At 44.7% G+C, this 144,179-nt stretch overlaps 1 protein-coding gene across 3 annotated transcripts; it reads left to right on the top strand.

The window, feature by feature from the left end:
* The first annotated feature begins 71,702 nt into the window (after nt 1-71,702).
* On the top strand, nt 71,703-122,129 carry WT1 (WT1 transcription factor). 3 transcript variants are annotated; one of them, XM_036259144.1, is made up of 10 exons: nt 71,703-72,540; nt 78,136-78,258; nt 78,703-78,805; nt 90,360-90,437; nt 91,487-91,537; nt 110,035-110,131; nt 113,175-113,325; nt 117,306-117,395; nt 118,011-118,094; nt 120,755-122,129. In XM_036259144.1, the coding sequence occupies exons 1-10, from the start codon at nt 72,096-72,098 to the stop codon at nt 120,874-120,876; spliced, it is 1,344 nt and encodes a 447-aa protein (XP_036115037.1). In that variant the 5' UTR covers nt 71,703-72,095; the 3' UTR covers nt 120,877-122,129. The 3 variants fall into 3 exon arrangements, with proteins under 3 accessions (XP_036115037.1, XP_036115036.1, XP_036115038.1); XM_036259143.1 differs by having other exon boundaries at nt 118,011-118,103; XM_036259145.1 differs by lacking the exon at nt 91,487-91,537 and having other exon boundaries at nt 72,096-72,540; nt 118,011-118,103; nt 120,755-120,876.
* The last annotated feature ends 22,050 nt before the right edge of the window (nt 122,130-144,179 follow it).

The following is a 144,179-nucleotide window of genomic DNA, read 5'->3' as shown; positions in this document are numbered from 1 at the left end:
GGTCTTTCTATGTGGAAAGAAATAAACTGTTTTATGGTCTATTTGGCTTCTGGTTATGTTAGTGTGTGTTTTATTTAATGACATCATAACTGACCCGGCTGTTCTGTTAATGTTCACATTTCTCTGACTTTACAGCATCTTGTATCCTGCTGGCATTTCTGAAGGGCAATTATGGTCTGGAAATTGAACATCACAATGAGTTCATTTAATCTGCAAACAATTTTTAAAGCTATTTTCTTCATAAATTTTTATTATATAGTTTATCTGATTCAGTTAAGACTGGTTAAAGAATTTGATGCAACAATAGAATTGTATTGATCATGTTGATGTAATTAAATTATATTGATTACATGACAGCCAGCCTCAAATAATCAGAAGAGTTACAGTGATTAGGTGCTCAACCAATGCTTTCCTGAGTGAGTGAATATACCGAAGGGGAAAATCCTGAACAGATGTTGACATTTTTCCAGTAAACTCTGTCTACTTCTAAAAGTTCACCTGTTTCTCATTCTTCCCAAAGTAAAATTAATATTAGCAACACAACTTACATTTATTAAGTCTTTACCAAGTGCTAGGCACTGTTCTAAGTGTTTTACACTTATTAATCAATTTAATTATCACAATGTTGTGGGGTTGCTATAAAGATTAAAAGAGTATATAGGTTTTACACAAACATAAAAATCTGTATCTAATATTAAGGTGTCAAGGTAATCTAACAGGAAGAAAGAAAGAAGGAAAGATAGGGAGGGAGGAGAGAAGGGGAGAGAGAGAGGAGGAGGGAGGAAAAGGGAAAAGGAAGGAAGGTTAGTTTTATAAATAAGAACTGAGTTATCATTCAAGAAAGTTGATGAAATTATAACCTGAACATAAAATTTGTGTACATTTACTCTCTATTATGAGGTATTATAGAATGGTATGCCTGAAACCCATACACTTTTATTAGCCAGTGTCATTGACGAATGCAAACCAGGAGACACAAACATTCTGAAGAAGTATTAAGTTAGAAGTTATTTTAAGAAGACAACACAGGCAGCTTCAGAAGTTATATTTAGGTGTCACCCTTTAAAGCATGACTTTTCACTTTTATAAAATAATTTTACTCATTTCTATTTGAGTAATATTAGCCTGGGTTCCCCAGAAAGTAGTGCCTAAGCTATATCTTTACATTCAGTCATTTTATATGTTGACTCCTGCTACCCAGAATAAAAGACAGGAAAAACAAAGCAGGGAAGAAGAGAGAGTCAACATAAAGTGTTATCAAAGTTGCTTACTTTTCCATCCATGGGACTACCTAAAGAGCTTCATTAAACACATCTCAAGACAGTCCTGCAGGTGAAGAAAGGGGTAGCATTTAACAATTAACCTCATTGGTTAAACGTTCCTTTCCAGGGACCATTATCTTACTTCCTAGTTGTACATGCATGCCAGATATTTTGCCCTGGAGCAGAAAGTAAGAAATCCAAAGGGTGCGGAGGGAAAACCATTGGGATGTTCTGGTGTGACGAGCAAGCAGGATTGGTGAGGCTGAGAAAATGTGAAGTGGTGTACAACAGGTGCTCAATATATGTATTTTTTTTTGTACACTTGTAAAAAATATACCCAAAGCTATTAATGTGTTGGCTCCATTAGCAGCAGACTTTTGCAAATAGTTAAATTGTGCCCTATTTATATGGATTATATCAGATATTTCAAATAGAAACTCAATTAAATTCATTTTAATGATGGCTCCACTTTTTAATACAGTTCATGAAATTAAAATAAAATATTTGAAAGTTCATTTGGTCAAAGGTGAATCATCTGCCATTATTGTGAACGGTATTATAAATTTAGTTTAAAAGTCCATCAATACAGATAAAATGATTTATGTTTTTGGTGACAATTCATGAATTTTGGCGAAGCACATTGTTGACATAAAAACAATGCTTGTATCAAAATAAGAAACTTAATTTGGAATAGAAAAGTATTTTGGAATTGGTTCTGGTGCCCACATAATTTATAATTGTATCTGTGATATTGCTGATGACTAACAAGTTGTTATGAAAACAAATCAAATTGGTTTTCTCAATTTGTAAAGATGAAAAAGAAAAATAATTCATAATCATAATGAAAATGGTCATAACCTAAATATCAAAGCTAAACAATAAAACTTCTAGAATAAACTTTTTGCAACTGAGGGAAAGGAAAGAGTTCCTAGATAGAACCCAAAAGATACAAACCATAAATGAAAAAATTTGATTAACTGGATTTCATTAAAATGGAAAACTTTTGCTCTTCTAAAGTAACCATTAAAGTAAAGATAAGCCACTACAAAGAGGCATTATTTACAATATTTTGACTAGGAATTTTTATCTAACATATATAATGAGTGCTTACAACTTCATAATTAGACTAAAACCCACTTAAAACTGGATAAAAGATTTGAACAAAAACTTCACTAAAGAAGAATGAGCAATAAGCACATGAAAAAATACTACATATCTTTAGTCATCAGGTAAAAGAAAATTAAAATCACAATGAAATAGCACTAAACATCTGTTAAAATGGTTAAAATGAGAAAGACACAATACCAAAAGTAAATGAATGTGAAGTAATTGGAACTCTTTTTTTCTTAAGTCTTCACCTTAGGTTATTTTCCCATTTATCTGCAGCTAGAGTGGGAAGGAGAAAGAGAAACATTGATGTGAGAAAGACACACCGACTGGTTGCCTCCTGCATGACCCTGACCAGGGCTGGGGACCAAACCACAACTGAGGTACATGCCCTTGACCAGAATCGAACATACAACTCTGGTTCGAGGGCCGGAAATCTAACCACTGAGCCAAACTGGCCAGGGCAAATTGGAACTCTTAAACACTGTTGGTGGGAGTGCAAAATAGTACAGCTACTTTGAAAGACAGTTTGATAATTTCTTACAAAATTAAACTCTCATTTTCTATATGACCCAGCAATTTCACTCCTAGGTATTATCCAGGAAAAATTAAGACATATGTTCACACAAATACTTATACATGAATATTCATAGTGGTTTTATTCATTATCAATTAAAAAACTGGAAAACAAGTGAATGAATTAAAAAATGTGGCATATCCATACAACAGAATACAACTCAACAATAAAAAAGAACAAACTTTTGAAATGAACATCTACATGAAAGAATCTCAAAACATCACCTTGGGTGAAAGAAGCCAGATCCCGAAGACCACATACTGTATGATTCCATTTAATAAAGCTCAAAACAGACAAAACTTATCTATAGTAAGAGAAAGCAAATCACTGGTTCTATGGGGCTAAGGGGTATGGAGTGGTGAGGTGGACTACAGGGGGTATGAAAGAACTTTTTGATATGATATAAATATTCTATAGTGCAATTGTGTTGGTGGGGACATGGATATTTATATGTGCTAAAACTCAGCAAACTGTATACTTAAAGTGGATGATTTTATTATATGTAAATTAAACCTCAATGAAGCTGATTGAGAAAGCATTTTCTAAGAAGGCATTTTAGACTAAAATATTTACAAATTTTATTCTTAAAAATAGAATTGATAATATCCTCCATTGTTATAATTTTCTCTGTGCTTAATAGGTATCTCAGGACCTGTAGAATAAGTGTGTTTCAATGAAAAATTATAGTCTATAAAAATATTAATGAAAAATATCAGAAGTTTCACCCTGGCCAGTTTGGATCAGTGGTTAGAGTGTTGGCCTGCGGTCCAGAGAGACCCGGGCTCTGTTCCCGCTAAGGGCACGTACCTTGGTTGCAGTTTGTCCCGGCCCTGGTTGGGTTGTATGGGTGGTAACCACTCAATGTGTTCCTTTCACATTGATGTTTCTCTCTCTCACTCTATCTGAACAAAAATATAAAAAAATGTCCTCAGGTGAGGATAAAAATAAATAAATAAATAAATAAATAAATAAATAAATAAATAAATAAAAATATCAGAAGTTTCAAACTCATTTTAAAATGCAAATTTGAAGAGCGGATTTTTAAAAAATAAATTTATTTATTTTTGTTACAGATGTTTCTCCTTTTCCCCCCACTGATTCCCCCTTCTCCCTCCCTCCCCGCCCTGTCCCCAGCTTTGTTGTCCATGTCCATTATTCATGCATACATGCATATAAGTTCTGTGGTTCATCTCTCCCCCTTACCCCCTCTTCTGGGGATTGTCAGTATGTACCCCACTTCCATGTCTCTGGGACTACCCCATACCTCAGACTGTTATGTTCATTATAGTGAGATCATAGGATACTTGTCTTTCTCTGCTTGGCTTGTTTCGCTTAGGATAATACTTTCCAGGTCCCTCCATGTCGTCTCAAAGGATAAGAGATCTTTCTTTCTTACAGCTACATAGTACTCCATTGTGTATATGTACCACTGCTTTTTTATCCATTCATCTACTGATGGACACTTGGGTTGTTTCCAGATCTTAGCTGTTGTAAATAGTGCTGCTACGAACATGGGGGTACATATATTTTTTCTGATTGGTGTTTCAGATTTCTTAGGGTATATTCCTAGAAGTGGGATCACTGGGTCAGATGGAAGTTCAATTTTTAATTTTTTGAGGTAACACCATATTGTTTTCCATAGTGGCTGCACCAGTCTGCATTCCCAGTAGCAGTATACTAGAGTCCCCTTTTCTCCACACCCTCGCCAACACTTGTTGTTTGATGATTTGTTGATGGCAGCCATTCTGACAGGTGTGAGGTGATACCTCATTGTTGTTTTAATTTGCATCTCTCTGATGATTAGTGATGTTGAGCATTTCTTCATATGTCTCTTAGCCATTTGAATGTTCTGTTTGGAGAGGTGTCGATTTAGTTCCTCCGCCCATTTTTTAATTGGGTTGTCTTTCTTTTGTTGAGTTGTATGAGCACTCTCTATATATTGGAAATTAACCCCTTATCTGATATATCATTGGCAATTTTGCTTTCTCATACAATTTTGATAATTGTATCTTTTGCAAGAATGGATATTTTTATAAAAATACTGTGCCATAGCATTAAAATAGATCTATCCAAGCCCTGGCCCAGTAGCTCCATTGGTTAGAGCATCATACTAATATATCAAGGTTGTGGGTTTAATCCTGGGTCAGGGCTCATACAAGAATCAACCAATAAATGCATAATTAAGTGGAACAACCCTCCCTCTCCTGCCTTCCCCTTTCTCTAAAATCAATAAAAATAAAAATAAAAAAATAGATCTACCCAAGAAACTGACTCAAGTGTGTGAATATGCACCAATGATGATTGTGCTATTAGTATTTGTAATTGTTCAGACAATCAACATGAAAGTTTGCAAATTTTGTTCAAATGTCCCCAGATTATCTATTCATCAAGATATAGACAGATCATTTTTATTATTTATTAAAATTTCATCTTTGAAAATAGATTTTGAATAGATCTATTTTAAAGATTTACCAATATAGTAAATATGTTGATTAATAAGTAAATATTATGTTTATATTTATATAATTTTAATTATTTTTATGCCCTTTTCACTTCAAATGCATCCTGATGCGGATGATAAATGATATCGTCGCCTCACCTATGAATATATCCCAAATTCCCTAGGTGAATATTCATGAGTCTCTCTTCCTTTCTTCGTGACACGCATTCTGTTCCCATCAAATGAAACTATTCCCATTTCCACATACCTGTTTCTTACCCTTTTTTCCAAGGCCCCAGCTACCTCTTCTATGAAGCCCTTTTCTTGAGTCAGTTTCCTGTCCTACTAGCACTTTAATTCTCTTGGATGATTTATCACATTTTTAATCAATATTTTTATGGAATTTATTGGGGTGACATTGGTTCATAAAATAATATAGGTTTCAGGTGTACAATTCTATAATACATCCAAACACATGTTCACCATCCAAACACATGTTCATTTGTCCTTCCATCATCATTTATCCCCCCATACCCTCTTCTAACTGATCCTACTCCCCTTTCCCTCTGGTAATCACCATACTACTGTCTGTGTCTATGAGACCTATTTCACCCAGCCCCTCAGCCGACCTCCCCTCTGATAGCTGTCAGTCTGTTCTGTGTATCTGTGAGTCTGTTTCTATCTTGTTTGTTTGTTTTGTTCATTAGATTCCACATATATGTGAAATCATTATAGTTTTTTAAGTGCATGTTTTGTTTCCTTTTCTTTCCCCAAGTGCTTTCCCAGCAGAGGTAGTATCTCACTCATCTGTATATCACCATAGTTCCTAGTACAGTTCCTGGCACAAGCTATGAACTCAGTACACATTTGTTAAATAAATAAATATGTGAAAGAAAGAATAAACAATCCAACAAATGAACGAATGAATGAAACCTCTGTTTAGCACAGGTGCTGAACATAGTATTGGCATGGGGGGGTGCAGTGAAACAGATTTTCAAGTCCTTTTTCTCGTTGCATTTGTGATCATTGGTACCATTTACAAATTCATTTTAAGATAACCCTGTGCATGTGAAGTAGTTAAAAAATCTCTCCCCCCCGCCCACTCTTCTGATTTCTTGTGATTTATTGGAATGCTTTTGACATCCTGCTACTAATAGAAGAGGGAAGTTCTGAAGAAGCAGCAAAGGGAAGTCCTGATTCAAAAGGTACAACCCTCGCTTTGGCTTACACCAGGACATCACGTCCCAGCCAGGAGGCAGGAGTCCTGCCAGCAGCCCAGACACTGATGTGTGATACCCATTGTTTGCAGGTTCTGCCCCAAGGTCTTCCTCACGAATTTTATCTGATCATAACTCAGGCTGAGCTAGGTTCAGAATTTTTTTGTGTTTCCTCCATAATGCTGATCACATCGCCTCACACATAGTACATGCTCCTGACTCAAAAAAAAAAAAAAAATTAACTGAATATTAACAAATGAGTGAACAATCTAATCATCACAGAAAACAGGAAGGGCTGCCCTTTTGTCCAGAATTGTGAAACCTCGGGCCTTCCAGGGATGTGGGAGGGCTGTACTGCTCAGCCTCCAGCTTTCTAACTTTAGCCACCACTTTAGAGGAAGCTTTTCGCTCCAATGACATAGATCTACTGAGAAGGACAATGCTTTCCACAACCTCTGCTCTAGTGCCCCAAACTCATATCTGAATTAAAACAAATATCAATCAACCACTCTATGGGCACTACCTCTATGTATGGGCACTACCTCTATGTATGTGTAATCCTCTTGTAAGGCTTAAAATTTACAAATAAAATACAGGACACTGGTTATGCTTTACAAGAACTTTACATTTTGTTAAGATGCAATATTAAAATATTCAAAAAAAGATGCAAAACTCTCAATATAACACAGTCTCACAATGAGTGGTTCAAAAAATAAGGAGGTGCTGAGTTCAGAGAAGAAATTGATCGAACTAAAGGAAACTTGGCTATGCAGGTGGTTAGTATTTGTCCGTAAACACTGTGCAGGTTATTTCTGAGAATATGTTCAGATGTTGCAGCCTCAGTTCCTCATCCTGATTCCAGCCATGCTTACAAGCCAACATTGGTTCTTCAAGTGTCTTGCCATCTGGCTGGTCCTAACGGTGGAGAAATGAGCTCCAGACACAAAGCCTCCATCAAAGTGCAGAGAACCCAGAAGCAGGCTGGACCAGGCAGAGTATTTCTGTGGGGGCACCAGAGGCATGCAGCTACCTGGGGTGGGGAGTGTCTAGCCCGCGGGTCACATAAGGCCGGCGAAATCAATACCGCCTAACATCACATGCCTCACCAAATTAGCCTGACCAAATACAGCAGGCTAACTTTTAAGTTGATAGTTTTGTATGGCCTGAAAATGATGTTATAAATATCCAGATGGCCCTTGGCAGGAAAAAGGTTTCCCACCCCTGAGAGAGAGAGAGAGAGAGAGAGAGAGAGAGAGAGAGAGAGAGAGAAGGCCAAAGTGAAAGTGGGACAAAGGGTAGAAACTAACAGTTATCAGGGATTAAAAAAAGAAAAAAAGCAATAATTTGGAAGTTGACTTGTGAGGTCATAAATCAAGAAGCTCTGACAGGCCAGGAAGAGAGGTTTGAAGTGACTCAAATAGCCTCGGACTGTGAACATTGAAGCAGCGTTGGAAGACCAAGGTGGTCAAGGGTGGAAAAGGGAAGGCAAGGGTTGAATGGAAGGAAACTATACAAAAAAGTTAGATCAGAGGAAGAGAAACTTTATTTAAAGAAGCACCAGTTAAAGATTAGTCAGTATAACAAATCCAGAAATAGGATTTTGATCCAATCTCTGTCTTGGGGAACCCCAACCTGAGTGCAAAATTTTCAGTCCTATCAGTGCCAATGCCATCATACCAAACTGTGGAGGAGAGACTTGATATTAAGAATAAAACCTATTTGGATTGGTTTGCCCCATGGGACTGCTCATTTACCATACACCAGTCTCACTGGTATTTTTTTATTTCCTGTACATGTAAAGCATATTTGCTCCTCAGGATCTTGCACATGCTCTTCCCTCTCCAGAGAATTCCTTTTCCTTGAGTCCTCAAATGTCAGCTCCTCAAACACCCCATCTAACTTTGGTTCCCCTCCATCCCCAGCTTGGCTGAGCCCCTGGTGACGATCTCACTGGAGTGGATTCCATCTGTGATAAGCCACTGTTTGCAGAGACTTGTCCACAGCCTGAGGAAGCTGCTCATGGTGCGTGGTGACTTAGCATGGGACAAGCTTGATGATTTGGAAGAGCCCGGGAAGACAGGTCGCTAATAAGCAAGGACCATTCAAACTTTTTCAGTTTCTGATTTCAAGTGGTATTGGTAGGTCGCATGGACATCCAACATCAGAAACCAAGATACTGACTTAGAAATTAGAACAAAAGGTTAACTGTTGAAAAAGTTATGAATCAATGAGCAGAGACAGCTCAGTCCATTCTCACTGACTTAAACTCCATGAGACATCCAACTCTAATTTTTCTCATCTAAGATTTCTGGATCTAAAGCTAGGACAAAATGATTTAACAGTGGGAGAGACTCTTTTAAGTAGGACTTCACAATGATCTTACGATTTTCTTAACTGACATCAATTTACACACCCTTAGAAGGACAGACTTGGGGCAATGTCATAAGTGTCAACAGATGAGCCCTGGGGCTGGCTACCATGACTGCTGGGAACTTCAACTATTACAACAGTTTCCAAAAGCATGCATCTTGGTAACCATACTTGATCTAGATTTTTAAAAATGGATAAGAGAAGAGGAAGACATGGTATGAAAGCATAGGTCCATGGAATTCAAAGTTTGGACAGGACTTTCTTGTTGCTCTGGCCCAATCCCATCATTGTTTACATGTAGAAGCTGAATCCACTAAGGTCAAGAGATCGTCCCAAAGTTACTTAGAATCTGGGGCACCTTATTCCCATTTCAGTATTCTCAGGGAGATAGTTAAGATGGCTTAATTCTTTTATTCAGGAAATGATTGTGGAAAGCCTGTTTGTGTGTCTGGCATTAGGCGAAGACCTGGGAGTATTTACTGAGTGAAATGGACACCATTCCTGCTTGGTTCTAGAGCTTAGAATCTATTAAGGAAAACAGAATTAAATAAACAATTGCAATGAAAGCAAATGGTGTCATCATAAGGCAAGTGCAGGAAAACTCATTCACTTATTCATTCAAAATTTATTAAATGCCTACAGCGCACCAGGCACTGTTCAGATGTCAGTGATATCGCAGTAGAAAACAGAGAAAAGCCTGCCCAAATGGAGTTCATGTTGTAGCAGGAGAGTTACACAGTAAACGTAACACATAAGTGACTTGTATGCTATGTTAGAAGGGGTTAACTATGGAAAAAGAAAACAAGGAGCCTGCCCTGCGTAAGGGGGTTGGGGGCAGTGGAGGGAAGGCCTCATGGAAAGGTGTATTTGAATGAGGACTTGAAGAAAGAGGGAGGAAGCCACACAGATGTCTGGGGAGAAGCTGTTCCTGGGGTGTGGCTGAGAGGTTTCTGACGCCCCAAGGCCAGTGTGTCCCAGGGCCCGTGGATGAGGAAAGAGCAGGCTTCTGCAGGCTCCGCTTCGGGGCCCCCAGCCAGGGTGCAGCATGTGTGCGCCGCTGTGCACGCTCCTGAAGGTCAGGGGCGGGCCTGGCTCTGCTTTCTCGGCTTGCTCAGATCTTCAGCCAGCTTACCCACTTAGGAAGTCGCCCTGCCCTTGTGGAGAACAAACATTTACAAAAGATGGCCTGGAACTTTGCTCCGGTTTCACGTCGAGAGGCAGCCATCCTGAAGCAGACTCTGTGCGCGGAAGCACAGTGGGCATCGCTGCCTCAGGCAGAAGGGGCGCGGGGCCTGCGCCTCCACCGGCCCGCGTTCACGGGGGTAAGGGTGCACACGAGGCTGATCTTTTCTCCCCCTCTGACTCGTCTTTCCTCCCCTAAAAAACAAGATTCACAGTGCATTCCTTCATTTTACCTTCATTAATCTTATTAGGTTTGGGCAAAGCGTGTTCCGTGAGCGCCCCGATGAAGGTTGTTTTCTTTACCAAAGTTCACAATTCTCCTATTCAAATCACTAATTTCCATGGTTTCACTTCAGTGCCTTAGTGCTCCTCAGACCTTTCAGGAATGAGCTCAATTATCAACCCCGAGTGAATCTGAAACCTGATTCAGTCTCCTTATGATCTGATTAGGGCAATGGGGTTTTATAAATGTCACTACGGAGACAGTCACACCGAGACTGCTAGAGGCTGGCCAGGCTATAATTTCCTCCTCTGAACTTGTGGCTTATTATCTTTTGAATATTTGAAGCAGATCAGTGGTCTGGTGGTCATTGCGTGTCTTAGGGGGTTAAGATTTTACTGTGAAAAATATTCCTTATACTACTTGACATGCACATTCCAAAAAATCCCATCAAGAGACTGGCAGTTTTTTAATTAATTATTTGAGCTTGAACAATTCGAAAGCGTCATCAAATTAAAACAAGGTAATTTGGCACAGAGGTTATTGCCCATCATGTCTTCTAATTACTTTTTTGTATTTTGAAAAAACAAAAACAAAACATTAAATGCCGAGATAATGAACTTCGGGGGCGGTGTTCCGCAGCAGTCCCCTTGGTAATGGGAAAACAGCGCTGACTTCCAAACAGACCGTCTGATCTTTCCCAGAAAGAGCTGTTCGTAGGAAGTGGCAAGTCTAAGACCCGTTCTCCTTGGAACACCTTCATAGCACACTCGCCACAAACTGCACACACGCTTGTGGAGCAAGGAGAAAAATAAAAAAATAGATACGAGGGTGTTTTAAAAAATTCACCTACTTCGCCAAAGTATAATTTATATATAATTAAGTGCATCTATTTTAAGTGTGTAGTTTAATGAGTTTTGACAAATGCATACAGTTGAGTAACCACCGGCACAATCTATCACAGCTTTCCATCATCCTCAGAGTCTCCCTGTGTCCCTCCATCGTGGTCAAGCTCCATTATCCATTTCACTTTCCAGCCCCAAACAACCACTGATCTATTGTCTGTCACTACAGATTAGAATTTCAAATACGTTAAATCACAGAGTGTACCCTTTTGTGTCTGGCTTCTTTCATTCAGCAAAACATTTTAAAAATTCACCCATGTTGCTATGGGGATCCCTAGTTTGTCCTTTTTGATCACTGAGTAGTATTCCCTTGTATGGATAGTCCAACATTTGTTTATCCATTCACCTGTTGATGGATATTGGGGTTGTTTCCAGGTTTTTTATTTCTGATTTTAAAAAGCTGCTCTGAACATTTGTGTATAAGTCTTTGTGTAGACACGCAAAGCCTTTCTGGCAAGAATAAGTGTAACAACTATATGTAAGAATAAATGTAAGAAGTATAAAAGGTTTATGCCGAGGCCATAAGTTCAGTTGTCAAAGGGGAGAGGCGGGTAATATAAATGAGGGAGGGAGACGAGGTATAAGACCAAAGGGAGTGGAGGGTGCTGTTACAGTTTGTCACAGAAATAGTTTGCAACTCCTGGTTTATAGAAACAATGTTAAGAAATATGAAATGGTAATGGACTAAAACTATCAAGAGAAAAAGCTTTCTAGGTCAACTCATTCCTTTGGGTCAGGTTACCAAGAACTTAGTGCTTTTCCCCTTCCCGCAGGCTCACGGCATAAAAATCAAGAACATGAAATCTGTGCTTCGACAGTCTTGGGGTTGAATTCTTGATCCACACCTACTACCTGGTTGTGTGACCGTAGGCAAGCTTGCCAACTTTCTGAATCTTAGTTTCGTTATTTGTAAAATAAGGATAATATTAATAATAGCTACCTTATGGAGCAGTGGTAAAGAATAAATGAAATAAAGGCATAGTTGGAGTTAGCATAAACATTTTCTCTCTCTCTTTTTTTTTTGCATTTATTTTCAGATAGAGCAGGAGGGAGAGAGGGAGGAAGAGAGAGAGAGAAACATCGATGTGAGAGAGACACATCAACTGGTTGCCACCCACACGGTCACAACCGGGGCTGGGGACAAACTGCAACCGAGGTACATGTCCTTAGCGGGAACCGAACCGGGTCTCTCTGGTCCGCGGGCCAACGCTCTAACCGCTGAGCCAAACCGGCCAGGGCAGCGTAAATATTTTCAGAAAAAAGTGCTGTTCTTTCCCTCCCTCCCAGGTACCGTCCTCTCATTATCTTGTTATACTAAATCTTCATTTCATTTTGAGAAACAGAAAACCAAGTCTCAGTGAACCAAACGGTGAAAGCAGAGAACGAGACCACCAGCCCTAGCCGGACTTTGCAATGCTTCCCAACACCCAAGCCGACAGCATGACAGTCTTTGAGACCCTAGAGGTATCTCTTCCCAGTCCTGCGCAGAAGCTCACCTTTCCCACCGCGCAGCCTCTGCCGCGGTCCCAGCCTGCACGCCTGCCGTCCTCAGGAGCAGTGGGAGGCAGGCTATCGAAGAGCACACCTTTGCCGCATTCTAACCATGCGTCCACCAGCGTGTCTCCCCCAGGAGATGACATGTGCTGCCCTGCACTGTTTCCCCAGGACCTGGTACGGTGCCTGACACGTAGCAGGACCTTGATTAATGTGAATCGAAGGGAGGAAGGGAGGAAGGGAGGAAAGGAGGAAGGGAGGAAGGGAGGGAGGGAGGGAGGGAGGAAGGAAGGAAGGAAGGAAGGAAGGAAGGAAGGAAGGAAGGAAGGAAGGAAGGAAGGAAGGAGAGCACACCGAGAACAGCATGCGCGCGCGCACACACACACACACACACACACACACAGCTTAAACCTATGAAGGATTGTAGTAAGATGCAATTATATCCAAATAAAAAGAGAATTAAGCAGATTTCTATAGATGTGATGTTACTCTGAGATTTATACAGTCTCTATTGAAAATTTTAAACAAAAGTCTATAGTCGTTTGCTTTAAATTTTGTATACATACATATATATGTATATAGGCACAGACATATGTGTGTGTGTGTGAGCTGATAAGCTGACTTACCATAGAGTTATTTTAAAATTCAACTAATGAAAAATATTATATTTAATTAAAATATTAGTGAATATCTGTGTAGTGAACATTTCCACGCTAATGAGATAACATTTAAGTCTTTGATACTGGTTCGCTCTGTTTTTCACTTGCTTATGAGACTTCGGGAGCAACTCCTACCAAGGACACTTTTCTGGAGTTATTCTTCTTGGATTACTTGTGGGAATAAAGCAATACCAAAATATTTCAGCTCCTGGCAGAGTTTGGCTGGACAGGACTTATCACAAGGGTAGATCAAAGATCTTAAATGAGTAAGTGTTCTGTGAAGTGCTTGTTAGAACAATTAAAAGAGCATCCTTAGAAACTTCTAACTTCTCTCTGCAGGCCCTTGATGTTTCCCTTTTGAACTGGGTTTCCCAGTGTTGAGAGGCTGACTTGTGGGTCATAATCACCCCTTCAGCGCTAGAAGGACTTGAGATAGCATGTGGTCCCAAAGCTTCAGTTCACTGAAACGGAAGGGAAATGACCCGCATACTTTGCAAAGCAAGGTAGTGGCACTGCAAGTCCAGTACTCATGTCCCTGCTAACAAGTGCTGGGGACTTTGTACTTTAGAAAATTTCAAGCTTAAAGAAAAGCAGAAAAACTGGTACAGTGCACATCACACCCTCTACATATATTCAACACTTTTTAGTATTTGCCACATTTGTTTGATCTCTGTGTGTGTGTGTGTGTGTGTGTCATTCTCTGTTTCAACCTGTATAATGTTTAAGACTTATTTACATTTCTTTTTATCCTTACAATATATCCCATAAAAGAATACTATCCTTGAAAGTTACTTTGAAAAATTCTTTTCTCTGTATTGTTATGATATCAATTTGATACACACTTAAGCTCATTTGTTTCTGTTTTGCTTCTGCAAAGCTCTCTACTATGTGGATGATCCAGCCAGTTCCCTTATTGATGGGCATGTGGGCCATCTCTGATCTTCCGCTATTAAGTAAAGCTACCATGAATAACCATATTCCTTCATGCATATGTTGTTTCATGTCTGTGGAGACTTATCTTCAGAGAAGATTCTTAGGAATAAGACTGCTGGTCAAAGGGTAAATGCATTTGAATGATATGGCCAAATTCTCCTCCATAAGATGTACCATTTTGCGTCCTAGCAATAATGTGTGAGAGGCCTGTTCCTCTCTTCCTCCCCAGCCTCACAGTGTTATCAAGCTTTTGGGTTTCTGCCAGCTAGTAGGTAAGAAATGGTATCTCAGTGTAGTTTTCATTTACAGTCCTCTTATTATGAAAGAAGTTGAGCATCTTATCATATATTTAAAAGGGGCCTTGGGCCCTGGCCAGTTTGGCTCAGCAGTCAGAGCATCGGACTGCAGTCCAGATAGACCCCGGTTCGGTTCCCGCTAAGGGCACGTACCTCGGCTGCAGTTTGTCCCCAGTCCTGGTTGGTCGTGCGAGTGGCAGCCACTCGATGTGTTCCTTCACATCGATGTTTCTCTCTCTCTCTCTCTCTCTCTCTCTCTCTCTCTTCCTCTCTCTCCCTCCCACTCTATCTGAACAAAAAATGAAAAATGTCCTCGGGTGAGGATTAAAAAAAATAATAATAAAATAAAAGGGGCCTTGGTATTACGGATATTCCTATGTGTTTCTTTTGCTGGCAAACTATAGTGTTCACCAAAACAGTACCTTTCCCCCAGTTCCTCACTGAATCTCCTCCTGGTCTTCACCCTCCCTTCTCCCACCAAATCGTGCCTCAGGAAACAACCTGCCTCAGTTTCCTCCAACTTCCCTGAATTAAAGTCCACGGGATAGGAGAAAAGAGAAGAAAGCCAGCATTGGGAGGCGTATCCCAGGCACTGTGCTAGGGGACCTACATATATTCCTTTTTTTAGATTTTGACCCTCATGTCTAAAATGAGGAAGGGGAGGGGATTTGACTACCACATTAAACATTTTATTGAGAAAATTTTTAAAATTATTTTAATAAGTGGAGTCACCCATTTATGAAAGCTAGTAGCTCTTCTACTCAATCCCCTGGGAAGGCTGGAAGCTGCATTTCCTTTCACTTCCACTTGTCTCTTCCTCGTGCCCTGGCTAATCTAGTCCCTCCGATACCAGACTCTGAAGAGTATCAGCTGAAGATTAAGTTGTTCTTACTGACAATCAGAACAGATTCTGTCCTCTGATTGAGTCCATTTCACCAGGATTTACGGAGCTCCTGCGTCATAAATCTCATTTCCCGTGAAAGGGTGATGGGGAGAGGATGTGCAGGGGATGAAGCATCACCCCTATCTTCAAGAAGCTCACAGTCCAGCGATAAACACGTACACGAGTGCCACAAGAGAATGTGTATGTGTCTACCGTGCGGGTCTCCGTGCCTCGTGATGTCCGCTGTCTAATCTCCCCACGGCTCCCGGAGGCTCGCGAATCCTGTGTGCAGGGTTCGGATTTCCCCTTAACCTGCCGTAAACAAGGCCACTTTCTCTGGCTCTCAGGCAATAATAAACATGGTGGGCGAGTGATAAATAACTCTGTGAGGGCTGTTCTGTTTCCAGCTGGAAGGAGACTCCTTATCCTTGTTAGTACTAGGCAGGATTTAGGGGCTTAAGCTTGGTGTCAGAGCACCCTTTTCTCTCCCAAGATGCATTACTTTTTCTTGGGTCTTATCTTGATTCACTCAGCTGTGTCTCTTTATTTATGTTCTTGTCCCAACACAGGGTGGCTGTGAGGGTGTGTTGGTCTCTTGTCTTCCCTGCAGAATTGAGAGAGACATCCGAGGACCTCATCCCAAGGACATCCCCTCTAGATGGTGCTGGTTGGTGATGAGTAGAGAACAGAGGAAAACAGTTGGGCTGGGCATGACCACTGGGAATTTTCACACTTTCCTCCTGTCTCTTTGGAGTCCCGAGTATGGGACAGGGTTCAGCTTCATGTTCATTTTCTCAAGAATTGCCTAGGACTCAATCACTTCTAACTCTACACTTGGACTCACTCAGTTTCATTGAAATGCCAACTGTTCCAACAGCTAAGTGTCCTGGGTGTACCCGGCTTCTTGTGGTGTGTTTTCTGAAGGGCTCCGCGCTCCTGGCTGGTGTGGTTGAAGGCCTGGTCGCCCCGTACAGGATAACCCCAGAGTGGAAAAACTGTGTCTGCAGAAGCACACACACCATTTCCTCATCCTCAGATAGCCCCATGTGGTGTTGCACAGACCTCTGAGGGGGAGACAGTGGCTCTTGCTCCCAGCGTCTCAAAATCTAGGCAAAATCTGAAGACGAAGAGCATTTCCTAGGAAAGGGAAATCAGCCATAAATAGCTATAGCTACCCTGGTTTTGTGGAGAAATAAAACTGTTATGAGTTCTTTGACATACCTCCTTCATCCCAAACTAGGTTTCGGAACCCAAGGCTTTGGACTTCCTTTGGTAAAATCTAAAAGAGAGTAACCAGGAAGACAAAGCTGGTATTTCTACTTACTTTGTTGAGTGTCCTGCAGAACTTGGGTAAAGACCTCATGGTTCTGTCTAGAGTTTCTAAATAATACCTGGGGAAGATGCCCACATGGCTTAGGACTGTGGGGGAAAGAGAGCCAGTTAGCTGCAAAGGGATATTAACCGTGTCTGTATGATTGCATGTGCTTGGAGAGACACTTGACAAGTCCTGGGAGGGTATTCACAGGACATTGTGGGTAGTGAGTGGGACGAAAAAGGGTGCAAATAGGGAGACTTACTTTTTTTTCTTTAGACACTTCAAATTTGTACATTGTTATGATAAGTATTTATTTTTACATTTCTAATTAGAAAATAAAGCGTTTTGTTTTAAAAAGTACCTGGGAGGTTTGCTCGTGTGCCTGAGGTTGTCTGGCAGGCGGATTAAATCAGAGCCTGGGTCATCAGGCCACAGCCCCCTCGACCCACACAGGCTGCCCAGTCTCCGTCCTGCCCCACGGAGGAGGCGGGGGCTGCCCTGGGCAACTGGCCTGCAGGAACCTGCAGTTCCTCAGCCCGGACCTCCAGTAGGTGTCATTGCGGGTCCGGGAGTGATCAATCAAGAGTTTGGCTAGAGCTGGGGCTGCAGGGAGAATCTTAAAACCGAATGAGTTGATAACTAGGGAGCCCTGCAGCAGGGCCTAGAGTCTAACGTCATTTTTAGCGATAGCCAGTACTGAGCGGGCACTCTGGGGCCAGAGAGCACGCTAGTGCTTTGCAAACATTTCATTCAATCTACCGCATGCCTTTTGGTACTATTGTTATTATTCCCCATCTAACAGATGAGAAACAGAAAGTCAGAAAGCTGGGTAATTCGTCCAAGTTCACTTAGCTTCCACACAGGTCTACAGTAAAAATATAGTTACAGTTGTATAGTTATAGTATAGTAATGTGTTGTAGTCATATACTGATAGATTGTTGCATAGCCTCTGTGTTTTTCCAGCACTTTCTAAAGTCTCCCAAAAAGCATCAAACGTACTGATTTATTTCAGTCTTCCACAGGACCGGATGTGGCACAGGCTACTAAAAAGTAGCTTAGTTTGCCCTGGCCAGTTGGGCTCAGCGGTTAGAGCATTGTCTGTGGACCAATGAGTGGCAGGTTTGATTCCGGTCAGGGCACAGGGCACTACATACGTTGTGGTTTGTCCCCAACCCTGGTTGGGGCCCTGCAGGAGGCAACCATTGATGTGTCCCTTTCACGTCGATGTTTCTTTCTGTCTGTCTCTCTCCCTTCCACTCTATCTGAACAAAAATGGAAAAATGTCCTCGGGTGAGGATAAAAAAAAAGAAAAGTAGCTTAGTTTATTTATTTGTTGGACACAACTGTGACAGAACTCAGTTCTCCAGGATGGAGCCGGAGCAGGTCTGGCCTTGGGGCGGGCCTCGGCAACACTACTCGTGCAGAGAAAGTGTTCTCCTTCCTCAGCTCACTCCTTCCTCATCCCTTTCTCCCTTTCCTCTTCCTTCCCTTGTAAAAACATCTGAGTTTGTGTTCTGGGATAAGAGAAAAATGTGGGTTCTACCCAATTTAGTTCTTCCTCTACTGATCTGATTAGAATAAACAAGAGCCTCCTAGGACTTGTTAAAAAAAAAAAAAATCCTTACTCAGATCTTGGATGAATTATTGCTGAGAGGTTTTAATTGGCTGTGGTTGGCTTCTGACCTCTTGTACTGATTGATTTATGAGGTGAATTTGCAATCAACTGTTGGAAAAATTGATAGCATGGTAGCAGATAGAGGTTGCTGTTTGAGGAGGGAATGGAAAATATTTATGCCATCCCAGCCCCCACTACAAAGCCACCTTCGGGTGAGCAGACACCGTCGCTGGGGAACACCGTGGGCCCTGAGCTAGCCCTGCGTGTTGTTTCTAGTCAGACAGAGTTGCATTTTCCAAACTGCAGGGGGAAAATCAAATTGCTGTGCAGAATCATGTTTTACTTTTTCTTATAATTGCTCTTAAGCCTCCTACAAAATTTTACATAGGAAAGTTTTCTGTTACGGACAAATGCGATTTTGGAGGGGGTACCACTTTAGTATTTTGTGTGGTTCTGCAGGAGACATGATGATTTCTGCTCGTGAACCCCAACCCCAGGGACTGTGGACAAGCCCTAGACAGCAGCATAGCAGGTGCTCTCCTGTCGCTGCAAGAAGGAAGTCAGACTCGGAGGGACTGCGTGGGGCACATGGGGCTGTGAGGACAGGCGAGCACTGCAGGTTGAGGCCACCTCAGCCTACGCACTGGCCCCAGGTGCTTTAGAAAACTGGGAGAGCCCTGGCCGCTTTGGCTCAGCGGTTGGAGCGTCGACCTGTGGTCTAGAGAGACCCAGGTTCGGTTCCCGCTAAGGGTGCGTACCTCGGTTGCTGTTTGTCTTCGGCCGTGGATTGGTTGTGCAGGTGGCAGCCACTCGGTGTGTCCCTTTCACGTCGATGTTTCTCTCTCTCTCTCTTCCTCTCTCTCCTTCCCACTCTATCTGAACAAAAAATGGAAAAATGTCCTCGAGTGAGGATAAAAATAAAAAATTAATTAATTAATTAATTTAAAAAATGGGAGAGCCCTGGCCAGTTTGGCTCAGCGGTTAGAGCGTCGGCCTGTGGACCAGAGAGTCTTGAGTTCGGTTCCTGCTAAGGGCATGTACCTCGGTTGCAGTTTGTCCCCGGCCCTGGTTGGGGTCGTGTGGGTGGCAACCACTCGATGTGTCTCTCTCACATCAATGTTTCTCTATGCAAAAATGTCCTTGGGTGAGGATTAAAAAAAAGATAAGTGGGAGACCTGAGCTCAGGGATATTTCTGTCTAGTTCATATTACTTCTCGGATGTAGGACACAGTTAAGATCCAATGAGCTATTCTTAGAAAATGGTTTAGAAATAAATGGAGCATTTCCTTGTATGAATTCTTGTTGTTTGTGTGTTACACTGATTTACGTTGATTACCAGCCGCCTACTATCTAGTCAGTGCATAACCTTCCATGGCACTTTGCTGGGTAGAGTCTGTGTCTAGTAGCTTTGTTTTAACTTTGTTCATTTATTCATTCATTCAGCACATCTTTATTGTATTGTATTTTAATAAAAGGTATTATTAAGCATTGCACATTCCCTTTTGATGCTTCATTTCTTTCTCTTTTGTTTAAGTTTATTTTCTTTATAGATTTGAGAAAGAGAGGAGGGGAGAGGGAGAGAAAGAAACATCAATGAGAGAGAACATCAATTGGCCGCCTCCTGCATGCCTCCCACTGCGGATTTGGCCCAAAACCTAGGCATGTGCCCTAACCGGCGACATCTTGGTGCATGGGTTGGTGCTCAACCACTGAGCCACACCAGCCGGGCTCAGCACATCTTTATTGAGTGCCTACCATGAATAGCCTCTGAGTAGTCACCTTAGTACAGCAATGAACAGATGTGGATCCTACCCACACAGGGCTTAGCTTCAAGAAAAGGAAGACACTGAACAAGTAAAAAACATAAATATGTCATTATAAGTTGTCATATGTACTTAAAAAAAAAAAAAGAACAGGGTGTTGTGCAGGAGAATAAAAGGGGATGCCTACATTACTTTAGGTAGTCAAGGAAAGAACCCCTGAAGAGTGACATTTAAGCTGAAAGCTAAAGAAGGAAGCCAGCCATGAAAAGAATGGGGAAATTGGTCCAGGCAGAAGGGACAGCATGTGCAAAGGCCCTGCAAAGGAGTAGGGTTGGGCAGGTATAATGTAGGAGCTAAAAATGGCCCATGTGGGTGAAGCCTAGTGAGCAGTGCAGAGACAGGGTGGATAGATGGTCAGAAGGTGACCAGGGTCATTTAGGCCTTTGCAAACTAAGTTAAGAAGTCTGGACTTCGTTCCATGAGCAATTGGAAGACATGCTGATAGTTGCAGAACCTCACAAAGACACTGCATTGAACTTCTAGTTAACGAAGTCCTCATCAGCCTTGAGACAATTTAAATGAGGTCATGTGTTTTCAGAAACTTGAGTGCATCTCTTTTAGTATTTTTTTAATGCACATTTTATACCCTCTATGTATACTACACAATTGGGATAGCATCTGCTTTTGTTCACTGAATGTATCATAGGAGTGTCCCTATGTTATCAAATATTTTTCTACAATATGATTTTCAATGACTTCATAGCATCTCCAGTATGGATGTACTGTAAATGCATCTAGCTTATCTCCTATTAGACATTGAGTCTAATAATTTAGTAGTAGTATTAATAATATTTAATATTAATAATACTTAGTATTAAATAATAATACTTAATGATCAGTAACTTGAGTAACAGTGTATAAAATTTACTTGCACATTAACCTTTGTACACATGTATCTATTATTTCCTTAGGGAAAATTCTTGGAAATGAAATTGCTGGGCCAAGAGAATGTGCTTACTTTTATAATTGGGTCAGAAGTGCCAAGGTGTCAGTCTGAAAGCTATCAATTTACATGCTCGTGATTGAAGTTTGAGAGTAGCCACTTGAACAGGGACACTGTTTTCAAATGCTATGTATTGGGCTGCAGAGGAAATGGGGAGTTTCTCAGACCCACTTGGGTTGGAATCTTGGGTCTCCCTCTCCTCAGCTTTGTGCACTGCAGGTAAGTACACAAACCTTAACCTGAAAGATGCTCAGTTTCTTCATCTGTCAAATAGGGGAGATAATAGTATTTGCCTCACAGGATTGATGCACAGATGAGGAGGAAAGCATGGGTGGAAGGCATTTAACAGAGTACCTACCCAGGGTAAGCATTTATTAGTGTGTCCTCTCTCTCTCTCTCTCTCTCTCTCTCTCTCTCTCTCTCTCTCACACACACACACACACACACACACACACACACACACGCTCTTGAGCAAATGGGAAAAGGAAAATTCCTGTCTTTGTTATCATATCTTTTAGGCACTGAATAAAAAGTGTTTAGTCACCTTCTCCTGGCAACCAAGAATGTAATTTCAATAGTCAAAGGTGAAATTTCTCCCACATGGATATTTTCTTTTTAAAAAGAAGACAAGTCATTTTTGGCTAACAGTGAGCTTGGAGGCTATCTAGTTTTGCCTTAAATTTTTCATTATTTGCTCATAGTACGAGGCAAAAATGTGCAATGTGAGGAAGAGCCCACGAAGGTCTGTTTGAAAGGCTGGCGCTTGCCACTCACACGTGTCGTGGCCGTAGGCAGGCTGCTCACGGTCTCTGAGCCTCATTCCCCCCACTGGAAATAAGATCATAACCATCTCTCCCTACGGATGTGAGGGTTAAATGAAATTAACATAAACAAGAGCACTTGACTTCTGCTTGTAGACCAATACACGTCGTTGAATCCAAATCTCATAACCACCTCCTAGCAATGACTAGTGAGGATGTGAGCAAATAAAACAACCTACCTCCAGGAGAAAAAACATCTGCTGTTACTTCTAGCCCAGCCTTTGATTCTTACAATGATCAATGGCTTCTCCCCTTTCATATGCTGTCTTAAAAAATCACAGTGACCCTGACTTATAACCAAGATAAGAAAACACAAGTGATAAGAACATTGAATGAATCTCCTGATTCATTGCAGGGTTATTTGAATGATGAGGTTGACCTGCAATCTTCCTCCTTTGTCAACAGAGGAAAACTCTGAAATGGCCAAGAGGTCCAAAGCAGCCAGTAGCCCAACAAAGTGTTGAGTAGAAGAGGTGCGTGGGTTCATGGTGTTCACAACAGAGTGTCACCAAGCAGAGAGCCACTGCTCCTGTCAGGTTTACTGTGAAAAGGTACATTTATTCCCGTCGGGAGTGATGGCCCTGTTGTTATTCTGCCAGAACCAACTTGGGCAAACATAGATTTCATTTGAGGTGGGAGAGGGGAACAAGAAGGGTAGGAAATGAACCCAGACCATCAGAAAGCTTGGGAGGATCCGGAGTTTAAAAGTCATAATGCAGCCCTGGTTGGTTTGGCTCAGCGGTTAGAGCGTCGGCCCATGGACCAATGAGTCGTGGGTTCAGTTACAGTCAAGGGCATGTACCTTGGTTGTGGTTCATCCTCAGTCCAGGTCGAAGTTGTGCAGGAAGTAGCCAGTCAATGTGTCTCTCTCACATTGATGTTTTTTTTCCCCTCTCTCTCTCTCCCTCCCTCTTGCTCTATCTGAAGATAAATGGCAGAATATCCTCGGGTGAGGATTACAAACAACAACAAAAGAATAATAATAATAATAACAATAGTAATAATAATAAAAAGTCATAATGAAAACTAGGTTTTGAGATTTTCTAATTAGGTTGTTTCATTCTTGTTACTTCTCAAAAACTATTCCTCCCACCCCCCCAATTCCAAGTTCTTAAGGTATTTGGTAAAAGTGTGAACTTTGAGACCTTTTTCTGAGACTGATTTTTACCTGCAGCCCAGACTGCATTACCTTGAATGTCTCCCTCTCGATGGGTGACAACTCCATTCCTTTACCTACTATAGCCAAAATCTCAGGGTTTCTTTTGTCTCTTGTTTTTGTTTTGTTTTTCTTATACCCCTGTTCAAACCACTAGCAAAGACTATTGGCTCTACCTTCTAAATATACCCAAGCTCATTTGACCATTTTTAACTACTCTTTGCCACCCCGTGGTCTCAGCCTTCATCTCTTTCCTGATTTTTTCAATATCCTCTTCATTGTTCTCCCTGTTTTACCCTGTTCCTTCAGCCTGTTTCCAACAGAACCCTCCAGCTGCTTCCCATCCCATAAAATTGTCCTCACTAGGGCTTTAGGACGCTTAGGTGCTCTGCCCCATGGCCTGCCTGCTTTCCCTCCTCGCTCACCCCACTTCTGCCCCGAGCTCTTCGCTGTTCCTCCAACATGCACCTCCTCCAAGCCTCTGCTCTGCCCTTCCCTCTGCCTGGACGATTCTCTCCCAGATGCACACCTGGCTGGTGCTCTTGCTTCTTCATCCTTTGCTCAGTTGTCGCCTCCTCAGTGACACCATCCCAAGTACCCTTTCTAAAACTGCACCCTCCCCATTCCAACCTATTTTCCTCTCCCATTTTATTTATTTTTGCCTCCTTCATGCTTATTGCTGTTTAACACACTTTCTATTTTATCTACTTACCTGGTTTACCGTCTGTCTCCCCACTGGATCGTCAGCCCCATGAGTGCAGGGATTTTTGCCTGCTTTGTTCACTGTGGTATCACTAGATCCTAACACCGTGCCTGGCCTATTAAGCTGCTCCATCAGTATTCAATGATTTGAATTAAACCTAGACATGGATCTAAAGCCAGACCTTCTAATCGCTGAGTGAGTTCAAGCAAGATATTTAACCTCTTTGAATGTGTGACAGACATGGGACTGTGCTTGGCTTACATATTTGAACAAATCTTTACTCCCCACGTCGCGTTCTCCCAATTCGAGTAACGGCAAAAGGCCTTTGAGATGCTGGAAAAATGACGGCCCAGTTTAAGGACATTCTTTCTCTCACTTTATTTCTCTTCTTTTTCCTTCTCTTCTCTACTTTCCATCCTCTTTTTATTCCTTGTCTTCATCGTTGTTCTTACTAAGGTAGCTGAAATAAGCCACAACTCAGAGAAGGAACGGTGGGTGGACTCCAAGCTAGCATTTAGAATTGTTGGAACCTAAGAAAGGAACTTGCTCATGGAAACAGATATCAACCCAGTATACTGCTGATGGGAAGAGAGACCAAGGAGGACACCGGAATCCAAAGCTGTTATAAGGTGCATTCTTTATGGCAAACTTGATGGATTTGTCTGTGTCCTTCTGGGGAACCCAAGAAAGATAATCAGGAGCTGGACAGTATCCAAAAGAGGCATTTAAAATAATTCAGGTGATGAGGCTATGGAATTGCTGTGAGAGACCTCCCCGCGTCCAAAACTGTGACTCTTCAGCCTGAATTGGTGACAATGGGGAGATGGAATAATCGACAGCAAACCCTTACATTGCACCTGCCCATGCCAAGCTCCATGCTGTGCATTTGACATAGATTAACTTGTTCAATGCTCACAGCTCTCCTAGAAGGTAGATGCTATTATTAAGCTCATTTTACAAACGAGAACAGAGATGAAGTCATGTTCTCAAGGTCATACAGTGGGTTAAGTGGCAGAGCTGAGAGTCACACCTCACAGGTGACAGAACAAGAACTATGACTTAACAAGTCTCAGTCATATTGACCACGTGAATGGAGACTGGTTCATCAAACTCTAGACCTCATGTGTCCTGAGAAGCTGGCTTCTGCCCATGGTTCTCTAGTCTCCCATCTGGCCTCATCTACCTAACCAGCTGATACTACCCCCTGCAAATGCACCCTACATTCTAAACTAGCTGCTCCTCTCTTTGTCCCCAGACCAAACTCACACATTTGTCCCTGCCCCACCTTCCTCAACATGATTCACAGTGAGCTCCCTACTCAGCTGTGGCTTTACACCCCATTAGGATTCTGTGCTTTTGGGGTGAAGCAGCTTGGGAAGCTCTCCAGATTTCATTTCTACCTCCCTCCCCAGTTCTCTGGCCTTGAAATAAGCTCTCTAGTTCCTACCTTTTGTCTTTTCCTGCATCCTACCTTTGGCCCAGTGCCACTATATGGACACCTCGGGGGTGGCCTTTCTGTCCTGTGGTTTTGGTGTCACCCTGAGTGCTCTCTCCTGGCCAAGCTCTGCTCCACACGCTGCAGCCGGCACAGACCCATGTCCGGCCGCCGCTTGTCCAGCAGCCCAGGTGGGCAGACATAGACCTAAACAACCTGTGCTGCTTCTTCTATCTGTTCAAATCCTGTGAGAGCCCTATCAAGTCTTGGCTTCTTAATGAAACTTTCCATAATAATACCATCCAGTGTTTTTTTCTTTCTGCTTCCTGGTCACCCACACGTTTATTGTCCATACCACCCATTTTGATATATGGTTTAACTCTCCTTTGGCACTCTGTGCAGTTGATTTTATTCACTGACTATGTCCCATCCTGTCTCTCCAAGAAGATAGTATGTCCTTCTAGACAAGGACTGTTTCACATACTCCCTTTAGGTTCCTTCACTTCCTTTATGTGCTAATATTTTCCCACCAAATCCTGCTAACTTGAAGATTTTATGACTAATCCACGAAGAGTGGGCTGACAGAAATATGATGCTGTGGAGACATCTGCAGTGTGGTACTTAGGAGCTTCAGCTTAGAGACTGACAGGTGTGGATTCCTATCCTGCTCTGCCTTCTCGTGTGTGGCCCTCTTATGTTACCTCCTTAACATCTGTCTTCTCATCTGGAGATGGGGGTTGTAGAGAAAAGGCATGAAACGTTCTTTAGGAAGATGTCTGGTACATAGCAAGTGCTCAATGAACAGTAACTGATTTTTCTGGTCCCTAAGCTTTGAAAGCTGTATCGAAGAGAACAACGAACTTGGAATATGTTCCCTAGTGGACCTGTCTGAGGCTTCCTGGACCGTGAACCTGTCCCAGGACAGATGACCTTATATTAAACTGGATTGTGGAGTGTTTAGCCCTTTGAAATTGTGGAATAAATGCTTTTAAACATTTAGGACTGCGGGTTCTAAGGAGAGCCTGTGGGATTGGATGGAAGGAACAAAGTGACGGCTTTTGATTATTTCCTGATCTGTACTTTTCACCTGGCTGTCGTTTCTTCCTTCCTTCCCTTCGTGTTCTGAAGGCTTATCATGAAAATGAATAAAAAGATCAAGGAAGTCATTGATATACTTAGGTTAGGTGCATATAGGTATTTATAGATGCTTTCAAGTCTTCAGCATTTAAAACCTGAGTTAACTGTCCTTAGTAAAACATCACTGGGTGATTCCTATTCACTCACTCTATTTTTAGCCCATATATTTTATAGTTGCAACATGAGGCAAAAACTCCTACTAAAATCTTGATTAATTCATTCAGCCTTTCAGATGTGGGTTTTTATTTTATTATTATTATTTATTATTTTTTAATCCGCACCCAAGGATATTTTTCTATTTATCTTTAGATAGAGTGGGAGGGAGGGAAGGAAGGAGCGAGGGAGGGGGGAGAGAGAGAGAGAGAGAGAGAGAAACTTCCATGTGAGTGAGACACATTGATTGGCTGCCTCCTGCACCACCCCAACCAGGGCCGGGGACTGAATCGCAACCAAAGTACGTGCCCTTGACCAGAATCGAACTTGAGATTCTTCGGTTCGAGGGCCAACACTCAAGACCAGATGTAGGTTTTTAGATGCTGAATTACAAATGTTAAAGTTATAAGTTAAATCTGACTAGTGAATTCAAGGATCATCTCTCATTATTTATATTTTTCTTTACTTCTTTAATTCACAAACACTTATTAGGTTCCTGATATGTTTCTGTTAGGGAGATGGAAAGATGAGTAAGAGATGGTCTCTCCCCTCGAGAAGCTTATATTTACTTACATTATGACCTACTGGATTGTAATAATCTATTGTTATAGATTATCTTGATTTCCATGAAGCATTTAAATACTGTCTTAATTTAAAAAACATTGGGGAAGTTTTTATCTGCTAAAGGTGTGTGTGTGTGTGTGTGTGTGTGTGTGTGAAGGAGCTGGGTGGAGTGTTGTGTCACTTCTGACTCCAGACACTTGACTCACAGAAGCAGAAAGGGATGTGTGCTAAGAGAATACAGCCAAAGCTTTTGCACAGTGAAGGAGAAGGAAACCAAATACAGGATTATTGCTGTAACTGAGAAATAGCCCCGAGGCATTTTAAGTAGATGCGTTCTTTAGCCACTCCTTTCAAATGATAATTTATAGCTCTTGTTTTTCTGAACTCGTTTTATTAGGCTCTGCTTTCAACATTTCAAATAGAATAATGAAGTTAAGAGTCACTGTGATTAGCTGCCAATGGCCTTGAGAAGTCTGCTTCTGTAACTGAGGTGATGATGGCAGACTTGGCAAGGAGCTGGTTACGCTCAAACCTTCAAAAACAGACTGGAGTAGAGGCCATGGGCGGTCCAGGTGAGAGGAAGCATAAATTGTGTGCCTTAGCTGCTCAGACTCTGCTTGGCCTGAATGGGCCTCCTTTTGTGGGGGCTCAGAGGCCCCCTGGGCTGGCGGATTTATGTCAGCAGGAGCAGTGTAGTAGAAAGAGATTAAGAACGCTTTCAAAGGGCGTGTGAGTGGGTTGCTCCTCCATCTGATCGGCCTGGGACACAGAGCTCAGTCTGTGAGGACCTGGGCAGGTGCCAGAGAAGGGAGTAGGGCAGGCCTGAGGAATGGAAGGTCACTGGCCAATTGGGTATTGTGATAATTATATCCTTGTTTCCTTGAAGGTACCAGCGTCCTTGATTTTCCAGCTTCAAAGAAAGCTGCCTCTCAAGTAGGGGGACGTTCACACCTGCTCTGCTGCAGTGATTTCTGCCTTCCTGGCTGCAGACTCAACAAGACAACAATACGTCTGTGGACATTTTCAAGGTCATATTCATGGGAAGCTTCTCTTTGGCGCTTTATTCCTAAACGCAAATGTAAAGGTTAGTGTGCCCCATGAGAATTCAGCAATGAACCCAACTTAACGGTTTTACTTGAACTTCAGTTACTTTGTAGGCTAGGCACTCGAAATAATCACCACCACCCTGACTCTCAATCTCTTCCATTCTCACCCCTCCCCAAAGGGACTATCACAGGAGCAGAAATCTAGTAATTACTAGAGGTGTCAATAGATAGAATGTTTTGTTTTTTCTTTGTTCCTATCCCATTCATCTCCAGAGAAGCAGTGCCAATAATAGTTAAGAAGTATAAGCATTTCACACTTTCCTTATAGCACTTAGATTTCCATGAGACCTTTGGAGAGGAGGAAGAGGTACTGATTTTTTTAGATGGGATCCTGTTTGTCTATTGGGTGCAATGAATATGATCTAAAGTGGGATTTCCACTGATTAAATATATATTTGCTGCTCCCCACCCCAAATTTCCACTGATCATCTGAGTCCTCCAATCATTAAATGTGCAAATTTAAAACCATATTTTGATTAATAAATCCCATTTGTTAAGGATGAGATGACTGGTTCCTGGCACTTAAAACCTTCCCAAGAAGCAGACTGGATATTACAGATAACTCCCTGGGTCACACTTTCTAACGTTTCTGTTGTTGTCATCAGCTCTGCAGACCAACCTCCCTTCTCTAGGCCAGAGCAGGTGCTGGTCAAAACCTGGAAATTAGGAAGAGGAAAATATTATTCATTTTTCTAGCTAGTTCTTGTTTTGACCTTGAAAAGGATAAATAGTGGTTGTGTATACAAAAATATTCCCTTTTTTCAACTTTTGCTCTGAGATTGTGTAAATATACACATTTATGTTGATGAATTCCCAATTTAGTGACATAAATACCTAGAGTCTTCTCCCCTCCTTGGAATATGCAGTCTCTTCCCCACAGGCCTCTCTCTGTCTACTTTCCCTCACCCCTTCTCCTTCTCTATCTATTGTAAGAGTTTTCCACTTTCTGAGATCATGGGTACTGTCTGCCATGACACCTGAGGGAACAAAAGTTCTGTCCTCCAAAGTCAGCTCCTACCTGTCACCCGGGACCCTGGGATTCTGAGTTCTTGCCTGTGATTTAATAACAAGGCCCAATGGGGCAGCCCAGGGGCTGTATCTCATACCCTCGCTGATTGTCAAGGGAACATTTAATCTGTTGACTTTCCTCAGTTATGCTAGTCTGGCGAATGTACCTGGAGCTGTAAATTATTTCGATGTTTAATTTATTTGGCATCGAAGGAATTCTCTTCTCTTATACCTTGTTATCTATTAGCAGAAGGTGAAAAACCACTTCGTTTGCAAATCATAAAAACTCTAACAGACTTGTGCGTTATCGAGTAAAATAGTCTTTCCTGACCTTAAAAGTCTAACAGGGGCCCAAACAAGCATTGTTAACACATTATCCCCTAAGATAAAAGCTTTTATGGTATAAATCTGTTCAAATGAGAGGTGAATTGTGAAACAAATACCTTCCATCAGACGCTAACAGACAACTAAACCAGTCTGAAGCGAACACAAGTATAAATTGTAAATGATGGGTCAGGAGGCACATCGCAGGGGCCTTTGTCTCGCTGCCCCTCCTCTCTGTTCTAATCTACTTCCCAGTGACCCAGGGGAGGGGAGTTTAAAACTGTAGGAAATATGATATCACCTAAACCGTATTAGTATACAAAATTACTACCTAATAATGAAACATGTCATTGTTTTATTTATTCTTCGACCTTGTGCCTAATACATGTTTCATTAAAATAGTAACTCAGTACAGATTTCATTAAAATAGAAACAAACAACAAAAATAAATGACTTCATGGAGCAACCACTGTCACATCAGATTAAGTTTCCTTCCCTCCAACTGTTTCATTTGCTCGCTTGATGAATAAAGATTGATCTGAGGCAAAAATAAACATAATCTATAGAGCCCTGGCTGGTTTGGCTCAGCGGTTGGAGCTTCGGCCTGCAGACCAAAGAATCTCAGGTTCAATTCTGGTCAAGGGCACATACCTCGGTTGCAGTTTGGTCCCTGGCTCTCTGGTCGGCGGGTACGTCTCTCTAGCCTCAATGTTTCCCTCGCGCGCGCTCCCATTCTATGTGAAGATAAATGGGGGAAAAATATCCTCGGTTGAGGATTAAAAAAAAACAAAACAAAACATAATCTATACCAAGAGAAAAATATAAATAACAGTACAGAACTTCTTTGAAAAAATGTTTATAATTTCCTTGTTTTTATGGTACTTCTGGAATCAGGTGCCATTACTGGCTTTTAGTTATCATCATCCAAATTGAAAAATGTCTTCTTTATTAATGGGAGGCAGCAGAATTTTAGCTAAGAATGCTGGTTCTGTAGTCCAGCTGCCTGGATTTGAATTTTTGACTTTTATTAGCTGTGTGACATTGGAGAAGTTATTAAACTTCTCTGTGACTCAGTTTTCTCATCTGTAAAATAGGAATATTATCTTCCTCACAGAGTTCCTGTGTGGTAAAGTACATAAAATAGCACCTGACACATAATAAGTGCTCAATAAATGTTAAATTATTGCTATTTACTATGTGCTTTGGATTCATTTCCTCATTATAAAAACTCTGTGAGGTAGTTTTATTATTTCCATTTTACTGAAGAGGAAGTTTACCTCTAGACCCAGAGTTGGAAATGAGCAGAGTCCCAGTTCAAACTCAGGTCTTCAAGTCTCTGCGGCAGCTCTGGATTCCCTGAAGTCTGCAGTGGGGGCAGACAGCTCAGTGCAGGACGTTCATTGGGGAGTGCTCAGGGGCGACATCTGTGGGCAGAGGGAGAAACTGCACTGCGATGCAGTGGACGAGGCTGCAGCAAAGGCCTCTCAGCCCACCGTATGGAAGCCCTGCCACTGGTGGGGCTCTTCAGAGCTGAACCCCACTGAGGCAAGGGGCCGGCTGTTCACCAGCCTCTGCATGGAATTTGCAGTCCGTTGTAGGCTGCCCCAGAAGGGAGTGTGGTTTGGGGCAAAGCAGCTCTCTTCAGCCAAATGCTTTCTCCAGAGAGGGTCTCAGCAGAAGAGCTGTGAGCAGCCAGCACCCCCAGCATCTGGGGCATAAGCGTTTCAGCCTGGAATGGGGGAACTGGGCAATGTATCACCGCGTCCGCACCTCCCTGCAGCTTAGGAGGGTGTTCAGAGTCGCCTCATGGATCAGGGGGGTTCTGATCACAGTTTCTTTTGCCCAGAATCCCTCAGACCCCATTTGTATCGAGGAGTCCGGGATGCACATGGACGGACGGGTTCTGTGAACCACAGAGGCGCTCGGTGGCAGAGCCAGCCAGCAGCTGCTCAGCAGCACCGAAACCAAGATCGCTCACAGAGCCTGGCTGCCGCCGCCCATCTTCTCTTTATAGCCGGCCATGAGATTGACCATTTAAAAATGCTTAAATAGCCCTGGCCGGTTTGGCTCAGCGGTTAGAGCGTCGGCCCGCGGTCCAGAGAGTCCTGGTTTGGTTCCCGCTAAGGGCACGTAGGTTGGTTGCAGTTTGTCCCCGGCCCCGGTTGGGGTCGTGCGGGAGGCGGGCACTCAATGTGTCCCTTCCACGTCGATGTTTCTCTCTCTCTCTCTCTCTCTCTCTCCATCTCCCTCCCTCCCCCTCCCACTCTATCTGAACAAAAATGGAAAAATGTCCTCCAGTGAGGATAAAAAAAAAAAATGCTTAAATCGCCCAAGTTTTAAAATCCATTCCCTCTAGCAAGCACTTTTTATGATGTTTATGTCATGATTCAGAGGCTAGAACCACAGAATGTTAACACGGGCAGGAGCCTGAGAGATCCAACTTGTTCAGCTGGGTTCAGGTGGAGGGGAGTGATTTAGTCAAGGTCACACGGCAAGTTAATAGTTGCCCACGATCGGATAGGGACCATAAGCATGAAAATTGATATCTCAAGTAGAGTCTAACTGTTTGCCAACTGCAAAGAAATTATAAAAACAAATTCTTGGCTGACAACTTGAAAGGATAGGTTTGGAATGTTCACTTAATGCACATTACGATCTTGAAGTTTCTTGTCATATCCTAGATAAAGTACCCTGTTTATATTTTATGCATTTCCATGCAAAATGGCTTCTAAAGCTAAATGCCAAGAATTCTCACTGACATGGTGTGGCTGGCATTTCCTTTATTGTATTTTTGTTTTTTTTCTGACAATACAATGTTTTATGATTAAAATACTCCTCTGCTCACAGGACTATAGTTTTTCCTCCATATAATTGATACAATTACATAAATACTGCATGGTGTTGGAAATCTTTAAAGAGCCTATTTCAGATCTTAGAGTAAAGTCTTATCTTTAAAATTACTTTCAGAAAACATATCAGACACACAGGGCTGTCAGGTTTAAAACATACCAACGATTTTATGTTAACTTATTATCTAAAGTGCAGTATTCTCTGGCACATGGATATATTCATAACCACAAAGATTAGTTCTTAGCCAAAAAAACAAAAAAGCTTTTAATTTTTCATTACCTCCTCAGTACACTACCTGGCTAGATTTAGACATTTAAAAATCCCATATGATTGTTCAGCAATTCAGAGATCTTAACCCCTAAATTTCCAGCAGAAAACCTGCTGGACAATATTTGACTATTATGAATAGTGGCAGCCGAGTACTGGAGTTCAGAGAACGGACTCAGGAGCTATACTGCCCAGGGTCAAAGCCCAGCCTGACCAGCTGTGTGACCTTGGGTAGGTTATTTAACTGGGGGTAGTAGTAGTAGTAAGTGGCTCTTGTGGTTGTTACAGAGATTAAATGAGATGATATGTGTAAAGTGCTTAGAATAATAGTGTTCAGTCAAAGCCATATCAGTAGAATTTGCTTTTTAAACTAGATACGCCTAAGTGATCATGTTAAATTTGTGACTTAAAAAGAACTCCTATATGAAATAGAATCATAAGCCTAGATAGGCCATAAGTTTAGATTCTAAAGATTTATTCTACCTGATACACATAATAAATGAGATGGTAATTACCAGTTTTTGGTGTTTTTTTTTTAATCCTCACCTGAGGACATTTTTCCATTTTTTTTGTTCAGATAGAGTGGGAAGGAGAAAGAGGAAGTGAGAGCGAGAGAAAAACATTGACGTGAAAGGGACACATCGAGTGGCTGCCACCCGCACAACCCAACCAGGGCCGGGCACAAACTGCAACCGAGGTACGTGCCCTTAGCGGGAACCAAACCTGGGTCTCTCTGTACCGCAGGCCGACACTCCAACCACTGAGCCAAACTGACCAGGGCAATTACCAGTTTTTAAATGGAAGAAATTTAATTCTGGAAACCAAAGAACAATGTTCTAATAGTGAGTTCTAGAAAATCATTTTCAACTGGTAGCTCCATGAGGGCAGTGACCACGCCAGTGTGGCTCACCATTAAATGCCCAGCACATTGCAACACTACCACATGGTAGGGATTTAATATATGTGCAATGACTTGACTGATGGACTAAAAGAGCCAATTCCCTTTAATTCATAAAACTTTATAGTTAGAAGGGATCGCCTGCTTATGATGTCACAAATAAGGAACCTGAGGATCAATGACTTACAATGAATTAGGTCGTGCCCGGCTGGTGAAGCTCAGTGATTGAGTGTCGATCCATATACCAGGAGGTCGCTGGTTTGATTCCTGGTCAGGGCACATGCCCAGGTTGTGGGCCAAATGCCCATTGGGGGACATGCAGGAGGCGGCCAATCAGTGTTCTCTCATTGACGTTTCTATCTTTTTCTCCCTCTCCCTTCCTCTCTCTAAAAATCAATAAAGAAAAAAAGATTAAAACAAAAATCAGTTAGGTGGTTAGCTCTTAATAGAAGCATGATCCAAGATGTTGACTTCAGGGCTTGGGCACTCCAATAAGTCACGCCTTCTGTAGTCCTTCGCTAAAACGAGTTTTTTGAAACACCAGTCTCGTGGGATATTCATGGAGTAAAAGGAAGAAGAGATTTTTCTGTGGTCAAATAATTTTGTGAATTGCTGAGTTTAAACAAGCTAAACTGTGGGTCTCCAAAAGGGAGACGTAGTACCATCTGCAGCATTCTGAAGAAGGTTTGGCCATAAAACACCTCTTCGAAGGGAACATCTTTTAGAACTGAGGGTCTACGAAACACACAGGAGAAGACTGACCAGTAGGCTTCAACAAATACTTATTAAACACCTACTACATGCAGTTTTCATGACAGAAACCATACAAAAAGCTAAGGTGAGGTAGACACCAAAGTTTTCCTGGGGCCTTTAATGAGGGCAAGAACAGTGGTGAGGGTGGGAGGGGATTAAGAGAAGACACATATAACTTCAGTTTGTGTCTGAATTTAATAAGTGTCTGGAATAAGGCTCAAATAAAATGCTACTGGGATTCAAAGGTCAGAGTTCTTGGAAGACCTAGCATTTGAGATGAATCCTGAAGGATGAGCAGCTTGAAGAGCCCCCGCTCAGACATTTGTTGGCCAATGCTTCTGAGCTGCACTGACCTACAGGAAGCCCTACAAACACCCAAGGACTCCCACCTGTCCCGATTTACCTGCTGAGCTAGATCCTCTGCTTCTCCGTCCAATGCCTTGAAGAATCTACAGCCCCTGAAAAACCTGTATTCTAACATCTAGCACAATACTCTCCCGTTCATGTCTTTGCAGTAGGCCTGGTATTATTACTTATATACCCCTGTGGCTGGCTAGTCTGGGTCAAAACTGTTTATCAGAACACAAAAGTAATGGCAGAAAGGGAGTCCAGAGCAGAATAAACACCAATACGTGGCATGTGGCAGGACACGTTAAACTCAAGTATTGGAGTCAAGAGCTCAGCTCATTGGCTGGAAGCAGCCACAGTACTGTACATTAATGCTCATTGGCTGTGATCAGTCAGAATAGTTTCTTTGCCCTAGATCTCATTGGCTGAGACCATTTGATGACACCCAGAAACTGGGGAGAAACTATACACACCCACTACAAAGAAGTGATTCCCGTAAAAGCCATGATAGCGGTTAGCTCTAGAGTGTGAGGCTGAGGTGGGAGAGTTGGCAATATTATACTTGACTTGGGTGATAACTTTAAAATGACACGTTAAGCTGCTTTTTTGTTCTGTTTGAGGGTTAAACTACACAATCAAAAAGTTTAAAACATTTACCTAAGGTCTCCTTATGCCAATTCCTGAAACACACACACAACCCCACAAACTGATGACCCAGTTAGACTCTGGTCAGAGCATCTACGTTGGACCCTTTTCTTTTAGCCTCTTCCTCCAGAATAAATGTCTCCATTTTAGTGCAATGACTTGATTTACAATATAACAAATTTAACAGTTGAAAGTCCTAAAATTCATCCTCAGCAAAACCTGCAAAGCAGCTGCAAAAAAGATGAATGTCACTCGTGGGATCAAAAGCCTAGAAGGATTGCGTGGAAAAGTTCAGCAGTGTGTGCATGCAAAGCCTACTCTGAGCAGGAGGCCACTAGAGGATAGTGTCCGTCTGTCTCATTATCAGCTGGAAGCACCTGGGATAACTGGGCTCCGCAAGGCTGCCCATTCTTGTGCAGAAAATCCTGGTGCAAAGGGCAGGCTCTCATGATCCACCTTCCAGGGTCTGTGGCTTAAAATGCAGAATTCCACTTTACGCGAGTCGGAAAAGGCAGAGGGATGTTAAGGGCAGGTGCTAGAGGTTTACTTTTGTCTCTCTTCATAGCTTTTAGTCCTTAGAAATGTGTAGTTAAATATGCTTTCTTCCCTCTGGAAAACAGATTTCCCCCTCTCCCACCTCTGCCTGGGGAATAACAAATTTCACATGGAGACCTGAAAAGCCAAACAGAAATATGCAACGCTTCAGACACCTCGTGTCGGACTGGCTGTCACAGACCCCGGTTTGGGTCAGGCTGTTTAAGCTTCTTGGGAACAAGCATTTATCTACAGCAGGGTCATTTTATAGATCTATTAAATCTATATTTTCTCTTGGGCTCCGTCCCCCAGTTCCCCTCAACCCCACTCCACTCACACACTCTAAAAACCCCCTTAAGCCCCAGAAATAAATCTCTATAAACTGCCAAGTGTTCAATCAGGCTTTTACTATATCTTTTTGCAATTAGAATAAATTTACTGCTAGGAGAGATGGGGGAAATATGCAAGGTACTCCTTGGATAAATATACCAGTGAGAAAAGTAGAGGCTCTGTAAAAATTATCTCTGTGAATTCAACAAGAATCAAGGTCACTGGAGCTGCTACATACCAGGGAACGTTAATTAATGGGCTTGCAGCTGGTGGTACCACTTGGCTGCCCTGCTCCAGCTGCTTGCTCCATATTTCTCTCATTTGTAGGACCATTCTTGGATCAAATCCCATCCCTTTTTTTCCCTCCAAGTACAGAAAGTACATAAGTCTATCCTGGAAGGATGCCAGCCTTTCAGAGAACTAAGTAAAGTGTTGTTTCTTGGCTATTTTTATCTCCTTTTTAAAGAAAGGACACTCTATCACCTCTGGAGCCGGATTACTTGTAATCAGCGTTTGAGCTGCGGTCTGAGGTCACCGTTCTGGCACTGTCCACAGGGAGGTGTCCTGAAGACGGAGAGCAGACGGGGACACTTGTAACTTCCCCTCAAACCAAAGTGGAAGACGCCTGATACACCTTCCGCGACACTACGCAGTTTGCATTTTAGGCCAGGTTGAAGGCAAGGTAAAAACGCAGCCGAATGCATTCAACATCTCGGAGCTGCAGAGGGAGGGGGAAGGAAGTAGGAGAAAAGACAGTGAAGACGGAAAGTATTTCCAAGGTCAAGGTCGTTTATACCGTTTAAACCTGCTGGGAAGCATTAACCGAGACCGAGCATGTAAACCACTTAGCACACTTAGCTGGGACACAGGCAGCTATTGTTAATTATAATAACATTCCAGAGGCAGTGCAGCATTCTGGTTAAACAGGGCTTCAGAGCCAGAAAGATCTCGGTTCGAGTACCTGCTCAACCATGAAGCAGCTGTGTATTACTTGGTTCCTTTATTAGCCCTGTAGACTTCAACTTTCCTCACTGGTAAAATGGGGCTAATAATAGTACCTGCCACGCGGAGGGCATTTGCCATGGTGCTTGGTTCCTGGTTAATCTAACACATAGTCATTGTTGTCATCAGGACTCTTATAACTGTTCCCATAGCTCAGCGATGGAAGAATCAGGAAAAGTGTCCATGAACAGGGTTTGCGTCTCTGGGCCAGTGAAGCCAGATAAGAGTTGCTCTCTGAAGCACTGAAAACGGCCCCACGTGCCTCTACTGCAACCAGCCTTGTTTTCCTTCTCATTTGGAAACTTTCCTTCAGTGTTACCTAGTGGAGGGAGTGGGCATTCTTCCACGCAATGACAGGCCTGTGAATACAGCCCAGAAATAACGGGGATGCCTGACCCTGCTTCTTTAAGGAATTCCCCAGGGCCCTGGGGATAGCTGCCCCGACCCTAACTCCTAAGACAGGCCGGTCCGTACCCACTGGGGCCGGCTCCTTTATGAGGCAGACCCAGATTTACCGAGCCCTTTTATAAGGAAGGAAGAATGCTCCAAAAAATTGGAAAAAGTTCTCCATTACTACTTCCAAACTGTAAAATGATATTTGGGCCTTTTAAAAGACTTTGGAAAATTTCTGAAATTAAGGAATATGGATTTAAAGGAATCCTTGGGGGATTAGATTTTTCCTCCTCTTTAAAGCATTCGAAACAACTTTAATCTGCTTTCAGAGTGCTATCCAATTTGGCATGGCATTCTGGTCCAGCGCTGTTGCCTTCTTTATGGAACTGATACTTTTGTGCCCCTTTGAAACCCATTTGGAGAAATATTTAGGGCACAGAAAAAAAACACTTGAATTTAAAGAACAAGACTATTCAAGGTAAAAGAATGGTTTCTAAGATGCTTGAAAGAAAAATTTAAATTTGTGTTTGGGGCATAAGAACATGAAACAAAAACCCAGTTGTATATGCAACTTCCGTGCTATGACTATTCATATCTAATTTTCTGGCTGCTGGTCCTCCACTCATGTACATAATGCTTTACCATGTGCGAAAAATTTATGTACTTTTGTGTAATAGCACCAATCTGGGAGGCAGGTATTGTAATCCTTATTTTACCAACAAGGAAACAGGCTCAGAGAATGAAAAAAACATGCTTAAAGAAAATGTAATATGGCAAGAAGTTGAACTTAGGATTCTTGGCCTTGAGCCCAATACTTTTTTGCACAACACCCCATTATCTTAAACCTTCCATATGACCTAGGCAGCCCCGGTCAACTTTCTGCCTCAGTTTCCATATCTGTGACATGGTAATAATACCTCTCTGGCTTCCTTTTAGGGATTGGTGCGTAGATTTTCCAGGGCCAAGTCTGTCCATCACGTGGCCAAGATTTTGAGGAACAGTGAGTGTGTAATGAGCCTGAATGCACTCGGAGCCCAGTGAAATGGCCGCTGACACCCTGTGCACCACAGGAAGGCCTCAGCTCTGCAAGAGATGCACACCCAAGCTTGAAGAGGATACTGGTTGGAATGGCAGGTGGCCTGGAAGCTCCAAGTAACTGTGAATAGCTCATTATCCCAGGAGCTGGGGAAGCTGGAGTAGATGGGGAAGGAGAGGCACACAACTGTCAGTCTGGGGCCCTAATTCCCCAAAGCTATACAAGAGGAGATAAGTGCATCATCAAAGTGAGTGAAAACTCAACAGCTATGTGATTCTACAAGAATGTATAGTTTTGAAATGTCTAGGAAAACATTATATTTCTTCTTCTCTGTATTATAAGAGTATATCTATTCATTGTCAAAATAATCAATAGAGAAGTGTAGAATTAGAAAGAGACATCTCTGCCTTCATTTGCTTCTCCCCTAACTCACTCCCTGGACTCCTCACTGTTAACACTGTGTGTCTCCTCAAACTCTTTCCTTTCAAATACTACCTGTGCGTGTGTATTCAGATACACATTATACATATGTACATGTTCACATATGTATTTTTAGATGGGGTCGCACAACACGGGGTATTGTTCATGTGTTACAGATACCTGCTCATATAGACTTCTCATTCCCGCCCCCCCAGCTTTACTGAGGTACACTGGACAAATAAAAATTGTATATATTTAAGGTGCTCAACATGATGTTTACACGTACACAGATACCTCATGAAATGATTAGCAGTGTCAAGCTAATTAGCATACCCATGACCTCAAATAGTCACTATTTTTTTGTGTGTGTAGTGAAAACACTTAAGATCTACTCTCTTAGCAAACTTCAAGAATATGGTACACTATTATTGACTATGGTCTCCATGACGTACAATTAGATCTCCAGAACTTATTCATCCTGTGTAACTAAAGCTTTGTTCTTTTTGACCAACTTCTTTCCATTTCCTCCGACCCTCAGCCTCGGCAACCACCATTCTAATCTCTGCTTTTCTGAATTCAACTCTTCTAGAGACCTCTCATTCTTTTTAAATCACGAAGAGGGTTCCACTGTATGGACATACCATCGTTTCTGTAACCACCCTACCTACAGATCTAGATATACAGACATAGGTTACTTCTGGTGTTTTTTTTCTTAACCATAACAAACAGTGCTCCAGTGGATAATAATGAGGGCTTATTAATATAAAATGAAACAATCTAGAGAGAAATGGGCATTATTCCTGACAAGGAAAAGGTGTGAAAAAGTACTTGAGAAAGAGCAAGGATACTATTCTCGAGAGGACCAAGCCTTTTAGACATCAGTCAGCAGAACTGACCTGAATGTAGATGAATCTTGATTAGTGGCCTTAAAAAGGACTTACATTTAAAATTTCTATTTATTTATTTATTTATTTTATCATCACCTGAGGACATTTTTGCATTTATCTTCAGATAGAGCTAGAGGGAGAGAGGGGGGAAGAGAGAGAGAGAAACATCCATGTGAAAGAGACACACTGAGTGGTTGCCACCCACATGACCCCAACCAGGGCAGGGACAAACTGCAATTGAGGTACGCACCCTCAGTGGGAACCAAACCCGGGACTCTCCAGTCCGCAGGCCAACGCTCTAACTGCTGAGCCAAACCGGCCAGGGCAAAAAATGACTTACATTTTTAAAACATTTAGCTTAAGTTGAAAAGCACTAATTTAAAAAATGGTGCCATTAAGAGCTTCTGTTATTTAATTTACTACACACGTTTTTCTGCTTACTATTTTTGTGTTTTAATTCCTTGTCTGCTCAAAAGTGTATAATAACGTAAACTATAACTGGTCATTGAATTTTTAAAAATTATTTTAAAAACCTGACCTCGCCCTGGCCGGTTTGGCTCAGCGGTTAGAGCGTCGGCCTGTGGTCCAGAGAGACCCAGGTTCGGTTCCCGCGAAGGGCATGTACCTCGGTTGCAGTTTGTCCCCGGCCCTGGTTGGTCGTGCGGGTGGCAGCCACTCGATGTGTCCCTTTCACATCGATGTTTCTCTCTCTCTCTCTTCCTCTCTCTCTCTCCCACTCTATCTGAACAAAAAAATGGAAAAAATGTCCTCGGGTGAGGATAAAAAAATAAAAAAATAAAAAAAAAACAAAAAAAAACCTGACCTCATTTTTCTTGAACCCGCCACTGAACTGTTCTGTCTACTTGCCGGTTGTGTGGTGGGCTGGTTTCTGCCTCTTGGCCTCAGCATTCATGTTTCTGAAAGAAGTAAAAAGGACCAAGTGACCCATGGCATGTCTTCAGTCTTATTAGTAGAGAATGCAGGGGAAAAGTTTAAGACATAATCCTCTGTGTGATGTCCTGTTGACTGGGTAACATTCCAGGCAACCAGAGACTCAGATAACTGGACTTGTGTGTGTATACTCCTCAAGATGTTTTTATGAGAAAGGGATAAGTGAAATATAAGCAAACTGATATGAAGAATTTACTTTAAGAAAGAGAGAGAGAAAGAAACAGGCAGAGAGAGAGAGAGAGAGAGAGAGAGAGAGAGAGAGAGAGAGAAGAGCTAGATTGGTCACCCTCACCTTCTACATCAGGGTCAGCAACTTACCAAAAATATGCCAAAGGGAAGGTTGCCAACCCCTGTTCTCTATCAGTTGAATCCTCCACAGTGGTAATCTATACTCATTACGATGACCTTGATGTGCTAGGGGAAGAAAGACAATTAAACTTGGTAGAATTTCTGGTACGTATTATATTTCAATGCTCCATATACTCATTCATTCAACAAACACAAGCAGAAACACTAAATAACCAGAAAGACCATTCCTTAGTCATTCTGAATTGGCAGGATTGTTCTATTGAGCCTTTTAATCAGCTCAGTACCCGAACCAACGCTGAACGGTCCTCCCCATGCCAGCAGAACCTCCAGTTCACGATGAGACCTGCTTGCGAGTGCTCTGGATTATCTGCAGGGAGGTGAAGAGACAAGTGATCTGCTTAGGAAGACATTTTAAAAATCGTGTTTTGGCAATGTGGGTCAGGGTAGACAAGGTTAGTGGTCTTGGGTTCTGAGTGTTTATTACTATAGTGCGGTGTGACTACACTGCAGTCTCTTCGTCATAAAATACAGGTTTCAGCAAAGTGCTCGGGCCATGGAGAACGGTGTTCTCTACTAGCAAACAGGATAAAGGATGCTGCTAAAACCGCATCAGGCTAACTTCCTAAAATCCTAGTCTTATGAGTCGTTATAAAGATGAGGGGGTGCAAACTCCTGAGGATTCTAAGGGCACCTCTCTTGAATATGAGTCCTAAGTGTGGATTGTTTCCATCCCAAATCAGGCATTTCTTGTACTCAGGGATTCTGGTAAAAGCTTCTCCTTCTTAAACCGTATCAGCTGTAAACCCTGGCTTCCTGAAGGCCGTGAGAGCCTGGGGTTTGCATCAGGGACTCAGAGCTATAAACCTGGCACAGGTCCTATGCAGCAGTAACAGTCTTAGGGCTCTGCCCCGAAAGTCCTCTGTTTGCAGCCCCCCGGGCTCTGTGAGACCCGCCCAGTCCAGCTAAGCAGGGCTCAGCTGTCCTCAGCTCCCACCTCAGACGGCAGCTCCAGGGCCTCTCAAAGAGAAGCCCTTCACGGGGCTGTTGACTGGGGCCACAGACTGAATTCTACTTATGCCCCTGACAAAAGCCATCATTTGCTTGATAACTATGACCAATTTAGAGGAGCTGAGAAAGACTCAACTCCAGGGCTCTTAGCGTTTGTAACCAGTCACGGCCAGGCGGGTGACCCTTTGGTAATTTTAGGTACCTAGAGTTGTTCCCGAAGAACAAACTCTTAAAGATGAGTTTTCTCAATTGGTTCTGGAGTTTCTGGAGTTGGTTCTCTAATCTGATCAGAGTTAAAGGCACTAATGGCGGTATTTCCCATAGTAAAGAGAACACTGACATCAGTCCGTGGCATATTGTGGCAATAGCTACACAAACTACGACCCCTGGAGACTCCTAAACACATACAAAAGGCAAGGTTCTGGGTGACCATGTAATACTTCTTCGAAGGAAATCCATTGCTCGCTCTCAGAGGAAAGAGTTGCCCTTGCCCACCCCCTTCCTCTTCACGCAGACCTAAAGCTGACCTGAAGAGTCTGGCTTTGGCAAGGGCTGGATTCCCCTGGGGCTGGGAGCATCGGTCTGGAGGCAGCAGGTCTGGCGGTGCTTGGCCACGAGAAATCTCCTGAGGCAACAAGAAATGGTGTCTCCGGATTATTTGCTTTTTTCCCTGTCTCTCTATCCCATTTTTTTTAAATTTATTTATTTATTTTTTTGTTACAGATATTTCACCTTTTTTACCCCATTAGCACCCCCCTCCCCACCCCACCCCCGCCCCGTCCCCAGCTTTGTTGTCCATGTCCATTGGTCATGCATACATGCATATAAGTTCTGTGGTTTATCTCTTCACACCCCCCCACCCCCTCTTCTGAGGGATGTCAGTCTGTGCCCTACTTCCATGTTTCTGGGTCTACCGTATCCCTCAGACTGTTATGTTCATTATATTCCGTATATAAGTGAGATCATGTGGTATTTGTCTTTTTCTGCTTGGCTTCTTTCACTTAGGTCTCTATCCCATTTTTAAGAGTCAGTATAATAACAACAACAACCATCAGAAAAGTGATCACTCCCACGGCTCTCAGCATGTGCCAGGTGCGCCGCACTCAGACTGTAGACAGATTCATGTATTTAATTCTTTTCTTTTTTTCCTCACCCGAGGACATTTTTCCATTTTTTGTGCAGATAGAGCAGGAGGGAGAGAGAGGAAAAGAGAGAGAGAGAAACATCGATGTGATGGGACACATCGAGTGGCTGCCACCCGCACGACCAACCAGGGCCGTGCCCTTAGTGGAACCGAACCCGGGTCTCTCTGGACCGCGGGCCGACGCTCCAACCGCTGAGCCGAACCGGCCAGGGCCATTTAATTCTTAAAACAATCCTATGAGGTAGCTATTATTATTAATCCCATTTTAGAGATAGGGAAATGGAGGCAACGTCAAGGAAGCTACAAAGAAGGAGCCAGGATTTGAACTCAGGAAGTCTGGCTCCAGAGTCTATGCTCTTAGTGCACTTGAATGATGAACAGGTCTGTGTTGAATCCTGGCCCTGCCACTCAGCGGTGATATGATCTTGGGCTGCACCCCACAACTCTAAGCCTCTCCCTCTGAATCTTAACATGGGCATAATAACAGCCCCTGCCTCACTGAAAATACTATGAGACTGAAGAGGATGATAAACGTGGAGGGCTCAGTCCAGGGCCTGGCACATCCCAAGGGCTCAGTAAATGGCCTTCCTATCCACTGAGATGCCAGTGTGCAGTCATTACAAATAATATGTCCCCCAGTCTGTAGCTTGTCTTTTCTTCTTCTTTCACAGAGCAAAGCTTTTACTTCTGATGCATTCCAATTAATAAATTTTTTTCTTTTATGGATTGTGCTTTTGGTATAACATCTAAGGACTCTTCATCAACCCCTAGATCCTGTAGATTTTCCCCAAAAAGTTTTGTAGTTATAAATTACTTTCGAAAGGGCTTTTTTTAAAAAAAGTATATAAAAGAAGACATGCCTATTGTAGACCACTTGTTACATAAAGAAATCCAATGGGAAAAGTTAAAACCAACATCCAGAACTGTTTGGTATTAGATACCAGAACATGCGACTTGAATCAAAATGTCACCTCTTTTGCAATGGGAAAACAGAACCCTCCAGCGGCACACTGCACTGTTGAGCACCATCGGGAGGAAGGGAAGGTGCCTCTCTTCATGCCAAGATCAGCCGGGGGAGTTGCCGTTCAGAAAAGACTCAGAACTACTGACCCAAACAGTGAAACTCATGTTTGTGAACCACAGCTGTTAGTCACAGACTGTCACTGCCCCACCAGATAAAGAACCTATTTAAGCCCTGGCCAGTTTGGCTCAGCAGTTAGAGCGTCGGCCTGCGGTCGGGAGAGACCCGGGTTCAGTTCCCGCTAAGGGCGCGTACCTCTGTTGCAGTTTGTCCCCGGCTGTGCGGGTGGCAGCCACTCGTTGTGTCCCTTTCACGTCGATGTTTCTCTCTCTCTCTCCTACTCTGTCTGAACAAAAAATGGAAAAATGTCCTCGGGTGAGGATGAAAAAAAAAAAAAAGAACCTATTTAAGAGAGCATGTTGCTATAGCTGAAAAGAAACAAAAACTAATCTTTTTGGAAATCATGGGATTGTAACTACGGAGAATGACGGGCAGGTTTAAGGGTGGAATGGAGCCTGGTGTATTTGCTGGCTTGGAGACAGACAGGCTGCTCTGGCGTGAAGGTGGTCCAGCCCTGGCCGCTGTTCTGTTTTGTTGGAAAGGAATGGGTTGGGTTCCCTTTTTTAAGCCCTAGCATGTGGGGGCTTCTGATGGAAGGAATCCTTCTAGTCTACCCATTTCTGATTCCTGGGCACTTGGAATTCTGCCTCTTGTTCCATCCCCCTCACCTGGTTACATGGTAACAGTTGTGATCGGAGCAGTGTTCTGCAGCAGTACTCACCTCTTCCTCTGCCCCGCACCCCTACCCCCTGACCGCCAGCCAACTCCACCCAACAGATGTGAACTCGTCTTAAAACATCAGGTATTTCAGAGGAATCCCTCCCTAGCCCTCACCACCAGCCCCGTGAGAAGCTGATTCTTTTTGAAGGGGCATTTTGAGTGGAAGAGTGAAACTTGCTGTTTAAATGTTTTAGTGAAGTTAAGAAACCATGCTGAATTTGACTTGGTGAGTGAGTCTAGATTTTCATATATTAAGTTTGCTCCCAGTGGAACATTGCTTGAAGTACTTGATTATATTGCAAAGAAAATCTTATTTTTAAAAAATTTACCAAGTAAGTTCGTTGTTGTTTGCAGAATATTGAAGAATCAAGTAAAACCCCTGGGTGGTGATAGGCACATAAAATTTCGATTTAAAAATTTTCAATATGGTGAAAATTACAATCTAAATGTTCATCAAAAGAGAACTAGTTATGCCCTGGCTAGTTTGGCTCAGTGGTTAGAACATTGACCTGTGGACCAAAGAGTCCCGGGTTCGGTTCCTGCTAAGGGCATGTACTTCGGTTGCAGTTTGTCCCTGCCCTGGTTGGAGATGTGTGGGTGGCAACCAGTCGATGTGTCTCTTTCACATCGATGTTTCTCTCTCTCTCTTCCCCCCTCTCTCCCTCCTGCTGTATCTAAAGATAAATGCAAAAATGTGCTCGAGTGAGGATAAAAAAAAAAGAGAGAACTGGTTAACTTAAATTATACATCCATATAAAAGCTCGATTTTTATTGCCATGTATTGAGTTCAAAAAGTTGGTTATAAATGAACAAGTAGAATTTGGTCCTATTTTCAAAAAGGCTTTGGGAAAGAAATATACCAAGAGATTATCAGTTGTAATCTCTGAGTGATTAAGTTATAACAAATTTTATTTTATTTTTTCCTGACTTTTCCAAATCTAATTGCATTAAGCTTGTATTGCATTAATAATCGGGGAGGGTGGGGGGGACTAATTCCCAGCAATGGTTATAGGGTGGTATGTTAAACAGAATTGTATAAGAAGTTTACAATTTTATTCACTAGGTTTGTAAGTTATAAAAACCTCATAGTTAAAAATATTCAAAAGGGACAAGAAGTGTAAGGGGAAAAGTAAGCATCCTCTCCCTTGTGAATCCCCAGAACCCCTCTCCACAAGGAACTACAGGCAACAACAACAACAAAATATTTAAAGCAGAATTGAATAGCGAGAGCAGATGTGAAATACAGAAGCCAGCGTGAATTGGCATGAGACAACCCTGAAGAGAAAAGTGAATGAAAGCTACCAGCCTACTGCTAGCCACCCCCAGCCCACTCTCAGAACATCACCTCATGATCACATTGCCCTTCAAGTGAGAGAAATCACCCTCTTTATGCTCTGAGCACACTCAGCCAGGCATGCAAATTAACATGGGCTCTAAAACCCAAATGAATGAAGTGGAGTTGGAATTTCAAGCACCTTTGGGCTGTGAGTCACAGAAGCAGCAGACACAGCTCCTTGGGTGTGTGGGAGTTTCTCTCCGTTCTCCCATTACCACACCTGTCCCCCATTTGTGTATTTAATAGTTTAATAGTTGACCCCTTCTCAGCCTCCATGCTTCGGTGTAAATGTCACTTCCTCAGAGAAGAGAGAAACTGGCGTGGCAAAACTGGGATAACCCCCTACTTTATTCTCTATCAGCATCCTTGGGAACACTTACTACCATTTGTAATTTTTTATTTTATGTATTTGTGTCTGACCCTTGCCTTCCCCCTCTCTCTGCAGATTGTACTTCACAAGGGCAGGGTGTGTGTGTGTGTGTGTGTTTAAAAGCTGGCTTTGTTTACCCAGTTTTTAGCCCATAATAGGCATTTAATAAATATAGCGCTAATGAAATGACAATTTTTACAAGTCCATTTCTGAGATGAAACTCTAATTTTATTAATGTTTTAGACAATGGCAGACCATTGAATAGTAGGTTGGTTCATTTCTTCATTCATTCATTCATTCGTTCATTCGTCAGCCAGTCAATAAACTTTTATTAAGAACTTATAATTTGCCAGACCCTGTGCTAGGTGCTGGGGATAGAGGTGCCTAGCAAGGGAGACAAATAAAAACAGGCAATTATAGTCCTGGCTAGTTTGGCTCAGCAGTTAGAGCGTCGGCCTGCGGACCAATGAGTCAGTCGCAGGTTCGATTCCGGTCAAGGGCATGTACCTTGGTTGCGGTTCGTCCACAGGGATGTTTCTGTCTGTCTGTCACTCTCTCCCTCCCACTCTATCTGATGATAAACAGAAAAGTATCCTCAGGTGAGGAATAAGAAAAAACAAAAGACAGGCAAATATATCTAGGGAGATACAAGCTATGATATGGGTAGTACAGAGCTTTAGGGGTGCATCAAATTACCTGTTTCCTGAACTTTATGAGAACATCAGCTGATTTTTTTCTACCCAAGTCACCCTGTAACATACATCCATTCAAGCTCAACTTCATACCCAAAATGTTGATTTGAGCTACTTGTATATCTGTATATTGTGCAGAATAGATTATAATCAACTTTTAAACAGGATAGTGTAAGAGATTAACACTAAAACCAGAGGAGTTTTAAAAGTTCTCTTTCTCTCTCTCCTTCCTTCCCTCTGACCTTGCTTTCCCTCCCTCCTTCCTACTTGCTGTCTCTCATACACAGCTCAGACACAAGACACGGAGAAGCAAATGTTTTCTGACTCGATGACTTCAGCGGATTAGTGCTCCTTTGAAAGCGATATTGTTACAGCCATAACGTGTTTATGTGTAACACAGACATCTTTATGTAGAATGCAGACGTGTCTGTGTGGGGAACATTAACATCCTGGCCTTGTCATTTAGTAAGGTAGGAAGTTCAGCCTAGAACTGTAGATCCCCAAAGCTTTGGGGAATCTTGATACGGAAGAAGGAGGGAACTGGAGAGAAGAGGGGAGATTTCTTTAAGGGTTAGTCCTCTCTTTTTTCTAACTCTCCTGGGCTTAACTCCTACTCTGGGAGAAACAATCCTTTTCCAACACAGCTGGGATGGTTGTCAGGCAGAGGTATCCCTGCTGAGGAGAGCAGTAATCCAAAAAAGGGTCAGGTACTGGTAAACCGCAGACACCGTGGTGAGACTTCCATTTTATAGTAACCTCACGGCAAAGCATTTATTTCATTCCCAAAGAGACAAATTAGAGGGAGTGTTTTCTCAATAATATTCTTTATGTTTCCTTTTAATTTTCTTCAGCTTTCACTCACTTTTCTCTTCAGGGTTGTCTCATGCCTTTTCACATTGGCCTCTGTGTTTCAGATCTGCTCCCACTACTCAGTTCTGCTTTAGGTGTATTTTTTGTTGACAGTAGTTTTACGTATCAAAAGATAGCCTAGCCCTGGCTGGTTTAGGTAGTCTATGTATTTAACCACTCCTTACTAATGAACATACACATTGTTTTTGATGTTTTGCAATGATAAAAATCCACTTTTGCATACTTATGCTAGTATTTTAATGGGATCTATCCCAAGAATTGATACCTCTGGGCTAAAGGGCATGCTTATGAAAAAATTTGAAAGCTAATGCCCAATTACCCTCCCAAATGGTTGTGCCAAATTTCACCGTACACTCTTTGCTGGCATTCTTCTTCAGTATTCATAGATGCTCCAAACGCCAGAATCATAAAACATCAGAAAGAAAAGATTAAGAATAAATCATTCCAATCTATTTTATGAACCAAGAAGATCAAGTCTAAGCTGTGGGAAGGGGCCACACGGCATGTCTGTGACCAAACTGGGACTTGAGCGGCGCTCCGATTCCTGCTCTGGTCCCAGCATGCACGCCAGCGCGGCCGTCTTCCCAGGCAGTCTTCCCAGGCATCCTCCGGAAGGTCATCCTTCCTCCTGCTCAGTCGGCCGCCCCTCGCCCCAGCTCCCTCTGCTGTATCATTATCAGCACGCCTTTCAATGGAGCATCACATCGCGCCTCAGTAAACAAGGAGCAGAAGCCAAGGGAGCAGGTCCTTGACATTTGTATCCAAAATTGAATTCAATCTGCTTAAATGCTTGCTACAATTTCAAAGTGTGCCTTTCCTGCCTCCCTTCTGCTGAGCACAGCCAAGTCACAGACCCTGGCAGAAGGGGGGGTGGGGGTGGGGGTGGGGGATAAGTGTTTTGTTTCATGTAGAAATAAACTCCACTGTTCAGCAATTCCTGGCCAGCCAGTTCAGAAACATTCCGCCTTTAATAAGAGTCACTTTGGGAGGACAGAAGCAGAAAGGCGTGAAGGGGCTTTTGGGAGAAGGTGGCTCCTGGAGCCACCCTAGAGGTGGTGGAGACGGTGGGATACTAGAGGCATCCCAGGTGCCAGCAAGATGGGCTTCTTCTCAGGACTGTACTCCTTCCTCCCCACTTCACAGAGCCCATGAACACAATTTCATGAGTCCACTCCGTGCTCAAATGCTCACCGGTGGCAAAGCAAAGCCAGGGCGGGAAATCATCTCTCCCAACTCCATCTCCAGAACGTTTCCTTCTTTCCCATCACTCAGTCCCTGGTCCCATCCTAGCCCCTGCACAACCACAGTGGGTCTGGTTCCTGTATTTTCTGCCTGTCACTTATATCCCCCACCCAACTACGTTACAGGCATTAAAAATACCGATTTGCCTATGCTTCACTTTTATTTATTTAAAAAAAAAATCAATTGAGACATTTTAATTCTATTTTTTTCTTCATCTCTTGTCTTAACCCCTTCTTTCTACCCAGTTATGATGGTTTCTTCACATACTGGCATCCAAAAGCCAAAATTCAGATAGAAGTCTCCTTTTTTTTTTTTTTTTTTTTGCTGTACATTGCCAAATAGTTCAGACTTCTATACCTGGTGCCTCCTTTTTCTCCTGGTTTTTCTTTTTCTGATGTTTCTTTAATATGGGGAGGAAAGTAAGCGGTAACACATTAGGAACAGATTGGGGACAAGGAAAGCAGGAAAGCCAAATAAAGATTTTTTTTCATGCTGTATTAGCATGTCATTAGAAAGCTTCTGACTTTGTCATCCTTGGCACATTCTCACCCCCCATATGCGATTCATCAACAGGTCTTGTTGATTTAACCTCTGCAGTATCTCTCAAGTTCATCCGCTTCTTTCCATTTCCACCATCTTTGCCCTAATTCAATCTTCCTCCAAATAGCTCCTGTCAGCCTGCACCCCTCTTGCCTGTCCAGTGTGTGTCCCACACTGTAAGCAGACTGACCATAAAGGACTTTGAAGCCTCATACTAAACCCTGTAGGGAAGAATAATAACAATCAGCATTACTGTTATTAAATTTGTTAAGTACTTCCTATGTGCTGGGTACTATTTTTAATGCTTTAATGTTTAAGTCACTTAATTTTCACAACCCTAGGGGGTAGATATTATTATTATTATTACTATTATTATTACTCTTGTTTTAGAGATGAAGAAATTGGAGCACAGATTTTATATAGATATAATTTGGTCAAGGAAACACAGTAATTAAATAGTGGAACCAGTTTAGGAACACAATCTAAAAAAATTACCAAGGAATTAATATTTATATATAGCAATGCCAGAGGGGTCACTGTTACACAGACTCCACGGGATGGCCAGTGGGTTGCATCTGACTGGTTGACTGTGAGTAGCTACTCGGACAGAGAGAGTGTGCAGCTGCATCTGGGCTCAGTGGAAACTGAAGGAGTAAAGATGTCTGTCTTGGGCCAGGTCCTGGCTGGAGTGGGGAGTGTATTTGTTTCCTGCTGCTGGTGTAACAAATTATCACAAATTTCGTGGCTTAAAAGAACACAAAGTTATTATCTTCTAGTGAGATCAGAAGTCCCAAATGGGTCTCAGCAGGCTAAAATGAAGGTGCTGGCAAGGCTGCATTCCTTTCTGGAGGCTCTGGTGGAGAATCCTTGCCCTGTAGTGTCCAGCTCCCACAGGCTGCCATCATTTCACTGGCTGTGGCCCCAGTCCAGGAACTGCTTCTCTCTCACTCTGCTTCAGTCCTTGCACCTCTTTCTCCGACTCTGACCCTCCTGCCTCCCTCTCATTTTAAAAAGAACTCCGTGATTACGGTGAGCCCACCAGGACAATCCAGGATGATCTCTGAACATCTCAAGATCCTTAGCTTAATCACACTTGCAAAGCCTCTTTTCCCAGGTAAGGGAACATATTCACAGGTTGCAGGGATTAGGATGTGGACATCTTTGGGATGCCATTGTTCTGCCTTCCACAGGGAATGATGGCACTGTGTGGTGAGGGTGGCCCCCTGGAACCAGTCCTGTGGACACAGGGACTTCGGTCTCACATACTTTGTGTCTTTCCTATCTGTCACACCATAGATATGCAAATATTTGATGAAGGAATGAAAGAATTAATTTTTAAAATGTATAGAGTAATAGGGTATCTATCTTAGGAGGAAGAAAATGCTGCTATTTTTAACATGAAAATGGGCAGAGGATAATTTTTAAAATCTTATGGGGCCCTACAGTGTGGGCAATGCCAAAATGAATGGTGGTAACTGAGATTACTATTAAGCAGATCACAGTGCTGAATGAATTTTGGGATTTGCCAGTTATTTTCACCAGTTTGGGCTGCTGTAAAAAAATCACAGAAATTTATTTCTTACAGTCCTGGAAGCTGGAAGTCTATCAGGATGGTCCAGTTCTGGTGAGAGTCTCTTCCAGGTTGCAAACTGCTGACTTCCCACATGGCAGAAAGATGGACAGCAAGCCAGTTCTCTGGTCTCTTCTTATAAGGGCACTAATCTCATCCACGAGAGCTGTGCCCTCGGGACCTAATTACACTCCAAAGGCCTCATCTCTTTGTATCAGGATTTCAACATATGAATTGTGGGGGCACACAAACATTCGTAGCACCAATCTTTCCTTGACATCACTGTCTTATAACCACACCCGAGCACAGAGGTCTGATACAAACAGAAGTATGTAGAATCCATTCACTCTTTCCGAAGATGGTGGGGAGGAGGAGCAACTTGTTAGCTCAGCAATAGCCTCATCTTCTGGAGAGCACCTCTCCTTGCTCAGATAGCAATTGTGCCTGGAGCAACACCACTCTGAATCCCAGATAAAGTCAGGTCTTTCAGGATCTCCCATTCTGCTCAAGATTTAGTTCAAGACTCTTACAAGGTCCCACCTGCTTGGACCGTTGCCTACCTCTCCAGCCTTGTCTCTCACCCACACTCCAGGCACCGGGGTCTCCAAGGCCAACTCCTTTCGCCTTAGGGCCTTTTGACTTGCTACTTCCCTAATTATGGAATACTCCTATTACCTTTTTTGCCCAATTAATTCTTACCTGTCCTTGGGCTCGGCTTGAAAATCATATCCGGAAAGACATTTTTAAAAATCTGCAAATCTAAATCAGCGCCTTCCCCACTCAGGGGAAGTCAGGAACTTGGGGCCTGGACTCATCCTGCTTGACACTGTAGTGGAAGCCACCACTCTCTAGCTATGTGACTTTGGGCAAGACACACTGACCTTCATGGCTCTATTTCTTCATCTTTAAAATGGGACCAGCAAACATCTACTGCAGAGGACTGCTAGAACTAAATGAGATCATCCACGTAGGAAGTTTGGAAGACAGCCTGTACTATTAGTGTAAGCTGTTATTTTCCTTTATAGCATTTGTCCAAATTGTGGTTACAAAGTTCTGTTTGTTTTTGTTTGTTGAACATCTGTCCCTCTTGAAGTGCCCGGCCCACTGCCTGCCATGTCGTAGGCTCTCCAGAGATAATTCTTGAATGGATGGATGGATGAACCTATTACTGATTCCTGGGCTGGGACCCATAAAAAAGTGTCATCTCGCCAGAAAATAACCAATATTATTAAAGAACACTGGAAATTTTTGATTGTCATATTCTGGGTTGAGTAATAGCTTAAAGTGAGACGCAACAGCACTCACGGCCTCTCCCGTTCTGCGGCCTGTTCACTCGGGGCCCCGCGCTGCTCATTGCCAGGCAGATTGATGAAACTTCTCAACAGACGCTTACATTCCGTATGTTACAATTTACACATTCCTGCTGAGGTCAAGGTAGGGAATGGCATGCGTGCTAATAGCTGCATTTCTCACATGAACTTTCACATAAACCCTCTTCCCAGCTCATTTTACTGATACATTATAATATACTTTTATAAACAGTTTTTTCAAGGTCATGAATGAATGCTTCCTCATTTCCATTTTTAAAGGATTACAAGTCTAGAAAGGGCAACTAGAGGTTTCTTTAGCCCGACCACTTCCACAAGCAGGACTCTATCCGAACCATCCTAACCAATCGCCAAGGAAACAGGACAACAACATTTTCCAGGGAGTCTCACAAGCTTTCTCTGGCTCTTCCTTCCTTAGGTCTCAAGGATACTACAGCTAAATGGGTCAATGGTGTATTTGAAGTCCTAGAAAAAGCACCCTTTTGCCAGAAAATATCCAAAAAAAATGCCAAATCCCAGTGGCCACCGTTGAGCCAGTTCCCTGCGTCAATGGAAACCTCCCACGGAGCGTTTGCTTCTTGGCAAGGAGTCAGGCCAACCTCAGTCTTCCTGTGCCTTCAGTTTCTTCTGACCTGAATTGTCAGTCAAGTTCTATCTTTACTCTATTTGTCAAAACATCATTGTTCTCTCTCCTCCCTGTGGCAGTTTCATTTCTATTGTTAAAAAATCGTAAGTCAGAGCAGCCTTTGGTTGATGGAAGCTGATCTCATTGACTGTGCAGTCCAGTTTGTGGCCAAGGGCCAGTCTCATCTTTGGTGCTCAGCAGACCGTGGAAATCATCTCGTGCCAACCAGCTTGGGCTCCATCAGAAGACGACAACCCATAAAAGAATTTGTGTCACCAAGTGTTCAATGCCAGGGCCACCACTTACTGGATGGTGGTTTCTACAACTGGGAAATCTCTTCTCCATCTATAATATCTTCATGCAAAATAATAAGCTTATTAAGGATAAAATATATCATTTTTCTCAAGAGAAATGTCTGGTAAGTCTGTTTTCTGAAGAGTCTGTGGTCCCAAGCTGTTACTGAAAAGACACAACTGTTCAGTGCTAACCTAAGACTATCATATTCAACACCATTTTTATGTGAGAATAGTATAACTGAGACATTTAAGATGCTGAATAGAAAGACTATAATTTTGGATGGTCCCACTATCATGATATTTTTCTTCCCATCTATAATGTGGTTTGCCCAGATAATGTATTTTAAAACAGAATTTTAAGTTCAATATTTACATTAGATTGTGCTCTAAATGCCACTTAAAGCAAAGGTGATTTTTCTAAAAGTGGATAAGCAATTCCTTTTTCTGTCTCTATAAATTTTCATTATAAATAGGTTGTTTGGACAATTTGCTTAATAGATAGATTCTTTTACACAAGGATTCTCAGGAACTGAACTGGGCAGTTTAGAAGATTCTTGAAGAGAAGATCCAATCAGCTTCCAGAAAGAAAAAGCGAATTTCATGTATAGGCTCAAGAATCAGAATGGTTTTGTATTTCTCAAAAGCAACGCTAGAAGCTAAAAGGCAAAGAGTAGTGTCTTCAAAATTCCAAGGGAAAATAATTTCCAATCTATAATGACATAGCCAGCCAAATATCAGCCAAAAAAAGACTAGAATAAAGTCATCTTCAGACATACAAGCCCCCTCCAAGTCCATCTCTACGTTTTTTCACCCCAGTCTGGGTCCCAGGAGGCTGACCTGTGTGGATTGGATCACTGGGCTACCTTGCTTCCCATTTGCAGTAGGATTTGGCCAATGGGAAATACGGGCAGAGCTTAAAGAGAGAAAGAAGAACGAAGTCAGGCTATTTGTTCCCTGGCTCCTTCCCTGCCAAGTCAGCTCAGGTTGACGTCCTTACAGTCTTCCGGTGCAACTTCACTTCTTCTGTCTGGGTTCCAGGAACCACTCCCTCCGTTTGCCCCATCTCTCAGCCCTGTGAATGGTAACAGGCTCCCTGCAGTGTCTAGGATCAAGGGGCTTACCACCCCTTGTAGGTTTCACTTAAATTAAGCCTGTCATCTGTTTCCTGCAGGACCCTGACCAACACAGATGCCTGGATAATCAATAGACAACTACCCCTTGAAGGCAGTACGGTTGTGGCAAAAGGCTTTAGAATCACATTAACCCACGTACATATCACAGCTCTGTGATTTTCTAGCTGTGAAACTTTGGACAAATGACCAGCTCTCCCTGCCTCACACATAAAATGGGGGCGTTTCTATGACTTTTCTCCCAGAGTTTCTGTGAGGATCCAATGAAATAATCCAAAAAAATTTAGTGCAATGCCAGTCATTTAACAAGCACTAAAATAGTGGTTATTATTATTTATTATCCTTCATTGCTAGCCAGCAAAGAGCTGCCCACTCTTTGAAGGAGCCAAATGACCCAAATGGCCAGGACGCCACCCCCTAAGCCTCACAGCCTCACTTGTGAATCCGGAAGGGATGTAGAAGAAAACGGAACCAAGCGAGGAAGCTTTGTGACCGGCCGCTGAAGCATGGTTTGGGTTGAGAGAGTTGCTCTTGCCTTTTGGGTTGGGTCCCGATGAGCAGGGCGGGGCATCCTCTAGTAGTGAGCTCCAAGTTCCACCCGCAATCCTTAGTTCATGATCAGGGCGCTCTTTGCCAGAGATAAAGGGGAAGCTGGAACCAAGATGCATTTCTGGGAAAAGCTGTGATCCTAAATACCTGACTGAGGCTCCATGGCTGTCTTCCTAAGGCACTCAGCCAGGCAGAGCGGGTTCAGCCAGCTGAGCTATTTAACCCCTCTCTCCTACCAAGGCAGGCGAAGCTCCAGGAAGTCCACCTTGATGGAGTTCATGTAATATCATTGGAAGGTGCCAAATTAGTCCCTGTGTAACCATCTTCTCTATTTGCACTTTCTTTTAGCTTAAGACTTTGGGATTGCTGTGATTGGAGGGGAGGAGATATATGGGAGAGGAAGTGTAAAAACAAACTGCTTTTGTAGAAAAAGGTAAAAGTGAGAAGGGCCAGTTCAATAAATGTCAGAAATGTGTGTACACGTGTGCATGCACGAGCACACACGCGCACACACACGAAAACATTTCTATATACATATGAGCTTCTGGGTTTATAAAGGTGCATTTTCTTCTTCCTGTGACCATGAGAAACGGCCTAGCTCTGAGATGTCTGGAGAGCTACTGTGTTTAAACCCTAAGTGGACCCTTTGGTGGAGCGGCCTCCTGCTTTATTTAGATATGATACAGGTGTGCTTGGGCACTCCGCCTCCGCTCTCTTCAACCCTGGCACAGGAGAATCCAAGTGTGGACAGAGAGAGAGAAGAGGAATGAATCAGAAGGGGGAAAACACCTTGGGATTCCTTGAAATAGCAAATTATTTTTGTAACTCCCCCACAGTACATTGACACTATTATTCACTGTATTTAACAACAACAATCTAATTTCAAGGATACAGCCATTGTATGAAGTAGGGTATGTCAGAATTTGATATAAACAGGAAGTGGGTGGGGCAGACTTTAGAAAACACTGGTGAAAACTGATTCTGTGGCAAAAGCAATTTAATTTTACTCTGGTCTGGGTATCTTGTCATGATTGGGCTGGATGGTACGCCTGATTCTGAGGATAAGCTATGCCGACTGAGTGTATCTTTAACGTCCATCCCCTTCACTTCCTCCCAGAATTCTGACGCTGTGCCATCCAAAATGATGACTGCTGCTCTCATGACACCGCATTCTAGACAGCTAACTCTGGGTGATCCACACCTCCCAGCACCTATTTCCTCATCTCAGAAATGGTGACAATAACCTCTCATAAAAGTGGTTGTTATACAAACAAGTGTTGGCGAGGGTGTGGAGAAAAGGGGACTCTAGTACACTGCTGGTGGGAATGCAGACTGGTGCAGCCGCTATGGAAAACAATATGGTGTTTCCTCAAAAAATTAAAAATGGAACTGCCATTTGACCCAGTGATCCCACTTCTTGGAATATATCCTAAGAAGCCTGAAACACCTATCAGAAAGAATGTGTGTACCCTTATGTTCATAGCAGCACTATTTACAATAGCTAAGGTCTGGAAACAGCCCAAGTGCCCATCAGTAGATGAGTGGATAAAAAAGCTGTGGTACAGCCCTGGCCAGTTTGGCTCAGCGGTTAGAGCGTCGGCCTGCGGTCCGGAGAGACCCGGGTTCGGTTCCCGCTAAGGGCACGTACTTCAGTTGCAGTTTGTCCCCCGCCCTGGTTGGTCGTGCAGGTGGCAGCCACTCGATGTGTCCCTTTCACATCGATGTTTCTCACTCTCTCTCCCTTCCTCTCTCTCCCTCCCACTCTATCTGTACAAAAAATGGAAAAATATCCTCGGGTGAGGATAAAAAAAAAAAAAAAAAGCTGTGGTACATATACACAATGGAGTACTATGCAGCTGTAAGAAAGAAAAAATGTCTACCCTTTGAGACAACATGGAGGGACCTGGAGAGTATTATACTAAACAAAACAAGCTAGTCAGAGAAAGACAAGTACCACACGATCTCACTTATTTATGGAATATAATGAACAAAATAAGCTGACAATCAAAATAAATCCAGAGACATAGAGTAGGGAACAGACTGATAAACCTGAGGGAAGGGTGGTGGGGGTGGTGGGGAGAAATAGACCAAAGAACTTATATGCATATCTGCACAACCAATGGACACAGACAATAATGTGGGGAAGGCAGGAGGAGTGTGGGAGTGTGTGTGGGGGGGTCAATGTGGGGGGAAAAGGGTAGAACGTCTCTAATACTTTCAATAAAGATAAAAAAGTGATTGTTATAAGAAGAATGTCAGAGAAGCCTAGGCACTTGTAATGATGGCTAATAATAATAATAACTATTAGTATGAAAAGACGAGAACGAGGAGGAGGGAAGGAGGAGGAAAAGAGGAGGAAAGCTAATTCTAATTACATAAAAAAGTTACTCCACAGGGCCATCTGGGGAACATAAGAATAATTTTTAGTATGCTTTAAAGAAATCTTATTGAACATTCTCTTAAATAAGCTTGCTAATTTTCCTGATGGGATTATTTCTTTGTCTCTAAGCTTCAACATTTTATTCTCTTTTAATTATACAATATTTTAGGTCTGACATCAAAAAAGTGCATCATCTGTTTTTATCTTTCTCAGCCTCATCCACATCCTTGGTTACTGTTGCCAGGTATCCTGGGGTCACCCAAAGTACTTTTGTTCTAGAGACCTTTCGAAGTAAGCCAACCCAGCAGTTTAGAAAACTTCTCTTGTTTGTAGACAAAAATACATTAAAACAACCAAGGGAGTGATTATTCTCTGGGATAATTATTTTTAATGTCTTACTGGACACGTTTGAAATGCTTTTCAGGTCCTATGGGAGTCAGACTAGGAGGAAATCTTTTTTGTTTTACGTCTTGGAACTTGTTTGGTAAATGTCTGATGTTTGCACATTGTGTAACATTCATCCCCCACCCCCCATTCTAAATGATGTCAGGATTTCATCGGCATTAAGTAGGCAACAAAAATACAGGGTGGAGAGGATTAATGGTTTCTTTGTGGCTTTCTGGTTACCTTCCTTTGATTATACTATTAAATACAGCTCTAAAGGCTTGTTGTGCCTTTAGGTTCCATTGGCCAGTCACTTCGGTTTAGTTCCAAACCAGAAGAGCTCCCCCTTGGGGTCTGCTTATTGCTAAACCTCTACTGAGAAATCATTGACTTCTTTCAGCAAAAAGATGCTGTCAGCACGCTAGGTATCTTTACATGTCGGGACCTCCGTAACATACAGTGATGCATGCCTTCCTAATTTTATCCATATTGTGATTAGCTAAATACAGACCCACCAGAGGCCTTCTCTGTGAAACTTAGTGCCTTTAGTCTCCCTGATTACCATTGAGAGGAACTGAAGCGAAATCTTGGACCTGGTGTTAAGTGAGGGTTATTACAAGGATACTGTTTACAGCAGAACTTCCTCATCCTGCTTCAGTTGTGACCGAGTCCTATAGCATAGCCAGACTGAGAGCAAGGCATGGGCTGCATATCGTCAGTTTGGTTATAGGTACTCGGTAAGTGCAAATGAATGAATGCCGTTACAGAAAAATGGCTCTTGCCTCCCACAGGCCTGGCCTCCTAGAAGACTCTGTCACTAACCAGCTATGTAATCAGAGGCAACTCATCTAATATCTAATCTGGAAAATAAGGGGGTAGGAGTAGATGCTCTTTAAAGTCCCTTGCGGCTGTAACCTACTGCAAATTGCTGGTTCAATCTGTAGAATTATCTTATGGATCCTGTGTGAACTTAGTAGTGATATTTGGGAGGCACCATATTGAGTTAGGAAGAGGAGGTGATGAATAACTTCTTGGTTAGTAATATTTAGATTCCTCTTGCCCCAAATAATTACTCAGAGCATGTGCAACATTTCTTTAAAAATGAAGACGACCAGCTGTCTCAAATATGCTCATCTTTTGAAAATGGTTGTGTTGATGTAATTCAGAAGGGAACTGCCATCTCCTTGGGGCTTTCCATGGATATGACCCATCTGAGATGAGCAGGTAGATTTTTTTCTTTTTTAAATCTGGTTTTCAAACACACAGATGATCAAGGAGCAGCTGTGGCATTACCCACCCATCTTAGATCCATTTGTGATAGACACAATTAGAACTGTGCTCAGTGAGTCCAGTTGCCTTAAGGAAATAGGGTAAAATTGACCTAACAGATGTTCATGCTTATCAAATAATAATGATACATTGTGTTTATTTGGAACACAACTAAATTGTTCGTACTAACTTCAAGGTCCCAGTGCAAAAGCCTGGATTCAGATCCTGTGGATTTATCACACCCACTGGAGCACAGTGGACTTTCCAAACCTCTGAATGGATTATCCTCTTCCATTAGAGTGGTCTCATCCTTTCCAAAAGATAACATCTTGTTTCTCTGGCCTGAATTTCTTTCAAAACACAATTTGTGAAAACAGCGTGTGAGAACGCATGACCATGGGAAGTGCTCCGCGGGAATGCTGCAATAAATATGTCAGGTGTATAAACTAGCCGATGCTATTTATTTGGTCCTTAAGAAGAAAGTATTGAGATACAATAAATTACAATCATTTTTCAACATCTCAGATTTCTCTAGTAACACATATATGTTGGCAGATCTTAGTGGACCGTGCTAATTTATTTGTGAATCATCAAAGGAAAGAATAAAATACATGTCCCCAGGCAACAGAGTGGAGTGCGAATGGACTGGAAAGCCGAACTGGGCAGCAGCAATATTTTCCTCCGCCAGAAGTAAACATGTCAACATGGTGAGAAGGGTTTTGTCCCACTCCTGGCTGAACTTCGAGGGGTGAAATGGCTAATGTCGAGGGACCCAGCTTTGTAGTCCTTTCTCACAAGGCGTTCCATGATTCACGAAAAGGACAATCTGCAGCATGACACGGTGAACTAGGTCAGAATAATATTTCTTAATGGTGATTCCTACAATGTCCTATTAATTACAGCAGCGGTTCAGAATTTTCTGTGCCTTGATAGGTTGTATTTTTACGTACGCACACATTTTTTAAATTTAATGTGATATAAAACTGAGTTCCAAGGAATCTCTACTATGTAAGTGGTGAAAAATGATGTGGGGGAGAGGAAGCAAAATATGTGCCTATCTATCTATATACCTCACAAGAGATGATCTTTGTGAACATAAAAGTTTATGCTGCCTTTGATTTGTGTAGTTAACACACACACACACACACACACACACACGCGCGCGCGCTAGCAATATTTAAGGATCTTGGAGCATAATATCAGAGCAGAAACTGTTTGCCCTAAATTTGCATGTGTTTTTTTCTCCTACTGCTCCCCATGGATTCTCCTTCTTTTCTAGCTAAGTTTGTGGACTGTGTTCCCTACAACCTGCCTATTTCCTTTCCCACCATTTTTGGAACTTGGGAAGACACATCCTCCAGCTCCATGGGGTGGGGTTGGGGAATCTAACTCAAAGCCCCCTCCTCCATGAAGCTCTTTTTCTTTTTACCCCGGTTAGACATGCTCTTTTCTCCTACTGACAGCAACCCTGGAGCAGGGTTTCTCAACCTCAGCACAGTTGACCTTTTAGGTTGGATACGTCTTTGCTGGGGGGGTGCTGCCCTGTGCACTTAAAATGTTTAGCAGCATCCCTGGTCTCTACTCACTAGAAGGCGATCACAGACGTCACTAGAAATTTGCAGATGTCCCTTGGAGGGCAAATCGCCTCAGTGAAGAACCCCTGCCCTAGAACTCTCCCCAAATAGGATTGTCAGGCTCTTAGCAGTGTTTTGGTACATGATGATTAATATATAAAATATGTTTTCAAAATTATCAGTTGGGAGTTTCTGAAAATCAACACATTAGGTTAATTTGAATCAGGTTGGACCACCAGAAAACTATGAAAAGGGACTAGATTATTGCCCCTGACCTGTTAGAAACAACTTTGCAGAACTGTAATTTTAATACTATACCATTGGGTTGAAATGAGAACCCCTCAGTCAGAGAACATCTCTGCATCTTTTGAAATATTATTGTCACTAACCATCATCTAATGACCCTTATAGAGAGACCATTGAGATAGGTTCCTCTTAAGTTTAACACTAGAAAAGTTTGTCTCTTCTGAAAATCTGTTTTGTTTTCCTTCTATTGCATAATAAAAGATATGTAACTAGTTTTATTTTCCCTTTTTGACTTGACTGTCAGGCAGCTCAGAACTAAGTTTTATACTCAATTATAAAACTTCATTCTTTAATTTCTTCATTCTTTAGTTTCTAAAATGAATGCTTAGCCATTTCAAATTAGTCCTCTATGCTTACACATACTGATAGATCTATATGTCTTTGGAAATCAATTTTTTTCTATTTAACAAAATGTATCTAATTAAAATGCAGATACCCTTGGATTCAGTGATTCTACTTCCAGGAATTTATCCTACAGCTCTTCTCACACACAAAGGCAATGATGATCTACACTAGATGTCTGCTGAAGCACCATTCGCTTCATTCTTTAATTTCTAAAATTAGCCAGGCCGGTATGGCTCAATGTTGAGCCTGGACCTATGCACTGGGAGGTCCCAGTTTGATTTCTGGTCAGGGCACATGCTTGGGTTGTGGGCCCGATCTCCAGTGGGAGGCGTGCAGGAGGCAGCCGATCCATGTTCTCTCTCATTGATGTTTCCATCTCTTTCTAAAATCAATAAAGAAAAACAATTTTTTTTTTTTTTATTTCTAAAATGAACCCAATCTCTTCCTCTTTTCACTCTTGTCTTTTACCTTTGCTCTAACGGCTTTCTTAAATCTGTCTTTTTAAAAAAATAAAATCTGCCCTGGCCGGTTTGGCTCAGTGGTTAGAGCATCGGCCTGTGGTCCAGAGAGACCCGGGTTCGGTTCCCGCTAAGGGCACATACCTCGGTTACAGTTTGTCCCCAGCCCTGGTTGGTCATGCGGGTGGCAGCCACTCGATGTGTCCCTTTCACGTCGATGTTTCTCTCTCTCTCTCTCTTTCTCTCTCTCTCTCTCTCTCTCTCTCTCTCTCTCTTCCTCTCTCTCCCTCCCACTCTATCTGAACAAAAAATGGAAAAAAGTCCTTGGGTGAGGATGAAAAAAAATAAATAAATAAATAAAATAAAATCTTAAGCAAGTGGAGTCCTCATCATTTACCATCAGATGTACCAAGACACTTTGGGAGTGAAAGGAGAACAATAATTAAGCTGGAACAACAGCTTAAGCTATCTTGGGCAAAATCAAAATGTGATGTCACTCTAGAAATAAATAATAAATACAACAGACAACAACAGTCGCTCCATTCCTAGGTTGGGGATAATTAAAGATAAACATGTGCCCTAAATAGAGAATCAAAGTTATGCGTTTCTTATTTATCATGTGTCACATCTGTTGATTAAAGTTTAATATATATTATCTCTTGGGAAATTTTGTAATTAGCCTCTGTATCTGTAGAGGGAAAAAAAAAATCTTGGGCTATTAAAAAAATGTATTTAATTTCTACCCAAAGGCAGGGGGGATCCTTTAGATCTGGAACAGTGATCACAATAGTAATTTCATTTGTTGGTGATTTATGGAGCCTTGGAATAAATGCACTATTGACCAGTATCAGATTTCTAATGACTCTATCTTGTTTTTCCTAAGCAACTTCTCATAAACTTTTGTAATATCTTGAGCAGCTAGCTGATACTATGTTCAAGCCTGTTTACAAAGCTATTAATAAATGTGGCACCTCCAGGAAGAAAGTCAAATTGTTTTTTCTCTCCATTGGCTGAAAACAGTTTCCTGCTTATTTTGAAAAACATAGGATTACCAAAGTCCTTGATACATGCTGGATATTTTGTAAAGTAAATCAGTGGAAATAAATGGGATTCCTTTTTTTTTTTTTATCCTCACCCAAGGACATTTTTCCATTTTTTGTTCAGATACAGTGGGAGAGAGAGAGAAACATCGATGTGAAAGGGTCACATAGAGTGGTTGCCACCTCCAGGACCCAACCAGGGCCAGAGGCAAAATGCAACCGAGGTATGTGCCCTTAGCGGGAACCGAACACGAGTCGCTCTGGAGAGCAGGAGGATGCTCTAAGCGCTGAGCCAAACCGGCCAGGGCGGGATTCCAATTTTTAATCTAAAGGGTTCACAGTCAAAAAAGAAACTCATTGTCCATGCCTTGATGGCAAAGTTTTTCATATATGAAAATGGTACCAGGAAGTTTAGAGGAAGATGAGAATTTGCTTTTCTGCATGCTCACATTGAAGTTCTTGATGGCTGATCTGTTTTTCTGGAAGTCAGTTAACATTCTCTGACTAGACAAATTGAAATTTAATAACCACCACTTGCTGATTTTCTATTACATCCAGGTACCATGTCACACTTTACATATGTTGTGTTCATTTGTTTTCAAAGTAATTCATTGAGGTGAAGGCATCCTTAGCTCAATTTTACAGTTATGAAAATTAAGGCTCGGAGAAAATGCAGAAGTCACCCAGAGTCATACAGAAAATAAGCAGCAGAGGAGAACTTAAACCCCAGCCTTCCCATCCCTAAGCATTGCTCTTTGTATTATTCCATACTTCCAGAGTCAAAAACTATCAGTGTGAAACATAGGCTCATCTCTGGGCCCAGGAAGATGGCCAGAAAAGGGAAACAGTAACAGTAACAACACCCAGGTAGCACACACTGTATGCCAAGTACTATTCCGAAAGTTAACATGTATCTCATTTAAGTCTCACAACAGCCCCGTGAGAAAGGTACCATGTCCACTTTGCAAATGAAGACACATGAGAGCAAACAATGTACTCTAGTACTCCCAGTAGTACTCTTTTCCATGGTTAGTTCCCATGTTACACATCATCCAATGGTTCTCTGCATGCTTAGCCTCTTAGTTTTCAAGTCTCTGTATGCTTTATTTCATTTTTACTATCATCTTCATTTTATAGATAAGGGAATTGAAAATTTGAGAGCTTAAGTTATTTCCCCATAGCCATGATCACTGACAGAGAGAGGATTATAGTGAGCCCGGGTGATTTTGTTTTTTTGTTTGTTTAATCCTCATCTGAGGATATATTTTTATTGATTTCAGAGATGATGACAAAGAAGAAGAAGACAACGACGACAACGAGAGAGAGAGAGAAAGAAAGAGAGAGAGAGAAAGAGAGAGAGAGAGACAGAGACATATATTTGAGAAACATCAACAAGTTGCCTCCCATATGCTCCCCAGCCAGGGATGGAACCTGCAACTTTTTGGTATACAAGATGAAACTCCAACCGAGCCACCTGGCGAGGGTGAGTCCAAGTGTTTTTATACCTAGCCCAGGAGTCTTTATTCTAAACCAGGTTGCACACCTGAAATGCAGCTGTGAGGAACAATGTAATCTTAAAACTTTTCAAGCTTAAATTAACCAAACAGCCTTCTGCACTAAAGGAAAGAATCTAAACTTGATTTTGAAGCAAAGGCACATGTTTCCTATTTCAGGGCCTAGGTCTAGGACAAAATGGTTTCCATTACTTCATGGTGGCAACAATCTTGCTTAAGGTCACTTCTTGGCAAAGTACTTCTCTTCCTGCCCTTCTTCCTAATCCAAGAACAAATATTGCTACGTTTTCTTAACTCACACCAATATTGATACTAAGTCTAGAACTCATCAGTTAATTAGAAGCAAAGAAAAACAGAATCTATGTCAATATAGATAATAGCCACCATGTATTGAGTGCTTTTTCCAATGGGCTAAGTAATTGCATGCCTTACCTCATTTAGTTCTCACAACTTAAATAGGTGCTGTTTCTATTTTTTATCTTGAGGAGAAAATTTAGTTTTTCAGAGGTTAAGTAACTTTCACAGTCACTCTGCTAGTGGTGGTGATTTTAACCCAGCTCTATCTAAACAGTTGCCCTCCTGATTCCATAAAGTTCCGCCACCTTGTAGGCATTCCAAATTCTCAAACCCTTCCAGTGTCTGGACATAGGGTGGGATATTTAGTAAATTCATTAAAATGTGGCAGTGTGGATAGAGGATGGTAAAAAGTGAGGGCAACATGTCATTTCCAATCCCATCTTAAGTCATTCTTTGGTCTAGCAGATCTCCTTGTTCCTTTATAGTGGTTATCGCTATCTTAAAGTATCTGACTTGTTTGCTTGTAATTTGTCATTCCTGCGGAAGCTTATGCTCTGAGAGCAGGGCAGAACCTGTCCTGTTATTGCTACATTCCCACTCCCAGCCACAATGCATGGCACATAGGAAGTGTTGCTGTGTGTTGAATGAATTGATGGCACCTACAGGGTGAGGATGCTCTGCCAAAGGAAGGAGAGGACTATTCTGTTTCTGTGGTAGACTCCTTGATTTTATTTTTTACGCTTCAGAACAATCATTTCTAAAAGGCAAAGAATGTCTGATTTGCCAAGATTTAAGGAGATATGTGATTATGATCTTTGCGAGTCCTTACTCCTTAAACATTTTGTCTTGGTAAACCTCTGCTAGGTTTTCTGGCAACTCTCCTTCCTCACTCCCCCACCCCTTTTCTCCCCATCCACCCCTAGTGAATACACATCCTTCTGCAGACCAGCTGCATATCCGGGTTTGCAGACAAAGGCCCAGGTGGCTCTTCACTAATGGCTCATCCGTTATCTGTAGAAAGAGTCAGCGCCTTTTTTGAATATATATATATATATATATATATATATATATATACACACTCATATATTTGAAGCTAAATTAACCTTTGGAAAAAAATGCATTCTACAGAAAACAGTGCCTTTTGCTCTCAATTCATCTCTTCTTTCCTTATTCCTTTGCTTCCCATCAAATATATCCCATATATCTTTTTTTTAAAAAGTTGTCTACTGAATGAATACTGTATTCAAAATGCAAACTGCCGAGTTTTCCTTTTCTGTCCTACTTGAAGCACCACAATTCTAACAGGCTGCTCTAAAGAATGTCCTCTTCCTGCCCTGCTACTGCCCCTATATTCCTAACTCAACATTTGGGTATTTTCACAACATATATTCAGTTTGAAAGATAATACTGATATCTTGTTTTATAAGCACCTTTATACACTAGGACCTGCAGAGGGACTGAGTTCATTGGGATACTTTATGGCTTAATACATCTGAATGATTTATATCTCGTTTTGTCTAAGCATTTATGCCAATAAATTTAACAGATTCCCCGTACTGCCGGGTCCCTTGTTTTCTTCAGGAGGTCAAAGTGAGAGGAAAATAAAGCAGCGTGTTACTAAAGAAAGAGAGAAATTGGCCCAACCAATTTAAAACACAAATTGACACACAAATAAAATCTCTGATTACGGAGAAACAGTCAAAGACGTTCTTAGATCCAGATAGATTTCTGTAATTAAGCTGCTTCTCAAAGGCAGAATCACAAAAGTGACAATATTCAGCAAGCTAATTTACTGAGGAATATTTTGGATCTATATAATTAAATCCAACACAGGAGAAACAGACAACTATTAAACTGAGTGCATTTGGGAGAGGGAAAGGGAATAAGATAAAATCCAGTCTATAAAATATGTTCCATTATCTTTTATAGGTTAAAAACACAAAAGAAATACTTGGAAAGAGTTTTCTAAGATGGAAAGATTTTAAGATTGCGTGGGGATTTTTTTTTTTTTTTTTTTTTTACAGGTGCAGAATAAGCTGGGTGGTTTATTTTTTTCTCTTGGTTTTTTCTTTTTCCTATTTTTTCCCCTGTTGTTTGCAAAGTTGAATCTGGGGTCAGGAGTTCTAATTGTAACCTCAGACTGGAATTCCAGATGGTGCGCTGAGGACTGGAAGCAACTCTCAGTTCATCAATTTCATGGGCCTACGTATCTGCTCTGGCCACGGCCGGCCTCCATCCCCACTGTGGCATTAATGTAGAACAAATTGAGACATATCCTCTATATAATTAGTTCCAGAATTTAAAAAGATTTACGGTATAAGAATTGAGGCAGCGCTGCTGAATCTTTTCATTGGGGACTCTCTAGGAGCTCGGGGACCATCTCGCGGTGGCATCAGAACAGACGAGTAACACTGCGAGCTGGGGTGAGGGGGAAATTTTGCGTTGCGCACCCGGCAGTGTGTGTAGGTCCAGGGCCCTAAAACTGGGTCAGATAATTTAATTTTGAATGTGGGTGGGGGATCAATGGAAAAAATCGAGTTAATTTTCAAATTAACAGAGGGAGCAGGGTGGGGACCTGGGGGTGGATTATAACAAAAGTCCCTCCCTTACTTTATCATTATTGTTTTCAGTTTAAAGAAGTGTGATTTCTACCGCCAGCATGGGGTTGGAAAGCAGCCTAAAAGCCTGCCCAGCGGCCCGGACAGAGTAGGCAGATTCCTAAGAGTTGGAGTCGGAGGGGCGGAGAGGTACAGCGGTCAGGCTGCTGATGCTTTGCGTGGAACTCCGGGCGCTGGCCCCTGCGCCGTGCACCAATAAAGCCCCCCCCCCCCCCCCCGGTTCCCCCAGTTCCTCCCGGCGCGGGCCGGCGATCCCAGTCCTTGACAGATCACAGCGCTTCGTAGTGTTTATTCAGTTGTCCACAGCCGCCGGGTGACGGCCGGAGCGCAGCCCGGGAGTATGCGCGGGTCCCTGGGGCCGCGGCTGCAGGGCCCGACTCAGGGTTTAGTCTGCTACAGCTGACAGCGCCAGGGTCAAAGTGGAGGGTTTATAGGTCCTCACCGCCCCCTCCCAGTCAGTCACAATTTTTTGATCTTGCAATAATTAAGCACCTTTCCGGCCAGGGTGCGCTTTACCAACTGTCCAAAGTCACACGGGTTCCCAGTGTCTCTCTTTCCCCTTCCTTTTTTTTTTCCTTTTTGATTGTTTCCATAGTTTATTCGTCCTTCTTTACTTTTTTTTCTTCTCCATACCATTAGCTCTGGAGAGGCAGAGGGGATGGTGGTGTGTGCGTTTCAGCTCAGTTTTGCCACTAACTTGCTACGTGTCTAACAATAGTTAACAAAAATTGTGACATTTATTGTGTACACAGACCAACTCTATCCTCCTGTCTACTCCTCACTATCCTGTGAGGCAGGCGCTAGCATCACATTATCCCGTTTGACCAGTTAAGAAACTGAGGCTCAGAGAGGCTATGAAAATCGTCTAGGGTTACACAGCTGTTGGTTACCCGGTAGAGCTGATTCTCCATTCTCTGGCCACCAACCCCTTGCTCTTAACCATCTGAGCTCCACGGCTGCCTTACCTCCTTCCGCCTGGGCCTCAGTTTCCTTCTCCGTGGAACGAGGTGTTGAATTTCCATCTCTGCCAATCGGTGGTGCAAACAAGATCCTCTGCGCCACTGGTCCCTGCGCTGACGGGGGTGGAAAGGTGGGTGAGAGAGAGGAGCTGCCAGGCCTCGGCAGTCCACATCTCCCCGGGCCCTTCGACAGGCCTCGACCCGCAGGAGGTGCAGGAGAGCGCCGACCTGCCGGGCTGGCGGGGTGTGGACCTTCCTGAACCCCGCCAGACTGTGTCCCTTGGCCCAGCTCAGGGAGCCGAAGGCAGCGTGGCGGGCGGGGCCGCCTGGGTAACCTCAGAGCTCCCGCAGAGAATGTTACCCAGGGGTGGGAGAAGTGGGGAGCGGGGGCGCCCTGCAACCTCAATAGTTTGCGAGTTCCCCAGCGTTGTTCCCGGGGCACCGGGGCTCCCGGGCTTGGGGAAGGAGGGAGGAGTTCGACTTCCTCTCGGGTGAGGCGCTCTGACTCCCGACGCGCAGCACTTTTCGGCCCCACCGCTTAGGACTACGAGGTCGGGGCGAGGGAGCACCCGAAGGTTGAAATGGCATCATACTACAATTGGTTCAACTCCCCTCTCACCCCACCCCATCCCTGGGCAAAAACTTTATTGTTTATGTAAAGGCGGAGAGTTAAGCGCGCTTGCCCTATGATTCAAGAACATAAAAGCTCACATTCAAGCTATACTCTTCAAAATACTCCCTCCAAACTTGCAAAGAAGAATAAAAGAGAAACAATCTTTGACCTTTTCGATGGGAAATTGAATCCCTGGCTTTTCTTAAATGGTTCGTCTTTCCTGTAGCGCTTGGTTGCGCTCTAGTTAGGAAAAACGACTTCGAAGGAGAAATAAAAGTGGGGGTGTCAGAAAAAGGTAGGGTGTAAGAAAGGTGTCTGGGACATTCTAGGGGCAACTTGGTTTCAGAACTCGCCCGACCTTTCTCTACCAAAAAGACCAAACACGCGTCTTCTGCCCAGCCCTCGAGTCCCGCTGCAGGCTGAGAGACGGGGCGTGCGGGAGAGGAGTTGGGGACCTACTGAATGTAGGGGTTAGAAGGAGATGGCCTCTAGAGCCAAAGTCAGGCACGAAAGTTGTGCAGAGAGGTCTCCACGACTTCGACAGTGGCCCGGGGAGCAAGCGGGAAGCGCGTGTTCCTGACCTTTACCCTCACAGTCTCCGCGCCTCCAGGACCAGCGACCCCAAGAGGAGGGAAATGAGCTTAGCGTGTAGGTCCCGAGCCCGCACAAGCTTCGAGTCTTCAGCCAGAACCCACGGCTGCTTCGTTTACTTAGTGCAAATTAACTAAAACCGAAGAGTCAGAGATGGAGAGTAAGTCAAAGGGTTTTTTTTAAAAAAACAAACAAAAAAACACTCTCGGTTTCTTTTTAAAACTCCAACTACCCATCTCCGACCAGCCTGGTGTAAGAGGCCTGGCGGCAACCGGCCGCTTCCTGCTGGGAGCTACTGGTCATCCCAAAGGCTGCGCGTCCCGGCTGCCTCCTGGCTCTCCTGGGCATTTCCAAGCGCCCCTGAAACGCACTCCAACCAGGGTTCCCAGCGCTTCTCCTTGCCCAGCGTCAGATGCTGACTTATTTTGGAAACAATACAATACAAAACCTCAAACACCTGTTCTGAGGTGAGGGTTCCCCAAAGAGTGACTAGGTGGAGGGAGGAGTCTGATTTGGTGATGTCAGGCTCTCGGAGCTCCCCGAACTGGACCGTGGGTCTCTGGAGGCTCTCCTCCTCGGTCTGCCTAACTGGCTCGTGCTCCTTGACCAATTACTGCGAATTCAGAATGGTACTCCCGACTGTGGATGGAGCAGAGCTCGGCAGGAGCGGCTCCAGAAACCAACTACCCCTGCGGGCTTCGTACCCAAATCCTGCCCGTTCCCCACCCCAACTCCCAGATTGGGCGCCTGGATTCTCCGGCAGGAATGTATGCAGGTTCTGGGCGTTTCCCTAAGAGTTTTCTTCCTTCCCAAACCAGCTGCTGTTTCCCGGCTTCACCGTAAGAGTTAGACACTCCTGACCCGAAAAGGTTAAAGGCCCCTGACTCCGATTTTAGGTAGGCGGCAGCCTCACCAAGTAACCAATTACCAGATGATCGAAATAAGCCCGGTTTATCACAACTGAAGCAATTCCTTCACGTCACCCACGTTTGCCTTGAGTCTGACCTCCGGAACCCACAAGGGTCCACTCTCCTCCCCAGAGACCCCGAGATTATGACCACCACTCCAGCCCGACGGCTCTAAGAGCGAGAGCCAGACTCTTTCGCGCAGAGCAAGAGAATCCGCTTCTTTGGAGTCCGGAAAAGTTTTCTGCGTTTTCAAGAAGTTCCCGCCCTCGTGGAGCGCCCTGCCCCTCCCTCCAACCCGCCCTCTTAGATTAACAACCCGATCCCTACCCCCATCACACATAGATGCAGAGGGGACACTCACTGCTCACCTGGAGAGACTCACCAGTGCCCCGAGGCGCCCACACTCGCGAAGGCGGAGTAAGGGAGGTGGGGAGGAGGAGGGTTGTGTGCTACAGGCCGGCTAGGAGAGCTCGGCGGGTAGGAGAGGAGGGTGTCTCCCAGGAGGACGCTCCCACAGCCCCCCGCCCGCCCCCCTGCGAGGGCGCCCCGGAGCCTCGCGCTATGCCTGGACCGGCTTGGACTGCAGTGTGAATGGAGTGGCCGAAACTCCTGGCTCCTCCTCCTCCCACGCCGCCGGCCCCTCTTATTTGAGCTTTGGGAAGCTGGGGGCTGCTAGGCAGCTTGGATAAGGAGTTCAGGGCAGCGCCCACACCCGGGGGTTCTCCGAAACCAGACCGCCTGTCCGCTCCCCCTTTCCCGCCCACCCTCCCACTCATTCATCCACCCACCCACCCACAGCCGGGACTGCAGCCCAGGAACCGGGGCCCCGCCGCCTCCTCACCGCGATCCTGGACTTCCTCCTGCCTCCGGAGCCGGCTTCCACGTGTGTCCTGGAGCCGGCATCTTCGCACACGCTACGCTCTGGACCTGGGTGTCTTCAACAGCCTGAACAGTCGGGGATCCGGGGCCCGGGTGGCATCTGGGCCAAGTTAGGCGTGGCCGAGTCAAGCACCGAACGTCTGCAAGATCGGAGGAGCCGCGGGGCGTCCGGGGCAGAGCTGCAGCAAATGGGCTCAGACTTGCGGGACCTGAACGCGCTGCTGCCAGCGGTACCCTCCCTGGGTGGAGGCGGCGGCTGCGCCCTACCCGTGAGCGGCGCCGCGCAGTGGGCACCGGTGCTGGACTTCGCGCCCCCGGGCGCCTCCGCATACAGTTCGTTGGGCGGTCCTGCCCCGCCGCCGGCTCCGCCGCCACCCCCGCCGCCGCCGCCGCCTCACTCCTTCATCAAACAGGAACCGAGCTGGGGCGGTGCAGAGCCGCACGAGGAGCAGTGTTTGAGCGCCTTCACCGTCCACTTCTCTGGTCAGTTCACCGGCACAGCTGGAGCCTGTCGCTACGGACCCTTTGGTCCTCCTCCGCCCAGCCAGGCGTCCTCCGGCCAGGCCAGGATGTTCCCCAACGCGCCCTACCTGCCCAGCTGCCTCGAAAGCCAGCCCGCTATTCGCAACCAGGGTAAGCAGGCCGGGGAGCGCCCCCTACGCGCGGGGCGGTGGCGAGGGGGCTGTGGTCGCTCGCGGGTACTTCTTTGTCCAACCCCTTCCCTGACCCCAGCTCTTACTGGCTGCCTCCCCAAAAACTGAGGGTAGCGGAAGCAGCAGCCGGGGGAGCGAAGGCCGGAGAGAGGGAGAACACGCCGGCTTGGGCTCCTGACATCCTTGGGAACCGGGCTGTTCGCAAGAGCCGGGAGGTCATTTGGGGCTCCTCCGACCCCTGAAAATTCCGGGACTGCGAGTCTCCATGGGAGTGGGAAGGGGGAACTGATGCAGTGTCTGGATGTTCCTCGGAGGTTTTGTCGCTCAAGTCTCCACCAAACTGTCACATGGTATTGTACTTTCAGACATCTAGACTGGATTCAGAGTGGGACCATCACAGGATGAGCAGCCCGAGCTTGTCTCCGCCGCACCAAAATGTCCAGGGTACACATTAGACGCACAATAGGTATCACGGAGCACGAGAATGGGTCAATGAAAGGGATTGCAACTAATCAGTGGCTTTCCTTGAAACTACGTCCGTGTCTGCGCCTGGCTCCCAGGCTCCGTATGCTATATGGAAGCGGATCTCTCCTCGGTTCCAGCTCAGGTAGTGGCCACGCGGGCTCCAGGGCTGGAAGAGAACCCCTTTTGTCCGATTTCAAGCTGTGCGGGGGCTGAGGCCTACCACAGGCAACGACAGGAGGTCCGTGCTACAGGCGCCACCTCGTCATCGAATACGGGGCTCAGCTGGGGAAAGATTTTTGCAAGCCTTGGGGGTTGGAACAAGGACAGGTTTGTTTGCCGTTTTCAGTCATTGTGTATCAAGGGGCACAGACGGTAGTTTTCTCGTCCCGCACGGGCGCCCGCACACATCTTTCTCTGGGACCAGCAGAGAACCGTCGGGTCGGTTTATGGTAGTTTGGTTTCTAAATGCATTTTAATTGCTTTTTGCGCCGTTGAGAACCTAAACCAATTTGGGTTAATTCGATATTTTAGGAAATACTTTACAAAGGCAATGGTCGATGCTTTTCCTGGAGCTAAATTTGTCGCTGGCCTAAAGACTGGGATGTTTCTGTAATGCGAAGGGTGGTAGAAGCAGAGTGTGTAGTTTGCAGGAGGTTCTGGGGCTAGCAAGGTGCGTAAGAAGGGCTCTGTTTCCGAGATCTCGCTCACCTTCTAAATGCGTTATCTCCAGGTGGTCTGTCTCTACCGTAGCCCGGCCAGGAGCACTTGGTCCACAGGAAGCCCCGGCGAAAACGAAACCGTCTTCCTCTCTTCGTCAGGGGAATCTAGGATCCCTGTCCCTTGGGAGTCTCTCCACTCTAGATCTTTCCTAAGTGAAATTAATGTATCTGACTCAAAGGGTGTTGGAGCAGCTCCGTGTCCCTCTTAGAGGCTTCTCTTCTCTGATCGTGCCACTTCTAATTAGCAGGCTGTTACCTTTGGCAAATCTCCAGGTCTCAGTTTCCCCATCTGTAAGAGGGGGTTGAGATGGACAAGCTGGGTATTGGGACTGGCCTGATGATCTATGCAGAAGCCTGGCTTTCCGTGGCTTGGGGTTCTAAATAGCAAAAGGAGAGCAGCCCACCTAAACTTGACTGGTCCCTCTGGCCAAGACTGGCAGGCACGTAGGTGTGTGATGTGAGTTTCTGTATAGATAGATGTGTGCTGTATGGAGAGGCCAGAGAAGCCAGTCTCCCAACAGCAAAATACTATTGCACCATTATCATTTGAGTCCATCTAAATACATTTTTGGAACCAGGGCTCTGTCGCTGTCTTTGGGCCCCTGTGTTCAGCCTTCTGCAGGGCAGGTCTGTTGTCCAGGATCCCATCAACACAGCGTGGGATGGGGAGGCCAACTGTGGGCTTCCAAGCCAGTGGGCACTACCCTAGGAGATAGGCCTGCTGCCAAAGAGAAAAAAGGTTTGAGAGATGGACACCGGGACTAGACCGTGAAAGAATTCCCCCCTCACCATCCTGAAGAGAAGCCCAGTGGAGAGCTGGCCTCAAGGTTGGGGCCGCAGCCTGAAAGCCCAGGTTGTCCTTGGGTTTAGGTTTGCTCTTGCAGTGAAAACATAAATGGGCTGCTGGTTCAGCTCTTCGAGCTCACTTGGCAGCTGGGAGCTGGGGTGGGAATGTCAGAAACTATTCCCATTTCAGCCCTGATGTTGGCCCTGGGTAGGCCCTGAGGCCTGGAGATTCCAGATTTATTCTCTTGACTTCCGGGGGTTGGGGGGTTTCTGTGGCTCTTCCAGGAATGTAGGGCCTGTTGGGAGGCTTGGGCTGAGGGAAACAAGGGCATCAGCTCCTTCTCCAAAGTGTAGACATGGCCATCAGCAGGCCCAGGCCAAACTCCAGTGGAGAGGAGAAAAGACCTGGATCCTTGTCCCCAAATAGGGCAGCCTAACCATGACCCACAAGAGAGGACAGTTGCTGTCAACCTCTCACCTCTTCGCCACCCCAGGCACCAAACCTAATTTTTTTTCTATTTCTTAAATATGTTTTTTCTATTTCTTAAAAACATTTATAGCTGATGCCTTAACCTCACTTCTTTCTAAACATTGGTTCAGCAAACATTCATTGAGCACCTACCTCTGTGCAATGCACTGGAAATTGAATATTAAGACCAAGTGCCTCCACTTTACCATAAACTGACAGCCTGACACTGGAGGAGACCCTTATTTTTGGATAAGGAAATTTGGGTTTTAAGTGATTAAGTGTGAAAGAAGAGGTCTCAGCTTCTGGCAGAGCTGGGACTCAAACACACACTATTTCTAGGCTATTTCTACCTCCGTTTCCAGGAATCCTGGCCCACGGTTGACATGGATTTACTCTGTCCCACTAAATGGGCATCCAAACCACTATAGTCAGTGTGTGAGAGTTAGGGAGTTTCCCAGGGCATAAGTGGGGTGAGGACTGGGGTATCCCAGATTAAGTGCAGGGGTTTGGGGAAGGGGAAAAAAGATGGCTTATCAGTCAGGCCCATTCCCCAAGACCCACTGTAGCATCGAACCATAGCTCAAGAGGAGGCCTTGGCATCACCAGCCACCCTAGGGATCACTGGGGACCAGCTTGGCCCAAGGACCCAAGGACGCCCTCTGAATACACTGAAAAGGGTATTTCGTTGTGGGACAGATTCCCCGGTATCCTGCTAACAGCTGCGAAGTCAGCAGTACCAGCCGCCTGACTACCTTTCCTAACTGCTTGCTGTCCACTGCACCCCTCACCTCAGTGGGTGGGTGGGGGGCGCCAGCCCCGCCAGGTGGTTCCCTCGCTCCTCCGCCTGCGACAGCGGGGGAGAGAGGTGCAGAGCAGTCTCGCCTTTTGGCGCGGTCAAGGTTGCACTCTCTTCCCGGTGGAGACTAACCGTGGGAAAGGCGCTACCTTGGAACTGGAGTCTCTTCCTCTAGGGTCTGTATAAGCTGTGCAAGGAACCTTTGAACACGCTGCCCCTTTCTGCCGGCAGCTGTGCCTCCCCGGGCCCCCGCCCCCGCGCTCACCGCGCCGGGCCCAGCGCGAGGCCTCAGGACTACGCGCTCTAATCAGCCCCGCGTCTGATAAGCTTCTAATTAAAAGAGCCCTCCCTACTATCGGCCCGAGCTTTCACCACTGCCCCTCCCGGGGGAACTAAAGGAACGGGGTTGGAGGCCGTCCCCTGTCCACCCGAGTGTGCGTGTCCTGTCTGGGAGGGGCCCTGGGGAGCCCCGTCGGGCTTGGAGGCCATGCTGCAGCCGCAACCCGTGGTCCTTGTCGCTAACCGACAGTCCTGGAGCCCGCCTCCGAGAACCGCACGGTGCCCGGGGCCACCGCTTGCTTACTCTTTGGCTCAGGAACGGAGAAGGGTTCGTCAAGAGGCAATTTCTTTGTCGCTTGTTTCTCTTTTATTGGGGAAAAAAAAAGTTTCTTTTCACAATTCGGCCTTCTCTCTACAAAATTGGATGCTCAGAGCCAAATTTCGTTTGTAAGCTGATCAACAGAGGCTGGCCTCCCTTTCCAAAAGGAAGTGCAACGGGGCGGGGGGTTATCTTTGCCCACTTAGCAGGCGAGAAATGGAGGCCTCTGGGGTCATGCAATTATAGAATCTGGTGGCTTCTTAAGTTGTAGACCTGTGGCGCCAATTGATGTGCGATACTTGGCCTGACCTGTACAATTCGGTAATTAAGATCTGCCCCAATCCTTCCTCCCACTCTGACACACGCATTCCCCAGACTGGGCCTGTGGAGGCTCGGTTTCCATTTTGGGGGTTGTGTTTCAAAGATAGGAGTAATGGTCCACTTTCTCTGTCCAGCTTGTTTTCTGGGACACTTGTTGCAGAGGGTCATGTTTTGGACAAGAGTGGGGGAATGGGAACCATTTGACCCACTTCACTCTCAATAATTGAATGGGGTTTGGAGACCCAGAGCAGTAGCTGGGGTTGAGGGGACTGGGACCAGTGTGGTCCTACTGGGAGCCCATGTGAGTGTTTGGGCCAATCTCATTAGTCACTTGGTGTGGACCTCAGGCCAGAGACTCCCGAGATAGGAGGGAACCCTCCCATTGGGTTCAGGGCTCCAGGACTGAACCCTTTCTTAGCCATAGGATACTTTTCCCCCAGAGGTGCAACAGGTTTTCCAGAAGCTGATGGGCATGTTTAAAACAATTTAATTACAATAATCATAGAAGGAGGCTACATTTTTCAGCTGAGACACCACGTTATTTTAATTCTCACCTTCAGCGAGTTGGGCAAGAACACGGATGGTATTACCTTCGATTTCTTGGCAGGGAAACTCAGGCAGAGAACCAGTGGACTGCCGTGAGGTTGAGATACATAGTCAGGGACTCTAAGAGAAACAGGCTTCCTGGCCTGGGGCACGAGGAAGTTGGTCCCTGCAGTGGTAGTCAGAGTGGGACCCACTGAGTATGAGATGGGTCCATGCAGGGGGTGGGGGCGGGGAGCGGACGCAGGGTCAAGGCCTACGGGCCCAACTGGAAGGGCCTCCTCTCCCCACTAGATTTCCCAAAGGCCTTGGGTGTCGTGGTGTCGGGTCGCTCAGCCTCAGACAGATAACATTACTCGGTAATTACTCTCCCCATTTAAAGCCCCTGCCGTTTAACTGGCTCCGAGTAATTAATGAAAGTTGGTACGCGGGCCCCTGATTTACGGCTCCGAGTCAGCGCGGGGTCAGCCGAGCAGATTCATTTCCCTCGCCCGCGCTGCCCTTGCGCGAGAGCCGAGGTGTCTGGTTTTGGGGGAGAGCAACTTTCTCAGCAGAGCGGTTGGCGGTTTTCATACTTCCTTGCGGGAGGTTAGGTCCAGGAGCAGCAGACACGGTAGAAGGCAAGGGTGTAAACAAATTAGGAAACGGCGGGGAGATGCTAATTTTAGTTGGGATAGTGCGGAGAGCAGGTCCCAGGTCACACACCTCGGGTTTGGGCCCGTCTTCCCGCCCAAAGTCTTACAAAGGCCGGTGGATCGGCAAAACCCTCCGGCTGGGGATCCCACTGAGGGGCCGGGCGCTCTTCCACAAGGGCTCTGGTTCAGACCCACGGTCCGCGTCTCCCAGCTGACGCTGTGCTCTCTCTGCCGCTCCCGCAGGATACAGCACAGTCACCTTCGACGGAACGCCCAACTACGGCCACACGCCCTCGCACCACGCGGCGCAGTTCCCCAACCACTCCTTCAAGCACGAGGACCCCATGGGCCAGCAGGGCTCGCTGGGTAAGCAGGCGGGAATGATGTGGGGTCCTTCTCCCCTTCCTCCCCCTTCCCTCCCAATGGATTTCCAACCCACAGCACATTGGGGAGGGAGAAGAGGACTTGTAAAGGGATTTTAGGAATAATTAGCCCAGTCTCACTCAATTTAAAAGAAAAGATCGATTCCGACCCCCCAAGTATGCTAGGGACAACTCCACTCAACCAAGTCTAAGAATGTCCCGAAGGCCTTTGCGGTGTACTAAGCAGTGCTTTGTAAGGGAGTGCAAAGTGGCAAGTTTAGCTCATTGCATCTGGACGCCCCTCTCTGCACGCCCGGCATCCAGACTCCATTGCCCCCAGCTTAGCGTCGGAGCCCCGTTCAGGATGCTCTCCCACACAGTCCCGCCCGTCGCCCCGCACCCCCAGCCCTGGGGGGGCGCTCACTCCGCTCTCCCCGGCTCTCTGCAGGCGAGCAGCAGTATTCGGTGCCACCCCCAGTCTATGGCTGCCACACCCCCACCGACAGCTGCACAGGCAGCCAGGCCCTGCTGCTGAGGACGCCCTACAGCAGGTAGGATGGTACCGTGTCTGGGTCCCCGGGAGTCGCAGGGCACCGGAACGTCCGATGCGGGGCAGCCGGACTTCGGGCGTGCAGGGTGCGGGAAGCAAACGACTCCTTTAGCCCACCCAGCTAGTTAGAGCAAATTAAAGCAGATATCCAGGCTCTTAATTGAGAGAAGTAGATTTCCTCGTTTCCGTGTTCTTACTCTGAATATAAACGAGCGCGGTTACTGTTTGGAATTTGAAAAGAAAGCGAGGCGCTTTGTAAAGTTCTATTTTTTTAAGGACTCTGCTGGGAGGACTTGAGCATTCTCAGGACTAAAGATCAAGCACCAGGTCCACTGCGGTTCTTCTCGCTCCTTAAATCTCGTTTTGGCCACCCACCAGACTTTTCTGGGACTACTTCGAGGGCGCGTACCCCCGGGCAACAGCTTTCCCCCACCCCAGTCCTCCAAGCCGGTTGCGCTTTGTGGATGTCGTTGTAGCCCCGGGCTACAAGCTGGGGCGGGACTCCCCAGTGAGTGACTGTAGTCGGGTCGCAGCAGTGTCCCGCGCCCCCCTTCTTCCTGTTCCCAGGAGGCGGAAGACAGCTTCTTTTCTTTTCGAAGCTTTTCCCCTGTCCCTAGTGCCTTCTCCCGGCACTCGCTCCACCCTCCATCTACTCTCCCCCAAATTTACTCTTCAACTTTGGGTGAACTTGGCCGGCATCCCGCGTCTCCGATAGGGTTGCCTAGTAACTGGTGCACACACCGGTCCGCACCAGGCGGGGAGGTGAGGCGAGGGGAGGGACGTGGCTGCTTGCGGCCTTCGAGGCCGGGGATTGGGCGCGTATTACCTCATATACCACCCCTACCCCTCACCCCGGGGCTCTGGCGGTCCTGATACCGACTGCCCCCAAACTCATCTCCATCCTCCTCCCCTCCGCTCCAGGACCCGGGGCTGACGTCAAGGGAAGGAGGTAGTGAGGTAATGAAGGAAGGAAAAGCGCCTGCCCTGGGAGATTGGGTGGGGGGACTGGCCGCGCCTGGGAGATCTTCAGCCCCACAGGTGGAGGAGGGGAAGGAGTCTTCGCTCCCGAGCCCATCCCAAAGCCCTGGAGTATCCCAAAGTCCTGGCGTGCTTGTGAAATGGAGCCTCGTGCTGGTGTGATTCTCCAGTCCAGTAGAGGTGCGCGTCCGAGCCCTTGCCACTTCTATACGCCCCAGCGGCGCTGGCTTTGGAAGCCTTTCCTTTTGATCGGAAAATCCGGCATATCTAATCGGATCCTGGATTTGAGATGACTGTTTTTCCTTTTCCTCCTCCCACCTCTTGCGAGCGGGGACAAAGGAATGCACGCAGGTTGCACAGATCGAGGTAGAAAGGTCACAACTCATCACCCTCTTTTTCTCCCTTCTCCGCTGGAACCCAGTTCTGTTCTTCAGCACTGCAGGCCCAGAGTTCTGCCCCAAGTCCACCCTCTGGGCGCCTCCCCCTCCGTGGGTCAGGTCACTGGAATTGATGCAGAATCCCCAACCATTCTCTGTGGTGATCCTCCTCCCTTAACAAAACTGAGGTGGAGGTGCCATTTCTCCTTGAGCTGCTCCTGCCCATTGCCAGAGTGGCATTGCTTAGTCTAGTAAGCATATGGGGGGGGGGGGGGTGCAGTTAAAATCGTTCCCATGGGATGGCCTTGGCCTGCTCCTCTCTCCTTGACCCCTGTTTGGTGCCTCACCCCAGGTGGAGAGGAAGACCTTATTACCTGAGTGTGTGCAGTTTAGATGGGCCAGATAACCATCTGGGAATTGGGGGCTGAGAGGCAGGCCATTGGAGTCTGGTTCAGTAGTGACATGCAGCTAGCTTACATATATTTCTTTCTTTTTACAATTTTTTACTTATTGATTTGAAAGAAAGAGAAAAAAATTTCACTCTGTTGTTCCACTTATTTGTGCATTCATTGATTTATGTATGTGCCCTGACCAAGGATTGAACACACAACCTTGGTGCATTGGTATGATGCTCCAAACAATTGAGCTACCTGGCTACATTTCTTATTCTCCTTTCTCTTAAGCATAAACTCGCCCTGTGGAACACTAGGAAGAGGCCCATCAGAAGGACTGAACCACCCAGAAAGAAAGAGTCACGGATAAAGTGATCACAGCAACTTTAATAGCAATTCTCCAAACTGAGTCCCTGGGGTGGATTTTGACTTAGGGTTAAATTTGTGGTTACTATAGAAGTAGGAAAAGTCACTTGAATTGCGTTTTATACATAACATTTTCACATTTTTAAAATCCAGTTTCTTGCCTTGGCCAGTTTAGCTCAGTGGTTAGAGCGTCGGCCTGCAGACTGAAGAGTCCCAGGTTCGGTTCCCACTAAAGGCAAGTGCCTCGGTTGCAGTTTGTCCCCGACCCTGGTTGGTTATGTGGGTGGCAGCCACTCGATGTGTCTCTCTCACGTGGATGTTTCTCTTTCTCTCTTCCTCCCTCTCTCCCTTCTGGTCTGTCTGAAGATAAATGCAACAACAACAAAAAAAGTCCTGGCCCTGGCCGGGTTGGTTCAGCGGTTAGAGCGTCGGCCTGTGGTCCATAGAGACCCGGGTTTGGTTCCCGCTAAGGGCATGTACCTTGGTTGCAGTTTGTCCCCGGCCCTGGTTGGGTTGTGTGGGTGGCAGCCCCTCAATGTCTCCCTTTCACGTTGATGTTTCTCTCTCTCTCTCTCTCTCTCTCTCTCTCTCTCTCTTTCTCTTCCTCTCTTCTCAGGTGAGAATGGAAAAAAAAAAATCAGTTTCTGATTGGCCACTGTATAAAGCCATTTTGTCAGGTTCATCTTTTGGAAATATCTGCTTATCCTTTTTTCTTTCTACATAATTACAACATTTTGCTTCTCATTTTTATATGAATGTCATAAAAAGACCATTTTCTCTTGTTACAGAAAATTTCCTAAGCAGTAGCATCTCCTAAAAAAGAATTTGTGACCCCAGTAGGAAAAGAGCTTGCTCCCTTGAAGTTTGTACTGTCTGAGTCTCTGAAGTTCCAGCCACCCTAAAATCACAACACTTCAAATCACTTTTCAAAGATCAGATACTTCAAGCTGAAGGAGACTAATCATGTACACTGTTTAAATAGCTGTGTAAACAGGTGTTCCATGGTGTTGTCAGCTAATCATTTTCATCCACCTATTAAAACAGTTGTGGCCCTGGCCGGTTTGGCTCAGTGGTTAGAGCGTCGGCCTGCGGTCCGGAGAGACCCGGGTTCGGTTCCCGCTAAGGGCGCGTACCTCGGTTGCAGTTTGTCCCCGGTCCTGGTCGGTTGTGCGGGTGGCAGCCACTCGATGTGTTTCTTTCACATCAATGTTTCTCTCTCTCTCTCTGTTCCTCTCTCTCCCTCCCACTCTACCTGAACAAAAAAAATGGAAAAAAAAAAATGTCCTCGGGTGAGGATAAAACAGTTGTGGAGCCCGGCCTGTGTGGCTCAGTGGTTGAGCATGGACCCATGCACCAAGAGTTCGCCGGTTGGATCCTCAGTCAGGGGCCAAATCCCCAGAGAGGGGCATTCAGGAGGCGTCCAGTCTATGTTCTTTCTCATCGATGTTTCTATCTCTCTTTCCCTCTCCCTTCCTCTCTCTCTCAAATCAATAAAGAAAAAACAACAACAGTTGTTGATCAAGGGACTCTCTAGGTACTGAAGTAATAAATCAGAAATTCAGATGATAATTAGGTATCATGAAAAGAAGCCTTCAAGGTTTAGCATTGCATTGCTTAATATATAGTAAGTGCTTAATAAATGTTAAATAATTATTGATGGTGGTGGTTTTTATTACTACAATTGAGGCCGTGTCTTCTAAGAGTTGGGTTTCTTCTGGCTGTTCTTGAAAGAGGCGAAGGCTTTCTCCTTGGGCTGTCACCAGCTGGGGAGCACTGGGCTCCCTGTGTGTGCCCTTTCCATAGAAACACTGGGGGGTGCCTTATGCGAAGCTTTTCCCTTTTTCCTCAGTTCTCTGGGGTGGATGGCTTGGGATGAGAGAGCGGTATAGATATCTTGCACGTCATGTAGACAAATAGATTTTAAAAAATTGTCTGGAGTAACAATGCCTGATGTCTCAAGACTAATTATGAAGAAATTTCCTTCAGTGTTTTATAAACTTAAACAGATAAAATAAATTGGATTAGTTTTGCTTAATTGACAAAAAAAGAGAAAGATCAGGCATTTTTCCTACAGTAATGATGGATGGACAGATACATGGATATTTTAAAATTGGGTCTGTATGTGGACATTACTGCAGTTACGTCATTTTCTTCTTCCCTGCTTCTAAAAAAAAAAGTTTGAAAGGGTATTTAAATCCTTTTGGACCACAGTGTTTGAAAAAGCATCTAAAATGGGACTAAACTTTAATCACTTAATAACTTTGGGATTTTGGATAGTCAGTGGTCCTTTTCTTTTGGGAAAGGCTTGCTGGTATCTTGTTTGCCTCATTGCACTTGACCCTTTGAGGCAGCCTCTTTCCCAGTCCTCTTCCCAAAGCTCTGTCTCCCCAATCTTGGATTCAGTCTCCCTTCCCGGCATGAAGTAAAGGTAATGGTACATATACGGCCATTAAATAAGCAGCACATAATGTGAATTTGCTTTGAGGAAAGTCTCAGAATTCTCTACTTGTCAGGAGAGAACTTTACAAGGGAAACATTGTAAATTCTCTCCTCTCTCCCAGGTGAAGAAACATTGTAAATTCTCTCCTCTCTGCCAGGTGAAGATCTGAGGGTTAAAGCCATATACATTTGTGTGTAGGTGTAAACAGTAGTGAGTAGAAAATGCCCCCAATCAACTTATGGGAAGTGATTGGAGATGGTTTCCCCATCCTCCCTGCTCCCCCCCCCCCCATATTGAAGTTGGGTAGAGTTTTGTCTAAAGGTCACTAAGGCTTATGAAACTATATTTCTGCCCTTAGTGAAGCCAGTGATAATAGCTGGGTAAAAGCGTATCTCTGTAACATTATAACTAGGATTTATACTGCTGGGCGTTGTGCTAAGTGCTTCACTCAGTTCACTCATTTAATTTTTCTGAGTATTCTGAGGTAGGTACACGAAACTCCTCTCTACTGAGGAGGAAATAGGTCTAGAGACTTGAAGTATCTTGCTCAGTGTCACACAGTGAGAGAGAGTCGGAACCAGGATTTGATCCTCAGTATCTGACTTCAAAGCCCATTTGTGCTCTGAATCATCGAGGAATACCAGGCCACTCCACCTGGTATATTCCCCTTATTCAGTCCATGCTTTTACTAATAAGTAATAATTACAAATGCTTACAGATTTACTTCACCCAGGCACCATTCTGAGCACTTTACAAATGTAGATTTACTTAATCACACAACCACTCGTTGAGGTATCATCTCTTTGAGGTTATCACCCCCACTTCACAGAAGAGGAAACTGAGGGTCTGGGAGGCGCATTTTCCCAGTGTGACACAGTAAGGGGCAGAGCTGGTGTTCAAATTCAGGTAGTGAGGCTTCGGAATCCATGCTCATACCCCCTGCACCCACTCTGTTGCCTCTCCTGATACGTGAGTGCCACTCTCTCTAAAGGTCGCATCTGCCCTAGGTTTCACTAGAGAAAGGTCTTTATTTCCCACAGTTGTGAAGGAAATCGATTATCCATTTTACCCACAGCTTTCAGTAGTAAGCGCTTAGTGGATTGAGGGCAGTATTTCCCCCCAGGAGTATTGTTAGAGCCAACTTGAACTTTCTCCTTACGTCCTAACTAACAAAGCAGCTCCGTCTTTCAAACTGCAGACTCCTCTAGCTTCTAACTTCGCCTTTACCACTGGATGTGAACTATTGGTGTTCAGTTGCAGGCTCTTGAAGAAACCCAGGGCGGAAACCTTTCTCTCTATCCATCCATCCAGGAGCAACGTCTGCTTCCAGCCACCCATCTCTTTGCTTGCTCAGAGGCAAGGTCCCAAGGAATGTTGGACCTCACGCTCTCCTGAGGGAAAAGAGTAGTAACAGTCCAGCCTCATGAAGTATAATGTGATGTTCCCTGTGATTTCTGCTTAGAACAGGAAGCTAGCTGGACCCTCCCTGCTCACTTCCCTTGAGTTCCCTTCCACTCGCCCCCTCTGCCTCCGCTGGCTGCTGACCTCCTTCGAGCCCCCAGTCCCTGGCTGTGCCCATTGCCCAGCTTGACTCTCACAGCTACTTTGAAAAGATGTTTGCGCACTTTGTTTGAAAAATATTCCCACGCACACTATTTTGTAAAACATTCTACTTGTTTTTCTTTCTTTTTACTCTTTTATATGGTTTGCATATCCTTTAGCAGTCGTGCTACTAATATAACCGAGAATGTCCCCTTTTGCCCCTTAGCAATTTGGGAAGCAATAATTACCAATTTGACTACTTTTAATTGAATGTTGATGATTCACAATGGAGTCTGTACCAGTAGATTGTCTTTCATGGGAGAGAAACTTCCTTAGCAGCCACAGAGTTTCTGTGGAATCCAGGTCAGTGGGATGCTCACAATCCACTACCATTTCGGTTACTTTTTGACTTAGATATAAATCAGAGGACCATTACCAAGGAAGTAAAATCATAATCAATGCTGCCTCTTTTCACTTGTGTATCCAAGTACACTTACATGGTGTGAAAAATTTCACTTAAGACAGTCGCGGTGTGTTTCCCACACAGGTAGGCACGAAGGCGGAAAGTCTGGACCGGTTTCCAGGGCGGTCGGTTGGCAGTGTTATCAAAGCCAAAGGCTTGCTTCGGACTTGTCTCCAGGGAGGGGGAAGAAGCTAGTTTCAAATATTCCTTCAACTTTTGTGCTGACCAAGTGTTTATTAATAGAAGTTGAATCCCCAGTGGGTTTTTCTTTGGTGAACTGGTGAGCTTGAGAGAAATCACAATGCCAAGAGAATGACTGTAAAATAATTATTCACCATGGCCTGCTGGGCAGAACTTTCTCAATAAGGCAGCCTCCGAGGCGCCTCGGAAGGAAGGACGCAGGGAAAGGGCAGCGTGGAAGTCTAACTGCAGCTCCAGTAGTTCTTGAGCCTTGGTTGTCAGTACAGGTAAACCCACAGAGGTCTCTCTGTTAGTGTGGGGCAGGGCATTACAGCAAATGCTGGAAATAGCGTGCATTCTGATCATGGTTATAGTCACCTTTTTCTTGTTTGGCTTAAAAAAAAAATCATCCCATAGGGAAACTCTTTTCTTCCACCAAGATGCTTCTTTGTGGAGAGGTTGAGAGTAGTGAAGGGATTAAGAAGTACAAATTGACAAATTGGAAGTTACAGAATAGTCACAGGGATATAAATTACAGTATAAGGAATATAGTCAATACTATTGTAATAACTATGTATGGGGCCAGGTGAGTACTGGAAATATCAGGGGGACCACTTTGTAAAGCACATGATTGTCTAACCATTATGCTGTACAACTGAAACTAATATAAAATAATATTGAATGTACACTGTAATTGGAAAAAAAAAGATGCTACTTTGCCAGCGAGCAACCATCTGGCAAAGGTAACTTCAATCTCAACCAGTTTCGGTGGTTCCATTCCAGTGGTGATAAGAACTTTTTTACCTTGTTCTGCTGAATATAGTAAACACACTTAAAGATGTACTTGAATTACACATGCATCTGAAGAGTGGAGGAGTTCTAGTCCAGATAATAGCTGAGGGTTTTCTTCTTCCTTTCCTTTTGTGCGGAGGTCGAGAACTCAGTAATACTGCAGTCCAGGCCAAAACAAACTCTATATGATCTACTACTGATTTCCTTTTAAGTTCCCCTTTTTGCTAGGACTGACTTCCTTTTATTTTACTCCAGCTTGCATTAATCCCAGTTATAGAAAGTTTCTTTCCTCTCTCTCTTGCCTCCAACTTCAAACATTTCTTTCATAGGAAACAAGTGACTTTTTTTTTGTTTTTTAAAGACCTACTTACAAAAATATAAAGGACACCATGACTTTCGGAATATATTTTGGCAGCCTGCAGTTTCAGAGTTCACTTCCGAACAGAGTTAGACAGGGAGCTGAAATGCCTACGTGACCACTGTGGTTGCTCTGAGCCAAACCACCTGCTTATCTGATCTCCTCTGGGAATAAGGTGGTTGACACCTACAATGGTTATTTAATAATTAGATGCTTTATTTGTCAGAGGTCATATATGCTTTGACCAGTGCCTCTTTCTGTGGGTTTTCATGATGAGAGCTGGGTGTTGACCGATGGTCCAAAGAGATCAGAGCCTGAGCATGCTTCGGCCCAGTATTTTTAGCTTGAGTTCACATTTTGTCCTCTCCCTAGCAGCAGTTATTGTCATTGCTGTCACTGACTTCCAGTTGAAAGATTGTGCCAGGCAAGCCTACTGACTGAGCTGGTCAGGACTCCCAGCCAGCAGAAGGCAGGATGTGGTTGAAATTGTGCTCTGATCCTATCGCTGGCCTCAGGAAACCTATTAGTAGCTTAGGGATTTTCTGAAAGTCCTTCCCATCCCACCTTCTCTCCCCTACTGAGGATTTACAAGCTGGGCTATCAGGACCACTAAAATCAAGAAGTGGAGCTCCTATTGGGATCTTGACACACTGTTCTCAGCTCAAGAGGATGTGTTGTGTGTGCATCTAGTAACTTTTTGGAGACAAAAGTAGGTTATGAGGCTTCTTTGTGGATGTTCTCTTTCACTTCCAGACTCTTGTCTGTATTATTATAATATTATTAGTAGTAGTATTTAAATGGTAGTGAGAGGATGAGGATCAAAGGCCAAAGGATGCCTGAAGCCTTCAAAGGGGGGCAGGGCAGGGCAGGGTGGGGGTGGGGGCATTAGGTAAGTCAGCTCCGGGCACCTCTCTGAGCCCAGGCCCTCCTCTGATGAATGGCGATCATAATTAGACCTGCCTCACAAAGTTGTGTGAAGAATATTGGAGATGTGTGAAAGTGCTGTGCAAAATTCGATAGATTAGAAAAATTAAAAATATTTCGTCTGTATAGACCTCAGAGAGCCATTACTAGAGCTTTACAACATCTCTGTAAAGTTAGACTGATTGAGATTAATATCCCCATTTGATGGATGAGAAAACTGAGGTGCAGAGAGCTGAACCGATTTGCTCAAAATCCTAAAACTTACAGAATAACACTGTCCAGCAGCAACATAATGCACGCCATATACATAATTTGGAATTTACCAGTAGCCACATTAAAAAAAAGAAACATTGAAATTAATTTTGAAATATTCTATGTAACCCAACAGTAAAATCTTATTTCCACATGTGGCACTAGCCAGATATCAAGTGCTCAGTAGCCACATGTGACTGGAGGCTACCATATTGGACAGGGCAGTATAGAATATTTATTAAGTGCCTACTAGGAAGGTACCGATAATGAAAACATACCTTGTATTTGAGGTATTAGGGGCCAAGAAAATGTCCTCAAAATATTTTCTCTTTGGGGTATTTCCTTATAGAGACCTTTAGGCATCTACTGGACTGTTCTTTGAATCTGTGGGCAAATTCCTAAATCATATTTGGGACTCATTAACCCATATGTATAAACTTCTGTCACTCATCTTGTTTCTCAACCCTCTTAAAAGTTAGGATTTTCTTAGTCTTATGCAAGGATGAAATAATTTCAGAAAGATCCCACATCACAATAGGGCCTAGGAAAATTGTCAACTGGAGTTGAATGATTTTAGTTGGTGAACAATTTTTTAAAAATTAGTGACAAAAATATAGAGCCGCCTGGGGAATACAATGCCCGTTGGCTGAGATTAATGGCAAGATTAATAAATGGATTGCTTGATGAAAAGGCGCAAGAGAACAAAAACCAGTAGAGATTGTGGAGGAGGCTGCTTATTAATGAACTGTCAGCCCAAAGAAAGTTCAAGAAACTCTCCTGTGTTAAATGCAGCAGGCTGGCACTTCTAATAAAAATTGGGGTCCTTCAGGAATTAATTACACTGGCCTTACAGCAAGAATTCGTGGAATTGAGAAACGTAGTGGCACAGACCAGCACCGGCCGCTGCTGCAAACCGGGAAGCTAATCTTTTTTTTTTCATTGATATGTAGGATATTGTAGTAGCATAATAGCCAGTCAGACATGGGGATGAATGATGGGGTCCAGATATACACTGACTAATGAAACTACACATACTTGGAGATTGAAGTCACTTCTCATTTCGTATGTAAAATTCACTTCTGGAATCTGATTTTCTCTTTATCTTCTGTACCCGCCACCAAGGAGTTCCAAATAATTTTCGGAGTGATTATATGAGAGGCAGATGGAGCTTACCTTGATTTATCATGCTTTGCCGAGAGAGAGCACAGTATTCATTTATTTTGAGTTGCTGTAATTTCCCGGTTTGGTTGGCTGGACGAAACCGTCTCTTAATTAAACTTTGGTGTTGCCTTGGCCCGAGGGATGAAGCAACCCAAAGGAATGCCATGACAAGATGGAGATTGTCCAGAATTTGCAATCTGATATCACACATTAGATATTGAAAGCTTCGTACCCTTTGTTCCCGTCCGCCATGAAGGTGGAGTGAAAATGTTCTGTAATGTGTTTAGACCAAGGGTTCCCAAACAAACCATTCATCTCATGGGTTTCACAGTTCACAATTAACCATTTCAGTTCAGGACCAAATTCATTCCTAATAGAGCTGGGAAATTTAGGAGATGCCTGATGATTGATTTATGTACTAGTTTTCTAGGAATGAGATACATAGGAATTAATTAACTAATAAAAATTTAAAAACATGTAAAATGATGTTTGAAAGGGTTGCCCATGCAGGATACTTTGAGAGGGGTGTTGTTTCAGGGCACGGATGTGCTAGCTCTTCTATAATGCATTTAGAGTAACGTTAAAAACACATGTGATAGAGATGTTTATGAGTTGTATGTGCAAAGTAAAAGGGAGAGAACACTTTTTGATTGGTTTACATGATAATGTATTTCTCCTTTGGGGTCTTAATATAAATGATCAGCCATTGTTTTCCTTAATCCAGCTTTATAGAACTGGGGTTGGGGCTTTAAAAAAAAAAAGCTTGTACCAGGATTATAAAATTTATAGAAAATGATTCTTGTAGGTTATGGATAGAGTTCATCCTCTTTTGCTTGTCACAGCCTTGAGGATTAGACCATCCATCACCCATCACTCTGACTTTTCAGGCCCTCGTAATCCACACGATACTTATCCTTTTGATTAAAACAACTTAATGGCCTTTTCACGAATAATTAATCTGCTGTCTTTTTACTTTCAGCTCCAGGCTTTTAACTTTAATGTTGAGTTATCCAGCCTGTGTTGCCTTTCAAAGTTTCACTCCCTTTAGCCTCTTCCCTTCAAAGGTTTAATACCTCTTTAGAAACTTCAGTGTTTGCTATACTAAGGTTTTTTAAAGGCTTGCAAGTTACTCTCACATCCTTTCTGCTGTGTGTGTAGTGAGTAACTATGCAGAAATCATGGGATGAAATGAAAATTATTTCAGACTCGTATTCTGTCATTCTGGAAAAACATGGAGACTTTTGCCATAAAGCCAAGTTTTCTGAAGAGGTAATCACACACTTAGTTTTTTGTAGTTATGTGTTTCTAACTCTGGTTGTTTTTCTAACAGTGACAATTTATACCAGATGACTTCCCAGCTTGAATGCATGACCTGGAATCAGATGAACTTAGGAGCCACCTTAAAGGGGTAAGGTTGTCTCTTTTCCATTGTCCTTAAACAGTAATGTACACCTGTTTGAACCATTTAAAGGTGCTTATAACTTACGAAAAGAGCACATTTTTAGAAGAATAGGCAAGACTCATTGTAGAATCAAGATGTTTCAAAGACAGCAGTTGGTGGGTTGTCTTTAAGTGTTAAATTTTCAAGCTTATAAATAGGGGATATTTTGTCTGGAATGAGGGAGTTGAGAATATTGGGAAAACTTAATATGGTCTTTACATTGGGTTTATTAGAGTTCTTCAAAGTTGTCTCCATTCATCCTTGTTTAATGTTTATGGTTTGCTAGTGAGATCACAGATGTTAACTATTACATTATCTTATCAAGAAATGCTTTGCGTTCACAAAGTTCAGGATCTACATTTATATTTGAGAGATGATGGTTTGGACTATACAGAATCCAATGTGCTCAAACCTGGCTGCACCAACAGGTTTCTTCACACATATACACAACTACAGTGGTGGTGATGGTAGGGGGAACACAGTTACAAACATAGGTAGGGGCAAGTCTTAGCACCTGAAAATGAACAAAGGCAAACAGGTGGGACTTGCTTTCAACAGGAAAAGAAATTGTTTTCAGTTTTCTAGCAAGTTTGAGTTGACAGGCAGTCAGATAAGGCACGTGGGAAGCTCCTGTGATATACTGGGTGATCTTTTGGGTCACCTCATCCAATATTCCTAACAACACTATGAGACCCAGGTGCCGTTGCCCTGTTTCCAAAGAAGTAAATCAAGCTACGAGTTACATAAGTACTCAAGTTTACATTGTATGGAGGGGTAGAGCTGGGACTCCAAGCCCAGATCTGATTCCAAAGCCCAAGCTCTTTTCAATCTCCCCAAGGGGCCTTTCACCCCACCATCAGCTCCAGTGGGATTGGGGACTTAGTTTAGCGCTCTTGACTAGCCAGCTAGCTTCATATCTCTGTATTTAGTGGCTTCTCATTGCATTCTGGGTTCTGGGGGGCTTTTAGAGCCATGCATGCTCCATTCCCCATTCCCCACCTCTTCTTCTCTTCTAGAGTTGCTGCTGGGAGCTCCAGCTCAGTGAAATGGACAGAAGGGCAGAGCAAGTGAGTGGAAAATGCGATGATGGCAAATGACGTAGGCCTTGCTGATGGTGCCTGGGGTGATGCAGGAGTTAGGACTGGCAGTGGGTAATCAGGGTAGCTGTGCATTGGGATGGGAGAAGTCTCCCCATCTCTCTCTTTCTGCCTCCTCTTACTTATAGAGGACACGCTGTGGACAAAAATGGAGGTGGTGACATGTCTCATCAGTGTATTCCTGGAAAACAATCTTTAGGATGTTACAGTAGGAACCCTGCTCATTTCCTCATGAATGTTTCATAAAATACTAGATTTGTAGCATTACACATATTCCTGTTAGATCAATCAGATTTCAGTTATACCTCACTTGCATTTTCTCCATTTACCTTTACATCTCTAAGGGAGAACTTCATTTTTACCCCAAGTGTGTGGCCAGACTTTCTGCAATGAATTTTTCATTCCAAACATCTGTGCCTTCCCAAGACCTGTAGCCTGCACCCTGGGACCTTTCTGTAACTATTTCTTTTGATTTCATTTTCTCTGCTTGAACACCTTCTCATCTTTCTTTCTTTTGTTGGCTCAGTGCTGTTTTTTGGATCACCCTTCAATAATCGGCGGAGTTGGTTTTCATCTCTTAAGACTTACTTCTAGATCCTTCTCTCTACCCCTAACGCCAAGTTTTTCTTTTTAATCTAAATCTTCACTTCCTCTCTCTAGACCCCAAAATAAGAAACTTCGTATTGATTTGAATTTTTTTCTCTCCCCTCTTTCATCCAAGGGACGCAGACAGTTGGAGCAGCCCATCTTTCCACCTGCTGTCACCTGGTCTTCTATTTCCTGGCTTCCTCGTCCCGCTCTTTCTTTGTGGATCTCTTTCTCCTTTCTTCCTTTTCCACTCACAATTCAACAGCCCTCCGCAAACTCAGTGCTAAGAACAGGAAGAACTTGATTGTGAAGTGTATTTAGTACACTTTTTAAAATATCTTTATGTCGGAGTACGAAGTTTGTTTTTTTTTGCTTAATTACAAAACTTACGGATAAGGAATCTTGGAATCTGCTTGAATCTGAGTCTTTCCATAGTTGAGATAATTTTGATATATTTTAAGGTCTTTAGACGTGTGCTGTTCGTCACCTACTACAGAGTCAGAAGCGATAGTGCAAGGAGGAAGCCCAAAGTGTGAATAATTTGTTTTGTTTTCAGTTCCACCTAAGAAAAGAAAAAATTAGAAGAGTTTTTTGCTGTTGTCGTTGTTGGTCTAGCGCTTACGTGTTGAAGAAGGATTTCTGAAATAAAAATGTATTTCTAGAATACTAACTTCAGAGAGCTGTATCGGAAGGCTCAAACGGCCCAGCAGACAGTCCTATGGAAGAGCAGCTCTTTGGAGAGCAGAAACAGTGTGCAGTTGACCCGTGTCTTCTCTCACGCTGGCTCTGTCCTTTCGGAACACAGTGTAAGGCAGCCACTGTCCGCTTCCATCTGTGGACTGAACATTGATCTAAGGATGGATGTTAACATTACCGGGCCCTGTGTAAGCGGCTTTACATATGTTTCCTCTTTTGATTTCACGACAATCCTACAGGTCCATCTTTCAGATGAGGAGGCTGGAGAGATCAAGCCACCTAACCGAGCTCACGGAGGGGTCAGTGGCAGAGCCACTTCTGTCTGACTCCAGATTCTGGACCCTAGATTAGAGTTTCTTAAGCTTTTTAGATTGTGACCACAGTAGAAAATACCAAGACACACATGTGCGCACACCTACCCAACACAGATTTTCATAAAACAATATTTGCCCTTACTCCATGCTGTGCATACTGGTATTTCCTACTTGATTCCATATCATCGTTAAAAACGTGTACATTGATTTCAGAAACCACACGTGTCATGACCCACAGGCTGCCCCTCTTTGAGCTCTTTCGGAGAACAGTTCCTTAGCTCTTTCCTCCAGGCCTGTGAACAGCCGAGAGCTGGATTCAACTGAATCTGTTTTCCAGTAGACAGTTTGGCTTTTCCCCAGGGAAAATCTGGGAAGGTGTCATTATTTTCTGTGGTACCGAATTGACTTTCTTTTGCCATGGTATGAAAACACTGTTACTATGGAAAATACATTAGAGAAAAGATATTTCATAAAGAAAAACAAGGAGAAATAACTGTCTTTTGCTTTAATCTGTAACTAGTGTCTTGACACTATTTGAAATCAGTGGTAAGGAAAGCCATGGTGACAAGGTAAATATATGACAGGAAAACTGGAGATTTGACTCATGGTTTGGAGAAGAAAGATATAATTCCCCTATTGCTCATAAAAATGAGGCATTATCAATTTTTTATTAAAAGATCATGTACTTCAGACTAACCTCCACTAAATATTTGTTCATGTCTTCTTTCCTTGAAAATGTTACTTTTATACAAAAAAAAGAATAGGCTTGTTTCCTCATGTCCTAACAAGTCCACGGAGACATCTTTCATTAGATGTCAGGGAGCAGTGATATTCTAATGGGCGGGGCGGGGACTTGAGGGGAAGGATGGGGAAGATGAGATGCAAACATGATATAATGGGGAGGGGAGGATACTCTTGCCACTGATTTACTCTTGTCTCCTTCTCCCTTGACTCATTTTCTAATCTCTGCATGCCCACTGGGACCAGAATTAGTTTTATGACCTCAAACGGGAGAATATTATATTTCAATTTTAAGTCAAAGAGAAGATAACTTTATGAAACAACTCTCTTAACTCTGACCCTTTACCTCACCCACAAACAAATGAAATTAGGTTTTTAAAGTGGGTCACTAAGAGAAAAAATTGCCGATTCTAAGCATCCGTCCACCTTTGTGAATAATTGTGTTTATGGTGCCTTGTGTTGTCTGCTTTTTATTTCCTGAAAAAGACTTGCTGTGTGTTTGTAATGGCTGCTGATTTTTTAAGGCTGCTCACAAGCCTTGGCTACTCTGTTAGCCTCTGTTTTGTCTCTCCTGAAGAAAATATCCTGCAAAATGTAGAAACACATCAACCTTGACTGTGGTCCAAGTTTTTAAAACAAGGAAGAAGTTATTCTCTGGGGATGTGGGTAGGGGGAGTGGGAAATCGAACACAATAGAAATGTTAAAGGAGTGCTGAACAAAATGAATGTCCCTTTGTTGGTCCAAGAAGTTCACAGACTGTTGGGAACACACAGTATTTGACCTGTGGATGCTTGAAAGGAAAAACGAAAGACTCGTGATGAGTGATGTATGGTGCAAACAAAGCTGCGCGGTTTGGTAGGGCCAAGGCTGTCGAATCTGGAGAAAATCCCCGCTAGACATGGTCTCATCCCAGAGAACCGGTGCCAAAAGAGATAGCTGTCTTCTCTGGCTGGGAGTTTCAATACACAGCCCGGCACCTTCCCGCTCCAGCTCGTGAACATAAGGTACTCGTCCAAGAGATTTACTTCTTGAAATCACATAGCCTGCTTTTAAGTGACTCCTGGAGCTTGAGATGCAAAAGCAAAGGTGGAGAGAAGCAGCTCTGTGAATACCATCATTCTTTTTTTTTTTTAAAGAATAGTTGATTGATTTTAGAGAGAGAGGAAGGGAGAAGAGAGCAACATTGGATGGCTGATGCGTCCTGCCCGCCCCCCACTGGGGATCTGCAACCCGGGGCATGTGCCCTGACTGGGAATTGAACTGGCAACCTTCGGGTGCACAGGACGATGTCAGCATTCTTGGGTGTATTCCCGCACCTCTGCCCCCAGCAAACAAGTTCACTTCTCTTTTAAATAACATCGATGCCTCGTAAGCAGGCAGTTCTTTGCCTTGCTTTGGCCTTGGCCAGGGTCTATTAGCCGTAGTACAGAACAGAGCATGGGGCTCTCGGCTTGCAGGATGGAGACAGAGATTCTGATTTGGACCCATGCCCCTGCTCCCCTCACAGTGGACTAATTCAGTTGCTTCTTTGCCTTCACTTCTTACTTTCCCTGCTGCAGCATTCCCTTCCCCAGGTGTTCACCTTTCCCACCCTTTTCTCCTTAGGCATCTATTCAATTGATGTGTTTAATTTTTATTTTTTAATTGATTATGTAATATGTATAAATTATAGAACAGTTAGAAAATATAAATGTATAGGGGAAGAAGTTAACACTCCCCCCGGTAGCTCAGTGAAACTACTATCGCTATTATGTTGCATATGCTCTAAGACCTTTTTCTGTGCCCACATATACATTTTGTGTCTTTTTTTTTTTTTTTTTAATAACAAATGATTGGCTTCAGCTTGGATGTAATTCAGCAAATGCATATCTATGGGCCACTGGAGCGTTCTGCGTTTCAACCTTCATGAAAGCATTGACTTTTCAAAAATATTGTCAACCTCTTAAAAAAATACTTCACTTAAAAAATATATGGGGCTTTATAGACTTACTGCCTCCACATTATGTTCCTAGCTCTTTTATTTTAAATCAAGAAATTTGTTTTCGTAAAATAATTCGAAAATGACAGGTTTGTTCAGATCAGAAGAAAGGAGCTAAGCAGAAAAGATAGAAAGGAAGGTGGTGATGAAGGGGCCAACCTGGAAATGAGGAGCATGGTGAACTCAGTGCAGGGAGATCAGTGGGGTTCATGAGAACTCCAGTCTGTTGATAAAGGGGTGTGCGGGTGTGTGTTGGAGGGGGAGGAGGTATAACAAAGGAGTGGAGGATATCTTGCATGAACTAAAGGAGTTTGGGGTCCTCTCATGTCAGTGATCCTAACTTGGTCCCTTCTGAGACTTTTACTCACTATTCATCTTTCTTGCTGTCATCTACCCAAGAAAAAAGCCCATTCCTTCCAGCTAGAAAAACATTGATAAAGAAGCTACACTTATAAAAAGTCATCCAAACAAATATTTATCTGAAATAAGGGCTACTGTACATTTTAGTAGATTTTCTTCCCTATTGAAAGTAAATAAGTTCATTTATTCTGGCTTTATTTATTTATAACTCTTCATTTTAAAGGCAAGCCACAGATGTAGTGTTCTTAAGGCTAAGAGGGTGACTTTATTGAAAATAAAAATAACTTCTTTTCCTTTTGATTATAAAAGTAACACAGGCTTATTATTTTTTAAAAATTCAGACATTAACAAAACATTATAAAGGAGAAAAGAATCTGATATCTCACTACCCAGAGATAATATTTTAAAACAAATTGAAGTATGTTTTTATCTGCAGAGAAAAAATTTTGGAAACTTGTATCAATCTATTAACTGTAGTTGTCTCTAGAGAGATAAGAGAGAAAAAGCCTGATAGAAATGAGTGAGGCTCTGTGAGCAAGTACAGGTTTCTATTTAGCTAGGAACTGGGATAGTTCATCTAGTAACAATATTGATTTACAAGAGTTCTTTGTTTAAAAGGATAGCAAGCCTTTGTCATATTTACTGCAAATCTTTTCTCTGGTTTGTGCTTTGACTCTGTTAATTTTTTTTATTTTTCTGTCAGAAAGTTTTATTTATATATTAAATATTATCAGTTCATGTGTGGGGTTTTTTTTTGGTATATATTTTCACCTTTATTGAGATACAGTTGTCATATAACATTATATAAGTTTAAGATGTAGTGTGATTATTTTTGAAACATGCATAGATTGCAAAATGATTACTACAGTAGTGGTATGCAAAATGATTGCCATAGTAGTGGTTAGTTAATATCTGTCACTTTGTCTAATGCACAGAATGGTGACTGTGGTTAACAGGACTGTATTATATACCTGAAAGTTGCTAAGAGAATAAATCTTAAATGATCTCACCACACCAAAAAAAAAAAGAAAAAGGTAATTGCATTATGTATTTTCTGTGGCTGCTTTTGAGCAATAATGGCTGAGTAGAGTTTATGTTTTATAGTTTCAAATTTTGGGCTTTTATATCATGCCTAGAAAGATTTTTTTAAAAATTTGCTTATTGGTATATTTTATTTTACTTTATTTTTTATTATTTTTTTTATCCTCACCTGAGGACATTTTTCGATATTTTGTTCAGATAGAGGGAGGGAGGGAGATAGAGAGAAACATCAACGTGAAAGGGGCACATGGAGTGGTTGCCACCCACACGACCCAACCAGGGCCGGGGACAAACTGCAACTGAGGTACATGTCCTTAGCGGGAACCGAACCTGGGTCTCTCTGGACCCCAGGCCAATGCTCCAACCGCTGAGCCAAACCGGCCAGGGCTTATTGGTATATTTTAAATTTGCTTTTTACATTTAAATATTTAATTCATCCTGTATTTATTTGACAGTTGTATTTCACCTTGATTTGTGTCTAGATCACTAACAAGTATCTCCAAACAATTTTTTTTTTTAAATTCTCACCGGAGGATATGTTTCCATTTATCTTCCGATAGAGTAGGAGGCAGGGAGAGAAAGAGAAACATGGACACAAGAGGGACACATCAACTGGGTGCCTCCTGCATGACCCCGACCAGGTCCGGGAATGATCCTCAAGGGAGGCACGTGCCCTTGACTGGAATCCAACCCGCACTCCTGGGTCTGCTGGTTGGTGCTCTAACCACTGAGCCACAGTGGCCAGGGCCGGGAAAACATTTTTTAATGTAACTGTGCATGGTCAAGAAAATTTTTTGGATTTGAGAATGTGTGAGCAGGCTGGGTGGGAGCCTTTGGGAGCCCAGGATGAAAAGATCCTGTCCCATCTTTCCTGTGGGAAATGCAGGGTCATCTATCATGTGGACTTGGGACACCCATTCTTAGGGTGGAGCTAGCAGCTGTCTCTGGCCATAGAGCAAAACGTTGAGGATATAGAATCCAGTGAGTTAGATAAATTGGGATTGTGATGAACTAGCACCCCATTGTCAGACCATGTGTAAGGGAAGATCCAGATAGTTCTTTTTTTTTTTTAATCCTCACCCGAGGATATTCTTCCATTCACCTTCACATAGAGTGGGAGGGAGGGAGAGAGAAGGAAGAGGGAGAGAGAGAGAAACATCGACGTGAGAGGAACACATTGACTGGTTACCTCCCGCTCGGCCTGACAAAGGCCAGGCTGAACCACAAGGGAGGCACCTGTCCTTGTCCAGAATCATCAGGCCACTCATTGGTCCACCTGCCCACGCTCCAACCACTGAGCCAAACCAGCCAGGGCCAGGTAATTCTTATATGGTCTGCTGAGGTGGTCTGTGAGAACATGAATTCCTGTGTGTGTATGTGTTGAAGTAGAAGGGAAGTCATGCCTAAAAATATTCTTCTGAATAGTAAAGGCCAATAAACATTGTGGATTTTTTTTGGATTGTGTGCTCCCCAAACTGTTGTGAGAAACCGGATTTAAAATATATTTTAGCTATGCTCTGAGTGTGAAATAAGAGGAAATACGTCAGTTGAGGAGGTTTATGTACCATTTCAATGGTGAGGAAATCTTGATGGTTCATAAGGGCTGATTTATATGAGCATTTTTGTCAGGCCATTAACCATTCAGCCGGTGTCCCCTATTTAACAGTGGCCAGAAGTGGAGACACATGAGCTGTGACTATAAGGAAACTTTCGGAAGAGGGATGCAAACAAGGTTTTAGTAATAATAGCATGGTTGGGACAAGTGGGCATCTTCCAAAAGCCAATACTTTGAAGGGCCAGTACTCATTTACAGGGATCATGTTTTGATATATTTGCTAAAAAACAAATCCAGTTACCTGTAGATAACTGTTAGATTACATATTAATCAGGGCATTTTCTATAGAAGGTGGCAGAATGCCAGTTATAACTGGCATAAGTCAAAGGAGGAATTTAGCATCTTAGTGTATTGTATTTAAAAACTCCACCTCTGAATTCAGGGGTTCAGGCAGTGTCATTAGAACACTTTCATTATCTCTTGTCTCTGCTCTTCTCTGTGCTGGTTGCCTTCTCAGGCAGGCTGTCCCTATTGAGGCAAAAATAGTATAAGAAGGCGGCCTTTCTGGGGTTATTCGCCAGCAAAAGACCCGAGGAAGGCTCTGGTTGGCTGGATTAGGTCATGTGGCTAGAGAATGCAGTGATCTGATTGGCCAGGCCCTAGGCATGGCCTCATCCCTGAAGCCTGAGAGCGGAATTAAAGAGGGGTGGTTCCCTGAAAGGAAAAGAGGGTTGTGTTATCAGAGGAAGGTGAGATGGATGTGGAGTGGTCCAAGCAAGAGACAATTTTAAAAAGTCAGAGTTGCGAAAGTAGGGTGAGTCCTCTTTTCTCCAGATGTGATGTGCAGGTGGATGCCATAGAGATGTATGAGAACAGGACAGAAAATAAATGAAAAGATGGACTGGGGGGAAAGCCTTCTTTCTAATACCCATGGCAAAAGTGTTCATTAAAAGGTGCAGTAGTGCCCAGCCGGTGTGGCTCAGTGGTTGAGCGTTGACCCATGCACCAAGAGGTCGCCGGTTCAATTCCTGGTCAGGGCATATGCCGGAGTTGTGGGCCTGATCCCCAGTGGGGGGTGGGGGGAGCATGCAGGAGGCAGCCAGTCGATGTTCCCTCTCATCGATGTTTCTCTCTCTCTCTCTAAAATCAATAAAGAAAAAAAAAGTGCAATAGTTAGACTAACCATTGTGCAATTTTAAATTAAAATTGACGCAAAAAATATTGTTGCATAGTTTTCTTGAGGTTTGAACTGAAATGAAACATCTGAGGTCAAGAGAAAGGTAAACTCTTTAAGTAAAAAAATAGATTTTTTTCTGTAGACGGCACTTCTGGGGAATTTTTATCTCTAAGAATTGTCAGATTATTGGCATTACTTATGTGTTTCTTTCAACTCAGTCAAATTTAACTTGGTTGTTTTATTTTTAGGTTCTACTTTCTGTGCTGGATTAGGGAAAGAAACTTCATCTTTTGCTCTTTCTTTTTATAGTCTTAGGAACAGAATCCTCTTTTGGTTTTTAATATATCATTGCTTTATTTTCCCACTGGAACAGATTAAATTACACAAAGAAAAGAGAATGACTAGATGGCATTGCTGACAATATTTGTGCAGAATTGTGACTTTTATTTGAATATTGCTCTTAGCTTGGCACACTCAGGCAAAGAATAAAATAACATTCAAGTTGAACTATGGGTAGCCATGCTAGGTTGCCACCAGCTCTGAATATGTGCAAAAAGATAATCCATTACCTATTTATTTCTCCAAGTTGGATCTTTTAAATGGATATGAAAGTGAGTTTTGGAATTACTCTGGCAACAGGGAAATTATATTCACTAAAGCCTTAAAATTAAGCATTCCAGTGTGACCACTGAGGCTTCTGAGAAGTTCCTGGTCCTTTGGGCCCTAAGTCCTCTAGGACTGATTAGTTCAAGTCCAGTAGTCTCTGGCTCATCCTTGTGTATGGTGAGCATTTGTGCAGAGGCTTATTGTTTTGTTTCATTTTGTTGGTTGTCCTCTCTGAAGTCTCTTTTATTGTAACTGTCCTTCCCAAGCCTCTACCCTCTGGTGTTCTCATCTCTTGATTTGTTGGAGGCAGCAGGTCAGTTGGCCAGTAGAACATCCCAGATTCTGGATTTGGCAAATTGCTTCCTATTACAGTGTTTTTAACTTTGGGCCTCCACCTCTCTCTTGTGTTTCCTATGTGCAGGTAGTTAAATCTAGAGGCTTGATTAGATTTGGGTTCCTTTGTTTTTGGCAAGAATAACTGAGGAGAGGTGGTATGTTCGGCCTCATCCCGAATCACGTCCTTCAAAAGCAGCGCCTTAGGCAGGTGTGATAGTTCTCCAGGCTTGCTTGCAGCAAAGTGTATTTTCAACACCAAAAGGAATCAGGCACTTAAACATCTCATGTAAAAGCCTCAGTATCAAGAATAGAGAGAAAAGGGGTTGATGGGTAAATTCCAATTTTTTTTTTTTTTTTGAGACACAAGAGTTTGAAATTTTCCCAGGTGCTTTCCTTCAGTCTGATAAACTTTTCAGAGGTGAGAAGACAGAGGTGAAGATGGGGGAGGGGTGCCCACCTGGCCGGTGACAAGGGGTGAAGAGAGAAATCACAGGCCAAGGCCTCCCCTTTTTGAATATTCATATCAAATGCTAATTTTCTTCAAAATGCTCTTTTTCCCTCCCCCCCTTCTGTTGATAAGGGATTTCAGGGCAGCTCTGGTTTTCCTCATCTGTAAAACCTCAATTCCTTTTTATTAATCTTCTTGTGCCTGTGGAATATCAAAATTAATCATTTCTAAAGAAGCTACTCTTCAAATGTTAAGTTTTTTCTGGGCCAAACCTCAATGTACAAGTTTTTAGCATGAAGAAGGCTCATAATTTGTGTTATATGAGGAACATTTTTCTCTTTTTGCAGACTTTCTAAGGACAAATGATTATGTATTTTAAAGCTGTCTAGGAAAAGCCCATTCTCTCAGGATACATTTTTATACATTTTAAAGCTGTTTAGGAAAATGTACAGTCCACACCCACTCCCAGAAATGGAGTCAAAAAGAGTATGCTTCTGCCTAGTTTATTTTCCCAGTTAGGTGGAAAGATTTTTTTTTTTTAATAAAAATTGTGCTTGCCCTGGCCGGTTTGGCTGAGTGGTTAGAGCATCGGCCTGCGGTCTAGAGAGACCCGGGTTCAGTTCCCGCTAAGGGCATGTACTTTGGTTGCAGTTTGTCCCTGGCCCTGGTTGGGTCATGCGGGTGGCAGCCACTCGATGTGTCCCTTCACGTCGATGTTTCTCTCTCTCTTCCTCTCTCTCCCTCCCACTATACCTGAATAAAAAATGGAAAAATGTCCTCGGGTGAGGATAAAAAAAAAAAAAAAAAAAAGATTTAAAAAAAAAAAATTGTGCTCAATTAAAAAATTTTAATTAATTGATTTATGTAATGCTGAGAGAGAGAGAGAGAGAGAGAGAAACATGGATTTGTTGTTCCACTTATTTATGCATTCATTAGTTGCTTCTTGTGTGTGCCCTGACTGGGGGTTGAACTTACAACCTTGGCGTATCGGGACGGCATTCTAACCAGCTGAGCTACCCAGCCAGGGCCGTGCTCAGTTTTGGCTGCTCTAGCACACGTAAGCAGACCATCTCCACCAGTGTGCCTTGCACTTTCTTTATACTAGATAAATACTGCGCTTCAGAACAGAAGATAAAGTGTACTGAAGAGTGACTATTTTGAACTTGCCCCTCCTCATTGCTCCCACTCTATTCCACTTTCACTACATTTAAAAAAATATCACCAGGCTGAATTTTACTCACACCCCTGGGGAAAAGAGCCGGGAATCATTCAAATATCATGATGATAGACGTGAACCCAGAAAGGGTTACATCACCATCATTGCCCCCCTAGTTTTTTTTTTTTTTTTTTTAATCCTCACCCGAGGATATTTTTCCATTTTTTGTACAGATAGAGTAGGAGGGAGAGAGAGGAAGGGAGAGAGAGAGAGAAACATCGACGTGAAGGGACACATCAAGTGGTTGCCACCCGCACGACAAACCAGGGCCGGGGACAAACTGCAACCGAGGTACGTGCCCTTAGCGGGAACCGAACCCGGGTCTCTCCAAACCGCAGGCCGACGCTCTAACCGCTGAGCCACACTGGCCAGGGCTGCCCCCCTAGTTTTGAAGGAAGAAGAGCTGAGTTAACCTGCACTTAGACCCCATCTCTGCCACTTGCCATCTGTATGACTTTGGGCAAAGAACTCAGGTCTCTCCTTAAACCTCAGTTGTCCTCGTTGTAAAATGGGGGAGAATACCAGTAAGCGATGCTTCAAGTTCACTGAGGCTGTGCCACTTACCAAGCATCGTGCTTTACTCACCCCATTTTATAGATGATCGGAGGTATAGATGGTTCACCCTTGACCACAGAGCAAATCAATGATAGAAGTGAGCCTGGAACTCCGGCGTTCTGGCGAGGAACCCATGTTCTTGTGGACTAGTCTTTCTGATTAGTCTGTGGAGAAAGGATCCAGATTACATTAGTTCTTTCAAATGTGTCTGTAAGAATAAACCAGGTTCCCTTAGTATGGTGGGCTGAATAATGACCCCCAAAGACATCTAGGGCCTAATCCCCGGAATCTGTGAATCTTGCCTTAGGCGGCAAAAGATACTTGGCACGTGTGATTAAGTGAAGGATCTTGAGATGGGGAAATGATCCTGGACTATCTTCGTAGGCCCGAAATGTAATGTGTCTTTATCAGAGGAAGGCAGGGGGACTATGGTCTCAGAAGAGTAGCAGGACATGTGATGAAGGAAGCCAGAGGTCACGATGATGCAGAGAAGGGACCAAGGAATGCAGGGGAGTTCTAGAAGCTGAAGAAAGCAGAGAGATTCTCTCCTCAGACTGCAGAAGAATATAGGCCTGCCAACGCCTTGCCTTTAGCATGGAGAGGCTGATTTTAGACTTCTCATCTCCAGAATTGTAAAAGAATAAATTTGTGTTGTTTTCAGCTACCACATTTGCGTTAATTTGAATTAGCTGCGTAGTGAATATGGTTTTCTGTCTGTAACTTCAATGCTTTTACCTACTTTCAGGTGGGCCAGTGGAATTTAGAGGTAAACCACTGACACTTACAGATGATAACTCCTGGGTTTTGCTGTAACAACACTGGCCATTCCTGCTGCACGAGTATAGCATCCCTTCAAGTTTTCTAGGGTCTGGAAGGCTCGAATAGTCAGTTTCCAAAGAATGAGACACATCGCCATCTCTCCTTTCTTGCCACGTGGAGGAGACAACAGAATCAAGATGGGATTTTCTAGTTTGCAGCTTACACTTCTCTCTCCTCCTCTAGAGCAGAGGTTGCAAACTGGTGGTCCTTAGGCGAGAGGATGTTTTGTATGACCTGACAATGATTCTATAAATTTTCGATTATTTGCCAGAATTTAAAACTCAGGTGATCTCATTTAAAAATCCAGATTTCCCACTTTTCTTGGAGAATGGAAAGATCTGAAAATGCTGTGCTCATCATTATTGACAGTACTTAGCTGGCAGAGTGGAGTCCTGGCTGCCTCCTTTGGATAGGAAGTGGGGTGGCCACGGTGGCTGTCCCTGTCAGTTCAGGGCCATCTTGCCCTCCAGGGCCTTCATTTATTTTCCTCACTTACTTGGCCCCTGTAGGCTTATTGAATTTGTGGCTCTGCTTTAAAGAAAAAAAAAAATTCATATTCCGATAGTTTAAGAAACACATAATTTTGCCCCTTCGCTAATAATCTGGAAATTCATGGAGTTATTAATAAAATAGGTGACAGAGTTAAGACAGGTAAATGTCTTAGTTTTCAAGTAGAAAAAAAACAACAGTGAATTCTGGAAACCAAAGAGCAGTGAGATTAGCTTGAATCCTTGGGAAAGTTATTAAGCCAGATCTTTGGGAGCATGTAGGAAAGAGAACAGTCGTTAGGGATTGAAGTATGTTAACAACATACAAGGCGATGCCCAGGTCTATTATTATTATTATTATTATTATTATTATTATTATTTGTGGTTGAATTGCTCGTCTCATAGTGGAAGGCCACTAGTATAATGGGTCTTTATTGCAAAAAGACATTTGATAGTTACTTTTGATGTCCTTGTGGGCAATAAAGGGAATTAAGGGCTAAATACTGGGATGAATGATCTGTGCCTAGTTGAACAACAAAACCAAAGGGGCTGTCGGAGCATGTTTCTCAGGCTGGCAGGTGATGTCTAGTGCAGTGCTCTGTGGCAGGGAGGGAGGAGCAGTCCCATTACTCTGAGCTGCCTTCCCCATATCCTTCACCCTCCAGCACCAGACCCCGCCAGGCCCACTGGCTCTTCTCTGAACCCAGCTGCCCTCACTCCGCCTCACTGTAAATCCCTGCTCTCCCTGATGATCTTGGCCGAGGAGCCATCAAATCTCTTTTCCCTCCCATTCAGCTGGTCAAGTATCTTATCTGTCAAAGAGACATTTACTAGGCAACAAAACAGAAAACCACAAAAACATTTTATAAAACACCGATTTCTTATCCTAAGGAAGTCATGTGCCTTGTTGGGCTAGTGCTGGGGTTCCTTAACTTTGCTTCTTGTTATCTGGATGTAAAGGTGGATCAAGCCACTACTTACATTTTACGCTAAGGGAGATTTGGGTTTCTCAGTTGCTTGGTCAGTGGGATTCACACTCTGCTTTATTTTTTATTTATTTATTTATTTTATCCTCACCTGAGGATATTTTTTGATATTTTGTTCAGATAGAGTGGGAGGGAGAGAGAGAGAGAGAAACATCGACGTGAAAGGGACACATCGAGTGGCTGCCACCCACACAACCCAATCAGGGCCGGGGACAAACTGCAACTGAGGTACATGCCCTTAGCGGGAACCGAACCCGGATCTCTCCAGACCGCAGGCCAACGCTCTAACCGCTGAGCCAAACCGGCCAGGGCCACACTCTGCTTTGGAACCTTCTTTCTGTTATCAGCTCCGTGAATGATAACTCCCTCATCTCTGCGTCAAGATGAATGTTTAGCCCACAGCTGTCCAGGGCCCTATGATTCACTTACTTGGAAGGTGCATGTTTGGCTCTAGAACTCTCTTCATTGCCCTTTTTGGAAGGCCTATGGCTCCTACCCTCACTTTTGGGGTAGAGCTTGGCTTCACTTGACCATTTAAGCTAGCAGCTGGGTCTTAACGGTGGCTCTGTTCCAATGGCAGCCACCACCTTGCCGAGCCTCTGTCTCAGGTTAACTCCTGCTGATGACTCATGCTGTGTGAAGTGGACCCCATTCAAATGACTAGGTTCTCTATGATGTCTTCCCTCCAGTTGCCCCCGGAGAAACCTTCTAGAATCCTATCACTTCCTGATTGCCAGAGAACAGGTATACCTACTGTATATGCAATAGTTCCCAAGACCAGCAAGGAAGATCCTTTCCTCTTATGAAAACACAGAGCCACTGCTTTTCAGATGCAGAGATAACATGAAACGGGAATGAAAGCGAATGTTTGGAAGCCAAATCAAGAGTCAGAAAGATTTCAACAGTTGGGAACGACTTGCTAAAAGAAATAGAATGGAATTGGAAGGATATGTGTGTAGTCCTGAAGTGCGGCTTAGAAAAGTCATGTCTTCGGGCTCAAGGTTGGAGATACCTGCCTTAATTGCAGTTCATACTAGGGTGGGGGTTGTGGTTGGAGATTTTGTGTGAAGAAGACCACTGTGACCTGAGTGCGAAGAAGCGATGTGCTCTCGGGTGTATAAATAGCACTACTCCGTCCAGATTGGGCCCTGGTAGAGTATTGTTCATTATATTGTGTTTGACTAGCATATCGATTCTGAAAATTTTGAAATGGAACCCCTTTGAGTGAGGAATGTACTCTCCAGTCGTAGGCACTGATGTTACTTCCCTAATTCTAAAGGCTTTTGCATTTGTAGATGGTCTCTCTCCCTACTCCTTTGTAGAAATACTTTTTGGGGGCACAGGGATCTATCCTAAGCCCATACTTTGAGAGGCACTTAACTAAAGGGGATGAAGAAGAGGAGGATCCAGATAGGAAAGGAATTAGATACCAGTTCATGTTGCAGTAGTTGAGAGGACCGCAAATCTATAGCCTGGAGAGCTGTCTTCAAATACCTGAAGGATTGGCATGAGGAAGAGGAGTTAGGTTCAGTCCATCTCGAGGAACATGAATGGACCATGTGCCTTACTTCAGTCACTAAGTTGAGAGGATACAGAGAGGAACAAGATGGTCTCTGTCCTCAAGGTCAAGTTTACCACAAAGCAGAGATGGCTGTAAAATAGTAATACTCACGCTGTAGTTCTTCAAAAAACAGAAACATGGAGGCCGATTTCAGCTTGGTTTAGAAATGCTTTTCCTAACGATAAAAACTTTCCCCGAGTAGAATGGGCTGTCATGAAAACTTGTCACCAGTCATACTGTTCAACTGTTGAGGATGAGCTAGAGGAACTTTGAATGGGGGTTGGGGTAGATGACTTTTCTTCCTCTATTAGAGTATGGTTCCAAGACCATCGACTTGCTTTCCTTTACCTCTCTAGAGAGTCGTCACTGAGCCCACGGGTTGTATTCGCTGTCCCGGGCAGGGCACACTGGGAAGAGTGTGGGGTTGCAGGGTTTCCACAGTGTGGAGTTGCACTGCACGCAAGTCTTCTGTAGACACGCGCCAATAGGCAGGGTCCAGCTGTCTCTCTAATTCATGAACCTGGTAGAAAAATCTAGTAGCATATTTGGCAGAAGCAGTCTTGTTGCTGGTTGCTTCTTATTGTTTGTTGGCGTGTGTCTAGCTGTGAGCATCACGTCATCCCCTTGGAGTGGCACAACACTCCATTTCCAGGGACAAGTATCCTGAAGAACGTCTATTTCCCGTGTCCTCCACTCTCCAGAAACATCCAGAGACCAACTGCCAAGACAGGAGACTCCTAATCCTTCCCCTTTGATGGCAGAACTTTAAAATAATTCATATTTCTATTGCTGTGTCCCTAGAGATTCCTCAGCCCTAGAAAATGCGTAAGTCACATTTTGGCTGCAGGCAGAAGGCTAAACCAAGCAAAGACAGCATCTCTTCACAGCCTTTGAGGCAAAATGTTCTGGCAGCAGGATTCTCGTCCTGTCCTCTCTCTGCTACCCCATCACCATCATCATCAACTCGCACTTCTCAACTGTCTATATAATTGTAAGGAACGCAGACATGGCCTCTTTTTCTTGGCAGGCACATCGAAGGTTCAGAAAGGCAGATACTATCTGGATTTGGCATGTCTTTACAATTTTTGTGTGTTTGACCCTCGTTTAGCTCTTTGGGACATTTCCTTCCAGATACGTTAAAAATTACCTGGAAGATGTGGAAACAAGGTGTAGGTAGTAGGTTAGGGGGCGCAAACCGCCATCCACCTCCGCAGACCGCTATCGTGGCTCTGTGCAAAGGAGACAGGCGGTCCTTTCTAAAGAGCTTGGAGCCAGAATTAAATGTGAAACCCCACAGCTGCCGTGGCCGCAGGGTGTGTGGATATGTCAGGCGTCCTGGCAGACACTCTTCCGTTCCAGGGATTCTCTCCCCTGGGTGAGTGAGAGCTGAGCCAGCCCCAGGCTTTCCCCACACCTTCAGATGGAGTGGGCTCATCAGCCAAGCTACCTGCTTCCTGCATCGGGACCCCTGGAGTCTCTAGAGTAACAGCCAGAGGATGGAGGTTCGCAGCCCGCCGACAGCCAGTTAATTGCACCTGGAGGCTTTAAAAAAATGCTGGTGCAGGGACCCCATTCCCCAGAAATAATTTTTTTAAAGCAGCTTTACAAGTTCATACGCCATACAGTTCACTCCCTTGGAGTATACAGTTCAATAGTTTTAGTATATTTAGTCTTGTATGACTATTACCATAGTTTCAAGACATTCTCAGCAGTCACTTTCCATTTCTCTTCAGCTTCCCCAGCCCTAGACAACCAACCAAACATCTCCATCTGTCTCCATAATCTTGCCTGTTCTGGACATCTCACGTAAATGGAATCTCACAATAGGTGGTCCTTTGTGACTGACCTCTTTCACTTGGTATAACGTTTTCAAGGTTTGTCCCCATTATCATGTGTCAGTATTGCATTCCTTTTTATGGCCAAATAATATTCCATTTTATGAATGTACGCCATTTTGTTTATTTTGCTAACTCATCAGCTGATGGACATTTGGGTTGATTCCACTGTTTGGCCAGGATGATTAAACGTTGCTCAGGTTTTTGTGTAAACATATGATTCATTTATCCTGGGAATATACCTAGATGTGGAATTACTGGGGCTTATGTCTAACCTTTTGAGGAACTGCCAGACTTCTTTCCAAAGCAGCTGCACCATTTCACAGAGGTATTTCATAAAATCTCTCCATGATGATTCTAAATGTGATTACAATGTGCCGCCCATGTGGATAAGAACCCTTACTCTGTCTCATTTGGAAGTAAAATAACTGCGGAACATATATCAGCTTTCCCCCGAAGGAGACAGTACTTTTCGATCAGAACACCCACCCCTTCCAAGTGGTTCTTTTCAACATTCCACGTCCCTCAGCTCTCAGCAGTAGTCCAAGGTTAACCTGAGCGTCTAGGGACCCAGTCAATCTAATGCTGGTGGAAGATTAGCCGGTGTTCACCTTCCGCACAGGTTGGCTGTAAAGAATTAAGTTGATCTGGAGAACTGATCTGTAGATTAAGTGGAGCGGGGCCACAGATGTGTAACCCCACTTCTGAGGATGTGACATCCCTTCTTGTGTCATCACCTTCTTGGTGCTATCGGCTAAAAACTGAGTCACGAGGTGCCGACAAACACCCATTGCACTCGCTGTGAACTTGAGGCATCTGCTCATTCCTGAGATACTTGTAGCTGTTTGTCAGCCCTGCCATCCAGAGGGTAAACAACTTGCTGGGGATGAACCCCTGCCCCTGGGGCCCTTCCTGGCCTGTCTGGGAGAGGCGGAGACCCGCACCGTGCGGAGCGTCCGCGGGAACCTGAGCGTGAGGGAGGGCCGCGTGGTGGCCACACCAGGATCCAGCAGCCCCGCCCTTCACAAAACCCTGCTTCCCAAGTAGCCCGGTGGAGGGAGGCACAAACCAACTACTGCCTTCTGAGCTTTGAAAACTCCTCTGCTGCACATTTCCACGGCGCCTGTGGACCAGCCTGAGCCTTACTCTGTCCTCTGTGTTTGCAGCCACGGCACGGGCTACGAGAGCGAGAACCACACCACGCCCATCCTCTGTGGCGCCCAGTACAGAATACACACCCACGGCGTATTCAGGGGCATTCAGGTGAGTGCGCGGGGCCGGCTGGAAGTGGACTTCATAGCCTCTTTCCCTTCGCAACACCCTCTCACTTCCTTGCGGATGGCCATTTGACCCTAGCAAGCCTGTTCCCGACTGTATGTTCCTGTGACAGCAGGGACCCCTCCTCTTCCACGGGGGCACAGAGGGCAGCCTCCTCCTCTCCAGAGGCCACTGTGGAGAGGGCTGCCTCCCTGGCTCAGGCCACGATGCTTCCTGCAGAATCCCATCCTTTCCTTTCCCACGGTTTAATTCTTCTCTGCGGTGAGCTTCGAAACTCTTATATGTGGGGCTAAATGGGCTTGAATTAATGCCCTGCCTGTGATTTCTAAGAAGGCTTGGTCTGCATTGTAAAATGCCCAAAGATAGACTCTATCTTGCCAAGTGTTGATAATAACAATAATAACATTAATAATAGCATCACCACACTTTCTATACGCCGGGCATTGTGCTAAGTTTTATACATGGACTTAAAAAAAATAGACTTAATTTTTCCCCCTTTATTGATTTTAGAGGGAGAGAGAGAGAAAAACATCAATGAGAGAGAACATCAATTGGCCGCCTCCCACATGTCCCCCACTGGGGATTGGGCCCACAAACTGGGCATGTGCCCTGACTGGGAATTGAACTGGCAACCTCTTGGTGCATGGGTGGATGCTCAACCACTTAGCCACATCGGCCGGGCTAGACTTAATTTTTTTACAGCAGTGTTTGGTTCAAGGAAAAATTGTACAGAAAGTACAGAGTTGCATATCTTTTCTCTCCCTGCACCCCCCCCACCCCCCGCCTCCCCACACATAGTCTCTCGGATTATTAGCATTTTGCTTTGGTGCATTTATTACAGTAGATGAGACTACAGTGACACATTATTGTTAACCAAAGTCCATAGTTTACCTTAGGGTTTCACTGTTTCTGTTGTGTGGTTCTGTGGGTTTTGTTAAATGCATAATGCCATATATCTCCCATTACAATATCATACAGAATAGTTTACTGTCTAAAAATACCCCATGCTTTACCTGTTCATCCTTCCCTCTCTCCCCTTCCCTTGCCCCACAACCACTGATCTTTTTACTGTCTCTATGGTTTTGCATTTTTCCAGAGTGTCATATAGTTGGAATCATACAGTATGTAGCCTTTGCAGAGTGGCTTCCTTCACTTAGTAATCAGAGTGGCTTCCTTCACTTAGTAATAGGCATTTCAGCTTCTCCCATGTCTGTACATTGCAGCCCCCTTTAATCCGGCACACCTTTGTGAGGTAGGTACTGTTATTAGCTCCACTTTGTAGATAAGGAAACTGAAGTCTGGAGAAGATGAGTGACTTGTCCAAAACCACATAGCTGGTAAGAGAGTGAAGAAAGTGAAGTAAAAAGGTAACCCTTGCACAGAATTGGGGAAACTCAGTGAAGGCCGCCTCTGCAGAGCCTCCTTTGGGCGGTCAGAACCACACCCAGTTACCAAGAATCGGCATTTGTTACTTTTGCATGCGACTTAGTTGCTGCAACATGAGAAACGGTGATGCTACTTTCCCCAGACTCGTCAGTGCCCTAGAAATCGGTGGTGTGCGGGCCAGGACTCCACTCAGGTAGTCCTGAGACGTTCTGATCCACGTTTCCAGGAGCGTCCTGGTGATAGGACATTGTGCCCCTTCATCCCAGGCCTTCCAGTGGTGGGAATAGAGGCAAGGGCTACAGAAATACGGAAATCTATGGAAGTACAGAGTCATCCAGTCTCCCCTCCAGCAAATGCCACCAGCCTCCTCCATCAGGACCCTGTCTGACACTGACAGCTGGATCCTAGATCCTACTGCCGGGCGCGTTGCTTCTAGGATGAATTGCGGGAAATGAAAAAAATCTTTTGCCTTCCTTTCCACCAAGCCCAGTTGGTCAAACTCACTGTCAGGGCCTCTGCTCGACTCCAGCCCAGTTTCACTACCCACTCAGTTTCTCCTGGACCGTACCAATCCAAACACAGCCGGTTCACCGTTTAAATTTAGACTGCCATTTGCCTTGAGATGCTGTGGCCGATCAGCAGCAAAACTTCATGTCACCAGAGGACTTCTTTAAAGCAGAAGATCGCACAGTGCCAGGCTGTGTGAAATAAAAAGTAGAACGTGAGCACGAGGGTGGTACGGAAAACGCACAGGGCAGAGAATGGGTTAAGCTCAGAAGGGTTCCAGACCTTAACATAAACCATGGATGTGCTCTTTGGCCTTGCTTTGCAATTCTGTAAGGATGAGGAGGATTCAGCTGCCCCTGAGGCACTTGCTCGGATCTATGACTCATTGATCCTGAGAACAGGAAGAGGAGCTTGCCTCACTGTTTCCCTGTAGCTCTTTCTCATGAAGGACTGACCATACACATACCCTTGCTCACAAGATAAAGGCGGTCGACAATGCCCTGGGAAGGACGTGTGCAGTGTACAAAGGCACACCCAGTGTTTTCTGGTGTCACTGTTACAGGATTGCACTGGCTACGTGGGGCCTCTGGTGCATTCATCTCCCCTGCACAAGCAGAACCCCCAAATCTCAGGGGCTCCTTCTTCTTTGTCATCTACTCACACCTGGAAGATCTGGTTACTTTGGAGCTCAGCTAATATCCCAAATGTCTCCAATAAAGACGTCTTCACCCATTTCAGATGGGGCCAGGGTCATGTGGCCATGCCTCTGAGTGGGAGGGAATGGAATAGAACTGGGACTTTGGGCTTCCAGACATCACTGCATCTGGTGGAGAAGCTGAGAGACAGGATGGGTAGGGAGCTCCTCCAGCATGTCTTTTTCAGATACTCTGGATCAGCCACCCCAGGCAGACTTCAAGTACTGGTTCTGGTTGACCAGTGATGATGTTAGAGCACTGTATTGCAGAATGTACGATCTGTCATCCATTAGTGATGTCTGCTGTGGGCATGGTGTGTGGAGGAGAGCATGTCTGCCATCCCTTCCTTGGGTATATTCCAATGTTTATGTTCCCCCGGGACCGACAGGCATGTTCACATGTGGCTTAAAGCCTCCATTTCTCTTACACTCTGCTTGCAGGACGTGCGGCGTGTGCCTGGAGTAGCCCCGACTCTTGTCCGGTCTGCATCTGAGACCAGTGAGAAACGCCCCTTCATGTGTGCTTACCCGGGCTGCAATAAGAGATATTTTAAGCTGTCCCACTTACAGATGCACAGCCGGAAGCACACTGGTAAGTGTGCCCACCGTCGAGCCTTGGTCCCGTGACCTTTGGGCAGGGGTGGTTCTGGAGCTCCTGCACCTGGTTCTCACACTGCTGTGGACCCCTGTGATTTCTGGGATGGAACGTAGGCACCACTTTGAAAGGTCTGGCATTGGTCATAGAAGGTGGCTGCGGGGTGATTTTGCATCCTGATTATCCATCCTTTGAGAAAGAAGGCAGTAAACTGCCTTCAGGAAAGGCAGAGCAGAGTGGTGGAAAGAGACTTGACAGAATTAAAGAGCCTGGTGTTTGAATTCTGGTTTCATCACCAAGTGGCGAGACCTAGGGGAGGTTACTTAACCTCTCTTTGAACTTCATTTGCTTCACGTGAAAAATGGAGATGATAATGCCTACCTTATACAATTGTTAAGATCAGAGTAAACTGTAATATTAAACTGAATCAAAGGAGTTAGAGATATAAAGCATTACCATTAGACCACTATTTGCATCTCTAAAGGGAGAGGAGCTAGCCTGGGGTTTGGTAATCAGATGATTTTGAGAACTTGATGGGCAGGGTTATCCTAAGATGAGGGAGAGATGGTCCAAGGGAAAACTGAACTGCTTGGGTTAATAATAATCAACCAGATAAGAATGGGAAAATGAATTGTAGATTTAATTTTTGTTTTCAATCTTTAAAAAAATAAGAGATGAGCCCTGGCCGGTTTGGCTCAGCGGTTGGAGCGTCGGCCTGCGGTACAGAGAGACCTGGGTTTGGTTCCTGCTAAGGGCACGTACCTCGGTTGCAGTTTGTCCCCGGCCCTGGTTGGTTGTGCGGGTGGCAGCCACTCGATGTGTCCCTTCACATCGATGTTTCTCTCTCTCTCTCTCTCCCTCTCTCTCCCTCTCGCTCTATCTGAACAAAAAATGGAAAAAATGTCCTCTGTTGAGGATTATATATATATATATATATATATATATATATATATATATATGAGATGATTTTTGATGATGTATGAAGGAAAATTTGATTTTCCAACAGGTCAAGGGGTCTGCCTCTGGGGAAGAGAATTGGCCTTGTCTGGTTGTTGGCCACCTTGAATGTGAACAGCCGTTTCACAGATGTTTGCCCTTGGCCTGTGGGCACTGTATGGAAGTGAGGTTGGGTCTCTCCTATAGGAAAACAGTGGGAAGAGCAGGCTTTCCTACAGGGCAGTTGCCATACTTTTTATTTTATCATTGATTTTAGAGAGGAAGTGAGAGTGGGAGAAAGAGAGAGAGAAACATCTTTGTCAGAGAGAAACATTGGTCAGTTGCCTCTTGCATGTGCCCTGACTGGGGATGGGAACCCACCACCTTTTGGTGTATGGGACGTTGCCCCAATCAACTGAGCCACACTGGCCAGGACTAATTTTAGAGAGAGGAAGGGAGAAAGAGAGAGGGAAATATCAGTGTGAGAGAAACATCAATCGGTTGCCTCCTACATGTGTCCTGACTGGGGATCAAACCTGCTACCTGGATATATATGCCCTGAGCGGAAATCAAACCTGCAACCTTTTGGTGTATGGGACGACTCTCCAACTAACTGAACCACCTGGCCAGGGCATTCTTTTCACAACTGAAGGACAGCTGTGTTGTGGCGATCACCATTATTAGTTCATTGTTCCTGCTGATTTTACTTTGGGGAAGCTGAAAAACAAAGTGATCTGCATTCAGATCTCTAGACCATTACACTTGGCTAAGTCGTTGCATCTGGAGGATGCAGTTCCTGCGTAAACCTGACTTTGCACTTCGTGGACCACTTGCTTTGAGGCTACAGATGAGAGGACCAGTGGCGTGTTCTGTTTTTACATAGTTCCCTAAATGGGATCTCTTGGAAAGTAAATGGTAAGGTTATAAGGAAAATAGTAAAGCACAATTCTTAGAAAAATGTGAGGGAATATATTCAAGAAATATCATTGTATAAACTTTTAATGGAAAAAGAGACACTTAGAAAATAATGAGGGTTGGATGCCTGTGTGAAGGGAAGACAGTAGACAAGATCGCCATGACTACCAGACCCGCTGGAGCATTTGCGAAGCTCTTCCTTGCGGAAGATGAGGAGGGCAGCCTGGTATATAACAATCCTGTGGCCCCTTCTTGAGACAGTGCAATTTAAAATTTTTATTACTTTTTTAATAAGTAAATACAATTTATTAAAAATAAATAAAAAATTTAAAAATAAAAAATTTTAAAAATTTTAATAAATAAAAAATTTAAAAATAATACTAGTGCAGATTATAATAAATAAGTTTCTATCCAATGCTTTCTATGTGGCAGGCTGTCCACATACATTATTTCAGTTAATCCTCGCACGTAAAGCAGTTATCGGGTAGGGTACAGTGGAAGCAGGACTCAGACTCATGCCTTTTAATTCCCAAGTCACAAGCCCCTGCTCAAAGAGTATGTGGTCTGCTTTGGAGCTAGGATATTCACAAATGACAAGGGGCGAAGAGAGTGAATGGTAACTTACTAAACCGGAGGCTGGGGGGATTGGGAAGAATGGTTCAGGGAGTATTGATTTGAGCTAGGGTCAAGAAGGTTTCTTGGTGGAGGAAGGGCTTGGGCTGACATCAGGATTGATGAAGCCAGGCAGAGGAAGGAAAATGAGCAGAGGCAGAACGGCAGGGAAGAGAAATGAGAACGAAGAGGGGCGTTGTCCTCTCCAGGTGTAGAGGTGACGCGTACGTCACTGGGCTGGGAACAAGTAGCCGTAAAGGAAAGGCCCCTGCCATCAGGATCTCCCAGCCCATGGAAGGAGGTAGACCTGGACCCAGCCCACCACATTCGATGTTCCGTGATCAGTTCTGCAGGGAGGGAAGGAAGGGCTGTCGGTCTGCACATGAACTTTCCAGGAAGGCATCACGGAGGAACAGGCATCTGAGGAACGTACAGCTGACTTGGCCGGGTAGGAATGTGGAGATAGAGACCCAGGGCGTTTAGTGTGAGCAAAGTGCAAGGCAGATTTCGGGAATGGTGAGCTCTGCTAGAGCAGGAATACAGATTACTCGGGGTAACGGACGAGGCTGTGGGGCTGGAAAGGTAACTAGGGACTGCCCTGCCACGGAAAGACCCGGCCGAGCCCCGGGTGGCTTGCTCTGCATCCCAGAAGGCTGGTGACTCAGAATTCTCATAAGAAGGTGGAAAGGCCCGAAGTCGCCTAGTGCACTCGTGGGGCCCTCTTCCCAGTGTTTGGCTGAACTTTCTCGAGTGAGGACAGGGTGGGGCTTCTCCGTTCTGAGACGGGAGGTTGTGTAATCCCACTACTGACTTCTCTGATAAAGGGATAGCAAAAACTTTCTGAGTGCTTTGGCTCTTGGCTTAACTTGAGCGTCTCACAACCGTGGAACTGTTTATGCTTGACTCTGGAATGAGAAGTCGGTAGCAGAGAACACCAAATCTTCAGGCCATAAAATATAAAACACTTATTTCATGGGGCCAGCTCCAAGGCACATCCTTCCCCAAATTCTGCCTCCAGACCAGTCTAGGAGTTGCGACTTCTTTAGTTTATTTGTCTAAATGTTCTCTGCCAATGATATTTTGAGCCCTGCTTCTGTGCTAGGTACTGGGCTAAGCCCTTTATGTGGATGGTCTGGTTTAATCAGTTTGTAAATCCTTGGAAGTTGTCAGATTATTGGCCCCATTTCACAAAAAGGAAACTGTACCTCAGTGAGCACTTCAAGTACCAGAGCTGGATGTGACCCTTGTGTCAGACTTCAGAGCCCGGGTTTCCAATTACTTCTAACTAGGAGGTGAGGGAGCACCCTCATTCACCTAACTCCACTTTCCACACCCACTGTCTACGAGCCCATGGACAGGTGGGCCTTTACCCACACACTGCCGGTGGGAAGGCCACCCTGACTTGCCTTAGGCCTTTTGGGATCTATCTCTTCAGTCCCAAGAGGAGAGGTTGCCTTTAATGAGGTCCCCACGTCCAGTATCGTTTTCAAATGGAGTCTGTGTCTTCCCCCAAGGTGAGAAACCATACCAGTGTGACTTCAAGGACTGTGAGCGAAGGTTTTCTCGTTCAGACCAGCTCAAAAGACACCAGAGGAGACACACAGGTTTGTAGGTTCACTTCTCATTGCTGGCAGTGTGCTCCCTCGCGTTACAGTTGATGCTGTGATTCTCTTTGTTGTTAAATGTGGATGTGAGAGGGTCAGCCATTGGTTTCATTTTTCCAATTTTTTTTTTTTTTTTAACCCTCATCTCTGGGGATTTTCCTTCACTTCAAAGAAAAGAGAGAGAGAGAGAGAGGAAAGGAAAAGGCGTATCTCACATTTATTATGCAGACCACAGAGCAATGAGATCCCACTGGCCTCGTTGATGATACACTGAGCATCAGTAGAGACCACGGGTGGTGGAGATCAGAACCCCATCTGTAGCATTTGATTCTCTTTTTCAGTCTTGCACACAGCTGAGACCTCAGTCAGGAGCTAGACATCTGTGGTTAAGGAGTAATTGTTCCCAGGACCAGAAGCATGTCTTCAAGGATTAGGCACAGAATCGGGTGTTTCACGCTGGGCCTGGGGGAAATCTGAGGGTGAGGCAGATGTTGCAAGCATGGCTGGAAATGCCGGGCTCCTCCAGCCTACGGGAAGTAGGCCTCGTGCGCCTCGTTGGCCTCGTTATGCCCCCACGTTGTTAGGGCTGCGGCTAGACCTTCTCTGTCCGTTTAGGTGTGAAACCATTCCAGTGTAAAACTTGTCAGCGAAAGTTCTCCCGGTCCGACCACCTGAAGACCCACACCAGGACTCATACAGGTAAAACAAGTGCGTAAACTTTTCTTCACATTTATTTTTCATTATTTTTTTTTAAACTGTTGAATGAAGTTGTTTATGATGAGAGAGATTGGAAAAGACTAGTGGAAAAGGGTTCTAAACAGGTTTAGACTCAGATGAGAGGAAACAGTATATGGCTATTTTTAAATAATAACATTGTTGAAGAAGGGTGGGGGGAGGATACAGAACAGAAGAGAGATGTGACAAGAACTCTTTGCGTGAATGTCCAGAATAAAAACGAAGAGATAAGTTAGGTTCCTTTTGTTCCCAATTTATTGCATCATGTTTTTACCACTCAGCTTGATATGATAATCAACCTTACAGAAAAACAGCAGAAATTCTAGCAAGCCAAAATCTAGCAAGCTAAACATTTATTCTCTTGAAAGTTCAAGTTTCACGGCACTAGTTTCAGAGACCTGGATTCTTCCTCTGCTAAAGTTACTGCCCCAGGAGCTGTTAGGTTTCTGCCAGACTCGTATCAGCATGTGGATATTATTTCCTTTGCACTAGTCTAGAGAAAGGAATAGGGATTTATTCACCGGCTGCTGATGGCTTCTGCTTTTCCGTGAGGCTGGTGTCATTCAGAATGAAAATGGCACCATCTTTGTTGTGTATTTTATAGCTTTGGAAGGAGGGCCAATGCCTAGGTTATCTTACTTTATCTTCCCAGCATCCTTGTAAGAAGAGTAGAGCAGGCATGTTCTAGCCCCATTTTACAGATGAGGGGACAGAGGCACGTAGTGATGAAATGACTTGTGGAAAGTCCCAAAGCTAGTAAGTAGCAAACCCAGTTTTATCTGCTCCCAGCCCACCACGTCCCACTGCCTTCTTTTTTTTAAAAAAAATATGTTTTTTTAATTGATTTCAGAGAGAGGAAGGGAGAGGGAGAGAGAGAGAGAAACATCGATTGGCTGCCTCCTGTACCCCCCTACAGGGGATCGAGCCTGAACCCCAAAGCCTTTCTCCCACTGCCTTCTTTGTTGGAGAAAGGTTTGGGGGTTTGGGGTTCAGCCCAGGGAGGAAAGAGAATCAAGAAGAGAGCCCCGGTCAGCAGAGTTGAATACCATTGATAGAGTGAAGGCAACAAGAGAAAGGGTAGGACAGGACTTTGGCAGCATGGCTGGGGGTGGGGGTTGGGGAACAGGAGCCAGACCAGGAGAGCAGAGGAACAGCGAGTGGGAGGTGAAGGAAGGCATGACGTCATGAGCCCCTGGTGTAGTCCCGGATTCTCAACCCAAACAGGCTGCACTTATAGACAGAGTCAGTGTGCCTGTGCCCCAGAGTTGGTGGGATGGGCGTCTCATTTGCCCCACTCAGGTGCCTTTGGTGTTATTCTTTGCCTTCATCCTGAACTCATTAATTGTTGGGAAAGTTTCCATTTCTTGCACCCCAGCCCCCTACCCTGTGCATGACTGCACATGTGCGAGTGACCTATGTCACCAGCAGGCTGCTTAATGCTATACTTGATCAGCCCCGAGTGACCCTGGGACTAGACAGCACCTCCCCTGGGATGGGACAGCACCTCCCCTGGGACAGGACAGCACCTCCCCTGGGAGATTTCTCAGTGCTTGTCTCGACCAGTAGTTCAGAGAAAAGGCAACGTGGGACCAGCAATGTCCTGAGAAGATCCCCAGGTGGTACAAGGATTGGCTTCTGTGGCATTTTTACTCAGCATAAAGTCACAGCTATATTTCCAGTATGGCTAGGCCCAGGAGGCGGGACACAGCAAAGTGCTTGCTTGGGCTTTGAAATGACACTGACCTGGGTTTGAGTCTTGCTTGGGTCTGTCCTCCCCAGATGTCCACTCTTGTCTGTAGAGTGGGGATAACAATCCTCCCCTTACAGAGCTGTCTAAGGAGTACATGAGGCAAGCCGTATATATACAATGCCCAGCACAAGGCTTGGCATCTATTAGGCACTTGATAAATGCTCATTATCTTCCCTGTACGGAGTGAGGTTTGGAAAGAACTTCCGAGGTCGCCTTAGATGGAGAAGACTCGATCTTTTGGCAAGCTCGCTAAAAATCTCAAAAATGATGCCTCAACTAGAATTTTCTGTGTAACAGGAATTTTGCTCTGAGTAACACTTTAAGGAATAAGAAGCAAATACCATGCACACGGGTGTCAGTGACTTATTTGAAAATACTCAGCCTGGCCAGAATAGCTATACAGACAGAGATAAGAAAGCTCCAGTCACAGCTCTGCTACTGCATGGCGGCTCATCTGGGACACCCAGGGGGATGATCCTGAGGCCCTCGCAGCCCAGTGAAGTTCAAGTCCCTACTTAGACAGCACAGGAAAAAACTTACCCACTGCACAGAACAGTCTGACAGGAGAGGTTGAGACAAGTGTTCTTCCCCCCCTTAATTACATACGAATTAGCCAGACGTTTCCATTCCCAGCCTCCCATTTCCCAAGTCTTCTGACTTAATAATATTTATACTTTTTTGGTGTTTTAATCCTAAGGCCTCAGAGGTGCTGCCCATTCAGAGCTCTCCGTGAAAAGAGCTGGGCGCGTTAGCTTAGGGGCAGAGCTAGAGGGGTCGGAGCGGGTGCCTGGTGTGGACTTAACTTGGGCCCTTGAGAGCTGAACGTGCACCATCTTTTCCACCGCAAGGATCTGACTGGCGATTGTGTCAACAGGTGAAAAGCCCTTCAGCTGTCGGTGGCCCAGTTGCCAGAAGAAGTTTGCGCGGTCAGACGAATTAGTCCGCCATCACAACATGCACCAGAGAAACATGACCAAGCTGCAGCTGGCACTCTGAGGGGTCCGACCTGGGCACAGCTCCATGTGCCAGGCAGGACAGTGTGGGAACTTCCAAATCTGACTTCCACATCCCTCCTCACTCACCTCTCTGAGAAGTGGCAATTCGTCGTCTTCGTCCAGCTTCCAAGACAAGATGCGTGTACTACTGGATCCCATCAGATTTGCCCGGAGAAGGTGGCCTCTGCTTTGCCACCTGGCACTGGACTCACAAGGCCCCAGAGAGGTGGCCAACAACGTCTGGTTCCTTACAGGCCCATCGCTGTTTGATCTGGATTGTCCAGTGTAAGAAGAGCCATTGTTAATAATGCTCCTCTGCCCTCTTCTTTTTACGCTCATTTTCGCCGGGAATGGAGTCATTGTACCATTTTCCATCATAGAATATTTATAGGCCAGGGCATGTGTATGTGTCTGCTAATGTAAACTTCGTCATGGTTTCCATTTACTAACAGCAACGGCAAGAAATAAATCAGAGAGCAAGGCCCTGGGGGTGAGTCCCGCCCGGCAGTGCGGAGGTTAGGCAGGCTGCGAACTTGCCAGGCAACTTGGAAAACTCATGTTTCAAGCAGCTGAAAAAAAATCAGAACTAACCAGCAACTCTGTAGAGAAAGCTAAAAGAATCTTACCACTCAGTTAATTCATTAACATTAGCACAATGCTCTTAAGAAACTGTGCTTGAAGATCTGAGATTTTGGTTTTGTGTTTATTTTTGACTGTTTTGAGTTGTAGTCATATGCATCTTCAGAGATGTACATATCTCTTCACACGAAGGAAGTGGAATTCATTTTTATCATTTGGGGTGTCCTTAGAGTCCTTAGAGTGTACAGGTCACGCTGGTTATGTGGCTTCACGTTGTAAAAATTAAAGCGACTCTAAAAGAAATAGGGCTGATCCAGGATCTCCCCTGATAAGACTGTTCTTAAGTAACTTAAGTAACTTTGGGTCTACAAGTATTTGTGCAAAAAAATGATGCTTAACTAGTGTGAGGAAATCCTCTGTTTAAAGGTAATTGAGTGTGTGTGATTTTATTTCGTTTTTTTTTAAGGGAGGGAGGTTTTTATTTACTGTTGCCTGAAATTATTGTGTAAATATATCTATCTGATAATGATCTGTTCTTTGACAACTAAAGTTAGGAAATGTATAAATGTTAGATGCATCACTGTCTTGGTGTCGATCTTACAACATATGGATAACACTGAAAATGTAACCTGCATTTTTCACTTTGCTCTCAATTAAAGTCTATTCAAAAGGAAAGTGGCAAGATTCTATCAGCTGTTTTGAATTCAGATCTTGACAGTTGAACCTCTTTTCTTTTTCTTTTTTTTAAATAAATGTTTTTATTGTTTGTTTGTTTTTTAGAGAGAGGGGGGGGAGGGAGAGAGAAATGTTGATGTGAGAAATATTGATCAGCTGCCTCCCGCATGCCCCCTACTGGGGATAGAGACTGCATACCAGGCATGTGCTCTGACCAGGAATCGAACTGGGACCTCTCAGTCCATGGGATGATGCTCAGTCCACTGAGCCACACTGACCAGGCAAGCCTCTTTTAAATAGGTAGGATACTGCCAACATCGATGACCACTAGTTGAGTCTGTCCAGGTCCTGACCACTATTTATTTATCTCTGTCGAAACTCAGGAGGCAATTATCCATCCTAGAATCATCCAGAGGTTTTGCTCACATCATAAGTTGACTGTGCTGGTGCTGGGGTTGAATGGGCTTATGGACAGGGTGGTGGGAATTGTGTTTTAGGGTTCATTTGAATCGGGCTATCACTACATCATTTCCTTTTCCAGGTCAGCAAAAGAGAATAGAGAGATGCTAATAATAACAAGTCATTTTTGGAAAGTTCACAATTACACACTACAATCAGGAAGGTAGACGCCGTACACCTAGTACAAGTGAATTTACAGCTATAGTTACTGTAAATCAGCTCAGCAGGTTGAAAACCGCTTAGACTTTCCAGGGCGGCCAAGTGTGAAAGCAAAGATTTACATTATCTATAAACTGTAAACTCTTTCCGGTTCTGGTGTATGGTTTTTCAGTTGTAAATAAGGAGATTAATTTGGTGCTGCCCTCTCAGCTCCATTGTCTTGGAGCTCGCATGCATTCCAGGTTTCATTTCTTCCTTTAAAATGTGTCTGGAGCACCGGCAGCTCAGCCATGGGGGCTGTTTTCTGCATCGAGGTGCTGCTCCCAGATCTGGCCGCCTACAAGTCAGGTCCTGAGGCCCTTCATAGTTTGCATCTGGCTCTTGCATCACTGTTAATTATAGCGAGTGTGATGACTCATTTGTATCAGCCGTTTTTATCTTTTCCTGCCAGAAGACAGCGGTTTTTCTGGAGAAGCTCAGGACAAACATGGCAAACATCAGCGAGTCCAAGGGAGCCAGGTTTCACAACAAAAGCAAAGTCACATTGTTTCAACTGCACGAGGAAAACCAGAAAGGCTCACGTTACCCACGCAGTTTAGCCTGCAGTTAAGGTCATGGGCTTTGGAAAGCAGACCAACCTGGGTTCTCATCCTAAATTCCCAGTTTCCTCATCTGCGATACAGGGACCAAAGAGTCCCCTGCCTGATAGGGTTGGAGTGAGGATTAAATGGGGGGAAGAGCATGGAAACATCTAGTGCACAGCAAGGCTTAAGAAATACTACCTAGGAAACCGATGATCCACCTGCTGATTTCCTTCCCCTCCCACTCCCCAGGCATGCTCTTTGCAGTGTCCAGGCATCTTCATAGGTCAGCTCTGCAAAATAACAAACCAGAGTTAAGGTTTGTAGCAATAGGGCTCTTGCCAGCCTCCCCACAGAGACTGTATCCACCTGCTTTGTGTCTTTTGTAAGACACCTGGTGGCTCGGAGTGTGTGTTTCTGAGACCCATGGTGTTGACCACTGGAAGAGTGTCAGGATGAAAGTTGGCCAGTGGGGGCTCCATATTTAACCTGGGCTAGAGGCTGTATGAGGTGCAGTTGTCAAAATGTTCATTTTCCCCACTCGATTTACTGTAGTGCCTGTTCAGTGTATGGTTCAATATTTTTTAAAAGATTACCTCCAGCCCCCCCTTTCCTATCCCCCAAGGATCTTCGCAGATCATTCTTATCACTCCTAGCCTTCTCATCTCTGAACTTCTGTAGCCCTCAGAGTATGTAACATTAAATATATCACATATGGGTGTGTTGCTTTCCCATCTAGGACAATCTGTAAGGTAAACAGGACAAGTATCCCCACTTTATAACTGAGGCAGCTGAGGTTCGGTGAAGGTAAGTGGCTGAGGCAGGTCTTGGTCATGGTGTTCTGCACTCAAGTTTCCTCTGAAAGGTGCTTGATGATTTATTTCTCGTGCACTCTGCTCCATTGCTACATGTTTGTGAGTCCTATCTTCCCAACAAGAGTGTGAGCTTCTAGAGAGAAGGAGCAGATCTCCCTTTCCCGTGTTCCTTACATCAGGGCTTCTCACATTTAATAGTCAGAGACATGCCCTGAGGAATTGGTTAAAGTGCAGACTCAGATTCGGACGTGCTGGCGCAGAGCCTGAGATTGTGCATTTCTAACAAGCTCCCAGGCGATTCTCTCCCTGCTGGGCTGTGGCCCACACTTTACCTAGCGAGGACCTAAAAGGTGGGCTCATAAATACCTGTGGAAAGGTGACCAATGGGATTTGTACTGGACACTCCTGAGACTGCACTGAAACTTTCCAGAGTGGCCAGGGAAGACGGCCGGGCTCTGCTGGGATGGTCCATGGGTCTGTGGGTCAGGACGTTCATGCTGAAAGCAGTCAGAACTGTACGTGCTAGCCCAGGCGACTCCGTCCATGAGGAGGTTTATTTTCAAACTCGGTCTTCCCATCCTCTGTCAGTGACTTTCCAGAAGCAGGGGAGACCTCCCCGGGTAAGATAAGGTGTGGTGCATGGTCACATCTGCATATCCAGTCTTTTTGCCTCATTCAGTCCACATCTCAGCAATAGGCCTCTATGTCCCTGACACCCACAGACTGAACTCACAGCTTTGGAGAGGATTTCGTCCCTGTGAGCCAGCAGCCTCGCCGGCGGGGAGGAATTCCCATGTCCTGCTCCTCCTGGGAACCACTTGCTTAGCTCCTTGAGGCCTGGTCTCCCTGCTGGGTGTTTGCCTCTCTGATCTTGGGCTAACAGGTGTGTCAGTGAGGGGCATGTGGATGTGTAAAAACAGTGGTTCTCAACTTCAGGCACTTTTTAAAAAAACCTCCCAGCAGGCTGAGTGGCTTATAGGAATTTCTCACAGTTAAATGGGTAAGAACCGTATAGGAAGGGAAACCAATCACAGAAAATAAGAAGGTCTTGGCCCTTTTCAGTCAGGTCTTTGCTTCTATTTTATTTATCAAGGGAATGAGATCTGTGCCATACTTAATCAATACATTTAAATAATTAGGATGATGACGACCACACGTGGTCCGCTTCCTTGCACTGAGCAAGCAGCTGCTTCTGTGGAGGGCTCTGGGCTTTTCGCCATTTTTCAAGCAAAGTCGTGATTCTGTTAGTTTTCAGAGTGGCCTTGGAAGGAAAGAGAGCCAGACAGCATGGGAAGGGTCGCCACCAGACCAGCCAGCAGACAGCCCTTGCCGGCACGACCTCCTGAACAGCGTTGGGATTCAGGGACTGGCAAGGGGATGAGGATGTTTTCCTGAGCACCCGGACTCTGCAAAGTCGGTGCCTCCGAGCGCAATCTGCTGAGGACCCGGGCTCTGCAAAGTCGGTGCCTCTGAGCACAATCTGCTGAGGACCCGGACTCTGCAAAGTCGGTGCCTCCGAGCGCAATCTGCTGAGGACCCGGACTCTGCAAAGTCGGTGCCTCTGAGCACAATCTGCTGAGGACCCGGACTCTGCAAAGTCAGTGCCTCCGAGCGCAATCTGCTGAGGACCCGGACTCTGCAAAGTCGGTGCCTCTGAGCGCAATGTGCTGAGGACCCGGACTCTGCAAAGTCGGTGCCTCTAAGCACCATCTGAGAGTCAGCCCACTACGAGTGGAAGCCTCAGACAGAAAGATCTCGGATGGAAGCAGCGAAGGCAGACCAAATGAGCAAATATGAGTTTAAGAGAGAAGGAGATATTTTTATGGAGCAGGGGAGGATTGAAGGATGGTCCGGGGGAACGGGGCTGAGATAAATGTGGAGGGTGGGCTGGTGGAAACAAGTGGCTTCTCCCCCTCACAGCATCCCTGGGGCACTGGTGATGTTGACACTGAGCGAGAAGGATTGCCTGATACGGCAGGGATTCCGAGGGCCACTGAGGAGGCAGTTGGACTCCAGAGAAAGGAAGGAGGGGTGGAAAGAGGGAGACGACTCTGGGAAGAAACATGAGACAGATGAGGAATGGAGTGCGGATGTCAGGGAGGTCTGACAGGAAGAGGGGGCTTCTGTCTGACAGGGCCTGACCCCCGGGTGAACCCACACCCGCGCTATGAACACACACCCAGGGCTTTCCCGAACAGGAGATGCTGAAGTGCTCGCGTGAGAGTGATGAGAATGGGCGTCTGGACCTTTATGTACAGGCCAGTGCCATTTTACATGCATTCTCTTGTTGGGGACGTTCCCATTTTACAGAGGAAGAAACCGAGGCTCTGGGGCGTACCTCCCACAGGGTCACACAGCTCACGTGTGGCAGAGTTGAGATTCCAACCCAGCGCTGACCCAAAGCCCACCTGTACCGTGTTTACGCCCCTCGTCTCAGGGCAGGTGGGCCCTGTGGACCGGAGGAGCGGGAAGGCCTTCCTGCCCACTTGCTTGTCTGGATACCAGGCATGTTTGTCAAGTGCCCAGAGGAAGGGTGGGCACGATCGGCAGAATGTTCCCTCTTCCCATATCCAGTTGTGGAGGGAGCCTGTTTGTAAAATGTGTTTTCATTCAATATTTTATGTTAAATACCGGAACTTAAGAAATGACATAGCATAAATGTTAGCCGGACAGTGATAAAAGGGGAGAATTGAGCAGCGCATTTAAAAGTTCAAGGTCAATGAGCACTTTTTAAAAGCAGCATCCTGCTTTCCCAAGGAGCCCTACGTCAGCGGCAGCGGGCTGGGGAGGAAGCGGCGGTTTCCAGCGATGCGGGGCGGGGCGGGCCTCAGCCGGGTCCCCTCATTTTCCCAGTGTCTTCCTTGCCATCCAAACAAAGAAGTCCGAGGAACTTATCACAGACGTCTCCTGTCCCCGTTTTTCTGAGGTCTGACAATATAGCGGCCCAGTCAGTGGCCTTTATCACTCAGTGCAGGCACAGCCTTCCTTCCAGGCCTGACCCGCCAGCCCCTCTCTCTGGGGTGGGGGGCTTGGCACTCCCTGCTGAGGGCTTATGGAGGGCCCCTTGCGGGAGGAAGCCCAGAGGGCCGCCCTGGCCAGCCTCTGCCTCCGTCCAGCACCGGGGTGGGGCAGCATTTGCGTCTTCTGGTAGATTCCTCCTGATAAAGATCCTTTGAGTGCACCGGCTGGACAAGACAGCGTGTTCTCAGGAAGATTCCTGATACTGCCACATGGGGTCAAGCTGCATGGTCTTTAGACAGGGATTCTTAGATCCCAGGAGAAGCACCTGAGGACATGTGAATTTTGAAAGACCCTCCCCACCCATAAGTTCCAGAAATATCCAACCACTAGTGGCAAGACACATGGCCCAGCCCCTGGCCTGTCCCCTATTCACCTCTGACAGGAGCAGCCTAGAAAGGCCCAGGGCAAATGATGAGGATGTTTGGGAGAAGCCATGGGGAGCCATGCGCTCCTGGAGCAGGGGCCTCTCAGCAGCGTGGTACAGAGGCTAAGAGAACAGGCTTCGCCATTCATACCTGTGAGACGTGGAAACTCTCTGAACCTCAGAGCTTCTGCTCAGTTAGCAACACTGTTCATGTCCAGGGTTGTGCTGACGCAAAGGGGTTGCCACGGGTGCTTGGCTCACGCACTCAGCTGAAGGCAGCCCGGTTTCTTAGACCAGAGCCACGCAAAAAGGACTGCCCCAGGGCCTGGCCTCCACTGGCCCTGGCCACCTCCACCAGCAAACCATGGTGCAGCCGCTCAGGAGGGCAACAGGAGAGCTGGGCTGCTCAGGGTGAAGCTGGCAGGAGCCGGAAGTCAGTCACTGCCAAACTTCTCTTGTCACACAAATGTCTCTGTCTTCCTCGTTTGACTTGCCAGATCAAGAGGCTGAAGGGACTGGGCATACAGGGTCACTTCCCCACCTCCTCTGAGAGGAGGCTGCTGTCAGGCATCACTGCCTGGGACCCACCTGACGACAGGCGAATGTTCCAGGTGGGCTGTGGCATCCTTCCTATAAAGGTTCTCTCTGGCCCCATCAAAATGCCTCCTGCTGGTTTCAACTTCCCGAATGAGAGGAGAGGAAGGAAGTACTCATAGGGTTTGTCACAGCACATCTTTGCCACCTAGGATTGGTTGGCAGGTGGGACAGCAGCAAGGGATCGGGAGATCTGTGGATTGCATGCCGAACTGGGGCCTTGGGAGACACCTGGCCTCCTCGGATGCTGGCTTCTTTCTTGGGGAGGTCACACAAGCAGCGGTGGTGAAAGACTCTGGTATGGGTTCTGAGATGAATTTGTAGTCTGTGGGTTTGTTGTTGTTGTTTTTTAAACCACAGTGGGAAATTCATCTCTCCCATTATGGTCAACTCCATCATGCTACCAAACCTGGACGAAACGGAAAAGTTTACACATTTATCTGACCATCTATTGCCAAATCCCCAGCTGTTTAATGTCATTTTGCCTCTGGTCCTCCACACTTGTCCTTTTAGGATACATGAAACTCTGTGTCATTCCCTGGATCTGCCACTTACCAGCCCCGTGACTCTGGACAGGATGACTTACCCCTTCGTTTGCTCATCTATAAGGTGACATCAAAGGGCAGTCACGTGTGTTAAATGAGGGAACGCACTTGGTGTGGTGCTTGGCTCATAATTTCAAGTTAATAAGCAGCAGTTCTTGTTCCTGTCATTTTGTCCTTGTGGACAACCACTGGGTGTGTGGCTTGGCATACCCCACGGGGCCTCTTGGCCATCCTGGGCACCCCTCCCCCAGCTGGCAGTCAGCGAGGGGGCCCAGGGAATGCCAGCACGGTCCCTGTTTAGGCAGGGGGAGTCTGGCCGCCCTTCCTGCCGTAAGCAAGCATTCCTCGCGGGCTCCGCGAGGCGGACGCAAAGCCCAGGCGAGTTCGGTACCATGCCCCGGGCTGCCAGGATGCACTCCTAGAAGCAGATACGCGGAGGCTCCGACCCGTCAGAAGAATTCATTAGGACGGTCTGTGATATGGTGCTGAAACCGGAGGCTCGTTCAGGCGGGCCAGGGATGGGGAAGTCTCGTCCCTGCTGAACTTCTACGCCTGATAAAGGCAGCCTCTGCTGGCAGATTTCATTTTTCACCGGGCCATCTGCATCCAGTCAAGGATAACTTGTCTTTCTGAAAAAGCTCCTCGTCAGCGTCAACTCTGCACAGCCTCCCCGCGTGAGTCAGGCACCACTCCTGGTGCCCGGGGTCATGGGGATGGGACGGTGTCAACCGAGCAGTGTCGTCGTAATACACACGGAGGAAGCACCCAAGTGGCCGGGATGTTTATGTGGCTGATGCTCTGTTGCTTTTTATCAGCCCGAGTTATTGTCAGATGAGCTCTGTGTTAGCTGGTCTATCTTCAGAGCAGTGCTTTTATTTTTAAAATTTTATCATTGTTATTTTCAGCCTATATCACCTGTTTATGTAGAGAACGTTACTACTCTCTGCAGTCATTCTTGTTCTCCGTCGTTTCTCTCTCACTCTCCTCCTTTTCGTTCCCTCCCTCTCTTTCCCTCTTCCAGGTTGGAAATCCTCAGTTTGAGAGAGTTGGTCTAGCCCTTCCCTATGATGCTTGGGTTCTCATGGCCCTTCCCTCTGATGTCCCCTGAGGGGACATCCTGGAGGATACTCTCCCTGCCTGCGGTCCATCCCAGTGAGGGCTTATAGGTTTGGGGAACTTAAGAGAAGGATCAAGTTTGAGTCTTAGAAAAGCCACCCCACCCCTTTGTGTGATTGCCCAAAAGTGTAAGGCCAACTCTAGTGGTCTGGGTCTTCCCAGAATACCCCTTAGAGACCAGGTTGCCCACAAGGGGCTCTGTCCCCTGCAGTGATCAGCTCCTTCCCACGGTGGCATGAGACATACCCTACTAGCCATTGTTTCCCAACTACTACCATGAGAACTGCTTTTATGGACTTTCTGAGATAGGACCATTTAAATTAGGTTAAGGAGTGACGTCATTCACTGCCTAACTTGAAATCAGAGATAAAGTTTGTAATTTTATTCATGGAGCAAACATCTGTTGTGAGCCTCCTGTGGGTCTGGCCTCTGGTCCAGAGATGAAGCAAGTCAGGCCCTCTCCCCAAGGGCCTCCTAGTCCGGTAGGAGAAGCAGAAACTCAACAGATGATGCAGGCACGAGCAAAGATCAAGACTGGGCTTTGCCTAAAGAGGCTAGAGAAGCCTTAACAGAGTATTTTTCAGCCCAGTCTTAATATAGGGATATCTCAGAAGGAAGAAGGGAACATGCCAGTCTAAAGGAACTACAAGAATGAAAAGCAGGGGTGAGGTGAGGTGGGGTGGGGTGGGTAGTGGGAGATAAGCCAAAGAACTTATATGCATATAAGCATAACCAATGGACACAGACAATAGTGCGGTGAAGGGGGGGGGGGGCAGGAGTGAAGCAGGGAGGAGGGGGTCAATGGGAGAAATAAAGGGTGCATCTGTAATACTTTAAACAATAAAGATAAATTTTTTTTTTAAATAAGAAGATCCACTAAATACCTATAGTTACCAATATATGAAATGATTATTTTCCCTCTAAGATCAGGAACAAAGCAAATATGTCCAATCATGTCTCTCCCATTCAACATAGTACTGGAGGTGCTAGCCAACGCCACGAGGAGAGAAAAACAAAACGTGGGGGAAAAGGACAGGGAATATCTTGGTATGCCTGGAGCCACAGTGGGGAAGGAGGACACTGGGCCATTGTCCAAAAAGACTTGCTTTCTCAGGGTGGGGTACCCTCAGAGCTGGGGGTCCAGTGTTGTATAGAGCTGGTTTGTGCGCCGGTAGTTAAATACTGAGGAGTTTTTTCAAGCTAGTGGTTAAAGCATTAGTAGCTTGAATTGAGAGTGTTTATACGTGGAAATTGGCAAGTGCTACAACGCACAGCTGCTTCTGTCAGATTGTTTTCTACAGACCACTTTACCAGCATGGCGCGTGCACAGTTACATCCCAAGAGAGCCTGGGCAGCATGTCTCTTCGTACTGAGCGTCAGTTACTCTCTGCTGCCAGGAGGGCCTTGCTGTGTGGTTCTTCTAAAGCATCTGCTCTTCAGAGATGGGCTCCAAAGACAAGTAGAAAAAAAAATCTTTCTGTTTGAAAGATGGCCTGGTTTATGCCTTCTTCCTGCATCACACCATCTTCCTGACCAGCCTCCCATGTGCCTATTCTAAGCCTCTTTGGGGCCCATACAAGTCAGTCCGGTGCCCTCGATTTCTCTCTCCTGGGTGGGACAACATCATCCAGGAAGAACTCTTTCAGAGCAAGGACTGAGCCTCAGACTCAGGAGGTCTCAGTTCAGCCAACATCAAGAAAGGGCTCACTTTTTAACGAATAGTTTTCTTTCTTTCCATTCAGTTGACACCGGCTTGGCTTTGATAAACGTGTGTACAGTTGCTCAGGCCACAAACAGTTGTCCCGGGACACTGTGACAGAGGAGTCAAACAAACATTTAGATTGCAGTTTTGGAGTTGACGAGTGGTGACAAGTGTATACAAGTGACTTAACCTCTCCGAACCTCATTTTCTTTGTCTGTATAATGGGGATAACAAGCTCACATCACAGGGTTTCTGTGAGGATTAAACAAGACCATGTGTATAAAGTGCCCAGCTTTGCTGTTTAATGCCTTTTCTCCTCCCCTTGGGCTCTATTCACCTCCCTAACTACTCCCAGCCCCTGCCTTATCCTCACATAGTGAGTGGAGGCTGATGTTGACTTAAAAAAAAAAAATCAGTGATGGATCTATCTAATTTCTTCTGCTGGACCCATCTGGGGCATATTCTTCAGGTTAGGGGAACAGTCAGTGACCCATCGGGGGGAGGACTCACGAATGTGACTTTATTATCACCTGCTCTACTCTCTCTGAACCTATAAAAATAATAATAGTGCTCACTTCATAGGTTTGTACTGAGAATCAAATGAGATAATGCATTTAAAGCGCTTAACAATTTGCCTGGCGCATTGTAAGCATTCAGTGATGGGAGGTTCTGTGATTTAAATACAGTTGAATGGATTCTGAGAGTCAAAGGACCATAGAACTGGAAGGGAGCTCAGAACGCGATCCTCTTGTGTGCAGAGAGACAAAGGGCCCCATGATGAGTGGCAAAGCCAGGACTCAAATCCAGCTATCCTAACCCTGAATCCAGAGTTCACCAGATCTAGAAGGAGTGGTTACTTCTTGTACTGGACTTTTTTTTTTTTTCTCCTACCAAAGCTGGAAGACCAGATACCCTCAAGGAAGATAATTAATATTGGGTTTTGTTATTTTGAGACTAATTAGGACTCACATTGCTCTGTTCCCCGAGGAGAAACTGGAAGAGGAGGCTTGGGTGTTGTTTCCAGGAATATGGAAGCTGTTACATGTTGCCTCTGAGCACAGCCCCAGTGGGGACCAGGGTCTCTGAGAGCTGATGGGCCATACATCATCCAGGAATCTGGCTGCTTTGAGCCCAAACAAATCCAGGCGAGACCCAAAATTGGGATTTCATCTCTTTTCAGCATAATGAGACAATTTAACAGATAAGACAAAGCTGGGGAAATTGGCAAAAATAAAACATCAGCCTCCAAATAAATATATTTGGAACATAATATTGACCATAATAAAGTGTGCAAAAATGATTTTTAAGTAGATTTTTTCACCTCTTTTTCTTTTCCTCCATGTTTATTTTGGCCATTAGCTCGAGATGACTATTGACATTCTTGACTGTTGAAAATCGTCCTGTAGGAGCTGGCCTCAGTTTTGCATTTTTTGCTCTTGTTTTAATCTGAAACACCCAGGATGTATAAGTATGGGAAAGAAGGGGTCACCATCACTCTGTCTCATGTGGTATCTTCACTTTAACTTTCAGTTAGTGTCGCAGAGTGGTGGAAATCTAAGTCTTGGGCTTGTGTTTAGCTCTGCCACACTCCTCCTAGTGTTAAATACGAGCTTGAGTAAGTCATTTAGCCTCTCTGAATCTCATCCCCTCATGTACTTGCTTACAAGTCTGGTCCAATCAGGAGACAGAAACCACATAGTGATTTGAACAGGAGTGGTTTAATGTAAAGTAATAAACTCTGGTAGGTGAGAAACTATAAAGATGTGGAGAGAATTTTAAAGGCTACCTAAGAGCTGAGGGGATGTATACAAAGAAGGACAAACTTGGGATGGGGAGGCCTCCTGAGACTGGGATTCAGACTTGGTTGGAGAAGGTGTGGTTGCAGCCCATTGGATGACAGAGACATTCCCTGGGTTGCTTGGCCTAGAGCTGGTTCATAGTCACCAGGCAGGAGGAAGCAACCCTCCCAGATACAGGTGAGCCAAGGTGAGAGGGAAAAGAAAGGTAGGAATCCACTCCCTGGCAGGGTGACAGTTGGCCTAGTGTTCGTGGGATTGATTTTGGGAGGGCTGGGAAACAATTGTCCTGGGTACAAGCACACCAGGGCTGGTGGGCAGGTGCACAGGGAAGTTAGAGAGCCTGGCAGGGAGGATGGAGTGTCTGCATCAGGGAGGCCACGGTGAGGTGGTCACCGGGCTCTAGTCAGGGCTGCGGGATTGCTGAGGGACTGGGAACTTTGGGTGGGGCAGAACGCCACTGGATGTCCCCACACATGCACAGGTGGTAGCTTGGAGCAGCAGGAGCAAGTAAAAGCAAAGCTGCAGCAGAACCAGGAAGAGAAACGTCTTCCTCCTGTAATGTCTCTCCATCGCCCTCTACTGACAAAGCTTAACACCATGTTCAATGTCAAGGAGAAATGCTTGAGTCCAGTCAATCATTGCAAAGCAGGCACTGAAGGGTGAATTTGGAGGTGAAAGGCAATACATTAACTGGCACATGACTTCAAAGAGTTGTCTGAGGGATTAACGGAAAGAGGCCATGGAGGATCCTTAGCACAATGTCTGGAAACTTTCAGTAGAGGAAATCAGTTCTCCTGATTCCCGCTAAGGAGTATCAATCCACATTTTCCAAAATGTGTACTAAGGTCTTTAACTTAGGTGGTAATAAACTCCATTGTTTAATGAGGAACTGGCTCAGAAGAACAGCCTGAATATCCTGTATAAGCCACAGATTAAAAGATCCCATTGGCCAGAGTCTTTGCATGGTGATTGATAATTGGGAAGTGTCTCCTTTTGAGGGGCTTTCTGGGCAGCTGCATCCTGGACTGCTCTGGAATAGGATTGCAATGAGCTGTGCCCCACCCACCAAGATTCACAGTGATGCTGAGATGCTCCCCCTCAGTGACACCTGTTTGTCTTGGCTTGTACCCTCTCCCTGGCCTCTGGCATTGTTCTCTGGTGGTTCACCCCACATTTCTATGCATGAAAGAAGCTTCATTGGGTCCCCAGATCTTGTGAATAGATATATTGAAAGGGACCTTAGAGGCCACCTGTCCCGACTTTATTTTTCAGATGGGATGGAGTAGATTGTCCATTGTCATCCAGCTCTAGGTACAGCAATGACTGGAATGAATTCAGGTCTTCTGAGGGCATCACGCTGTCTGCAAAGGACATGCAACGAATGAGACAGATGTTTTATAACCTGACACTTTTCCAAAGATGAGCTAAATAGGTGTGTGTACTGGCTTGGACAGTCTCTCTCCAAAATTAATGGTCTTCCCAGAACCTCAGAATGTGACTTTACTTGGGAATAGGGTCATTGCAGACGTGGTTAGTTAAGATGAGGTCATACTCAAGTAGGGTGTGTTCTCAATCCAGTGTGATTGGTGTCCTTATAAGAAGAAGAGAAGAGACACAGGAGAGAATGCCGTGTGAAGACAGAGGCAGAGATGGGAGTGTCACAAACCAAGGATCACCAAGGACTTCTGGCATTTGCCAGAACTAAGAGAGGGACCTGAACAGGTTATTCTTCAGAGCTCCCAAGAAGGACTTCTCAGACTTCTGGCCTCCAGAACCGTGAGAGTACATTTCCGTTGTTGTAAGACACTTGGCTGTGGGAGACTTAACAAAATGTGCAAAGATGAATATCCAGAGATTCTATGTGCCAGGAGATATTGCGCCTAATGTATACCCATAGTCACTTGTCATGTTTCAGGGCAGATTTGATCCCAAATCATCAGTCTTGCCATCAGGACTGACCAGGCGTCTGTCAGCTGTCCATCCACTGTCCGGTGCTGTGCGAGATGCCGAAGTTCAGAGAGGTGGAGTAATCCGCCAAGTCACAGGCTGGTGAGTGGTCGACTAATATTTGGAGCAGTCTGTTTTTCTCTCAAGTCAATGTTCCTTCTCCTGGACCACAGATAATCCCTATATTGCATAAATTTTTCCAAAATATCTAGGGGTGGGGTGGAGGAAGAATGACCTGTTAACTGAGGTTATTGTATGAATTGAATTTGTTTTTGATCCTTAAATCTGACAGAGACACTGCATTACCTTTATTCTGCTTCCTCAAATCATTTAAACTAATATTACATGGGAGAAGATGCAAACACTGTATCTCAAGCTGTATCGATGAGAGTAAAACAAGATATATTAAAAGAATCGTCCACTCTGGTAAGATAAGGTTCATTCTTGGAATGGAAGATTTAATTTGTAGAAACTATTAGTTTTCTATTTGACAGGTGAAAAATTATCTTAATAAATACAAATACCTTAACCAAAAATCATTTTCCTGATCAAATTCTTAAAATTTTATAGGAAGAATTTCTTCACACACACACACACACACACACACACACACACTTACACTTGTAAATTAAAACAACGATGAGATACCAGAATAGCTACAAGAAAAAAAATTGACAACACACATACGTCAATCATTCGTTCATTATAAAACAGAATTGCAAAACTGCCCTGTCAACTCTAATAGCCCAAATCTCTTAACACTACACTTAAAATATCAAATATGTACAGATGTCTTAACACAAAAAAATACATAAATATAAAAGGCAATATTTGATTCTCTTTTCCATTTCTATAGTTCTATATAAAACATTTCTGGGTTTCAGAAGTGAGGAAGCTTTCACCCTCTGAGGAAACAATTCCATTGTCCTAAACACTTTTGGATTTACCTTTGGGAGGGTTGAGTCTGGATTTTTTTTTTTTTTTATCCTCACCCGAGGATATTTTTCCATTTTTTGTACAGATAGAGTGGGAGGGAGAGAGAGGAAGGGAGAGAGAGAAACATCGACGTGAAAGGGACACATCGAGTGGCTGCCACCCGCACGACCAACCAGGGCTGGGGACAAACTGCAACCGAAGTACGTGCCCTTAGCGGGAACCGAACCCGGGTCTCTCCAGACCGCAGGCCGACGCTCTAACCGCTGAGCCAAACCGGCCAGGGCGAGTCTGGATTTTAACTTCAAAACTGTCCACGAGACTGAAGACCTACTGAGCTTTATTTATGATCCTGTGTCTTAGGCTCCCCTGCATTCCGGTCACACAATCCCTAACTCTTCTCTCTACGCACAGAAGTCTGCACACCTCCCAATCTGCTACTTCATTGGACTAGATTTTGCATTTCTTTGATTCTTAAGATATTTAAATGTCTCTGGTCTAATTTTAAAGATCTTTAAACTTGATAGGATCTTGCATTCTTTTAAATATTTTTCCAGTCTTGGAGTCCAACAGATATATATTAAAATAACAACCATCTGCATTCTCATTGCATAGTTTGACCTTGTACTCACAACTTCCAAAGTTATCCTACGGACAATAAAGACTGGACAGGAATTTGAAATGCTGTAACTATTTAGAGGTTAATGTTCCTTGAATTCCATTTTTCTCTTATGAAGTTGCTATGTTCATAATGATGATATTTAAAGGAAACAAATTGCCCTTGGTGACTCATCCATCATAAAACTTCCCCTTGTACCAAATGGTACTTTTGCCCAGGAAAATTAATTCCTCTCTCTGAGGGGCAAGTACTAAGGTTAAATCACTGGGAGACATTTCCCCGGTGTTCTTACAAGTGCCCGTGTGCCCAGATGTATAGACAGAGAACTTTCTTTGGTGGCAATACTAGGTTGAAATTGTAGTGAAGAGGAGGATCAACTCATTGCTGATGTCACTGTTGCTGATACTGTTGAGGAAGGACTGCCCCCAACCCTCACACCCACCCAGCTTTCCATTAAAAACAAATCAGCCCGGAGTTAATCTTAGCAATCGGCCCCTTTGCCTCCTGACTCCTCCAGGGGACAGTGGCGAACTCTGACCCTCGCTAGAACCGCCGAAGCCAGTGCACTCAGGGTAGTTTTGTATCTCACAGTATGTGCTCAATAATATGTGGCAAGATACTATTTTGGAAACAGCATGCTCTTTATTTTTCTCCTAGCATCCTGCTCTCTCTCTCCCTACTCCAGCAGCGAGGGCCAGGGTTCCTTTCCTCCGGAATAGGTATGAGAAGAAGAAATGACAAGCTGCCCTCCCTTTTGACTTTCTGTGCATTTTCATATTTGTATTGACCAACGGAATAGAAAAAATCATGAGGAGGGCCCTGGCCGGTTTAGCTCAGCGGTTGGAGGGTCGGCCTGCGGTCCAGAGAGACCCGGGTTCGGTTCCTGCTAAGGGCACGTACCTCGGTTGCAGTTTGTCCCCGGCCATGGTTGGTCGTGCGGGTGGCAGCCACTCGATGTGTCCCTTCACGTCAATGTGTCTCTCTCTCTCTCTTCCTCTCTCTCCCTCCTGCTCTATCTGAACAAAAAATGGAAAAATGTCCTCGGGTGAGGATAAAAAAAAAAAAAATCATGAGGAGGGAATGATGATGGGAAGAAATCACCAAGGTTTAAAGGACGGATTTCTCGTGAAGACCAGAAAAAGATTCCTTTAGCAGGAAGAGGTGAAAAAAGATGTGGAGCTTGAGAAGGCAGATGGGGAGACCCCAGGAGAAGGAGGCTGAGCGATGTGTCTTAAGCAGACAAGGTGGGAGAGCTCCATAGATGGTCCAGCTGAATGCTGAGTGCCCTGCAGACCTCAAGGTTGTTAGGCAGACAAGGGAAGTGTGCATACATCCAGGAACAGCAGAACGACCACCTTCCAGGCTTCGGCAGTGAGTCCCCTGGAACTTGGGCTAGAACCTTTAACACTGACCAAGATTAGACCTTAGTGACATGGGAGTTTAATATAGGAATCAAGTACCATTCTAGAAAACTAAAGTTATGTTTCTTCTGTTCTTGAATGTGTGGGTCGAAATTCAAGCCACCACCTGTATTCATCCAATGAATGAGTCATCCCGTGGGCTTGCTGTCTGTGCTTGTTGCTTTCACACACCTGCAAAAGTCAACTCTGTTTCAGCTTTAGTAACTCTCCTGCCACAGCTTAAAACTCTTTCTTTTATTGCTATTTTTATTTTGTTTTCTTTTTCAATTACATTTTGACATTCAATATTATTTTGTATTAGTTTCAGGAGTACAGCATTGTGGTTAAACAATTATATAATTTATGAAATGGGTCCCCACAAAAATTCAAGTACCCACCTGGCACCATACATAGTTATTACAATATTATTGACTATATTCCCTATGCTGTACTTCACATTCCTGTGACTATTTTGTAATTAACTTCCAGTGTGTACTTCTTAAACCCTTCACTTTTTTTTCATCCAGCACCCCATCAAAACTTTTTCTTAGCTATCAAAGAAAATATATTTTAATAACTCTTACCATAGCAAGTGTGGTAAGCCTACTTTTTTGATTTTTGAAGTGAAAATTTGGATTTCTGAGTCTAATATTTTTGTGTTCATTCACTGCATTCAAATAGTAAGGTTATAGCATAGTGCCTAAGAGTAAGCACTCTGCTGGTTCAAATCCCTGCTCTGTCCCTTGCTAGCTGTGTAAGCCTGGGCAAGTCGCTTTACCTCTTTACAGATGTTTGAGTTACACTAACACATAGGCTCCTGGTCGAGATTATCTGAGTTAATATATGTAGAATACTTCTTTTTGTGTGTATTGCCTAATTTATTCTGTGATTAACTTTTTAAAGATAATTGATATATGCATAGAGATTGAACTAATGTCCCTTGCCATAATTGTAGGTAACAGAGATGACAGTTTGATATGAAGAGAACTCCTCAGTGGGCCGGGAACTTGTGTACGTGCTCGTTGTTATTAGCTAGTTCAGTCTTTGTTCTGGGTACATGAAACATCAATGAAAAAGAAAATCTGATCTCATGGATCTTACATTTTACTGGGGTAAATAGAAAAAACGATAACAACAAAGCCAAATAAAGATTTATTAGGTCAGGTGAAGAACAGCAAAACAGGGTAAAGGGGATACGTGTTTTGTTTTGAAGTGTTAAATAGAACCATTATTTGGGCGGGGATGGAGGGAGGAGCGAGGAGGGAAGAGCGAGCATGGCAGACGGAACAGCCACATGCAGAGCCCGAGAGGGTGCCATGGTGTATCTGGGGATCAGCAAGGAGGCCAGTTCATTGGGGCCAAGTGGGCCAGTAATAGATGAGTTCAGAGAGGTTTCAGGAACCGGATCATGAAGGATTGACCTTGTAGGGGTTTATAAAGGTTCTTGTTTTTATTCTGGGTGAGAAGCCATTGGAGAGTATGGAGCAGAAGAGTAACATGATCTGACTTAAAAATTACAAGGACCATGACCCAGCCATTCCGATCCTAGGGATATGTTCAAAGTCTTGAAAACAGGTATTCAAACCAAAACTTGCACAAGAGCGCTCATAGCAGCTCTGTTCACAATGGTCAAAAGGTGGAAACGACAAAATGTCCATCAACTGATGAATAAATAAACAAAATGTGGGATAGACACACAATGGACTATTATTCAGATATAAAAAACAGTAACGTTCTGATACATGTCGTATAACATGGATGAGACATGAAAACGTGCTAAGGGAAAGAAGCCAGACCAAAAAGGTCACATATTGTAGATTCCATTCATTTAATTAAACTATCCAAGCATGGACCAATCCATAGAGACAGAAAGCAGCTTTGTAGTTGCCACAGCTGGGAGAAGGGAGGAATGAATGGGCAGCGACAGCCTAATGGTACAGGTTTCCTTTTGGGACGAAGAAAATGTTTAGGACTATATAGAGGGGATGGTTGCACAACAAGGTAAATGCACTAAACACCACTGAATTGTATGCTTCAAATGTTTAATTTCATGGTAGATTTTTTTTTTATCCTCACCCGAGGACATTTTTCCATTTTTTGTTCAGATAGAGTGGGAGGGAGAGAGAGGAAGAGAGAGAGAGAGAGAGAGAGAGAGAAATATCGACGTGAAAAGGACACATCAAGTGGCTGCCACCTGCACGACCAACCAGGGCCGGGGACAAACTGCAACCGAGGTACATGCCCTTAGCAGGAACCGAATCCTGGTCTCTCTGGACCGCAGACCGACGCTCTAACCGCTGAGCCAAACTGGCCAGGGCTGGTAGGTAATTTTTTAAACTCAGTAATAAAAATGAGAAGGACCCTTCAGGCTGCTCTGTGGGGAACAGACTGAAGTGGGGTAAGAACAAAGACCAGTGAGGAGGCGCTTCAAGAATCCAAGCAAGGTGGCTTGGACAGGCCAGTGGTGGCGGAGGTGGTGAGAACTAGGTGAGTTTAGATATAGAATTTAAGCAATTCTTATGACCATTATTCAAAAGGACCAAAGACAGGTGCTGATGAGAGTGGAGGAAAAGGAAACTTATAAACTGTTGATGGGAATGTTGTAAAAAATAATATAAACAAAGTCACTTAAGATGGAGTTGGAGGTATCATCCCAGAGGACTGCCTTGCAAGCTTAGTCCTCAAACATTTGGAAGGCTGTAGGCATAACCAATGACAACCAATGGACGCAGACAATAGTGTGGTGAAGGTTGTGGGGGGAGGGGAGGGGACTGGGAAGAGGGGAGGAAGGGGAGAAAAGGGGGACATCTGTAATCCTTTCAACAATAAAGATATATTTCAAATAAAAATAAGGAAAATTAAAAATATATATATATATATGTAATTTAAAAGCAAAGTTTCTCAGTGCTTTCTTTGGGACTCAGTTCTCTTGGGATCCTCTGTGCCCCTGTAGCCTGGTAGTTACTGTCAGCGTTGAGTAGCACTAGATTTAGGGAGCCTGGGTGTTCCTCATCTTAGGGCAGATTCTGAGCCGAGGATGGCCACAGTGATGGGGGCTGTAGGCCACAGAGACATGGGACAGGGGGTTAGAAGTCACATTGCCTCCAGTGAAGGATTACACTGCACTTACCGAGGACAGCATATTAAATCTCACGCACACCCTTTTCTTGCGTCCCATCAGTAAGCATTGCCTTGGGAGGGAGAGCTGACGGCATTCATGGGCCTTAATTGTTCAGAACAGTGACTAAGCCCCATTTGGTCAAGATTTTCTTGACTTAGCAGCTGTCCAGGAAGTGACAAATTTATTATTTGAGAGCAATTTTATTTTTCTGCCTGAATCACACAATAATTTGTGGGAATTAGCTACCTGATAAGATAAGGGGTGAGGGTGGGCAGATGCGGAGGGGAGGGGAGAGGGCATTCAATACCCCTCAGTGTTCCAGGGAGGGCTGTGGAATTTTCGGAGCAGCCCTGGACACACTGCAGGGACCATTAAGGGATTAACCAGCCCTGCTGGGGCGGCTGCGCAGCGGTGAGGTTAGTAAATCATGGGAGGCCTGGGTCATTATCCTGGGAATTAGTTCAAGTTGTATCCACAGAGACACCAGCTATCAATCGGAGTCCCAAGGAGAACACCAAACCCCGAAGCTGAACTCGGGACTTGCAGGGCCGAGACCCCCAGGTCACAGGCACCAGGTTTGCTTTCTCTTTTTGGCACAGACTTCTCCAAAATCTTAAATCCCGCCTTCGATTATCAGCACATTTTTGCGGGGGCAATCCATCGCGAGTTTCTCTCCACCAGAGCCTATTAACTTTGTGCTTAATTCCTTTAGGAAAAGAAAAAATTGCCGAAACACAACAACGACCGTTTATTGGATAAAAAGAAAGTATTCTTTCATGGCACTTGTCAGCAACGGAGGCTTAGGTTTGTGCTTTTTCTCTTTCTTGGTATGTGGTTTGCTTTTTAATTGGTGGAGGTGGGAGAGGGAGTCTTATTTCACTTAAACATGGAACTATTAAAAAAAAAAAACAACCCTAATCCATCTGGCCTATGGAATATGGTGGTTCTTGACAAAGGCAATAGTGGAAATAAAAAATGTATTTCAATTGCTTGTATTTCATTCCCCAGATGCCCAGCGAAACGGCAGCAAATCTTTTCCCCTGACCCTTTTCAGGACATTTATTAATTATGCTGCCGAGTGAGTCTCTGTTTGAGGAATCTGTCTCCGTGTCCTCGTGGAGTTTGACCGCCATCTGAAAGAGCAATTTTGCAGAAAGAGGGAATTTTGTGTTGCTGGTTTAAGGGCTCTTAGGCCCCTAATGCGCTAGTACTGAAGGGGCGTTAACAGACGAGGTGGGAAGTATTCCGCTTGATTCAATCAGCTAACCTGCTACCAAGCAAAGGTCCTGAGGGCAGCAGAGCCTGGGGTGGGTTGCCTGATAAGTGGACTGATGAACAAGCCCAGTGGGAGAAGGAGGAAAATGCGGTGGTTAAGAGTTGAGATCTCCTTAGTCCCACAGCCTGGATGAAATGCTGGCACCGCCAGTTTTTGTCTGTGACTGTGGACAAGTCATTTGATGTCTCTGAGCCTCGGTCTCTTCATTAAGAAAACAATAATGGTACCTCCCACTTAGAGTAGTTGTGAGGATCAGGCGAGATACGACTTGCACTTTGAGCAGTGCCTGGCATAGAGTAAGAGCTGAGAACATGCAGCCAGCTATTGCGATCCTTGTTCTGGGGCAAAGGATTGCTTCCTTTGCTGTGTCCAGGACAAACGCAGCTCATGCCCTGGGATGCCTTCTGGCTCCATGCTGGAACGGTGCTTTATGTGCTTTGCCCAATCACAGCTAGGGGAGGGGAAGGAACACTGGACTTGGGTCAGAAGACCTGATTTCAAGGGCATTCTCTTCCATTAATGAGATGAGCAGACTTGGAAAAAAATTCCTTATCCTCTTGAAGCCTCAGTTTCCTAATCTGTCAAGTGGGAATACTCATCTGGGGCTTACTGAAGTGTTGTGAGGATCAAATTAGATAACTGGTTCGTGTGGCTGTGCCGTGTAGGCTGGATAGCACTTATCAGTGGAAGACGGCGGTAGTTTCAGCTGCTAATCATGAAGTCACGTGGGCTATTGATGTCACGGGTTTCCTGGACTCTCTCATAGCCTTGGTCCCAAGGAGGGACAGGAAATGGAAGACAGGAGGGGTCAGAATGATCTCAACCTCCTAAATGCTTTCGCTCCCTGGGGATGGGACAGAAGTGTCACCCTTACCCATAAATGGGCCAGTCCCTGTCTTGTCTTACAGCACCTCTGCCTGTGTCAGTAAAATCACATTAATAATAGCTAACTTAATCACCTCATTCTTCTGCCTCCTTTGGAAGAGCCATTCTTTAAGCCCCTGTCCAGCTCAAGCTCAGGAGGTCTGGCCAAGTGCACACAGATAGAGTGATCAGTGAATGCAACTGGCCTCCGTTTGCCAAGGCCAGGGGACACAGAGCAGAAGCTGGCCCAGGTCTGCTCTCTACAGCTTGTGGGTTCATGCTGGGAGAAAAGCAGCAACAACAAGCCGGGATTTAATGCAGAGGAGGACCTGGTCTCTTTCTTCCTTGCATGGCTGAGCCCCCTTTCATATACAATGTGATGTGCAAAGCTGTGCAGTTTTACAAAAGCCCACCCTTGGAGCAGGAAATGATTCCCAAATGCAAAGTACCTTGCCTAGTACTTTTACGTGTTTCACTCACGAGGGTCAGAAGGGAAGTGGGGTCATGATGTGAAACATGATGAACCCAATTTCTGTACCTCCGATTAGGATCCATGCATGATCCAGTCCCCACCAAGGTAAGCCTTCCCTGTGAATGTGCCCAGGTATGGGTGACTATTGGCACCAGTTTCTGAGAACAGAGATCTTTGATCAAAATGCTTCACGTGGCAAACCTCTTCAGTGCGGGCTCCTCTGTAACCTAAAGTGATCCAAGAAGACCATTCTACCTGGTCAA

This window comes from Molossus molossus, unplaced genomic scaffold (genome assembly GCF_014108415.1).
Source record: "Molossus molossus isolate mMolMol1 unplaced genomic scaffold, mMolMol1.p scaffold_m16_p_13, whole genome shotgun sequence".
NCBI classification, from domain to species: domain Eukaryota; kingdom Metazoa; phylum Chordata; class Mammalia; order Chiroptera; family Molossidae; genus Molossus; species Molossus molossus.
The sequence above is the reverse complement of the archived record's forward strand: the minus strand, read 5'-3'. Positions and strand labels throughout refer to the sequence as shown.

What these genes read in the sequence shown, in the direction of transcription:
- WT1 (XM_036259143.1), top strand. Translation starts at nt 72,096, where the DNA reads ATGGGCTCAGACTTGCGGGACCTGAACGCGCTGCTGCCAGCGGTACCC. An exon ending in GCACAGCCGGAAGCACACTG is followed by an intron (nt 113,326 to 117,305) that starts GTAAGTGTGCCC and finishes TCTTCCCCCAAG; the next exon opens with GTGAGAAACCATACCAGTGT. An exon ending in ACACCAGAGGAGACACACAG is followed by an intron (nt 117,396 to 118,010) that starts GTTTGTAGGTTC and finishes CTGTCCGTTTAG; the next exon opens with GTGTGAAACCATTCCAGTGT.